The following is a 134,209-nucleotide window of genomic DNA, read 5'->3' on the forward strand; positions in this document are numbered from 1 at the left end:
CTGTAAGGTGACTGTTACTGTATATTGTCTGTGTTCCTTTCTGGTCTGTGTTACTTTTAGGCTCTCTCTCTGCTTAGAGGACTCCTTTCAAGATTTCTTGTAGGGCTGGTTTGATGTTTGCAAATTCCTTTAGTTTTTGTTTGTCCTGGAAGCTTTTTATCTCTCCTTCTATTTTCAATGACAGCCTAGCTGGATATAGTATTCTTGGCTGCATATTTTTCTCATTTAGTGCTCTGAATATATCCTGCCAGTCCTTTCTGGCCTGCCAGGTCTCTGTGGATAGTTCTGTTGCCAATCTAATGTTTCTACCATTTACCCATGTAACAAGGGTAACAAGGGACCTCTTGTCCCGAGCTGCTTTCAGGATTTTCTCTTTGTCTCTGAGACTCGTAAGTTTTACTATTAGATGTTGGGGTATTGACCTATTTTTATTGATTTTGAGGGGGGTTCTCTGTGCCTCCTGGATTTTGATGCCTGTTTTCTTCCCCAAATTAGGGAAGTTCTCTGCTATAATTTGCTCCAGTATACTGTGTGCCCCTCTCTCTCTTTCTTCTTCTTCTTCTGGGATCCCAGTTATTCTAATATTGTTTTGTCTTATGGATCACTTCTCTCTCGAACTCTGCCCTCGTGATCCAGTAGTTGTTTATCTCTCTTTTTCTCAGCTTCTTTATTTTCCATCATTTGTTCTTCTATATCACTAATTCTTTCTTCTGCCTCATTTATCCTAGCAGTTAGAGCCTCCATTTTTGATTGCACCTCATTAATAGCCTTTTTGATTTTGACTTGGTTAGATTTTAGTTCTTTTATTTCTCTAGAAAGGGTTTCTCTAATATCTTCCATTCTTTTTTCAAGCCCAGCTAGTATCTTCAAAATCATCATTCTGAACTCTAGTTCTGACATCTTACTAATGTCCATATTGATTAGGTCCCTGGCAGTCGGTACTGCCTCTTGTTCTTTTTTTTTGAGGTGATTTTTTTTCTGTTTTGTCATTTTGTCCAGAGGATAATAGATGAATGAAAGAACAAAATGCTAACAGGGTAACAATGTCCCCAGAAAATATACACTAAACAAATCAGAAGAGACCTGAAACCGGGGGAAAAGAAAGAGAAAGAAAGAAAATAGAAAAAAAAAGAAAAAGATAAAAACAAAGCAAAAAAAAAACCCAGAATATGATCAAGTATGATTAGGCTGGTGCATAGATCAGTGCCACACACTAGATTTTGGATGTATTTTGATCTGCTAGAAGAAAGTGCCTCCCAAAATTATAAAGAAAGAAAAACTTATATATGTACAAAAATAAGGTTTAATATGATGAAGGGATGGAATATGACTGTAAAGATGAAAATTATAAAAGATTTTATAAAAGGAATTAAGAAGTTGGCTGAAAAAAGAAAGAAGAGGATTTAAAAAAAAAAAAAGAGAATGTGATCAGGCAGAAGACTAGAACAAAGCCATACATTAGAGATTTAGGGTATATTTTGGTCTGTTAGAAGAAACTGTATCCCAAAATTTTAAAGAGAGAACAATTTATATATATACACCAAAAATAAGGTCAACTACTATGAAGGGATAGAATATGACTCTTCCAGATAGTGGTTGCTTTTCTGTTCAGAGAGTTGCTGCTAGTCTTTTCTTTGATCTCTTGTTGAGTTCGTAGGTGTTCAGAATTGTTTGATCCCTATCTAGCTGAATTCCTGGGACCAGCCGAAATTTAGGTCTCCTACTCCTCTGCCATCTTGCTCCTCCCCCCATCTATCAGTTATGTTTTGAATGCATTTCAAAGTAAATTGCAGACACTTCTCCTGAAATACTTCAGCATTCATATCACTAACATTCAAAATTCGTTCCCAGATTTTTTTTTTTGAGGTAAAATTTATAGGTGAAGAAATACATAAATCTTAAGTGTATATTTGCTGTTTTGACAAATGCACACACCTTTGTAACCCAAACACCTGTCATGATACAGAACATTACCATCTCCTTTCTACCCCTTCCCCATCAGTCTTGGCCAGCCCCCTACCCTACGGTAACTCCCAGAGGCAAACATCTCCTGTACCTACCCTTGTTTTCCACTATTGATTTTTCCCCCACATATAGTATGTATGTTCTCTCTGCGTCTGCTTAGTTCATTCTGCATAATATGTTTAGATTCATCCATGTTGCTGTGTGTGTTGATAATCCATTCCTTTTTATTAGCGACTAGTATTCCATTGAATAAATGTACCACAGTGAGTTTACCCACTCTTCTATAGATTGATACCTGGACAGTTTCCAAGTTGTGGATATTATGAATAAAGCACCTTACAATATTCTAGTATGCTTTTTTCTGCTTATGTGTGTATGTGTATGTGTGTATGTGTGCACATGCATGCATAAATGTGTGCACTTGTGCATGTACTTAGGTTTATATGTTGTCATCTCTCATGGGTAAATACTGCCCAGGTGTGGGATTGCTGGGTCATAAGCTTAATGTATGTTTAATTTTGTAAGAAATGACCAGACCTGCCTCTAGGAAATGTTCCTTGCTCTTAGAAAGAGACCCCCGTGTAGAAACAAAACAAAGAAACAAACCCTTCCTTTGGGCAAGGTTGTGTCTAGATAAGATGCCCAGACATCTGCAGCCCTGAGGACAGAGCTGACACATGGAAAGGAACAGGGTCATCGGTGACAAATTAGACCTTGGTGTCACCAGCTGCGGGGCTGCCTTCCTTGAAGTTAGGTGAGTAATAACATTCCTTGTTATTTAAGACAGTTTGAATCAGAGATTCTTTTATTTTTTTATTTTATTTTTTAAAGATTTTATTTATTCATTTGACACAGAGAGAGTACAAGCAGGGGGAGGGGCAGAAGGAGAGGCAGAAGCAGACTCCCCACAGAGCAGGGAGCCTGATGAGGGGCTTGATTGCAGGACCCCGGGATCATGACCTGAACCAAAGGCATATGCTTAACCCACTGAGCCACCCAGGCATCCCTGAATCAGAGATTGTTTTAAAAAAATGTATAGAGTTGTGCTCACTTCGGCAGCACATATACTAAAAGTTGGAACAATACAGAGAAGATTAGGATGGCCCCGAGCCAGGGTGACGCGAAAATTCATGAAGTGTTCCATATTTTTGAGATGTGCACTGGGTGTCATATGGAAGTGATGAACCACTGAATTCTACTCCAGAAACCAACATTGCACTGTATGTTAACGGACAAAATTTAACTTAAAAAATGTATAGAGTAAAAATATTTTTATAGGGGCGCCTGGGTGGCTCAGATGGTTAAGCGTCTGCCTTCGGCTCAGGTCACGATCCCAGGGTCCTGGGATCAAGTCCCGCATTGGGCTCCCTGCTCCTTGGGAGCCTGCTTCTCCCTCTGCCTCTCTCTCTCTCTCTGTCTCTCATGAATAAACAAATAAAATTAAAAAAATATATTTTTATAAACTACTGAAGTATCACATACATACAGAAAAGTGCATACAGAATAATTCCCACAAACCGGATATAGGTTAGTGACTGGCCTCCAGGTGGAGGAACAGCATGACCTGTAACAGGGCAGCCTCGGGGAAATGGGCCATACCACATGCCATCAAAATTACAAGTGCAAACATAACAGTTGAGGCCCAGTTGAGTTCACTGGGGCATCCCACCAAATGTGTAAGGAGTGCCCCACAAAAACGAAGTCAGACTTCCCCTTGAGAAAGCCCCCTCCCCTCTCCCGGTCTCCCCAGGCCCCCACCTCCTCCTGCAGCCACTCCGTCCATACGGGTTTCGCTCCCATAGTCTCTCTCCAAATCCCGCTCTGCTTGCCCAGGTCGTTGTGCAAGGCCAAGCCGTCGTGTTAGCTGAAAGAGCCACCACCGAGTGTCCCTCAGCACGTCCTGGGGTGCGCGGTGAGCAGGAGGGGGACACCACTGTCACAGAGTCGCCCCACTGCATACCCCTGGTCCCCACGGGACCGGTCGAAACGGGAGAGGCCAGGAAATAAGCCGTGTGACTTTGGACGCATGTCTACTGGGCCTCGGCTGTTATTTTATTTGTAAAGTGGGTCGAATGACGGTAGCTACTTCCTAGGGCCGTTCTGGGGGTGGAACGTAAAGGGCTTCCGTGTATCAAGGGGGCTTGTGTTCTGGGGTTTAGGGGATAACGTCTTTCCAGTTTCCACCCTATGCAGGAAGGGATGCTTGCCACGGAGTGCCATCAGCGGGAGCACCGAAGATCACCCGTGTCACTGGAGCTAGACCCAGAGGGGGCCACCTGCTGGGTCCCCACGCAGAGCTGCCTGCAACGCTCAGCTGGCCCCACATGGGGGGATCAAGGCGTCAAGTGGCCTTGCAGGGTTTGTGAGGGAAAGCGTATTCTCGTGGAGACATCAATCCAATTGTAAGCCCTCCAATTAGAATACACTTGAACAACTACATATGAACACAGAGTGAGAATAAGCTACAAATGTGGTTTCAGGTTTTTGGTCTAGGATGCACCACCACTAAGTGGACCTCAGGTGGAAATAAAAATGTAGCGGGGTGGGGGGGGCAGGTGTGCATCATGGAGACTGGAAGACCATTAGCCAACTGTAGATAAAGAAAAATTTGGACGAATCAGAACAGTCAATAGCTAAAGCTTCTCTTCTCAGAAACTGACCTTTAGAGATACTTATATTAATTGGATATTAAATCGTACACCAGTATTTCCCAAAGTTCATCCATTAGTGCATAGCTGACATGATTTTTCCCCATAATTATCACTTGTACTATTTTTAATTAGCATTTTTCCTTCAGTGAGTTCCTTTAAAAAAATGGCTTTAGCCTCACTCTATAATTTACATCTCTAATTCACATCAAAGCCACTACATAACCATCAAAAGAAAAAGTGTCCACTCTGTGCCATTGAAAAGCCATCACCCTTTGCAATCGATTTTCTCCTGTCATGGACTTTGCAGATAGTGGCTCACTCCCCAGCCAATCTCAGCAAGCCGTGTTCATAAGGTCCTGAGCTAAAGAATGTCTCCAGAGACGTTTTGCAGAGAAACCCAAGGCTTGATTCTCTTCAACCAAACCCATGGCTCTCACACAGTTCCCCGTCTCAGCCAAGGTCGATGGCGCTCTACCGGGTCTTCAGCCCAGAAGGCGGTGAAATCACTCTTGCCTCCCATCTTTCTCCCACCCTTGTAAGCCCGACAGGAAATCCTGTTGGCTCTGCCTTCAAACACACCCCTGTTCGGACCGCTTCCCATCATCTCCATCTCCAGCCCCTTGTCCACGCCTCTTGGTTGGGTGTCGTGAAAGCCTCTACCTTGTCTCTCTGCTTCTCAACCCGCTTCTCTGCAGCGTGTGTTCCCGATGGAATCAGGGTGACAGATACACTGGAAAGCTCTCCAGAGGCCAGATCGTGCCACCGCTCTCCCCGTAGATGTCTGACGATGTCCATCCACAACACAGCAACGTCAAAAGTCCTTCAGTCCTTCCCGACCGCCATCCCCTGCACGTCCACCCCATGCGTCTTGGCCCCACATCAGCTGCTCCTGTCTTGGTCTCTCTGCTCAGGCCACCCTGGCCATCTGCTCCTTCTTCCACCCAGCAAGCACATTCTTGTCTGGGGATCTTTACGTGTGCCCCTCCTTTTTCCATGAATGCTTTTCCTCGGGCATAAACACGGCTTGTCCTTTCTCCCACTTCCTTCAGGTGCCTATCAGAGAGGGCTTCTCTGATTACACCATGTTCAGCAACCTTCGCTCACCTCTTATTTTGCTTTCTTCTTCTTAGCATGTATCACCTAACAGATCACATTTAATTTTATTTTCTGTCTGTCTCCTCCCATTTAGAATGGAAGCATCATGGGAAGATGCTTAAGACTTTGTTTTGGCCTAAAAGAGTAGGCTTGGCAAATAGTAAGCATTTAAGAAGTACATGAATAAATACTGGGCTGCAGAAATACTATCTGACCATTACAGTCAAGGGTCTGGTGCCTAGAAAGAGCAGAACCAGGTAGGGAGCACCACCTGCCCCAGATCCTAGTTCTCTACCTTACAGTTATAGTTATGCTTCCTGTTACATGGGTAGCATTCTTCCTGATTCACATATTCATTCATTATTGTGTAATGATATTACACGGAGCTACTTTCTCTGCTACATGGGATGCTGCCCATTACATGAGTCACTGAATCAAGCCAGTAAGATCTTTAAAATGTACTCAGTTGACTCTGACCCTCCTCCCTCTCATGCTCTCTGTCTCTCATTCTCTCTCAAATAAATAAATAAATAAATCTTAAAAAAAAAAAAAAAAAAATGTACTCAGTTGAATTTTGTTTTTGAGCAGTTCCAAGAGCGAGTGCTCCAGGAAACAAAGAAGTGACACATGGCCTTTGTGACCCAGACACAGAAGTCACATGGCAGAGTTTCCATGTTCTCTGGTTGTCATTATGGGCAGTCACAAGCCCACCCAGCTTTCGGGGGGAGATGACACAGATCCCCACTTTTCCACCAATGGAAGGTCAAAGAATTTGCAGCTGTGTTTTTGAGCTGCCTCAGGGAGGTATGACTCAGTTAAGAGGGGGGGAGTAATTGGGAAAGTATCTTGAGGATAAAAGTTTGAGCAGGGGTAGGACAGGGCAGGTACGTTTAGGAACCATCAAGAGACCCATGTGCCCGAATGGGAGACTGGCAAGGAGAAATGTCAAAGCCAAACGCAAAGGCTTGGCTAGGTGAGTGCGAATACCTGGTTTAGGAGTCTAGTCTTTATTCTATAGACAGGTGGTGTTTAAACCGGTTTGCTTACGTATCCCTAAGGGAATTTTGAAAAACACATTTTTAGGCTTGTATCCATTTTTTTCCCCATAATTTAAAAGTAATTGCAAAGGTCAGCAGCTCTATGTGGTCATTCAGGCTGACGGAGGTTTTCCACCTTCTTTCTGTGACATCCAAGGTCACTGCGGATACCTCCCTCCAAATCTGTGCTGCAGTCTGGAGGAGCTCACGTGGGAAGGCGTTATGGGCCAAGGACGCATTGGTGCAGGTCACTTCCACTCACTCTCCATTGGCCAGACCTCAGTTAATGGCCACTCCTGATGGCAGGGGACACCAGGATGGAGCAAGGAACACAGAGTTTGTGGAAGAGCTAGCGGTCCTCGCTACAGAGCATCTATATGTACAGCATTCAGGACATTTGCTGGCATTTGGGAAGCATTCAACACAGAGCCTGCTGCTATTATTAACACTATTATTATTATTTATTATTATTACACGTTCAGTCTGCAGGTTGTGTTCTGTGCCCCAGTGGATGTGCACTCCCTACGCCGGAGCTCAGAGGCCCCCGAGGTAGATGCACTTTAGGCAAGGGAGGCCCCGGAGCCTTGGAGCCCAATTCGTAGCTCATAAACCTCAGCCGGCAACTCGGCTGCCCGGCTCAGTGGGCTGCAGACGGAACCTGTGCTAAGTCCTGGCCCAGCTCCCCACGCGGCTGTTTGTCCATCTCCTGCCTGCCTTCAACAATCCACCGCCCCCACCCCACCGTCCTCCCTGCCTTGCACCCAACTTCTACCTCCAGGAGTCCTAGGGTGGACTCCGAGACTCCTGGAGAAAGCCAGGGACTGGCCCTGGGCCGAGAGGCGAGTTTCCGTCCCCGTAGCTGCTGGAGAAGCGGCCCCAGCTTTAAGAAGTCGAGGCTTTTGGGCTTGCTGTGTGAGGCCATGGGTGGAATGTCGCCGACTTCCAAGAACGGATCGAACGTTCAGTCTTTGCTTTCTTTTCCCTGCCGCTGATACCTGGGCCCCAACAGTTGGAAGAACAAACTTTTTCCCTAGGGATTCTAGAAGCCACGGAGACTAACACAGAGGCCACATTGCAGGAAACGGACGTTTGGTTTTGTCCTGGGAAGGCCCCTGGGGACAATGGAAACACTGCTTTATTTGCTTCCCTAAACTCCCAACTTTAAACGCCTACTATCAATTTCTTTATGTAGTTACAACCTTTCTAGACAAGTGGGCCATCCCCTGGTCCAGAGCTTAACTCCTTCATTCAAAATGACCCAAACTCACATCTCCGGGCGGATCTGTCCTGCCAAGTCTCCACTGGGTGCTGGGTGGTGGGTGCGGTGGAGACAAAATGTACTCTTTTCCAAATCAAACAGAAGAAGCAGGTGTGCCCGAGCCCACGCGCGCGTGTGTGTGTGTGCACAGTGCAAAGTGACAAGCTCCAGGTGTGATCTCCCAGGGCTGGTGCCGGGTTTTTCCACAAGCAGGCTCAGCTGGGGTGTGTTCTGCCCGGGGTGTGAGTCAGCACACAAGTAGTTAAGTCGGCAGCCGGGCTCCCCGGGCTAGCGCAGTGGCCTCCGGGACTTAGCATGCAGCACCGCTCAGCAGAGCCGGGTCCTGGCGCTTCCCAGGAGGACTGACATGCCGCCTGGAACAAACAACAGCAGGTCTAGGTACGTAGCCGGGCTTTGATGGATGGTGTTTTGCTCTCTCCCCAGAGGACGGAGCAACGGTACTTCGTGGTTGCCAACAGAATCCGGTGTTTATTGAGCCTCCTGTTTCTTGGGGGAAAATGAGTCATAGGGATGGGGGAGGGGAGGGGAGCAGCCTCTTCAGCCTCATTTGTTTCCCCGGCCGTGGCCCTGCCAGGTTTCCTTAATTCCGTCTGCATTCCAGGGCTGGGAGTTCAGGTCATTTGAATGTCAGCATTAGAGGTGGGGAGGTCGAAAGGGCTCTTTTTGCTTTCTGTCAGTCTTCAGATCTACATTCACGGATAGGGATTTGGTTTGAAGAGTTATTTGCTGAGTTGGTGAAGTCGAGTGGCAGAAACCCATTTTCCTGGCCCATTTTGAACGGCAAGGTTCATATTAGCAGTCTTAAGAAGCAAACTTCTCCGAATTTACCCCACGCCTGAGTGAGAGCATGTTTTCAGAGGTGGTCTTTGCCTTGCTTACAGCCTGAAAACTGCCGCTTCAGGTGTCTGCAGTGTGACCTGAGATCACTTTGAGGATCCCGGTTCTTGTAATGAGTCTACTCGACTGGGTCGCCCTGGTCTTCCCATCCCTTTAGATGACTCTATTCTATCGCTCACAAAATAGCTGGAATTCTGAGTAGATGGGAACTACCCTCAAAAACTTGGTTTGGATGGAATTTCCAAGGATATAGGGACTTAGGCAACATTTGGATCTCATTCCATCTCCAATTTTTTTTTTTTAAGAGGGGGGGGGGGGGCAGAGGAAGAGGGGGAGAGAGAGAGAGAGAGAGAGAATCCTAAGCTGGGTGCAGAGCCTGACACGGGGCTGTATCCCATGACCCTCAGATCATGACCCGAGCCAAAATCAAGGATTGGAAGCTTAACCAACTGAGCCACCCAGCTGCCATCCTCCCCCATTTTTTTTTAACTAGATTACCAGTTTATTATAAAAGGATGTAACTCAGGAACAGACAGATACAGGTATGGAGAAGGGGCGCAGAGCCTCGCTGCCCTCTCCAGGTTCACCACTCCCCCAAATCTCCACGTGTTTACCAACCTAGAAGCTCTGCAAACCCCATCCTTTTGGGTTTTTATGAAGGCTTCATTACAGAGGCATGATTGATTGAGTCCTCATTCCACGTCTGTTCTGTCACTGCGGCATCAGCCACCAATAACTGACATCGATGACTTTGATGATCAGGCTGATATGTTCACTGCATCAGGAGTCAACAGATGTGAGTTCAAATCCCCTGTCTGCGACTCATTAGCTCGTCGAACTTCCTTGAGCCTCATTTGCTTCGTTTGTAAAATTGGGATCTGGTGTGTAAGTATCTGGAATGGCTCTGGTACTCCAGAGAGACCTAGGAAAGGCTCTGACACCAGATTTAGTGGAGAGATACACACTCATTAAATAGTAAGTACCAGCCTGGAAGAGTGTATACAGTTTCGGAGGAAGAAATGGGGTCAGCCATTCACTGTAGGTGGGGAATCGCTGTTCTGAGAGTTAGCATCTTTTCAGCCCTCTGCAGTTTTCACGGCAATATCACACACTCTACTGGCTTCACAATCCTGTAAACTAGGAGGATGAGGAGAGGCATGCCATCATGCTCAGCCCCATCACCTTTACCACAAGGAAATCTTTAGTGCTGTGAGGTGACCCACCTGGAAACCTTGCCTCATTGGTTAAAGCAGAGATGCCAGGAGCTGGCTCTGAATGTTCTTCCAAATAGGCACCTTTCCAAAGCCTTTCTGCAGTGAGAACTTTGGCAGTCTCTTCCTTTTCCTTGCAGAGAAAGAAGTCCCTACTTCTCTGCTGAGACCGCAAAAGGTCGTGTGTAGGTGAGAAAAATGGAGAGCTTACCAAATCTCTAGTGCAAATACACTGTTGGGAGAGAGAGGGAGGAAACCAAGCTAATCTGGACCACTTCTCAGGGCAGGCAACGGAAGTTCTACTAGCACTGGGGTGGAATGGGTATTTTGGAAAAAATGGTAATAAAAACTTAGACTTGGTGAATTACCCGGTCTTAGGATCAAGACTGTTAAGCAGGAGATGGAGAACCACCTCATATCACTAGATTTGAATGTCAAGGATCACCTGACAGGGAAGGAACTTTGATACCCAGACTTCCTGAAGCAAGGGACCCTTTTGGCTGTGACTCTAAGTTGTCCCACCCACCTATTTTCCCATTCAGCATGCGGGAATTTGTCCCAAATTTCTCCAGAAGAGTGGAGTCCAATTACCCTTGTATCCATGGTCATGAAGCTTCTCCTCACACCTTACTGAGGACAGCTTTAGTGACATTAAAACACTTGAGGAGAAGGGGACAATGTGGTCAGCAGGTAGTCATCCACCACTAGATTATGGCAGCCATTGAAACCACTAGAGGGCAGCGCAGAGACTCGTACTGGTGACCACGCGGGGGGGGGGGGGGGGGGGAGAATTTTAATGTATGCTAATGAGCTTCTTAGGATTCTGCCAAGAAATGAGGTCCCTCAGGGCCCCAGAGAATCTCCGGGGACTGTTTTCCTTATTGTTGTTATTGCTATCCACATTCCCTGATTGCTCTTGAAGACGGGCTTGGTCTGGGAAGAGCAGCTAACAAAAAGATACACATCAAAGCGTATTTATGATTATTTATGATACAAAACAAAGCAGTGTGTACCAGCTGGATGTGGTTTCCACTGCCACCTAGAATATCCAGTCTCAATTCCTGCTCCCCATTGCCTCCCTGGCTCCAAGCATGACACTGTTCTCTTAGATTATACTTAAATGTCTCATCGGCGGCTTGAGAGATATTGGGCCCAGTGACGATGGGGTGTTAAGGAAAGTTCAGCCAGTTGCGTAGAGACTGCCCAACCTCACTTTTCAGTGACTTCTTTGGTGGCTTGAAACCAACCACGGTGAGAGTATTTACATCACAGAAATTGGCAAATGGTACAACACACCCGGGCTTTCTATTCCTGAGAGCCGGTTGTTAAACATTTAGCAACACACCACTGCCAATGTTTGTCGCAGAAAAATCTTTGATAAAGAAATGATGTGCTGGTTTAAGGCATTAGGAGAAAAAACAAACAAACAAACAAAAAACAGGGAATGCTACTACCTTCCGAAATGCTCTGACCCCTGAACTATGTTAATTGTATCACATAATGCCATCTTTGTTACTATACTTACAAGAGGAAGAATTTATAAGGAAATCTTTGCAGCTGAAATGTAAGAGTTAAGTGTAATCCGTTTCCAGCTCATTTACCATTTGGGGTTAATACAAGTAGAAATAAGAAATTTTCCAAGCCCTAATGTAGAAGATCATTTGTTGAAGTTCATCTCCCTAACTTCATATCCATGGAGCCTGGGTATGACCGGCACTCCACACTGATGAACTCTATGGCTGGGCTGACTTCAGATCTCAGAGAGTGGGGAAGCTGCTGAGAACTTCCTTTATAGGGGCATTCATTCATTGATAGATCCTTAAAGTTTCTCCTCTGGTCATGCTAAACCAAAGGAAATTTTCCTTTTAGAAGATGAGAACTTCCCATGCATGATACTACCATAAAAGAGGAATTATTCGTTAGCACTTAATAGGTGTCTATACTAAAAAAAGAAATAAAGGGCATTGTGAAGCAATCAGATTTAGTCATTAAGTACACCTGATTCTCAGTGAATCCTCACAACCACGGGAAGAGATGGCTACAAGTATAATCGCCAATTTAAGATGAGGAAATTGATGCATCAATGCATTTGGTGAGGGCATTGCTGGGATATGAACTCAAGAAATCTTAATCAAGAACCCATCCTCTTAAGCCACCCTTCTTTAGCATCTCCCTGCAAGACGGGTGACTAGAAATTGAGCTCCTCTCCTCTGAACATGAGCCCCTACTTTTGTCGCACAGATCTCATAATTTGAGCAAGTTTACTACATTTTATGAAGCCAGGACTCCATTCAGACGGAAAGTGGAGGTTGAAGGATGGAGCCAGGAAGTTCAAGGTTCAACAGGTGCAGCCATGGCCAGTACCCAGAAGTCATTCTTTCCAACCTTTCCTTAGGCGAAAGAAAAACAAAACTCTTACAAGCCGACTTTTCACCTCTCCTCCTCTTCTGGGTTCCACTAGGAATCTTGAACAATGTTGTAACATTCTTAGAAGAAACCAGAAGTGTGTTTCTCTCCCACACACCCTCTTCCAATGTTGCTGGAATCTTGGAAGTAAGGCAACATTCTTGACGTTTCTGTTTTGTGTTGTAGTTACAAGTGTTAGCCTCAGCCCTCACCCTGATGCTTTTGCGCCTGATGTTTATACCCACGACTCAAACTGAATCTATTTTCTTCTCCACTGCACAGTTGGTTTACCCAACTTTCTTCTTCCGATGTGGCACCACAAGTCTCTCCCAACCTTAAAACACTGGAGTGATGTTTGATTTCCCCTCTTCTTCTTCTTCTTTTCCCACCTTGACCAATCCAAGTGGCAAATCCTAGAGGGATAACCCATACTTCTTTAATGTAGTTCTCCATTCTCTATTTCCACTGCCAACCCCAGAATAACACCTTGGCTCTGGCATACCTGGGGTATGAATGTAGGAGTGTCACAAAAGAACATCATCTTCCAGAAAGTTAAGGTAGAAAAAGACTGTGTATGGCTGCCCTTGGTGTAGCCAAACCACACTACTTGCTATCATATATATTTGGGGCTTCCCTTCCCCTGCACTTGGGCGAACACTGATACATTAGCATCCACATCTATACCTGGTAAAATCTGTTCTGTTCTTCAAAGTTTGGCTTCAATTCCATCTCCTTCATGAAGCCTTCCTTGATTTTTCAAACTAGATATGATCTATCCTTTTTGCAAGCCCCCAGAACATTTTTAAAGATGTTTATGTCAAACCTTGCATTATATTTATTTTGCACCTGTCTTGTATTCCCCCATATAATCAGCAGAGAGAAAGGTTTTTTAATCAAATTTTTAATTTTTTTTATTAAAAAAAATCTATTTCACTGGGCTGCATACATGGTAGGACCTTCATGAACTGACCTGTTCTGACCACCCTCATCATGTTTTTCCTCAGTACCCCGTTTGCCTTCTCTGCCCCTGTAATAGCAGACAGCTTTGCACATGCCATGCCTTCTGATCGGGGGAAGTAGATTGCTGGAACAGCCACAGTTCTCCACCTTCCCCTGAATCTACGCCTCCCGCAATGTGACTTCTCGTCAAGAGGTGGAGACCATTTCTCTTCCCCTTGAATCTGGGCTGGCCCCGCGACTTGCTTTGGTCAGGACAATGCAGCAGAAGTTACAACATGTCAGTACAGAGCCTAGCTTGCACATTTCCACTCGTTTTCTTGGAAACTGGCCCAGATGCCACGTGAAACAACCCTGGGCCAGCCTGTAGGAGGATGAGGGACCATGTGTAACAGAGATGAGCTGTCCAGTAGAAGCCATCCTAAACCAGCAGCTCCAGCCAAATCCTAACCAACCCAGCAGCTCTCTGTTGATGCATTTGCAAGCCCCAGCTCAGCAGAACTGCCCCGTTCACCCAGCCACATGGCTAGCCCACAGAATCATGAGCTAAACAAATTGTTACCTCCAGCTATTAAGCTTTGGAGTGGTTTGTTACGCAGCCAATGCTAACTGATATATTAGGTTAATAGCTACCTTTCTGAACTCCACTTAGATATCACTTCCTTGGCAAAGCCATCTCTGACCACTTTCGAGTCTGGGTCAGGGTTCCCTGTTAGGTATCCCAGAGGCCCACAGAGTCCAGTGTTATAATTACTTGGCAATCATCTCTATCTTACATGAGACTGTACGATTTTTGAAGGCAGGAATTTTGTCTTAGGAATTACATTCTTTGGGTCCTGCACAGTATCTGGGACTTGGTAGATGCTTGAGGAATATATTTAAATGAAGGAAGCAGTGGATTAACTCAGAGGCTGTAACTCATGGCCTGCATATGTTCAATTTGTCCCACATAGAGTGATTGATACAATGTTTTTTAAAACCTTGTTTGCCTACATTTGAAAATCAAGAAATTTAAGATAAGCCCCATGTTACTGAATGTTCACTAAAAGAAATGGAAAGATGCATCGATATTGGGCCTTCATTTCCTCATTTATCATCGAATCTGTGTGGTTCTGCTGTGTCTGCGAGTTTCACTCAGCTGCTTACCCGCTATAAAACACTCGACACTTAGGTAAGCTGCTGATAAATGTGTCTGCTCACCCAGTTCTGCCTGCTGATGGGAGGCAGCTTCTCTCTTCCTGGCAAGATTTGAAGCATTGCTCATAATCTCATTTTTCTCCTCTCCAAGTTGAGTTTGTTTTTTCTCCCTCCAAAGGGTTTTCAAGAGTAATTTGGCTTACTGCCTGCCTCAACTAGAGCCAGATGTTTTCTTCCATCTCCTAATTCATTTTCATTATGGCAGGAATTGTGGTTTGGCTGGAAGTAGCCTCCTCACCCAGCAATGCTGGCAGGCCTGTCAGAAACATGACGGTTTTCTGATGTTTTTCCCCTTTAATGGTGCTCAGAAGGGTCTATGTAAAACCTACTATTCGTGGTCTCTTTCCGAACGTATTGCAGAGCCTTTTCAAAAAATTAATTAATCAATTACTTTTGTGATTATTCTATTTACAAGGCTTAGAACTCACTGATGTTCGGCAGGAATGCGCTGCTATAGGTATACCAGTTGTTTACCTGGCATCTGTTCTAATTGGGTCAGGGCTCGGGCTGAACCAGTAGTTAAATCTTTTGAACATATCAACCCTGAACTTAACACATTGGAATGGAAAACATGCTAGTCTCCAATTATGCCTGTACCTTTGGACTCATCTATGAGGCAACAGGCTTAAGTACGTGGTCACAGCTCTGTGCCACTTGGTGGTATCAATTCTCTTATGTAAATACCAACTTAATTATCCAGTTCAGAAGAAACTTTATCTCTTATGGTGCATCCAAAGTTCAGTTTACCGGGGCATGAAGGGCAGCTCAGCCCGTTTTCTGATTAGTGAAATGAATAAGCAGGTAGAACTCGCTCTGTTCCATTAGGCCCAACTAAATTAGTTGTTGCCTCATTATTTCTAAAAGTCCCTTGGGATCAGACAGCCGACTTACGAGTTCAACCAAGATGGAGTCTGAAGTGGACACAGTCTACCTCATAAAGCCAAGAGAAGGAAGAGGAACTCTCTTTTTTGTAGTGGTTGTTCTTCATTTAAGAATACATAAGAAGAGGGGCGCCTGGGTGGCTCAGTCATTAAGCGTCTGCCTTCGGCTCGGGTCATGATCCTGGGGTCCTGGGATCGAGCCCCGCATCGGGCTCCCTGCTCAGCAGGAAGCCTGCTTCTCCCTCTCCCACTCCCCCTGCTTGTGTTCCCTCTCTCGCTGTGTCTCTCTCTGTCAAATAAATAAGATCTTTAAAAAAAAAAAAAAAGATTCTAAGAATACATAAGAAGAGACTAGCAGAGTTGACACCTCCTTTTTCAGCCTCATTGGAAATTAGGTTACTCTATGTGACTTTTTCACATCTGTATTCATCCATTGAAAAAAAAATACCTTTGTATCACAAAAGTAATACACAATCATGGCAAAACATTTTAATATGGTTAAGCAAAATGCAGATATAAATAAGTAATATAAATAAATAAATAAATAAAAATTTTCCCCAAATCGCAATAGCATTCAAAATGGATTAGTCTAGTTATCTCTTTGTCTCTGTCTCTCTCTCTCTCTATTTTTGACAGCTTTAAAACTTGGGACTGTTTTCTTTTAAACCCCAAGCTTTAAAAAAAATCTTGAAGGGAATGTTTTCAAATCTGTTACACATTCTCCTGCTGTGTTAGAGATTGTTAAGCAAAAATGACTCAGGTTGTTGTTCTGACTACTGATCATTGTCATGGCTGAGTCACTGTCTCTAGAACCTCCTTTACATGCTACTCTTATCACCTATGTGCCTGCTTCTAGAGACCTGGAGTTTTCCAGTTTTCTGTGATTGGAAGAAAAAGAATGGTTGGTTAGAACTGTTTGTCAATTAAAAGTCAACAAGTTCTGCACAGGTAAAATGCAGACTTTATTTCATAATTTTCTGTGACCTGGAGACATTTTATATTTACTTCCCATTTATATTTATGTCTTAGAGTTGAGACTGAATTAGAGAGATTTTAGTATATTATGAAATGTAACATTGAGCATCTTTTCATGTATGGTTCATCATTTGGATGTCTTCTTTGGAAAAAAATGTCTAGTTCTGCCCACTTTTTAATTGGATTATTTGTTTTTTTGCTATTGAGTTATAGGAGTTCTTTACATATTTTGGATTAATCCCTTATCTGACATATGGTTTGCAAATGTTTTCTCCCATTCTGTAGGTTGCCTTTTCATTTTGTTGCTCGTTTCCTTTGTTGGGCAGAAGTTTTCGTTTGGTGTAATCCCACCTGTTGCTTGTACTTTTTGCATCATATTCACAAAAATCATTGCCAAGGCTAATGTTAAGGAGCTTCTTCCCTGAGATTTCTTGTAGGAGTTTTACAGTTTCAGGTCTTACGTTTAAGTCTTTAATCCATTTTGAGTTAATTTCTGTGAGTGGTGTAAGATAGGGGTCAAATTTCATTTCTCTTTATGTGGTCATCCAGGAATAAAACCATTTGATTTTTTAAGTTTAAATTCAATTAGCCAATGTATCATTAGTTTTTGATATAATGTTCAATGATTCATTAGTTGCGTATAACACCCAGTGCTCATCACATCACGTGCCCTCCTTAATGCCCATCACCCAGTTACCCCATCCCCCCACCCACCTCCCCTTCCGCAACCCTCGGTTTGTTTCCCAGAGTCAAGAGTCTCAAATGGCTTGTCTCTGATTTGTGGCACTTATTGGACTGAAAGAAATGTCAAAGAAGATACAAGATTTAGCTAAGGAGTCCTCTTCATGAACTGGTGTTAATCTGGTGGCTATGTTCATCAAAATGGGTAGGGGGCTTGCTCTGGAAAAATCGTTGCTTAACAGAGAAGCATTTACTTCTTGCTTATGCAAAGTGCAGTCCTGGTCCGATGACTCTCTGGAATAGGTTTCTTCCAAGTGGTGACTCAGGGATTGTGTAACCTATCATCTGGAACAGGCAGTTATCAGGGTCACCAGAGCAGAGGAAGAGAGATCATGGAGAACCCACACCCCCTCTAAATGCCTCTGCACTAAATACTTCAATCTGCAAGTGACACATGTCATTGTCACTCACAGCCCATTGACCAGTGACTACCAGGGGCCTGGAGAGCATAACCTCCCTGTATGCCCACAAAAGAGCAGAGGACCAGATATGGGTGAGGGCTTCAAGGCTCCATCACCATGACCTTAGGCAAGTACTGGAATTTCTCTATCTGGCAGGGGGCAACCGTGGAATCCTTACCTCTTCCCACCATCCTGAGTCTAAATCTGATTTCTTCTTAGCTTTGTGATTTTGACTGCTTTGTAGACACTATGTCCTCTTACTCTAAGAGTATCGGGCAGCTACGAGTAAGGGACAGATGCTTGATTTTACTGGCAATATAACCTTTGGCTAATTGTTTCACTTCTCTTGGACTCTTTATTTTTCTTTTTAATTGGAATGTAGAATGGTGATAGGAACAGTGCCATCCTCAGAATATTGCTGTGGGTACTCAATGAGACAACTCATGTAATGTTTTAGGACAGCGTCTGGAGCATATGATGAGTTCAGTCCATTCATGTTATTTTATTTTTTATTTTTATTTTTTGAAGGTGACTGTCCTCCTTGTGCTGGCTTGATAAATGCCTACATAGGAACAGCTCAGTACGTTGGTGTTGTCCTTCGTGTCCTGGCATGATTGGTCAGCCCAATCCATGCCAGTCCCTTTCATCTACTGACCCATAAAATGGAGTCACAAACTCTGTAGGGGATCGGAGTCTTTTCCCAAGACCATCAACCCCCCTTGCAGTTGTGTCTCATCTGCATTAGCTTAGATTCCATCGCTGCCTGGCCCTGTCTTGGCTCTGTATCTCAGTTGGATCCTGCCTTTGGCTCCCACAAGCTCAATATTCCTGTCTGGCTTCCCCCATCGTTGAGCTCTGGAGGTCTCTCTTAGAATTATGAGAGAAGTCTGGGCTGGCCCCTTGCATTTCTGGAGTACTCATTTCCCTCAGGGGGGAGCTGCCCACCCTAAACTCAGCCCCTCATGATACAAACCCTGCCTCACCTTCTGGTTCACACACAGGCTTGGTCCTGGCCTCCACACAGCAGAGGGAACATCAGACACCCCCTCTCCTTTCATGAGCCACCCCCTTTAAGCTGGGGCATTTCTGGTGCCACCTAACCCTTATCACCATCCCAAACCAATGAAAAGCCAGGATGTTAAGTCCTCCCACAGGCATTATCCCTCCAGGTGGATATACACAAGCAAGAATTTTTTCTCTCCCCACTCCCCTGAATCTTAAGTAGATTGTCCTTGGGAATGAGCCAGACAAATTAGAGCAAGAGAGAATGTGAGAAACAGCATTTGTTCCCTCTCCAGCATGGGGTGGGTGGGGGGAGTCCAGTTGCCCTCCCCCCTTGCTTTTTGGCTACTATCTAATGGGGGGGGGGGATATCTGTGAATCGTTGCCAGTGTATTTGCTCTGGGCAAGGAAGAAAGCAATTTTCACCAGGCAGGGTTCCTCCTCAGGCTTGGTTCTGCCCAAAACAAGAAAGACAAAATGCTTTCATGTCAAGTTCCACTTGGTTGTCCTTTTCCCCGTTGGCCAGAGAGAACATTGAGTCAGGCTAGACTTTGATATAAGTAAATTTTCTACTTCTCTTGGTCCTCTCCCCACAAGTTCTATCAAAGGATAATATGGTATTTTTTACCCCTATACATCAACCTACCTCCCTCCCCTCTGGTAACCATCAGTTTGATCTCTGTACTTACAAGTTGGTTTCTTGGTTTGTCTTTCTCTCTGCCCCCCACCCTTTTTTGTTTTGTTTCTTAAATTGTCCTTGATAGGGAAAGACTGAATGCTGATGAGTGGAATCAGGTGGTATTTGTCTCTCTCTGACTGACTTATTTTGCTTAGCATAATATTCTCTAGGTCCATCCATATTGTTGCAAATGGCAAACTTCTGTTTAATGGCTGAATGATATTCCGTTGTGTATATATACCACATCTTCTTTATCCATTCATTTATTGATGGACACAGGCTGCTTCCATAATTTGGCTACTCTAAATAATGCATTAATAAACAGAGTACATGCATTCCTTTGGATTACTGTTTTTACATTTTTTTGGGGGGGCGGTTAAATACCCAGTAGTGTGATTCCTGAATTGTATGGTAGCTCTATTTTTAACTTTTTGAGGAAACTCCATACTGTTTTCCACAGTGGCTGCACCAGCTTGCATTCCCACCTATAGGGCAAGAGGGTTCCTTTTTCTCCACATCGTCACCAACATTTGCTGTTTTTTGTGTTTTTTATTTTAGCCATTCTGAGGTGTGAGGTGATAGCTCATTGTGGTTTTGAGTTGCATTTCCCTGATGTCAAGTGATATTGAGCATCTTTTCATGTGTGTATTGGCCATCTGGATGTCTTCTTTGGAGAAACGTCTGTTTATGTTTTCTACCCATTTTTAATAGGATTATGTGTTTTTTCGGTGTTAATTGTATAAATTCTTTATATATTTTTGATCCTAACCCTTTATCAGATATGTCATTGGCTAATATCTTCTCACATTCCTTAGGTTGCCTTAGGTTGTCTTTTAGTTTTGTTGGTTGTTTCCTTCACTGTGCAGAAGCTTTCTATTTTGATGTAGTCCCAATAGTTCATTTTTACTTTTATTTCCCTTGCCTCAGGAGACCTAGCTAGAGAAATGTTGCTACAGCTGCCAATGTCAGAGAAGTTACTGCCTGTGCTCTCTTCTAGGATTTTTGTGGTTTCAGGTCTCACATTTAGGTCTTTAATCCATTTTGAGTTTATTTTTTGTATATGGTGAAAGAAAATGGTACAGTTTCATTCTTTTGCACGTTGCTGTCCAGTTTTCCTAATACCATTTATTGAAGAGAGCGTCTTTTCCTCATCGGATATTTATTGCTCCTTTGTCGAAGATTAATTGACCATATAATTGTGGGTTTATTTCTGGGTTTTTTATTCTGTTCCATTGATCTATGTGTCTGTTTTTGTGCCAGTACCATACTGTTTTGATTGCTACAACTTTGTAATATAACTTGAAGCTTGGAATTGTGATGCCATCGGCTTTGGTTTTCTTTTTCAACATTCCTCTGGCTATTTGGGGTCTTTTCTGGTTCCATACAAATTTTAGGATTATTTGTTCCAGCTCTGTGAAAAAAGTTGATGGTATTTTGATAGGGATTGCATTGAATGTATAGATATCTCTATACATAGACATTTTAACAATATGTGTTCTTGCAGTCCATGAGCATGGAACATTTTTCCATTTCTTTGTGTCTTCCTCAATCTTTTATGAGTGTTCTATAGTTTTCTGAGTACAGATCTTTTACCTCTTTGGTTAGGTTTTTTCCTAGGTATCTTATGGTTTTTGGTGCAGTTGTAAATGGGATCGACTTCTTAATTTCTCTTTCTTCTGTCTCAGTGTTAGTGTATAGAAATGCAACTGATTTCTGTGCATTGATTTCATATCCTGACATGTTGCTAATTTCCTGTATGAGTTCTAGCAATTTTGGGGTGGAGTTTTTGGGTTTTCCACATAGAGTATCATGTCATCTGCAAAGAGTGAGAGTTTGACTTCTTGGCCGATTCGGATGCCTCATTTTTTTTTGTCTGATTGCTGAGGCTAGGACTTCTAGTACTATGTTGAACAACAGTGGTGAGAATGAACATCCTTGTCTTGTTCCTGACCTTTAGGGGGAAAGCATTCAGTCTTTCCCTATCAAGGACAATTTTTTCTGTGGGTTTTTCATATATGGCCTTTATTATGTTGAAATATGTTTCCTCTAGACCTACTTTGTTGAGGGTTTTCATCATGAATGGTTGTTGTACTTTGTCAAACCTTTTTTCTGCATCTACTGAAATGATCATATGGTTTTTACCATTTCTCTTATTGATGTGACATATCATGCTGATTGTTTTGTGAATATTGAACCACAATTCCGTGCCGGAAATAAATTCCACTTGATCGTGGTGTATGATTTTTTTAATGTATTGTTGGATTCAGTTATTGCTTGTATTTTGTTGAGATTTTTGCATTTGTGTTCATTAGAGATATTGACCAGTAGTTCTCTCTGTTTTTATTTATTTATTTTTTGTGATGTCTTTATTTGGTTTTGGTATTAGGGTATTGCTAGCCTCATAGAATGAATTTGGAAGTTTTCCTTCCTTTTCTATTTTTTGGAATAGTTGAAAAAAAATAGGTATTAACCCTTCTTTAAATGTTTGGTAGAATTCACATGTGAAGCCATCTGGTCCTGGACTTCCGTTTGTTGGGAGGTTTTTGATTACTGATTCAATTTCATTGCTGGTAATTAGTCTATTCAAATTTTCTATTTCTTCCTGCTTCAATTTTGGTAGATTATATGTTTCTAGGAATTTACCCATTTCTTCTAGGTTGTCCAATTTGTTGGCATATAATATTTCATAATCTCATAATTCTTCGTATTTCTGTGGTGTCAGTTGTTTATATTTCCTCTTTCATGTGTGATTTTATTTATTTGGGTCCTCTCACTCTCTCTCTTTTTTTATGTGTGTAGTTAGATGTTTATCAATTTTGTTGATCTTTTCAAAGAACCAGTTCCTGGTTTCACTGATCTGTTCTATTGATTTTTTAGTTTTTATATCATTTATTGCTGCTCTAATCTTTATTATTTCCTTCCTTCTGCTAGTTTGGGGTTTTGTTTATTCTTCTTCTGGCTCCTTTAAATGTAAGGTTAGGTTGTTTATTTGAGATTTTTCTTGCTTCTTGGGGTAGGCCTGTATTGCCATATACTTCCCTCTTAGAACGACTTTTGCTGCATCCCAAAGGTTTTGGACTGTTGTGTTTTCATTTTCATTTGTTTCCATGTAGTTTTTTATTTCCTCTTTGATTTTCTGGTTGACTCATTCATTGTTTAGTAGCATGTTATTTAACCTCCATGTATTTGTGGTCTTTCCAGATTTTTTTCTTGTCGTTGATTTGTAGTTTCATAAATTGTGGTCAGAAAAGATGTGTGGTATGACTTCATTATTCTTCAATCTGTTGAGACTTGTTTTGTGGCCTAATGTGTGATCTCTTCTGGAGAATGTTCTGTGTGAACCTGAAAAGAATGTGTGTTGTGCTATTTTAGGATGGAATGTTCTGAATATATCTGTTAAATCCATCTGGTCCGGTGTGTCATTCAAAGCCACTGTTTTCTTGTTGATTTGCTGTTTGGATGATCTGTCCATCAATGTAAAGTGGGGTGTTAAGTTCTCCTACTATTACTGTATTAATATCAATTATTTCCTTTATGCTTGTTATTAACTGTTTTATGTATTTGGGTGCTCCCAGTTTGGGTGCATAAATATTTATAATCATTATATCTTCTTGTTGGATTGTCCCCTTTATGATTATATTTAGTGCCCTTCTTTGCCTCTTTTACAGTCTTTGTTTTAAAGTCTATTTTGTCTGATATTTGTTGCTACTCCAGCTTTCTTTTGATGTCCATTTGCATGATAAATGTTTCTCCATTCCCTCACTTTCAATCTTCAGGTGTCTTTAGGTCTGAAATGAGACTCTTGTAGATAGCAAATAGATGGGTCTTGTTTTTTTATCCATTCTGTCACCCTATATCTTTTGATTGGAGAGTTTAGTCCATTTATATTCAAATAATTATTGATAGATATGTATTTATTGCCATTTTGTTACTTGTTTTGTGGTTGTTTATGTAGTTTTTCTTGATATTTTCTTCTCTTCCTTTCTTTCATGGCTTGTTGGCTTTCTTTAGTGATATATTTTGGTTTTTTTCTCCTTATTCTTTGCATATTTATTATTTTGCACTTTGATGTGTGGTTATCATTAAATTTGTATATATCATCTGCATATAGATAGCAGTCTATATTAAGTTGATGGTCATTTAAATTTGAACCCATTCTTTACTCCTGTCCTCCCCATGTTTTAGGTTTATGGTGTCGTATTTTACTTTTATTTTATGAATCCCTTGTCTGATTTTTACAGAAATACTTAATTTTACTGCTTTTGTGTTTTTTCCTTTTTATACTCTCACTTATGTTCTTTCCTTTCTACTCACAGAGTTCCCTGTAATATTTCTTATAGGGCTGGTTTAGTGGTCATGAACTCCTTTTAGTTTTTGTTTGTCTGAGAAACTCTTTTTTTCTCTTTTTTAGAGAAACTCTTTATCTCTCCTTCTATTCTAAATGACAACCTTGCTGAATAGAGTATTCTTGGCTGCAGATTTTTCCTTTTCAGCACTTTGAATTTATCATGCCACTCCCTTTTGGCCTGCAAAGTGCTGAAAAATCTGCTGATAACCATATGGGGTTTCCCTTATATGTAACTGTCTTCTTTTCTCTAACTGCTTTTAAAATCCTTTCTTTATCACTTTTGCCATTTTAATTACCCTGTGTCTTGGTGTGGATCTCCTTGGGTTGATTTTGGAGAGGAGGGTCTCTGTGCTTCCTGGATCTAAACATTGATTTCCTTCCCCAGATGAGGGAAGTTTTCAGCTATTATTTCTTCAAATTAATTTTCTGCCCCCCTTTCTCTATCTTCTTCTGGGATCCTTACAGTGTGAAAAATGTGGTATTTTTTCCACAAGTGCACTGTGCAGGTGGGAGATGCTAAGCCTCTGAGGTTTATGTAGAGGGACTGAATTACATCAAGAGATACTGTCACCTTGTTCCTGAAATGAAGATAAATGCAACTGCAGCCTGTTTTCCCCAATCTGCCTTCATAATCTTGTATGGCAAACCGGTCAAATTTTTCACTGCCAAAACAATAAATCCATATCTGTGGTTTTGGAAAAAGATGAATCACCAGAGAAGAATTTCCAAATATTCTGCAAAGGTTATATAGCCCCGTGGTTTTCTAGCAGTAGGAAAATGAGGAAAATTTTAGATTCCAGTCTTACCTACATTTCAAACCCTCTACGTGTTTCAAAAACAACAAAGACACCCCTTCTTCCCAAGGCTGAGTTTGTTAAACTCTAATGGGGAGATCATTAGAGCTACCCATGAGGAATACACCAAGAAAAGAACTGTGCTCTAAGGTTTAAATGCATGGAACCAACCACACTTGGGCATCCACATGTGGCCTAATTAATATGGTAACTCATTCACATTAAGCCATAGAGTTATCAAAGAACTTTAAAAAAAATATTGTCTATGTGAAACTTTCAGCAAGGTAGATTTTTGTTAGTCTCCGTTTTCCTAAAAAGGAAAATGGAACAGAGGGATTAAGGTCACTGAGAAAAAAGCCTCAATCTTCAGATTCCAAATTCCAGTCCTTTCCATATACTCAATCTTTTGCCTTTGTCTTTTGCCCTTTGTACTGAAGGCGGGACTGAGTAAATTTGGGGAAAGAAACTCTGTAGCCCCAGAGGAGTGTATCTATTTTTTTCTATGAGAAAAGCAGGACTGTCAATATTGTTGGGAACAAGGGCTTTGTGAACCCCCCAGAAAAGAAGAGCCACAGCGCACTGCTCTGTGACACGTCACCTTCCTCCTGGGCTCTGCCACTATGGTCGGAGCTGTGACCTCCCTCATAGAAGGAACCTGGGCTCTCCACTGCAGTGAAGTACATCCCTTAGTCTCAATTTCAAGTTCAACATATAACAGGTGCAAAAGGGGTTTAATAGGAAACAGTCTCTCCAGCTTAGAACAGAAGGGACCTCTTTTCTATCGCTTGAGGTTTGAGGTCAAGATTCAACAGAGACAAGTGTAAAGGTGAATCTATAAATAGTCATCTGATAATGGGACTGCTTTGAGGTTCAAAGGGATTTTTCATTACTTGGCAAAGCGTATGAGGTGGTAAGGTACCAATATGGCAGCCCTGTGTACTTAAAACTAATTTCTTTTCTGACTTAATGAAGAATTCATTGGGTCAGAGTGCCCATCACTTTTAACTTTAAAAATGTTCCCAGAGGCAGCTTGGCATACAGTGTCCAGTGATTAGAATGCATATATTCTCCAAAGGGAGGCCCAATGCTCACTTTCATGAGATTTAGCTTGGACAGGTTCTTAAGTTGGAGGTAACAGAATCAACTCCAGCTAGCTCAAGAGGAACAGGATTTATTAGGGGATAGAGATAACTTGCCCAATCATTGTGAAGGCTCAAAACAGAGAATTGGGGTTGAACTTCCAGAAAAAATTCTCCAACTTAAATACAGACTTGATCTGCTGAGGGATAGGCTGCTTTGGTAGTGATCCTGGAAGAAGGAAGTGGCTACAGCATCTAGAAGAAGCCACCATACTGCTGTCTCAGAGTCATGTTGCCACAATCCAAACCAACAAGACAGATGTGCAATACAGAGTGTCTCTTCCCATGTGGCTCAGTTCTGAATCAAAGTCTCACACTAGTGCATCTGAAAGGCAGAACTGAAACTGCATCTGGAACTCTAGGCAAATAAGCATCTGGCGTTGGCATGCCCGCTGGGTTTAGAAAGGGTATTGAGGGAAGCCCTCTACAAAGCCAATAGTGCTTTAAACCACAACTCTTCCCTCCACTTGCATACTAAAGAGCAAAGCTTATTTCCCATCTATCTAGCCTCCCACCTATCCCTTTATCTGTCTATCACCCATCCATTTATCCATCCATACATGTATCCATCCATCCACCCATTCTTCATCCACCCATCCACCATCCATCCATCCACCTACCCATCCATCCATCCACCCATTCATTCATCCACTCCTCCACCATCCATCCATCCACCTACCTGTCCACCCATCTATCCAATTTTTGCACTTTTGGTATTATTTCTTTTTTTAGAGAATCTGTTTCAGGATGTGTCTGAAAGATAAGGACTGCTTAAAGGGTCTGACTAGAATACCATTAGCACAGTAACATTTTTAACAATAACCCCTTAAGATCATCAAATATCTAGTCAGTGTTCAAATCTTTGCAATTATCTCCTAGTTTTCAAAAAAAGTTCTAAATAATGAGGGTTTGGTCTTACAGCATAAGTTGATTGGCACGTCTTCTCAGCCTCTTTTAATCTACAGTTTCTTCTCCTTTCTTCTCCTCCCCTCTCCTGCCTTGGCCACTCTCTTCCCCTGCCTTCCCCTCCCTTGCTTCTCTCTCTCTTCTCCATTCTGCTCCTCCTCATGTTTCCTTCCCCTCCTCCTTCTCATCCTCTTGCTCCTCATCCTCTCTCTCCCTCTCCACTTCTAATTTCTTTGTTAAAGAAACGGGGTCATTTGTCCTAGAGTCTTTCACAGTCTGGACTATGCTTACTGTATCCCCATATTGTCCTCTAACATAGTTGGTTGTTTCTTGTATATTCCATAAACAGGCACTCAGATCTAGAGGCTGATCCAATTTAGTGTTACTATTTTGGAAAGAGTACTTGAGAAGAACACATCATTCAGAGGCTTGCAACATTCATTTGTCTCTCTTTTGGTGACTTATATAAGCATCCAGTCAATGACCATTGCCTAGTTCCATCATTTCACTAGGGGTTGCAAAGCATGTAGATTCGTGGTATGTCATTCTTTCCTCAATTATTGGCTGGAATATTTCAAGTGTGAGAAACTATCCCTCATTAATGATTTGGCTTTCCCAAGATACCTTTATATAGGAAAAGTAGAGTACATTCTTGATCTCCGCCCCCCCTTTTTTAAATCACTTTTCAGAAAAGCAAATTGGAATTTGTTATTTTAAAGGTTGCATCTTTTACAGGTAATCAATGAGGTGTTTTTTTATTTTTAGTATCATTAAAACATCATGGATTTAAGCAAATTTGGTTTGTGTCAATCTACTGCAATTATTTTTTTAAAAAATTGATGCCCAAATTGACCTATTTGAGAGAGAACCTCTAGTTCTTTTTACACAGTTCTAATCTTCTTGATCATCACCTTGGCTTCCTTGATTCCTGGTATGAAAACATGTTGCAGGTTTCATTCATACATTTCTTGTCCCAGACCCAGAACCAGCCATTTCTTCAAGGATCTCTTGTTCCTTTTAGCAAGAAACAGTATAAAGAGACCACAATCTGGATGCTCTATGAAATAATGTGTGTTTTTTAAAAGTAATTTATTCTTCAATCATTCCAAGGAGCAAAGAATGAAAAAGGATATGGCAATTAGCATGGAACATAGGAAGTCAGGATCAAGCCTTTGAAGGCCCCTACCCTGTAGGCGTAAGTAAAAGATCCTGTGGTGCTAATGACCATTGGTTAATGGTTTATGAATTGAGGTTTTGAGAGAAGCATTTTTTTGGGGGGTTGGGTACAGTTCATGTGTTTTTCTCTGGCTGCCTCTGCCTTCTGCTGGGTAGTTTCTCCCTCTGTGATCGGGTGTTCAGAGACAGAGGGACATCATTTGCTTCATCATCTGCTAATGAGGAGGGACCACTTGGACTTGCTTATCCCCAGAGGCTGTGACGCCAGAGCCCTGGTCAAGGCGACACAGGAAGAATTTGGTGAGAGGCAAGAGCTCTTGTCTAGGAATCTGGAGACTTGGTCTCACATCCTGCAATAAGTATTGCTCAACCACGCTCACTTTTAACCATCCTTTCCTGTTCTGGAAGCCATGTCACCCTTCTGTGTGTGTTTCCTCATCTGTAAAATGGGTGGGGTATGAACGCATGTCTTGGGGTAGCGGGTAGAGTAGGAAAATCATCCTTATCCTAGCAAACAAGATTTATCTGAGGGCCATTCAAACAGAATCAAATAGATGTAGAAGTTCAACTACTTGCAGTGATTTTATCTTCCCCTCACCCCCGGGTGGTCTCACTCCTAGCTACAGGAGCCAGCTGTTCCAATGGGTACTGCAGGCCCCCTTGGCCCAACATCACTTCTCCACTGGCTCTGCCACAGTGCTTGACAGTCCCTTGATTCTCACCCCTTGGTATTTAGGGATGGTTCTTCAAATGCTGTCTGGGGGCAATGATATATGATCTACTTATGATCTTACCGGAATAGACTGTGGTCGCCTCCTGAGTCTTGGTGTGAATGAACATGGCAGGGCTCCTTTTCTTGGGGAGGGAAGTGGTGGAGGTCTGGAGGGGGCAGTGGGTGCGTTTGGGGACCCACTGTAAAGGAGAAGGGCAGGAGACGGAAATCTGATGGCAAGTCACTAGTGGGTGTCTGTGGTTTTTATCTGCCTTGATTTCATTCTGGAGAATTACTCTTCCCTCTTTGGGGATGGTCTTGTTGAGAAGTCTGTTTAAGGATCTCCTCGAAGGAAGGGATATGTCTATGCTCTGAGCTGGGCCAGTCAGATGCTGTCTCTCAGGAACTGAATCCTGAGTGGCATGACAGAAAGACCTAAAGCAGTTGGAGGGCATCCATCTCCATGGCAGTCCCTCCTGCCCCCTAGATCTGCCCTGATCTCTGGCCTTCCAGAGCCTGCATCTTCAAATTCTTTTGCTGCCTTCCAGTGAATTTACTTCTCTCTCTTTCCTCCACTGCTTAAGTTAGCTGGATTTGGCCTCTGTTCCTTAATACCAAGAAGTCTAACATAAATGCATACAAAAAAACCCCCACAAAAACCCAAACTGGTTTAATAGCATAATTTAATCTGCTTCCCCCTCTGATGCAGTAAAGTAGCTAAGCCACATTACTAAATGCAGTATTGGGAGGCACTTATATCTCTAATATTTCCATTGGACTTTGGGGGCTGGTCTCTTTTAACTCTTCAAGGAATGAAGTGCCCTATGTGTTCTTCAAAATGCTTCCTGGAAAGCTTGGATTTAGTAGGGAAAAAAGGTGTGAATGAGCCTATTTCTTCCTCTCTTTGTCTCTTGTGCGCCGTTGTTTAACTTCATGCTGTTATACAGTATACATTCTTCAGGAGGAGGTAAAACATTTTATCTTCCCCATTACAAAAACACGCCTGGCTCTTTCAGAAAGTACCAAGGATCGAAAAGATGAAAACAAAACTCACCCATAATCTTATCACCAGATTACTTCTTAATATTTTGCTGTGATTTCTTACAGTCTTCATGACCACACATATATAAATAATGTCTGCTTTAAAAAACAGGATTATAATGTCTTTTAAACTTAATTAAATATAGTAATTTTGTAGGTCATTAAATTATTTAATGGTTGCACAGCATTCTTGCCCTGTTGTATATGCATTATTCATATTCTTAGTTCATCTAAAACTTTGCATTCTTTTCATGCACAAGAACCTAAGAGTTAAAATCACTTTTCTCATCTGAAATTGGTGTACACATAGCTCAATGTGAGCCATAGCCCGCACTAATATCCAGCATGCAGCATCAGTCCCTCTTGATTGCTGGTTGAGTGACCAGTGGCAAATAAAGCAGGTGCTCTTTTTTGGTGATCCAGGCTATAGACCTTGCACAGAACTTGTGCTGGAGAGGTGTGTAAAGGCTGAAATCAATGACCTTCAGCCCCGCAGATCTTCTGCAACTTCTCCCTCAGTATCAGTCTTTCCCAGGGGAGAGTTTGCGTAGAAGGCTCTTGTTATCAATACACTTTAATCTCATCCTGCACCAAGCCCATTACAGATGAAATGTAATGGTATGCTAATGAGAACTCTGCTCTCTTGGGCATGACTGTGAACATCTTTCCTCAGTAGGTTTCAGAACGTGCTGAGAAATCTTGGCTGAGCACAGTGAAAGGCGAAAGGAACGAGATTCTGGACTGTCATTTGCTTTACTGGGATGCAGGATTTCTTTTGATTGTTTGAATCAGGTAAGAATACTTGTATTTTCTTGGAGAGGGAGGGAGGAATCTTGAATCATCCCTTTGTCTTAGAGATCTTGATGAAATCCTAAAAGCTTCGCTCCATTTTCTTAGCTTTGGAAACCCACTTTGCGAAATTATTACCTCTTACTCTCACAGTCTTGAAAAACAGAGACCTCAGTGTGGTAGAGATGTGGCAAGTGGCTTGCCATTGTGTCATAGAGCCTCATCACTGAGCTTGCAGAATTTTGCCAGATGAAGTGAGGACCAGTGGGAAGTGTCAAATCTTTTAAGTTATAATGATTAGCCCAGCTCTCTGTGGTGCATTCTGAAGGCAGACTAGGCATTTGCTTTAACATTTGAATTCAGACTGTAGTCATCAGTGAAAAATAAATAGTGCTAGCTGGTTAAAAAAGAATAGTAATAATGTTGGCAGTAATTCTGGCAACATAGCAGTGAAAGCCATGAAGTACATCATTGAAATCCGAGTTAGAGCTGGACATGCTAATGTGAAATCAAGTGCTATTATTGACTCGTGTAAAAGGTTGATCTTGGTAATCAATTCAACAGAATAAAACTAGCAAAAAAAAGAGAGAGAGAGAGAAGAAGAACAGTATGATTTTTTTTTTTAATATTTTATTTATTTATCTGACAGAGAGAGACACAGCAAGAGAGGGAACACAAGCAGGGGGGTGGGAGAGGGAGAAGCAGGGTTCCTGCCGAGCAGGGAGCCTGATGCGGGGCTCGATCCCAGGACCCTGGGACCATGACCTGAGCTGAAGGCAGCCGCTTAACTGACTGAGCCACCCAGGTGCCCCAGAACAGTATGATTTTGAAGCATGTCTATTCATTGCGTAGGCTCCTACCATGTGGCCACATTTACACATGCAGTGTGTATGTAGATGCTCTGGGGTGGGGAGGTCTGCCTGTTGGTCAGCCATGTTTAGTTGTTCTCTTGGTGCAGGACTGGTAAACTTAGCTGGATCATCAAAATTTCAGAAGCATATCTTAGATGTGTTTCCTGACTCCTGGGGGCTGACAGTGAATATTGGGACCAATATTGGAACTAATTTGCTTTGCTTTAAATTTGAAGTTGTCCTTGATGGTAGCAGTAAGAGCGATTATGATGGTGATAAATGGATGAGGAAAGTGTGCTAATATCCAAGAAATTTGGGAAGATGTGCCAGTCTCTTTGTCCCCTTCCAGTTTAGCCCTACCTCTGAAGTGTTTGCTGTTAGACTGATTTTTAAACTGTAGTCCAGGGATTGCAAAATAAAATAACTGCAAAGACCAGGTAGTAACTTAGATGGAAAAGATCCACCGGAAGAGTCTGTGGTGGGTGGAGAATGCATGCCCCATCTAAAGGAACAGCAGCTACTAAGTTCTACCAGACTCCTGGCACGTAGGAATGCTGACTCAGTGTTGTCATGGTTTATGAAATATTTTGAAAGAAAACTTGAGGGTTTAGATTTGTAAATGGAGACTCTCTTTTTACAGATGAACTGTGAGCTCTTCTATCTTGTCAACTAAATCAAATTGAAACAAAAAATTGGGCCAGGCTAAGCACACTTGTTTGTAGCCAATTTATAACTCTTGGGGGTAGTAGCATCTGAGCCCCATATTACCCATCTTGGAGTAGCATCTGAGCCCCATATTACCCATCTAGGACTCTAATCCCATCTCATTGTTCTGGCATCCTGAAGTATGGGTTAAGAAAATGGGCTCTGAAGTTCCTACCTGTGATTCCAATAATTCTTTAATGCTTGTTTCATATAAACTCCCTTTGAGGACAGTGAGGAGCAGAGCCTGCTGTTTTGCAACCTAGTGATAAATGCAAACATTTTGAACACCTACTGTGTTCTATGGGATGAAAGAATTATTACTGTCATCTCATTTTTATAAGAACTCTATAAGATGGGTACTAAAATTATCATCATCATCACATCCTTATTTACAGATAGGGAAACTGAGGCTCAGTGTTGGGGAGGATTTCCCAAGGTTGCCCAGTAAGCGGCAGAAATGAGATTTGGACTCTGGGGTCAGAAGGCAGAATCCAATTTTTAACTACCATGTTATACCTTCTCTTGGTACATTATGTGGATTTTTAGCATCTATTGTCTCTCTGAGTGATGATGACTCCTACTCCTGAAATATCTAAAGGAATCTGTAAGGATATTTTCTGCTTTTGTAGAACACAGGGGCATTGTCTTTGTCCTCATCCTCTGACAGTGTCTGCAAAATATGTGGGATCCTTCTGATGATGGAAGAGGGAGATTTTCTTAATGCCTGGCTTGAGACCAGAGATGCCACCCCCTCTTCCATATTGTTTTCTCATTAAGTATTAACTGGAGGTTAGCAAATGGAGTTTAAAGGCCAAAATTGTGTGTTTCACTTCCTTGTAGACAAGGTAGTTTTCCTTAGGCCATGGCCACAGAGGACAGCCTTAACCAAGCACAATCATCCCTATTGACAGAAGTGCTCCAACCTCGACCTGTGTACAGATAACATCATCACCATAAATGAAAGCAGTATGATGCAGCCAAGGAATACAAATAGATTTTGGCTTCCTTGCTAATGCCAAATGATGGGTTGTGGCTTTTAGAATGAGCACTGTACCAAGAAGGGTTTGGAAACCACATGTGAGCTCACCAAAGAGTGCTGTAATTGATTGGTCTTGTCTGCCATGGCTTGGGATAAGGAAGCAGTGGCAGGTATGCTCTGTACTTGCTGTCCCTGGTATAGTCTATTCATATGGGAGAACTAAGACACCTTAGGCTTGGGCAGCTCAAAGCATATATGTTTTAATTTGTGATTCTGTCTTCTCCCACCTCTTCCATTTCTGCTTTTCCTCAGGAGAGATGGCCAAACGCACCTTCTCCACGTTGGAGACATTCCTGATCTTCATCCTAGTATTGATGACCGCTGTCACAGTAGCCCTTCTCAGCCTCCTGTTTATCACCAGTGGGACCATTGAAAATCACAAAGGCAAGTTGTCAGGGGCTCTCTTGGATGCTCTTCCTAGCCTGTGGGAAATTTCTTGATCACCGGGGACGCCAAGGCAAAGAACAGTGTCTGCTGATAATGCCGATAACAACAGTTGAATGTGTACTTAAGCTGCCTGGGATGGCCATCTAACCTTTACATTAATTGCCCTTTCTGCATTGATAGCAATTTTTATCAAGCTTACCTTTGCCCACAAATAGCCGGTTGACAGGCATTCTGACATGCGCTTATTCATCTTTCACTTTTCCACTGACCTAAGCCCAGTTCAGAATTCTTCAAGGCCAAGTAATGTGAACATTTGCCCCAAGTCTCCTCTCTTTCTCTTTGCCTTTTCTCAGGCATCATCTTCTCTTGGGGACAAAAGGAGAATGAAAGACCCACTGAATATCAATTAGTCTGTGGAAAGCTTTAGAGAAGGGGGCATTGAACTCAGATTCTTAGGAGGGCCACTCAAGTTCTGTAAATGAGGTGGAGTGGGGAGGTGGTCTGGGTGGGGGGAGCAGGGTCCACAGCCCCTCTTGAGGGGTGTGGGTTGTCATGGTGTCACATGGACGCAGATCTCCAGGGTTTTCAAGAGAAGCTGGAATGGATGATTTAGGCATCTCCTGATATTTTTTTTAATGTTGGGAATAAATTTAGTCTTGGAAAACAATGTAGGCTACATTACAGGCAATATTGGCCCCCTGGGTCTTTGATGGAGCCCTACTTTGGTGGTGGGTCATATACTGGTAAACAAGTAGAGAAGACAGGTGGGGGTTGAAGGCTTTGACTGAAGTAAAGGGAGGGCTGGCTTTAGATGAAACAGAGAAGGAGCCTGATTTTTTTCACCTCAGTTTTCTCTCTTGTGACCTTTTCTTTCCAATGTATTCTCTACCATGACCCTGCGCTTTGAATTCCCTCAAGAGGGACAGAGATCCTCTGCGCCAGCAGTGTGCAGAGCAGGGGCATGGACTGCTAGAAAGGAAAGGATCCATAGAACTTCCTTAGCTTTAGCTCTTAAAGTTAGAGAATCCAGAGGCTGAGACTCAGGGAGGTGATCAACAGTTATGGTAACTATTCTCATAGTAGGAGTTGCTGTTTGTTGAGAGGTTGCTTTGTGTCAAGTGCTATGGTCAAGGGTCTACATACTTTTCCCTCTTAATTCTCATAAAGCTTCTATAAAGGTAGGTGCTAGTCTTAGTACCATTTTCCGGATATAGAACCTGCGACTCTGAGGTCCTAAAGAAATCACCCTTGGCCATTGGACCTGGTTTGGCTTTGGTTGGCACCTCATTCCTACGTGGGTATCAATAAGGTAAAAGAGCCTGCCTCCTTCCTGGCAATAATTGATGTCTCATAGAAAATGGAGGCTTACGGTTGAGAAAATATGGATTCTAATGACATGTCGAATATGGATGAAAGAGCATCAGATTCTGAGTCAGAGGATCTGGGCTATGCACCTGGTTCATCTCGTGTTGTCCCCGAAATCGTGGTTACATCACTTCTCTGGGTTTCAGTTTTCTTATATGTAAAACTGACGAGATCAGTCTAGGTGATCTCTAGCTTTTCTTTGGCCCCCAAATTCTAGGATCCCAGGGGAGTCAGCAGCCAATCTCTTGACTAAGTACTGTCTGAGCACTAATACCTGTGACAATGACATCTGTCACCTTGGCAACCCTGGCTGTTGTCTGGGGTGGAAACAAACAAACAAATAACAAGCATATATAGGATATCTCAATATGTAAATAGAACCAAAGCTATATGCTGACAATTATTCTAAATTTTTAATATGTATGAACATATTTATTGTTCAAAACAACCCTAGGGAGTAGAGTACTATTACCTCCATTGTATAGATGGGAATAATCGGGGTAGAACAGGGTAAGTGGTTTGTTCAGCTAGTAGGTGGTAGAGTCAGTTTTCAAACCCAGGCTGTTTGGTTCTGGTACCTGCTCGTGTAGACTCTATGCCATTCTGCCTCCCTTCATACTTGTGTGTGTGTGTGATCACATAGGACATGTGTGTGTACACGCACATACGCAGATGGTGATATGAGTAAAATAAGGTGGAACTATGTAGAGCATACAGTGATCTGGTTTGCATCCTGAATAAAAGATTTGAGAAGGTTGGGGAAGAGGGGGCAGTGTAGACACAGTGGGGGTGGCATCCCTGGATGTGAGGGTTGAGCTGCCGCTGAGTGTGATGGAAATGAACCAACTCAGAAGGGAGTTGTGGAGCTTGGTTGGTGGACCAGAGAGCAATAAGGTCTCTGGATGGAGAGAAGGGTGGAGACAAATCCCTGGAGGCTAGTTTTAGTAGGCTGTGTGCCAGGAAACCTGGAACCTGGCTTGTTTGGCTAGAGGAGACATGCAGGGGGAGTGAGTTCAGGGCCATGAGTTTGACAAGGAATGGCTTGTGATGAGAAGTTGAAGGACGTTTAACGCAGGCCTTGATTATTAGGTGGAAGTATCTCCAAGTCAAGAGAAAGATCCTCCTTAGGATTATTATATTCAACAAGTTCCTGAGATGTTTCTTACCATATATTTTATTTATTTATTTAATTTTAAAAAATTTTTATTTATTTATTTGAGAACAAGCATGAGCAGGGTGGGGGTAGGGGCAGAGGGAGAGGGAGAAGCAGACTCCCTACTGAGCTGGGAACATGACGTCCGACTCCATCCCAGGACCCTGGGATCATGACCTGAGCCGAAGGCAGACGCTTAACCAACTTAGCCACCCAGGTGCCCCTTTACCATATATTTTAAATATAAGAGAATATATAAACATTTTTCCTTAGGAACCTGAACCTGTGTGTTCTAATTGATGCCAACAAATAAGTGAACTGAAATGTTGTTCCTTAAATATTTTATTCTGTTTTTAGATCCCAGTTTTCCGTCCACCCAGAGCTCCCCGGCCACCCAGAGCTCCACAGCCAGTCAAGGCTCGACAATCACCAGTGGCTCTACAACCACCCAGGCACCTCCCGTGATTAGCACCCCAGAGCCTCCTCTCTTTCAGAACTTTAGTGGCTACCATATTGGTGTTGGGCGAGCTGACTGCACAGGACAAGTAGCAGATATCAACTTGGTAGGTAAATCATGGGCTCCTTGGAGAGAATGAAGCAAGTATTGTTATTACTCGCATCCTACACTTATTCCTGACTATTACATCATCATCATTTTCTCCTTCTCCTTTTCCTCCTCCCCCTCCTCCTCCTTCTTCTTCTCACTTTTTCATTGATTTCACTGCTGTCTAACACTATGATTATTGTACTATAAAGAGGGACCATGTGTTCAACTGCAACTCCTATGTAAAGCCAATTGGCCATTTTTTATGAATGGAAGTGGCAGGGCTGGCAAACTCACAGACAACAGGGTACCATAAATGATGGAAGCAGGCCAGTGTAAGCTGATAAGTGTCTAGTGAATCCTCAGTTTGGGGGACAGTGGGAAGTGGGAGGTATAACTGGAAAGTGCATGGCTTTAGCAATTATTGCCATGTAGGGCTGCCCTATCTTAAAGTTTTTTCAAGAGAAGCTGGAAAATCTCTGGATCAGAGACCTGAGTATCTAAATCTCTCAGTTGGAAAATATAGGCAACTCTAGTTAAAACTGGAAACCTAGCCTGGGGCAACACCGTGTAAGCCAAGGAAAAGGCTTCTGTCGGTCCAGTGTGGCCTATTAGATGCGGGCATGCAACTTCTTGGTTGTGATGGTGGATGTATTCATTCATATCCACCCTTCTCTAGGAAGCTAGAACGTGAGGTTGTTTGATGAGATTTTCTCCTTCCTACCAAATAATCTTTAGAGTCTAGGAGTTATTCCCTACTGTCTGTTCTGAGAAGTAGCTCTGGAAAGCGAACCCTAAGTGAACACTCCTATGAGGGGTAAAGCAAGCAGTAGAAGGGGCATTCTGAAGACTTCATGGGTAGGCTTTATGACAAGGTGACAAGGGGGATTGTGATGGGTACATTTGGCCTGACTTAGCTGAGGGACAGTCAACAAGGTAAAAGACAGCATGAGGTGCCCTCAGTAGAGACTACTGAATCATAAAGAAACCATTTTCTTTTTTTATTTTATTTTATTTTATTCTATTTTGTTTTGTTTTGTTATGTTTTGTTATGTTATGTTAGTCACCATACAGTACATCGTTAGTTTTCATTTTCTTCAGAAAAAGAAAGAACATTACACACCAAACAACCAAAGGGAGGGAGCCTTCAGTATTTAGGATGTTCTGGGAATGTGGGATGATGGTAGGGGAAGTACTTCCTTCAGTAGCACCTTGGGCAGGAGAAAAGAACAGAAACCCCTGGAAGGTCTGTGACATGGTAACAAAATTCCGGAGCCAAGCCAACCCCTTCCTTGCCCATAGGCCTGTGAATGGCTCCTGCCAAACTGAGAGCTACTCTGCATTTTTCCACACAGAAGAGTAAAGTCTCTTTCCTGATGTTGGCTTGCTTCTTGAAAACACATATTATCATCCCACGCAGAGCCACAGTGTCCTGTGGATTGTGTTTTACCTCGCCTTTCCTAAGTGGTCTCTTCTTGTGTGGTTGTACCTGGTTCTGGTGGCAGGGGAGTGAGGCAGACTGGCTCTGACTCTCTCTCTCTTCCTCCCTAGATGGGCTACGGTAAGACTGGCCAGAATGCACGGGGCATTCTCACGAGGCTGTACAGCCGTGCTTTCATCATGGCGGAGCCCGATGGGTCAAATCGAGTGGTGTTTGTCAGCATCGACATAGGCATGGTATCCCAACGACTCAGGCTTGAGGTAAGTGGCTGAGGTGACAATGAAATGACATGATTTAAAAGAAAAGGTCTGGGAGTGAATGTGACAGTAACTAAGCCCTCCTGGCTTCTCATCCAGTGAGTTTCTACTGCCCTCCGTATTATAAGCTCTTGACAAGCCTTCACATAATCGGCTAGCAAGTAATTCCAGTCTTGGTCATCTTGATCAAACTTGCTCTCAGTTCTGCTGATGGCTCATTGTCATTGTTACTATTAATGTGTTTTGCAAGCTTATTATGTTCGAGGCAACCTTCACATCCATTCTCTTATTTAATCCTCCTTGTTAGAAGTCTGAGAGCTCCAATTACTTACTAATCCCTCAAGTTTTAGACAGTTGAGATGCAAGGAGCCAGATGAGAAGTAAAACACAACATCGAAATAAATGGCTGAAGTTGGGTTGAGCGGGAGATGGGGGTCTCATTATACTATTCTGATTATTTTTGTATGTGTTTGAAAATTTCCATAATAAAATTTAAAAAGAATACAATGTTATTTACTCTTTAAGCTCTATTGTAGGCTATGGTGGGCTCTTCTGTGATTTTCCCCAAATTGAGACCATGTTACCCCCTCTGTGGGGAAGGTTGTGTTTAGCAGAAGGGAGCCCATGTGTCCTGGGCAGGCAGCAGTAAGATGCACAGAGAGAGAGGGAGAAATAGGGTGATGAGCATGGCCTTCCAGGTCTGTCTTTCTAAGCCAGTTTCTTGGACATGACTGAGTTGTATTTTCTGCATGGGATCAGGTCACAGAAAGAGAATGTACTCTTTTAATATCTGCTCACATATTAATGAAGGTGAGGAAACAGAAAGTCTGGAGCACCCAGGAAAGAGACCATTAAATGTTCACTATTCAGTGTCATGTTCTATCAGCCTCTATTAAACACTGTTCTTCCTGTGGTGTGAAGTGGCCAGTGACAGGGATGACAAGGGGGCCTCGAAACATTTTTCCAATGTCGCTTCCCAAGAGGGGAGTGGAAGCCTCCCCCATCTCTGGACACCGAAGGAGCAAGGGATTACATGTTCTCCCCACTCCTACACTTACAACAAAACTATGAGGTGGGTTTGTTGTTATCCCCACTTGATGGATAAAGTAATGGAGTCTTAGAAAAGGTGAGGAACTTTCCCAAATTCGCACAGTTAGCAAATGGTAGAGCTGGGTCCTGAACACATGTATGCCTGATACCAGAGCCCACATTCTTAAAAGTGACATGATTCTATTACCGTGGAGGGAAAAATGCATTGACCACCTACTTTTTGCATGGTACTTTGCTGGTCACTTCAGGGGGCACATAACCAAGTGAGTCGTAATCCACATTTCCTATGAGCTCACTACCCAGCTGGGGAGAGGAGGAAAGGGCTGTAATAGAAAAATACAGTAACTATAATTCACTGGAGTAAAGTACGGTGGTGTGTTAGTTATCTATTACCAAGTAACAAATAGCTCCAGAATACAGTGGCGTAAAACAGGAAACATCATCTCACATTCTGTTGGTCAGGAAATCAGGACTGGCTTAGCCAGGTGGTTCCAGCTTAGGGTGTCTTGAAATCAAGCTGTTGGCAGAGGCTGCCATCATTGGAAGACTTGATTAATCCACTTCCAAGATGATTCACCTGCGTGGTGCTGACAGAAGGCCTCCATTCCCCGCTTTCCTGAATAGTGGACATTTAATGGTCACTGTCCTTCGTGGCCCCGAACAGCTGCTCTCCCCAGAGTGAGTGACTCAAGAGAAAAAGCAGGGGAGAAGCCATGGTGCCTCTCCTAACCCGGCTCAGAAGTTGCACTTCTAGTCCATTCTGTCTATTGGAATCGAGTCACCAAGTCCAGTTCACACCCAGGGATGGGAAAGCAAAGCATGCCCTCTGAAAGGGAGGGTTAGTGAGGAAGCTGTGAGCACACAGTGGTTTAAAACCACCACCACAAGGGGACTGCAAAGTCGGGAATAATTTCATAGTGGGTGTGACATTCCAATGGGCAGAAGCTTATTTTCTTTCATTCCCAGCATAGTTAACAGTATACTTATATTATCATCAGGACTAACATACACTGATTCAGCAATTCTCTCCATGACTTGGTGCTCATCATGATGAGTGTGCTCTTCATCCCCTTCACCTGTTTTGCCCCTCCCCCTCTGGTGACCCTCTGTTTGGTGTCTATAGTTAGGAGTCTGTTTTTTTGGTTTGTCTCTTTTCTTCTCTGTGTTCATTTGTTTCGTTTCTTAAATTCCACCTATGGGTGAGATCATATGGTATCCATCTTTCTCTGACTGACTTATTTCACTGAGTATTATGCTCTCTAGATCCATCCATGTTGTTGCAGATGGCAAGATTGCATTTTCTTATGGCTGGGTAATATTCCATTACATATGTATAATGGGATATTATAATATAATGGAATATATGGTGTGTATATATATATATACATATATACATATGCATATGTATATATACACACATATAATGGTGTATTATATACATGTATATAATAGAATATTACATATTTATATTATATATATATATATATATATGTGTATATATACCACATACTCTTTATCTGAATGGGAAGAATTTTAAATGGTTAACATGGGGAGAGAGAGCTATCAAACAGAGGAGGTGGTGTGACCACAGAGAGACACAAGGGAGGAATGTAGACTGTCCTTTGAAGGGACAGGGATTCTTGCTATTAGGACACACATGGGCCTGTAATTGGGAATACACCTGGAAGGTATGTTAGTCATAATTGTAGAGGGCCTGGGATGCCAGTTTATTTTTACTTCTGTAAGTGATGGGGATTCTTTGAAAACCTTTGAGTGGAGGAGTAATACAAAGCCAATTTTGCTTTAGGATGATTAATCAGTGATGTTTGACGCAAACTGAGGCTGGAGGTGAGGACTCAAATTGGCAGCTTTGTTAAATTAATGTCAAGACCCTAGCGGTGAGGGTCCGGTTGGGAAAACGGTACTCACACCCGGTATTTCAAACAGAGGAGATTTAATACACGGAGGTTTTACAATGCGTTGGAAGGCTGAATGAACTAGAAAGGGAAACTAGGGTGGCAGGAAGGATTTCAACTTTGCCTGGAAATTTCTCCTATGCCACGTGAGCCTCGCACAAAGGTTTTAAAGCAGTGGGGTGGCAGCGAGACTACATGGTAGTAGGAGGTCACATTAAATGCTAATGAGATTTGGGAATGAATAGAAATAAAAGCTAACGCTTGCATAGTTCCCACGATGAGTCACACACTAATTGCTTCATCTATATTAATGGATTTAATCCTCCAAACAACTGAAGGAGGAAGGTGCTATTATTATGTCATTTGACAGATTAGGAAAGCGAGTTGCAGGGGATTGAGTAACTTGCGCACGGCTAGCCAGCCAGGAAGCGCCTGGGCTGGGTGCACACACAGGCATCTGGGTGCCGGCACCTACACTCACTACCACTACGCTTACTGCTCTCCCGGAGCATCAGCCATGCTTCTGATGGGGGAAATGGTGGGGTCATGAGAAGAAATGGGAGAGTCAAAGGTGAACTTTGGGGGTGGAGTGTGGAGGGGAGAGAGGATTAATGTGTTGGGCTGCAGAGGCCGTGAAGTCACCAGTCCACTATTTCTCCATCTCTTCCTATTTTTACTTCCCCATGCGATCTGAGACCCAGCGGGAAGGCCTTTAAATGAACCCACTTCCCTATCCCAGGTTAATCCAAGAGAAGGTGTGAAAAATAAATGTAGCTAAACAGGCGCTCTTATGCTTTTTTAGAACACCTGGTTTTAGGCAGCTTCTCAGTCTAAGCTTTAAGGATTGATGAAATTTCCAGCATGGAATGAAGGTTTGGGAAGATCTCTGAGCAGTGAGGCAGGACAGGAGAACAGAGTGGCTTTCCAGCTCTTTCCATGGCAGGTTCTCAGGTTCATCAGTAATAGGAAATGGAACACAGAGGGGTGAGCTGTAGACATTCAGCTCTGTTCACTAGACATTCAACTTCTTCACTCTGTTCAGACACTCTCCTCTCATGACGTAGGGAACGTGCTAATTATAATGGCTAGTCGCAGGCATTGTCCTTGGACGATTGAGTTTTTCTTTCCTTCTTCTTGAAGTCCCATGTGTCGGACTTCACGTTGGAGAGTGTAGTTTAGAATACAATATCTGTTAGGATACAAGATCGTAGTTTAGGATACAACATCTGTAGTTAGGATACAAAACGTGAGAGCCGTAATTCACATCTATTTAAGGACTTGATTCTTGAGTAAACCCAAAGAAGTACACTGAATTCTAAAATCCTAACATTATAGTTCTCTGGGAATAAAAATGGGGGTAGGGCCAGGGCACCTCTAAAGTTGACTGGAAGTTCTTTTTTGTCCCACTACCTTCTTGTCTTGGTGACAGAACTGTGAGAACATTAGCTTTTGACAGAGCTTTGAGTTGAGTTTTGTGGTATCCCTTCAGTGATCATTCTACCTGCTCCTTACAGAGGCATCTTCCTCACAAGTGTTGTCATCACTGTGTGGAAGAACATATAAGAGTGATGAAACATGTGGGCTGGAGTTAGGTCACACAGAAGCAACATGGAAACTTCTTGGGATGGAGAATGTGGGCTACTTGGTCAGAGGGTGTTAGTCTGGTCATGTCCTATTTCCTTTCCACATTTGCCTGGCATCAAAGGATTGTGTAAACAGACATGGTAACCTAGCAATCATGTTTGGGGCATGGATTGGTTAACAAGGCAAGATGGTTTGTAAGCGTCTTCCCCATTCAATGGCCACACGAGTAGATGAGGGTGGTGTAGCTCTTCACCTAAAATAGAAGAGGTTGAAATGGATGTATTAGTGTGTGTTGGGCATATGGTACGTAAGTTCCTGCTACTCCCTTATGTATCACGGGTGTGTTGGAACTGGCTTGGACCAGCTCATGAGGGCTGATTGTTAAATGTTCAGGAGCTTTGTGAGCTCCTTGTTAGATTTTGGTAGCTTGAAATTGACTGTGGTGGGAGTATTTACACCCCAGAAACTGGCAAACAATTCAAACGGGGGGCTTTGGTTTCCATGTGCATGACAGTTTATCAGCATACCGCTTCCTGTGCTATTCTCAAGGTAGACAGTGTTGCTAATCAAAAAAGGCCCTCTTTTTTGCTAAGCCCAGGTTTAGATTCAGAATCCTTCTCAACACCCTGCATCTGAGAGCAACTACCAATAAGTAGGACTGGGTACGTGAGTAAGCGGTATTTGCCATCCCTGCCATAAATGAGCTTTCATCATTGTGCCCGGTGATAGTATCCTTCATCAAGGAAGGTTGCTCTGCGTTTGACACTTTTTTTTTTTAAGATTTATTTATTTATTTGAGAGAGAGTGAGCCAGCAGATTATCTTCAAGCAGGCTCCCTGCTGAACTTGGAGCCAGACACAGGGCTCGATCCCAGGACCCTGAGATCATCACCTGAGCCGAAACCAAGAGTCACCCCGTGAGATCATTTTAATGATTTTTGGCATAAAAAAAGCCAAACCATCTTTCCCAAGGAAGCCACAATAATACCAAATTTCAGATTGAAGCTGATTAAAGCAGAATCAGAAACTAGTGCTTGGCACCATTGGACATTTCTCCCTGTCGTTTTCTCGACGTGTCTGTGCCCCACAAGCACATGTATCATGCGTGATGAGATGTTCACGGACTGTGACACGGACATTGAACACTCCCCGGGTCTCTGTGTGTGTGTGTGTGATCTCTTGCTCCACAACAAGTCATCTGGAAAACTCAGGGGCTTAAAGCAAAGCTCGGCCTGTCCTTTCTGAGGCTCGGGAATCCCAGGGGGGCGGGCTGGGTGATTCCGACTGAGGTGAGAAGAGCAACCACACACCCTCCCTGCTGTGCCGTGAGGTTGGAATCATGTGCTGGCTGGTTGGAAGGCTTGCCCGAGGTAAAGGGTCTACGACGCCTGAGGTGGCTCATCCACTGTGCTCGTTTCCACACGGGCATCCCCACAGGGCTGCTGGGGTGTCCTGAGGTCACGGCAGCTGGCTTCCCCCAGACCAGTAAGTGTGATGCTAGGTGTCAGGCAATGTCAAGTTCTTCATTCTGGGCTGCGAGGAAATAAAGAGACCTTTACACATTCTGTTCACTGCCCCTGGGATGCTTTTCCCCGTATATTGCATGACCAGCTTGGGCTCTTCATTTTAAGCCTCTGATGAAAGGTAACATCTTTGAGAAGGTGTTTTCCTCCCTGACACCCATCACTCTCTTTTTCCCTACCCAGAAACATTTTTCTTCATAGCGTTCACCACTGCATGATATAATATAACATTACACACTCATTTGTTTGCTTATTTCTCCCCCATTAGAATAAAAGCTTCATCAGGGTAGGAAAGTCACATATTCCTAGTGCTTAGATCAGTGCCCGGGCGCTAATACTCCGTGTGGGATAATGAATCGGAAAGCGTACTCGTTCTATGGAGACACAGATCTGGTTTTGGCTCTGCTATTTATTAGATCAGTGGGTGCATTCTTTATCTTCTGCACGCTTCAGTGTTCTCAGCTAGAAGATTAAAAATACCTACCTCTTGGGGTTGTTAAAAGATTTTAAAATAACATAAGGCATGTAATACCTAACCCTGTGCTCGCACCTAGTGAGGATCCACAAAACGTTAGCCTTGGTGGGGACTGTTGGTGTTGATGTTGTTACTATGATGACACCCTCAAGCATAGAGTGAAGGGCGTCATTGATACGATCGGCGATTAGCCTCACCCAAGCCTTTTCCATAGTGAGTTGCTGAGTTATCCTTTTTAGTTCTCTTTTTTTCTTTTCTCCTGAAGGTCCTGAACAGACTGCAGAGTAAATATGGTTCCCTGTACAGAAGAGACAACATCATCCTGAGCGGCACTCACACTCACTCGGGACCAGCGGGATTTTTCCAGTATACCGTGTTTGTCATCGCCAGCGAAGGGTTTAGCAATCGAACTTTTGAATACATGGTCACTGGCATCGTGAAGGTAGGCACAGAGCCCCAGATGGAGCTGTTCTTTCCCTCGCCTACAAGTGTTTAGGATCAGTTTGCTGTGATATGGAGAGAGTCCTTCTAGGATCTCAGTCTGAGCATCTTCACTCCTTCCTCACCTCCGTTCCTGACTCCCATGTAGCTTCTGGTCTCCGAGGCACTGACTGATGGAGAGAGGACAGTTCTCTGCAGGAAGCCTCATGCAGTTGTCTAAAGGGACACTTATAACCTTTATAACCGAGAGGGCCCTACATGGTCTGTTCTCTGCGCTAAGTCACTCGAAAAGGAACCCATCAAGGAACCAAAAGTAATTACAAATAATTGCAATCTTGCCTCCTATTTCCCAAACAGCATGACAGAGGATCCTGTTTCTATACATACCCTCATTGCTCATGTCCTCAATGGTAGCTGCAGACAGCACAGAGCTCCTTCCAGAACCCAAAGCCCCCCTCCCGTCCCTGGCTTGGGTGCCTCTTATTCCTCTCTTCTCATCTCTCAGCTTATTATTTACTCCCACGGGATCCTTTCTGATGTTCTCTTCATGCCTTTGCCTTCGAGATGTAGTGTCTCTCTGCTTTTTCTCATGAAGCCACTCCCAAGCCCGGCGATCTAGTCGGCAAAGGCAGACATGTCTTTGCAACAATGTTTTCCAGACTCTGCCTGGCAATTCATGACTGGCTGCGTGAAATCAATCTCATGGGTTGCAGTACGCATTGAAAAAACAGAACTAAAACAAAACAGATTGGAGAATATCATGCTGCCAAACACATAGTAAGGGTGTAGTTCATCTTGTGGACTTTTGTTTTAGGACACAGACGTCGATGCATATTAAGTTGTGATGAAGAATGTATTGCTTATTGTGGTTTTGAGTTAGAAAAGTTCGAAAAACTTTGCCTTAGAGGGTGGGGGATGGAGTGGGTATGGAGGGGGGAATGCCCTACATGTTAACAAATCCTGGTCCAGTGTTGGGGGAGTCACTCCCAGTTTGGCCGCCTGAACCCGAGGATGGTGCCTGATGCAGGGGCCCTAGGACACTCAGGTGCCCATCGGCGCGAGTTTCCCAGTTCATGGCAATTCAGTGTCTCAGCCCCGAGGCCCTCTGTGCACCCCGAGAGTGACCCTGGCCGCGTGGTTCTCCAGCTCTCATCCCCTGGCAGGGGCAGCTTGGAGACAAAGGAAACTGTCCACAGAGCCCTTCTGTTTATATCGACTAAGTCTGTATCCCACCAGGATTTCTAAATTCACAACTTGCTCGTGCTCTCTCTCTTTAACCCACAGAGCATCGAGATGGCGCACAAAAACATGAAACCAGGCAAAATCTTTATCAACAAAGGAATTGTGGAAGGTGCCCAGATCAACCGAAGCCCCTCTTCTTATCTTCAGAATCCTGAGTCAGAGAGGGCCAGGTGAGGGGGATTGTCAGAATCAGATCATGTGTTTCCTTTAGCCATCGGCGACAAAATCTAAGAACACAGCTGTTCCTCGAGGAACGTGGCAGGATCCTGAAGGAGTATTAAAGCTAAGATAAATGTAAAACATGCTTAGTGTTTAAGAGTGGCAGAAGTCCAAAGTGAGTGTGGGAGCACGCACCATCCCGCACACAAGTCTGGCCTCTTTGCCAGCTTCGGGGGTGAGTTTGGATGGTGGAAGAACTCTCAGCTTTGGAATCAGGCACGACTCTGGTCATATCTTAGCTTGATCACTTCCTAGTCGTGTGACCTTTGGTGATTCACTTGTTCGTAATCTATTGGCTCTCAGCTTCTTCTGTAAAGTGGAGATAAAAATGTGCACCACATGTATTTGTTAAATTAATGAATAGCTCTTTTTATTATGTCATTCAGAAGAAATCATCTCTGTCCGGGAGAATGTGGCAAGAGAAAGGACATAAAAGGTTAAAGAAACTGGAACGAAGAGCAAGAAATAAAATGAGCATAATTGAATGGAACAACTAAGGGAGATAGTTTTTGTTGTTTTTTGTTTGTTTGTTTGTTTGTTTAAGTGCCAAACCAGGTTTGCAACAGAAGAGAAGCGCTTGACTAGTATGGCATAGTAAACGAGTATCTCAGTTTCAATTTGACCACTTGACATTTTACATTTGTCTCTGTATTTTTTAGTAGATTCCAAAGGAGTTGATTTTTAGAAAACATAACCTGATTTCCCTTGAAAGGACATGAAAGAACCACTTTATGCGGCAGGTCATGAATGTTTTTGATTTTGCATATTCCCTGCTATTTCTAAGAGATTCCATTAAAATTTAAAGAAGTAGAAATTTCAAAGGCAAATCTTTTTTGTAGGAAATACGAATATGTTATAGAAGATTGTGTGTATGACATAGAGATGTATATTTCATCTCCAGTCGGCTGGCCTGATGCCTCTGACTCTGACAGCATTTGCAGAGGAATGAGGTCCCGGATGTGGTTTATAAGATGATATAGCATGTCAGGGCGCCTCGCTTACGGAAACGTGTTTTGGTTTTGGTTTTTGAGTCAGCTTCTACTGCTGGTCACACAGGAGGGCCAGGCTCTGACATAGAAGTGACTGAGTTTCTTTGTTTTGCTGACTAGGTATTCTTCAAATACCGACAAAGAAATGGTCGTCCTAAAAATGGAAGATTTGAATGGAGCTGAACTGGGCCTTCTCAGGTACTCTGTTTACTTTGTTTTGTTTTTCATTCTGTCTGGATAACTTTCCTGAATCCTGAAGAGGGGGTGATGAGAGAAGAGACTAGAATAGTGGCAGCAGGGACTGAGAATCTGTTGAGTAGTTAAGAGTCCAGACTTGGGATCCAGCCATGGACCCTGGGACAAGGTTCTCAGCCTCCCGGAACCCACTTCCTCACCTGGAAAACTAGTGATGGAAGCAGAATTGAGGCCACCTCAAGGAAGAAGACGAGGCAAAACTACAGCTTGGCATGGATTTCGTTTTATATGTAAGAAAATGTGGATTTTGTTTTCTTCAAAAAGAAGGCATTTGCATTCATGTGTGAATTTTGTCCCTGCAATTGGACTGATTCAGGAATTGACTGGATGGGTAACGGTGCCAGATGCCTCGATGTGCGAACTTCCAAGTGATGTAGGATGCCCAATGGAAGCTCAAGATGGTGCATGGGCACTGCAGTTAAGTGTAGGTTGGGGTCACTCTAGGTTCTTATTGTGATGAGTTACGTGACTTTGACCAAGTTACTTAACTGCTCTATGTCTCAATTTTCTTACTTTAAAATTGAGGGATAAGGTGAGTCCTCAAAATGTTGATAATAAGTGTTAGTAAAGGCAGTAGGGGCCTATCAGATAGAATTATGAAATCCTTACGTGAAAGTTTCTATGGAAGTCAAATTCACATTAATTAAAAGTAATAAGAGGTGAATGAAAACATGAAAGACAATGAGCAGGACTGGCACTATAACTAGATGGGAGATAGCCTGGTGGTGAGGTGTTCCGGTGTTAGGTGTAGGTCTTAGGACTTGAGTTCAAATCCTATCCTGCCACTTACTAACCCTGAGGCCTAGGGAAAGTAACTTACCTACTTACACCTCAACTATTCCATTTGAAACTGGGAATAATAATACCTCATAGGATTGTTTCAAGATTAAATGAGGTAATACATGCAAAGAATGCCATTATTGGCTTATCAAAGTGCTTGACCTTCTTAACATTGGAGTTACTTCTTTGGGTTTCAAGTGAGGTCACTAGAAACTCCCTGATAAAATAAACTTTATTATATGGGTTGACATAATAGGAGTCATTCATCCATTAATGATTAATTCATCTACTGATTAGTTGCCACCCCGGTGTTCCACTCAATAGACTTTTCTAAATGTTAGGCATGCGGGTCTATGCTGGGGGTGTGAATAAGGCACGGTCCCTATCTTGAACGGTCTTACCAACTAGTGGGGTGATTGGGGCAGGGACAGAGACAGACAGACAAGTAATCATAACATAAATCAGATGGCCATCAATGCTACCACCTGGGCACAAATAAATGCTGTGGGGATTTGGAGGAGGTGGTGCTTGGGATGCTTGGGAGCATTGTGGAAGGCTTCACAGAGAAAATGATGTTTGAACTGGATCTGAAGGAGCCAGGGTATTTCTCATGGAGTCATGAAAACACAGTGAGCTGTGAGGCCAGAGTATGGGTGACTGTTGGAGAGCGGTGAGGGATGAACCTGAAAAGGTGAGCTAATTCCAGATTGTGAGTCACTTTGTGGGACATTTGGTTCAGAGACAATCAGGATACGAGCATATTATCTATGACTAGTTAGAGAATTCCACATTTGTTGGGAGAAGAAGGACCCTTTTTCCTTATCATTTTTGCTTAACTCTTGGCTGGATGACTGAGACCATTCATGGTTCCCTTTTATTAGTTTCTGAATCATTTAACAATGCCAATGGAAAACTAAAACATGTTATCCTTTTGCCAGTTGTTCTTTGCTTCCGTGCGTATGACTATATAACATATCTAGAAGTCCCAGGGTCAACTGTCAAGGTTATAACAACTCTCCTCCATCTGCTATGCTTAAGACACTGCAATAACTTTCTATTGTTTTTGTAGCTGCCATATGTTATCCTTGATGTAATTGCTCCTGCAATTGCCTCTTGTTGCATAGTGATAATTGCTCTTTGAATGCATTAAAAATGTTCCAAAGCATAAAGTCGAGTCTGGGCAGAGAAGTCACTCAGCCACCATATGTAGGTGTCTGCTGTTAGAATCCCAAGGTAGGAGGAGTATGAATCTCAGATTTGCAGAGCACGGGTATCATCTAGTTCAAAGCTCAGCTATGGCCTAGAAAGGTGACATGACCTGTCCAATGTCACGGCCAAGACTGTTCTCTTTGCCCTGAAAATCATATTGAAGTCCACAATTGATTCTTTCTTACTTTCATTTTTGTTTTCATTTCTTCATTCAGCAAGTCTGCACTGGATACCTATTATGTGCCATGCAGGACTCCCTAGTCCTTGGAATGGTGCATTTCCTGACTATGAAATCAGGAATCAAATACCTTAGAATCAAATCCCCATGCCTGTGCTCCTTGAGCAAATCCCTTAAACTCTTGGAGACTCAATTTCCATATTTCTCTAATGTGGATATAATATCTTCTCTCCACAGGTCATTATTCACTCATTCATTCATTCATTTATTCATTTATTCATTCAATATTGTAGAGTATTTGTGTCATGAACTGAGCTAGCACTATAGATAGACTGATGAGCAAAAATAGAATTTATAACCTTATAGAATTTATAGATTTTATAACCTCCTGGTAGAGACAAAAAATCCAAATAGTCATACAAATAATTATAATTGGATTCGAATTGTATAATTGTATAATTATAATTGGGTTAAGTGCTATGAAAGGAACATGTGTACAGCTATCTTAAAGGGACTTGACCTAGTCAGGGAGATTGGGAAAAGCTTCCCTAAGGAATTAATTAACAGTGGAGCTAAAAACCAAAGGAAGGGTGAGGATTAACTGGTAAAATGGGGGGGGGGAGGAGGATGTAGTGGTGGTGGAAAGGAACATTTAACATAGACAGAGAAGCATGTGCAGAAGTCCTGTGGCCCATTTGAGGAGCTGATAGAAGGTCTGTGTGGCTGGAGTGCAGAGGAGGGTGTTGTGAGTTAAAGTGAGTCATAGAGATCAGATGCTATGATAAAGATTTTGGTCTTTACACCAGGGGGGAATGGAAAACCATTAAAGTGTTTTAAGCTGGGGTTGGGAGTTGGAGGCTCTTGAAGGGTTAGGAAGATTGGTGACCTGAAGAATGGAATAGAATTATGTGTGTGAAATTATTCCATAAGTCATTAAGTTCTTTGCATTTGTGAGGGCATTATTTGCTTTGGTTGGCCTGTCTATGCTAGGAAAGTGTTTCTTTTTGCCTGATACTACCTCATGCAGAAACAGTATACGATTTGTCTCCAGATGTGGAGGACATGTTTGGGAGGTTCTGAGTTCTGAATTAAAATGGAAGCTGGGTAGCATTCCCAAAATTCACTTTGGAAGGGGGGGAGCTCTGGAAGTCACCTCAAAGAAGGAGTCTGGTCCTTCAATGGCGAAACACGACATTAAATTTTGAGATCCTGTTGTCATAGGACACCATGTGTAAGAGGGAACTGTGAAGGGAGAAAACCAAGCAGAGGTTTCAAATGTCTGCACCCAAAGGAAAGTCATAAGGGTGGGCAGATAATCTGAATGGCAGCTCTGGTTGGTGGCAAGTCACTTTTCCCAGTAGCCCTTGTCCCTGCAGCTCTGGGCATGGCGGTGGGTGGGTGGCAGTGGGGGGAAGAGGGGAGGGGACCGGCTCATTTCCTCGAGCTCCATGCACCAGCACAGGCTTGGTCTCACTGCTCTTCCCTTGTATCTCTCCGCCCTGTCAGGGTCTCTTCCTTCAGCTTGCAGGAGTGGCATGGACTCTCTTCTTCTTTTTCTTATCTTGTCAGCCCTGTTGGGCTCCGTCTGGCATGAATCCTATCAGCCAGAGCTGTGAGGAAGGTGTGAGCAGGTTTCTGAATGATTGCTCAAGTGTCTTGTGTTTTAGACACTGCAAATCCTCTTGTTCTTGCAGAAAGGGGTCATGTGAGGGGGTTCTTTAAAGATGCATGTTACAAAACCACAGGATGATTTGTTCATCCCATTTGAATAATTGGTGTACACACTTACAAAAGCCCAATTTATGACGTTATGTGAATTTATTCGAATGATGGTGACTTATAGAACTTGGTTGTGGGGTGTGTGTGCGTGTGTAAATCTTCTCTACTAGCTATGACCATGGCTTCTTGAACGATCATGTCTATCTGTTCTACCCTCTGAGTTCTCTCCTCAGTCTCCTTACCGCACTCACAGAGCAAACATGGAAAGCTCAGTGCCTGCCCTTCACCAGCCATTCTGGACTTCTCCTTCCTCTACCTCATCTCGTCTTTGTCTGTACAAATACCTTCTCCATTAGTGTTAACTCTGGTTTGCGAAGCCGTGCTCTCTATTTCTATGACCTGAATTTCTTCTTCCTGTTCTGCCTCGTCCATGTTGCCGTGAAGATTGATGCCGTCTTCTTGCTCCAACTTCCGGTCAGCTCGCTTGGGCTGTTCGTCTCTGGTAGAGGATAGCCCGAGGGCTATGTAGTGAGTGTTTGACCTGCGTCTGGTCCATCCCTGTTTAAAGTGAAGCTGCTTACTAAACACTCTGATGACAAGGGTGATGATAGTTGACTGATGACAGAGATAAATCATGCTTGTTAATTTAAAGTGTTAAATTTGAAAGTTTAAAAACCAAAAGTTTATAGGGGCACCTGGGTGGCTCAGGCAGTTAGGCGTCCAACTCTTGATTTTGGCTCAATTCATGATCTCAGGGTCATGGGATCAAGTCCTGCCTTGGGCTCCGCACTGGGCGTGGAGTCAGCTTGAGATTCTCTTCTGCCCCTCTCCCCCGCCCCCACTCACATGCATGTGTGCACCCTCCTCAAATAAATAAATAAATCTTTTTAAAAAAGAAAGTTTACAACGTTTAAAAACCAAAGCCCATAAAACCAGTTGTCATAACTGGCAGAAGGCATTGGACTAACTTGATTGTTGGGTTTCTGGAATATTCTTAACCTGAAGAGATTTGGGAGGCTATTACTTTTTTACTCCAAGTATACTTTTTTTTTAGTGTAAAAATAATATGTACTCACCATGGAAAAATAAAAAGATATAGGCAAGTAGAAAGAAAGAAAAATTAACTCCAAGTTTTACTTCCCAAAGTCAATCGTGGCTCATATTCAGGTGCATTTTCTTCTGCCCAATTCCCAATGTAGAACAAAAAATAAAAAACAAGCTTGTCTAAAAGGTCATTCTGTAAAAGTAGATGCTTGGTTCCACTCACTCTGAGCACTAGAAGCTTTAAAATACTGTGAAAAATATTAACAGTGTATCTCCATGGGCTATTAAGTGTGTGTGTGTTTTGTAGTGATTCTCTTTACATCTAATAATGATTTTTATTTTTGTCTCAAAATCTTTGTATTCTCATGCTAGCATAACTAACTCAGCTCTCTGCAGGTAAGAATTTGCAAGTATATTTTTCTATCATTTTCTTTCAACTTTTATTTGTTCTTATATTTTAGAGGTATCCCTTATGAATATCATATAACTTTGTTTACTTTGATAATCTTCATCTTTTCATAAGTGAGTATAGTCTATTTTTAGGATTGTGATTATTACATATCTGCCCTTTTGGGGTATCTTTTCACTTTGTGCTATTTGTCTCTTTTTCAATGCCTTTTCTCCTTCTTTTATCCTTTTAGGATTAATAGAGATTTAAAAACAAATCTTTGAATGGAAGATTATAGGGATGCTGGGTGGTTCAGCTGGTTAAGCATCTGCCTTTGGCTCAGTTCTTGATCCCAGGGTGCTGGGATCGAGCCCTGCACTGGGCTCCCTGCTTAGCAAGGAGCCTGCTTCTCCCTCTCCCACTCCCCCTGCGTGTGCTCTCTCTCTCTCTGTGGGTCAAATAGCTAAATAAAATCTTAAAAAAAAATAAATGGAAGATTATAGTTTCCAAAGATGGCGGCAACAAAAACTCTTATCACATGTATTCTATACAAAGTGACCTTGATAGGATCCATTAAAACATAGAGAGGATTTCTCCAGCCCTTGAATCTTGGCTGGCCCTGGGACCATTTTGATCAATAGAAGGGTGGCAGAGATGACACTGTGGCAGGGTTGGTTTTTAATGGACTTAATTCTTTAGAGTAGTTTTAGGTTCCCAGCAAAATTAAACAGAAAGTGCAGAGATTTTCCTTATACCGTCTAACTATCCTTTCCCCCATCAATATCTGGGACCAGAGGGGTATATACATTAAAATCAATGAACCTACGTAGATATATCATCACCACCCAAAGTCCATAGTTCACATCAGAGTTCACTCTTGGGGTTGTATCAAGTGGTTTTTAAAATCTTCTCTCTTTTGTTCATGTATTTTATAATATTTCAATAGTGAACAAAAAAAAAAAAAAAAGGAAAGAAAATTAAAAATCACCTGGTAATTCTGGAACAGGATAGCTTCTATTAACATTTTGTTACATGTCTTGTTAGATCTTTTCCTAATCATATCTATACATTTTTTTATTTGAAAAAGTGAGACTTTATATACAATTGGTAGCTTTTTCATTTAGAAGCACCATATGAATACCTTTCAATGCTTAGTGTCTTAGCATCTTCTAAATCACCATTTTAAATGGCTGTATAGTATTCCATTGTATGTATGACAATGTACTCAACGAATCAGCGATCATTTGATACTTAGTTTATAGTTTTTGCCATCATAAAGTACAATGTGATAAGCATTCCAGAACAGATATTGTGTATTTTGCCGGTGATTTCCCTAAGCTGAATTCCTAGAAGTGTGATTGCTGGGCTAAAAAGGAATGCTGGTTACTAAGGCTTTTCTTACAAATTGCCAAATGGTCCTCTGGAAGGTTTTTGCTAGTTTTCACTCCTGCTATCCAAACATGAGTGGAGTGTTGCTTTCCGTGTTCTTGTCAATCTTGGTATCATCATGCTGTAATTACTGCTGAATAATAGATCCCCAAAAGCCAAATCACTCTGTCTTCCTTTCAGGTTCTTCAATTCCAGGTTAGTTAAGTTGGATTTTAGAAAATACTCTTTGGGCCATTTCTTGTTTTGTTTTTGTTGATTGCTTCATCATGTCATTTAGGATATAAGAATTTTGATTGCAGTGACTTATTAGAATCCACCCAAACCAGCTATCTTTCCTTCATCATCCAGGACTTTTGAAGACAATAAAAATAGCTGAGAATGTACTTCTCTTCTCTGGAAGAGAGATGATAGAAAGATTTTTCCAGGATGCTGGCCACCAAGTTTACCTGTAACTTCAGAAGGGCTCCCCTTGCTATCGTTCGTTGTCTTTCTTTAATCTGGGCAGCCTGGTCTGTACTCACTGTGTCTGCTTGTTTAAAATTCAGGCCATCCTTTGGGTCCTATTAGTATAATGCAACGAAACACTCTTTCCTCTCCTTCCCCAGATAGTTTGTAGTGGGGCAGGGGGAAGACTGTAAGGGAAGTGAACAAGAGGTGTGTGAATCAGGGTAACTCACACCAGGTGCCACAACAAACAGGCCATGAAATTCCAGTAGCTTAACCCCTTAAAGACTCGAAATGTGCACATTTCCCACACATGCAAAGTCCAATAAAAATTGGGTGGTCCCCCTGCATACGTGTGATTGGCCAGGGCTATTCACATGTCCCATCATGCTAGTGAGACGGGGAAGTAGATCACATTGCGTGTTTTGTAAGCCCTTAAATCTCTGCCATAGGAGGGCAGGGTTTCTTCCTCTCATTATTTCATGTGCATATGATGTGGGTTGAATATACACATGTTGAATACACAAGTCCACACGCATCATGTATTTTAGTATTGTGTTAATCTTATGATACACATACATACACACACATACACATAGAGCTTTGTATCTCTTTCCCCCTTACCATCACCATCATCATCATCCTGGTCATCAGCTGCAATGGCACGATCAGGATTAGCACCATCCATCTCATCGTAGTGATAAATCATTCCATTCTTAGTGTAGACCAGTCTTCGTGCTAAGCACCTTAGATGTATTTGTTCCTTTGGTTGTCAAATGTGAGGCAAATACTACTATTATCATTATGTTACAGAAATGAACACCGAGGTTCCAATAGATTAAGTAATTTGTGTGTGAGTCTGGAGCTAGTACTCTAGCTGCTAAACATAGGGCCTCTGCAGTAGCGTCTTAAGGCGGCCATAACATTATTATGGTCTGGCTGGCTTCGAACAACAGACATTTATTCTCTCACATGTCAAGAGACCAGAAATCCAAAATCAGGTGGCAGGGTTAGTTTCTCCTGGAGGCTTTCAGGGAGAATCTGTTCCATGTGTCTCCCAGCTTCTGGTGGTAGACCCATCACTCCAATCTCTGCCCTCATCTTCACAGTGCCTACTTCTCGATGTTTTGGGGCATCTCTCTGTTTCTGTCCTCTTATTATGAGGACACCGGTCACTGGATATAAGACCCAACCCAGGCCAATATGATTTCATTTGCTCTTTCCCTTGTTTATATCTCTAAAGACTACTTCCACATAAGGTCACATTCTAAGGATCTGGTGGACGTGAATGTGGTGGGGGACACTATTCAACCCACTACAGCTTCCTATAGTGTATTTACCTAAAGAGCTCCCATTTTATTACATGTCTTCATGAACACTACCTTTGAGGGGATGTACAATATTCTTTTTCCCAGTTGGTGGACATTTAGATTGGAGAGGGCTGCCGTTAGCATGTAGGACCTTGATGCACAACATACGAAGGCGCTCCCTTCTCTGGGCTGACTGAGGTGCCTAGCTCCGTAAGCTGATCAGGGGCTGGATTTCAGCCTCCATTTACCCCCTTTGCAAGTCCTCCTTGTGCAGGGCACAACATGCATGCTGGACGTGGTGGCCCAGGTTTGAGAGAACGGCACTCGGGGTGGGTTTGCTACTGTTTTAGAATATGGAAGAAGCTCAGTTGTGCATTTGGCTTTTCTTTTCTGCTTCGGAGTGGGAAGTGCAGAGTGTCTGAATTAGAAGAGGCCCTAGAAAATGCCTCAGTTACACGGAAGAGAATAATTAGAAGATTCTATATTAATTTGCTGTGTATTGATTCACAGAGCATAGTCAAAATTTATTATGTTCAGTTTTAGGAAATAGAGACCCAGAAATTTTCACTAACTTTGCTATAGACTTTGCTAACTTTGCTATAGGATCAAATCTCAAATCTCTGGACCTTCCTTGGTACCTTGATTGTATCCTGCTGACCCCTGTAGAGCCCTGCTTTAGCTGTGATGTAATCATTATTTAGAAGTGTTTATTTTTTTAAAGGTTTTATTTATTTATTTAACAGGGAGAGACACAGCGAGAGAGGGAACACAAGCAGGGGGAGTGGGAAAGGGAGAAGCAGGCCTCCCGCAGAGCAGGGAGCCCGATGCGGGGCTCGATCCCAGGACCCTGGGATCATGACCCGAGCTGAAGGCAGACACTTAACGACTGGGCCACCCAGGCACCCCTATTTTTTTTTTTATTAAATATTTTATTTATTTATTTGAGAGAGTTAGTGAGTGAAAGAGAGACAGAGAGAGAGAGAGAGAGCACAAGCAGGGGGGAGGGGCAGAAGGAGAGGGAGAAGCAGGTTCCCCGCTGAGCACGGAACCCAATGTGGGGCTCCATCCCAGGACCCTGGGATCATGACCTGAGCTGAAGGCAGATGCTTAACCTACTGAGCCACCCCGGTGCCCCTTTAGAAGTGTTTATTAATAGGGGCATATTTATCCTTTTATGTCCATATTCTAACTTCTTTTGAAGCTACCTCAACCTTTCTTTCTCTTTTTTGAACTCTGCTTTGAAGAATGTTTTTTTTTTTTTGACCAGATAAAATAGTGAGTGCAGCTTTCTTAAACTAAGATGACCACTTTTCTGCATATCTTTATAAATATTCATCTATTGCCATAGTACTTTGGTTGTTGTGACAAGCCAGATATTTTAATAGCATATATTTCAAAGGCCAGAAGAGGAAATGTACAACATCTTCTTATTCTGAAATTCAAATAACTTTGTCGAATACTCATTTTTTTAGTTTTGTAGAGAAAAAAATTCTATTAATTTTCTAAAGCCTAAAATAAATGAAAATAAATACATGAAATTAGTAAGAATTCAAGTCTGAAGCCTAATTAGCAGACCAAATTTCTTAGCATTTTCTTTCTCTTCAGATATTGTTGTTCCTTGATGGTTCTTCTCTATGTTCCTTGGGGTTTAGCACAATCCAACTGCATGCCTGGCTACTAGTAAACTCATGCTGATTGAATGAATAGAACAATTGCCATATCTCCCTGCCCTTATCCATTCTGCTGTGGCCAGATTGACTATCCATCCTCCAAACCCACTATACCCCTTTCCATCTCCATGCCTTTGCTACCAATGAGTTTTCTCCAGTGATCCCCTTGCCAAGTTCCTAGTCATCTTTTAAGACCCAGCTCCGATGTCAACTCCGCTATGAAGCATTCCTCAAAGGCAGGATGATGCCTTGTTCATCTCCATGTCTCCAGTGCCTGGCACAGAATCAAAGTTAACGAAATGTGTACTGAATAAGCCAGTGAATGAAAGGAAGGGACAGAGCCAGTATCCCACGGCAGATAAGAACTTGGGCTCTGTGGTCTGACAAACCGGATATTCATGGACCTGCTTCTTGACTTACGATGGTGTGACCTTGGTCAGATTACTGCATCACTCAGAGAGGTCATTTCCTTAGCTGTAAAATAAGGACAATGATAGCATCTGACTCAAAGCATTCTTGTTAGAATGAAGGGAGATCCTGTGCATAAAATCCTTCACCTAATCAGTGCTAAATGATAGTCAGTGTTGATAAATTGTTCTACGGGTTTCCTTTGATTGCACCAGAGAGATTGCGGTCCTGCGGAGTCTTGCTGATCTCAGTGCAATTCTATCAGATGCCAGTATTTTGGTCCAGGAGCCAGGGAACTGTCATGGCCTCCACCCCCTTTTCCTTCCAAACTAGATGGAGTAAAACTGCAAAAACACAGACTCCCAACTACCTGGAAAATGCTAATTGACTAGAATTTTTCTCTGGCACTTGAGTTTTAGGAGAAAGAGATAAACCACAGACACAAAAAAGAAACTAGTGCAAGGATTTTTTTTAAAAATATAGAAACTGCAAGTAACTTCTAGGGGATGACCTTAGAATTACCTTTAGCCTAAATTTCTGTCCCTTTATGTGGTGGCAAATACATACCTTGGGGATTGAATTTTGCATATAGACTGGTGATTTGGCCTAACACTGTTTAAAGGAAAAATTTGAAATGGATGTCAACGTGCAAAAAACCTATTATGGAAATTTTCAAATATATGCCAATTTAGAGTGATTAGCCTAATGAATCTCCATGCAGCTCTTATCCAGCTTCAGTAATTAGCAATCCTCTGCCACTCTGTTTAATTCCTCCTCTTCTTTTGGTTTGTTTTGCTAGACTTTTAAAAGCAAATACCAGATATCAAATCATTTCACTCATAAATATTTCAGTGTGTATCTCTATCAGGTAAAAAGGTAAAAACAGTATAACTATAATCCCTGATCTTAATGAACAAAATTAAAAATAATTTCTTAATACGGTCTAAAACCCAGTCTATATTCTGTTTTCCCTGTTTGTACCAATAAAGTCTTTTTACAATCCTTTTACTGGAATCAGAATCCAAACAGTCCACAAACTACATGTGTTGGCTATTTGTTTGAAGGCTCTTAATTGGTAACAATTCCCCTCCTTTTATCCCATGCTATTTACTTCCTTTTGTTTTCAATTTAAATTTTTTATTTGAGCATAGTTGACACACAATGTTACATTAACTTTTGGTGTAGAACGAAGTGATGCAATATTTCTGTAGGTTATGCTGTGCTCACCACGAGAGTTTCTACCCTCTGTCACCATCAACAGTATTACAATATCATTGACTCTATTCCCTATGCTGTGCCTGTCATATCCATGACTCATTCATTCCATAACTGGAAGCCTGTATCTTCCACTCTCCTTCACCCATTTTGTTCAGCCCCCCACCCCTTCCTCTCATGCCCTTTACTTAAGAGTTTTTAAATTGATAAACATTTCACAAAAACATGGATTTATGGAAGATCTGGCAGGACTGGTTAGACGCTCATAAGCAGCATAGTAGAGGCTATGGTCTTTAAACCATGCAGGTACCTCCAGGTATCCACAGTTCATGCCAGTCCCCATTCCACCAACCAGCTTAACCCACCTATGTTGCCTGCCCAGCTCCCATGGGCGTTGTGCTGGCGATCTCTGACCTACATATACATCTGTTGGGCAATGAGGACTGAATCCTGAATGACAGCCTTGAAGTTTAGAAACATCCCTAGTCATTAAGTAAATGCTCAGTTTTGTGCACTCTATTACTTAGTTAGGAATGTAAACTGAAATGCTTAAAGAGCTTTCAGCAAGGACCTAAATCCACAAAGGATTTTTTTTTTTTTTACAAATCTTAAATTGGCCTGAAACTTTAGGGATTGGCGTCTCTCTTTTCTTGAGCATTCATTCTAGTGAATTTGCTTCATAGCCCTCCATTCTGTAAGTCTCTTTTTCACCTTTGTGAAGGTTTGAGCCTACAAAGGCCACTGGACAAGGTGTCAAGGGACCCTAGCTTTAGTCTTGGTCCTCGATGACCCATGGGCTGCCATTTTGGCTCTCTGAGACACCTTGAAGTGGAAGGAATAACTGCCTAGCTCTCAGGGTTGTTGTGAAGTTCAAGTAAGGTAACAGATGTGAAATTAGTTCATAAACTGTGTAGCTCTACACTTAAACAAGGTATTACTATGCACAAGGATACATCAAATTATGTATAATAGCCTCTTTCACACCTCTCTGCACTTACTCTCTTGTGCGTTTTCCCTGGAATGCCCTTACGAATTAATTGCTAGTCATCTGTGATCCCCAAATACTTGATGCCTCTTTCTTTACAACATTTGCCACACTGTATTAAAGCCATTTGTTTGCATCTTTGTCTTCTGCAAGATTCTGGGCATAAACTGCAGTTTATTCAGTGCTCAGCACACAGCAGACTCTCAGTAAATATCTGCTGAATTAGATAGGATTGATTTTAATAATTATTATGTGCACCTGTCTTAGAGGACAAAGTCTCTGCCTACACAATGCGTTAGCTATATTGTCTGGTCACTGACCAGTCTTGGCTCTTGTTAAAAGCTTTTGATGATGATGATGATGATGATGATGATGATGATGATGATGAGATAGTTATAAAAATAGAGTTTTATATTTTTAATTTAAGTAAATGATTAGACTTTTGGAGTATATTACTAATCATTTAAGCTCACCAACAATGAAAGAATCTAAATGTGGAATGCCTCTCATTAAAAAGAATTTCCTTTCCTGCTGGGGAAAACTTAAGCTACCAGTCATTGTTTTTGGCCCCATTGTCTGGTTCTCTTCACGAAGCGAGGGCTCCTTGTTCTCCTACAGCTGGTTTGCCATCCACCCAGTCAGCATGAACAACAGCAATCATCTCGTCAATAGCGACAACATGGGCTATGCCTCTTACCTTTTTGAGCAAGAGAAGAACAAAGGCTATCTACCTGGACAGGTGAGAATTTGTGTCATTGAAAGCATCATCTTAATGTGCTGAGTATCACCATTCATGCAGTGCTCAGAAGAGCTGATTCAACTAATGAATCATTGAACACTATATCAAGAACTAATTATGTACTATACAGTGGCCAACTGAACATAAAAAAAAAAAAAGAAGAATAGCTGATTCAAATCCTCAGCATCAAGTGTCATCACATACTCACATGCTTGGATAAAAAGAATTCTCCATCTTCCCTGATGGGGAAAGAAAAATTAAAAATGGCTAACTGTGTCAAATACTACTTATATGGATGGCTTCATACAGTTACAATTGGTTGGATAAGGAAGGACAAGTTCAAGATTTTGGCAATATGGAATAGTTTTTGACCAACTTGGAAATATGATAAGCTGTGTTGATGTTTACTTTTGTTTTCAGAGCTATAAGTGTTAACCCGACTGAGGACAAGGTGATGCGTCTTTTTCACTGGTCTGGATTTCCCTGTTAATGGTGAATTTCCTTTCAAGGAGTTTGTCTTCCTTTCCTTCATTAAGGCCAAAGTCAGAGACAGCCCTAATGCACCAGACTTGTTTTTTAACTTTGAAACGCAATGAGGGCTGGAATTCGAGATGGGGGCTGGACCTCAGTGTGTACTTCAGAAAACTCTATGTAAATTACTGACTACAGACCGCTAAGTGGTGAGAGGGGGACCCTGCTCTGTTTGACCCTAGTGTCCAAGTCCCAAATGCAGAAGAATAGAAGAGGATGAGAGCCCCAGGCCCTTGCCTAGAATAAATATCTAAAAGGTGTATAATGTTATAAAAGTTATTGGTCCCGTGAACATTTGATCTGATCTTTTAGCTCCTTGTTGACAAAACACTTTTTTTTTTTTTTCATTTTAGATTGAGTTTTAGGGAAAGAAAGGAAGTTCCCATTTATGATCACTGGCTGCTAGGCCCATTGAGATAAGTTATCTTTTTGGTATGCAAAGAGACACATGATCTCCGTTATCTCTTTCCCTAAGAAAACTGAAGACATTGAAGGTGGAATGGTAGACCAGCTAGCTGGGTTGAGGTTAAAGTCTTGCACCACTCAGAAAACGTTCTGTGTTGTTACTTCAGGTTGAAGGGATAAGAGAAAAGCTACACGGAGGCAGATCTAGATGGTGGACACTATATTTAGGCTCAGTTTTGCCACAGGAAAATCTGGATTCACTATATTTTTTTTCAGCCAGTAGATTTATTTTTCAAGGAAAATCTCTGAGCTCCAAATACAATACCAGAGAATAGCTTGATGAGTCAGCATTTTATGATTTGTTGTTGTTGTTGTATGCTGTGTTTCTTGTCAAAAAGTTTCTGTTTGTGGCACAGGTTTGAAACTCTCCTACTTGAGATGGCTTTATTGATCATTGGGATATCATGGGTAGTAATATATATGCGGACTGCAATGTGAATTTTTTTTCAGAAATTTTCTCAGAATGTTATACCTCCTCCTTTTAATTGTCTGCAAATGATTTTGAATTATTCACCAGAGTGGATTAAATGTTTGCATTTTTAATGGAAGTCATTATGGGAAATAAGAAAGAATAAAAGACACTTGGATGTTTCTTTTGGCAGGGACCATATGTAGCAGCCTTTGCTTCATCAAACCTGGGAGATGTGTCCCCCAATATTCTTGGCCCACACTGTGTCAACACAGGAGAGTCTTGTGATAATGCCAATAGCTCTTGTCCTATCGGTGGGGTAGGTAATCGTGACATGAAATCTTTGTTTTTGCATCTCATGTGCATTTTATGTTTAAATATCCACCATTAACTTATAATTATGTTTTTCTCAAGTATACACAGGCCTACTGACTGCTAGCTTTTCCTCTTCTCAGAAGCACCCACTAAATTCTGATTGGGTAAAATTCTGGTTTCCCATTGTATTGACCACTAAGTGAAGTTAGTCAATGTCAGAGATGCAATACCCTTCCCCAGATTTGGACAGTCTGAAACACTTCGCCTTGGCATTTCTGACGTCACGAGTTAGTAGCAGAAACTGCCTGCCTGAGATGTTTCTCACTGATGGGAAAGTCTATAGGATTTTTAAAAAAATATAAGATCAACATTTTTTTTCTTTTCTTTAAAATCACAAACAGGCGCTTGAGTGGCTCAGTCAGTTAAGCATCTGCCTTCGGCTCAGGTCATGATCCCAGGGTCCTGGGATCGAGTCCTGCGTCAGGCTCCCTGCTCAGTGGGGATCCTGCTTCTCCTTCTCCCTCTGCCACTCCCCCTGCTTGTTCTCAAATAAATAAATAAAATCTTTAAAAAAATGAAATAAAAATAAAATAAAATCACAAGCAAAAAATCTTGCTGTAAAAACTCACACAACATGGAAAACACAGACAGCCGTAATAAGTGAGTCCTATTCACTCCCTTCCTCCCCGCCTCACCATGAGTTACGACTATCACACCTCTTTCTACATACTTACTTAAGTACTCATGAACAAAATTTTGTAACTTACTTATTGATTTTTTTTTTTGGTCTGGGATTCGAGTTCTCCACCTCATAGGTCTTTAAAATCTTTTTATGACTATATATAGGTCTGTGTGGTAGGTTTTAAAGACAACAAGAACGGCTGTACCATTGTTTATTTAACTGCTTCTCTGCCATGTTCATTTAGGTTTTTTTTCAGCTTTGACTTGAGCAACAGATGCTAGTTTCTGGGCTCTTATTCTTTTTGTATTTAGAACATGTCACCTGTGATATTACTTTTATTAAACATCATTTCTGGGCTATTACTTCTATTCCAGTCAATGCCACCCAATGAGTAGTATGGTTTTAACAATTCTATTTTTCTGTTATATATTACCATTTTTACATGGAAAGTCTTCCTTTATTACCCTTCATTTGTAAAATTTCCACACAATATTAATTAATTCAATAATTAATCAACAATTCAACAATTAAGTCAATAATTGATCTAATCATTAGATTTAAAGATTACTTGTTAAATTCCAAAATTCAGAGATGAAATGCTTAAATAAATTATGAGACCTATTTGCAATAGAATATTATGCATCAACTCAGTGTGTTGTGTTGGAATACTTAATGTGGGAAAAAGCTCATAGTACACGATGTTGATTAAGAAAATTGGCTTTAATATTGCATATTCATGATGATTGCAGTTTTGAAAATAAATGTGTCATAGTAAAAAGACAAAGTGAAACACACTGAATTGTTAACCCTGGTTTTCTCTGTTTGGCATTATTATAGGGGGTGTTTATTCTGTTTATCTTATTTATTGTTTTTATTCTATTTATACACTTTTGCATTTTTTTCTACCATGAGCATACTTTGTAATCATAAAAAATTACAACAAAATCATACCCTCTCCCACAACAGAATTCTGTTTCTCTCTGTTCTGCTCCATCTGTTAGATTGGCTTCCCTCATGTTTGCAAGAGGGCAGTCAGTACTGAGGAAGGGGTATCCTTCTCCCCCCCACCCCCACCCCATATACGGTAGGAGACAGAGAAAACCTCTCTTCTAACCATGGAATAAAAGTTCTTTTCAGCCCAAATGGGTCAATGGAGGTATAAACCCATTCCTGGACCAAAGCAGTTCCTGGGGAAATGGTATGTGTTGATTGGCATAAGCTGGGGTTTCTTCCCAGTCTTTGGCAATGCCCAGGGAATGGCCGTCATCATCTTAGACTGACCTGGAACTGGGAATAGAATCACTGACTGTTAAAGAAGAGATGCCTTTCTGAAGAAAATCGTGATTCACTTAAGAAACCAAAAGAGGGAAATGGGCAAATATTGCCATGTCTTTTGCTTTAATGTTGCTTCTTCAAACAGATTTTTTTGAACTTTAGAAACTAGCTTTGATGTAAAAAAAGATATATGCTTGTTAAAAACTCAAACAATACTGAAAAGTTCAGAAAACAAAACATGTAAAGGAGCAGCCCCTAACCCCACAATGAACCTGTTAAAAATTTAATGGTCTGTGTCCAGCCACCTGTCCGCATGTACAGTTGTATTTAAATGAGGTCCTACTGTAATGCTGTTCTGGAACCTGCTTTCTTGTTTTCAGTGAATATACTTGAAAACAACACTTAAACTAATACCATATTTTTCAATGTTAAGTACCCTAAATGAGTTCACCAATCCCCTACTGATGAGAGCTTTCTTTCCCTCCCTCCTCTCTTCCTTCACATCCTCTCTCTTCTGTTTTTCCTTCCATCATATAAACATGCTCTGGTCACTATGTTGTACATATTTTCATGCGTGTATGAGTTTCACCTTAGGACAAATTCTTTTTTTTTAAGATTTATTTATTTATTTGGAAGGGGCAGAGGGAGAGAGAGACTCCCAAGCAGACTCCCCACTAAGCGCGGAGCCTGATGTGAGGCTCGATCCCACGACCTTGAGATCAAGACCTGAGCTGAAACCAAGAGCCGGATGTTTAACCGAATGAGCCACCAGGGCGCCCCTGGGGCAAATTCTTAGAAGTGAATTTGCTGTCCAAGGGAAAGCATAGCCACCATGAGGTGTCTGTCAGTCCCGTTCCCCCTAACAGAGCATGAGTGAAAGTTTCCCCAAACTCTCACTGACACCCAGTTTATCAATCTTTCAGTCTTTGCCAACACAACACGCAAAGAGTTCTTTGTAGTTTAAATTTATATTTAATTATTCATGAGACTGAATATATTTTAATGTTGAATGGCCATTTATACTTCATTTTTGTAAATTACCTATTTCATCCATATTCCATTGTATATCCATTAGGATCTTTTTTTTTTTTTTTTTTTTTTTGCTTTTTTTCCTCCCAGCTCTATTGAGATGTAATTGATATACAACATTGTATAATTTTAAGGTGTACAATGTGATAATTTTGATACACATATAGGATGCTTTTGACTGCAAATAAGAGAAAACCCAACTCAGTATGGATGAATCAAAAGGTATTAAGAAAGTATTCATCCATATTTTCTTTTAATACTTTTTAATTTTCAATTATAATATTTAAGTATCTGGTCAATCTCAAAATTTCCTGGTATAAGAAGTGAAGTAAAGAGCCAGATTTATGTACTGATCTTTCCCAGAGGATCATCTAGTTGTTCCAATATAATTTTAACTGAGTTTCAGTTGAAGGCAATCATGAGCCATAAGCCAGAACAGACAGGTAGGAAGATGTGCAACCAATGGGGAACTTGGCTTTAGGTCTTAGCTCACATATTAGCTACCTGTGTAATCTCTGACAAATCGTCCAACCCACCTGAGCCTCAGTGTCCTTATCTGTAAAAATAAGGCACTGTGATATGTGATTTCTGAAGATCTTTGCTGCTCCAATGCCATGAATGATTTTGCTAATCTGTAGATTGAGAGACTGACAAGAAATGCTAGAATGTGGGTTTAAAACTATGTTTGCTTAGCTTCCCTTGTAATTTTGCATTCCTTAAAACCATTGCTTATTTCACCGAGAGTCCGTCTTGTCTCCCTGTGTTGCAGTCTAGCATGTGCATTGCTATGGGACCAGGAGAGGATATGGTCAACAGCACGCAGATTATAGGACGGATCATATATCAGAGAGCGAAGGTCAGCCACAGGCCCCACTTCTTTCAACTTCATTTAATCTTGTTCTTTAAAATCCACCGACAGTGTTCATGACAAAGTCAGTAATGGTAAGAGGCAGCAAGGGCTCGCGCTGGCCCTGGAGTCTGCTGGCACCAGCCTGCTAGGAAGGCTGCTCCCCAAAGGACACAGGAACCTCTCTCTGACTGCTCGTCTGACCTTTTTTTTTTAATTTAATTTAATTTTATTAGGTTGTTAGTCACCATACAGTACATCATTAGTTTTTGATGTAGTGATCCATGATTCACTGTTTGCGTATAACACCCAGTGGTCCATGCAGAACGTGACCTCTTTAATACCCATCACTGGGCTAACCCATCCCCCCAACCCCCTCCCCTCTAGAACCCTCAGTTTGTTTCTCAGAGGCCATAGTCTCTCATGGTTCATCTCCCCCTCCAATTTCCCCCCCTTCATTCTTCCCTTCCTCTCCTAATGTCCTCCATGCTATTCCTTATGTTCCACAAATAAGTGAAACCATATGATATTGACTTTCTCTCCTTGACTCATTTCACTTAGCATAATCTCCTCCAGTCCCATCCATGTTGCTGTAAAAGATGGGTATTCATCCTTTCTGATGGCTGAGTAATATTCCATTGTGTATATGGACCACATCTTCTTTATCCATTCATCTGTTGAAGGGCATCTCGGCTCTTTCCACAGTTTCGCTATTGCGGACATTGCTGCTGTGAACATTGGGGTGGATATGGCCCTTCTTTTCACTGCATCTGTGTCTTTGGGGTAAATACCCAGTAGTGCAATTGCTGGGTCATAGGGTAGCTCTATTTTTAAATTTTTGAGGAACCTCCACACTATTTTCCAAAGTGGCTGTACCAACTTGCATTCCCACCAACAGTGTAAGAGGGTTCCCCTTTCTCCACAACCTCTCCAACATGTGTTGTTTCTTGCCCTGTCCATTTTTGCCATTCTAACTGGTGTAAGGTGGTATCTCAGTGTGGTTTTGATTTGAATTTCCCTGATGGCTATACGAAGTCCTTGTAAAACCAAGGAAACAGGGAAACATTCTGTTTCAGCCCGAGTGCTTGCTTCAGACTGCGGTGATAAATAGTGTAAGGATTTCAGTGAACATGGCGTCAGGTATGATCAGACTGATCCAGATTCTCTTGGCCTTTGCTGCCCAGTTGCCTGACTGTTCTTTTTTTTTTTTTTTTAAAGCTTTTATTTATTTATTTGTCAGAGAGAGAGCACAAGCAGGGGGAGAAGCAGGCTCCCCCCTGAGCAAGGAGCCTGATGCTGGACTCGATCCCAGGACCCTGGGATCATGACCTAAGCCGAAGGCAGCGGCTTAACTGACTGAGCCACCCAGGCTCCCCATGCCTGACTGTTATTAACGTCTTCAGTGACAAGGCCAGACTGAGCAACACAGCTCCCCACGCCTGCAATTTGAATTCAAATTAGTTCCTAGTCTTAAATATATCCCAATTGTCCATCTTATATTTTCTTTTCTTCTCTTCTTGAGACATTTTTTGAGGAGGAGCAAATCGGGTCTGTAGTAAGATGATTATGAGTTGCTCTATGCTTCTCCCTCTGCGAAATTGTATCTTCCATTTTGCCCGTGTTTTGTGTCCACTCCTCTGGAGACAGATTTCTGATTGAAAAGACCAAGGATGACCTCAAGCTGAGATCTCTTCCATAGTTCGATCTCTTCCTTTGTGTGGCTAACTCATACCTTTGTTGCATGTGTGTGAGTCTGTGCATGTGTTTCAGTAAATATTTTGCTCCATGGGTTCTGAAATGTTTCAGGAGCAATTAAGGAAGAACAAAAGCACCTTTAAAAACATTAGACACCAGCCAGCCTACCTGCAGCAGTTTCTTTTTAATTACTGTGGTATTATCAGTGGATGGTTCTAGATTAACAGATTCTATTTAGGGTGTGCACCCGTGACACGGTTTGGTGTCAGAAATTTTGTTACTGTTCTGGGCCTGAGAGTCAGAGGGATTTGTCCCACATTCTGGATTCTCTTTGACTCGCTCCTTATCGGGGAGGCAGCTGGTGTTACTGAGAGCTCACCCCGAGAGCCCCCATGTGGCTGTCAAATCGGGGATGGGGGGACCATCAGGTGTCAGGCAAAGGGGCGTGCGCTGAGGTAGGATTGGCCCACCATGGGCGGTACAGATCAGTACAAGCCAATGTTTCCAAACAAGCTGACTCACATTTGCCACGAGATGGAAAAAGCATCAGTTCACCCTACAGGGGATAAAAAAGAACCTCAAAAGGTGGATGGGGGGGAGTGGGGAGTCTTTCCAGCCATGCTTTGGCGCCAGCCCTGTCAGAGGACTCGCGACTTCTGAGGGAGAACCCCCGAGGTTATGCTCTCATTCTGGCAAAAACAATCATTGGGCTCGCCTCCTCCTCATCTTAAATTTTCTTGAGGGAGGCTTTTTGTGCCACAGCCTCTATCACTAGAATGTCCTGTTTGTGGGGAGAGCGGACACAGGTCAAGGTCTCAGGGCCTCCCTGCGTCTGGAAGCCACTGGGGTTGGCAGAGAGCGTCACGTGGGTAGTGGCCCTTTCTAAGCAGCCAGCAAAACAAAACTTGGTGGGCACATGCTTTTCCAAATTGGTACTTACTGGGCACAGTGGTACTCTTCATTTTAGCTCTTTTGCTGCTTTTTTTTTTTCTTTTATTATGTTATGTTAATCCCCATACATTACATCATTAGTTTTTGATGTAGTGTTCCATGATTCATTGTTTGTGTATAACACCCAGTGCTCCATGCAGAACGTGCCCTCTTTAATAACCCATCACCAGGCTAACCCATCTCCCCTCCCCCCTCCCCTCTAGAACCCTCAGTTTGTTTCTCAGAGTCCATCGTCTCTCATGGTTCATCTCCCCCTCTGATTTCCCCCCCTTCATTCTTCCCCTCCTGCTATCTTCTTCTTTATTATTATTTTTTTTAACATATAATGTATTACTTGTTTCAGGGGTACAGGTCTGTGATTCAACAGTCTTGCACACTTCACAGAGCTCACCATAGCGCATACCCTCCCCAATGTCTATCACCCAACCACCCCATCCCTCCCACCCCAACCCCCACTCCAGCAACCCTCAGTTTATTTCCTGAGATTAAGAATTCCTCATATCAGTGAGGTCATATGATACATATCTTTCTCTGATGACTTATTTTGCTCAGCATAACACCCTCCAGTTCCATCCACGTCGTTGCAAATGGCAAGCTTTCATTCCTTTTGATGGCTGCATAATATTCCATTGTATATATATGTATATATATATGTATATATATGTGTATATATGTGTATATATATGTATATGTATATGTGTATATATGTGTATATGTATATATATATGTGATATATATATATATATACCACATCTTTATCCATTCATCTGTCGATGGACATCTTGGCTCTTTCCATAGTTTGGCTATTGTGGACATTGCTGCTATAAACATCGGGGTGCACGTACCCCTTCGGATCCCTACATTTGTATTTTTGGGGTAAATACCCAGTAGTGCAATTGCTGGGTTTTGCTTCTAACATTAAGTGTGTATGGGTTTTCTAGGAACTGTATGCCTCCGCCTCCCAGGAGGTCACTGGACCACTGGCCGCAGCTCATCAGTGGGTGAATATGACGGATGTCACCGTCCAGCTCAACTCCACACACACGGTAAGTATCACTGAGTCACGCTGATGATGCCACAAGGGTGAAGCTCTGGGCTGATCTCATGGCTTACTTGAAGTTTAACGTCTGTTTCTTGTTTGTGTTTACTTTGTGTTCTTCTCCCCTTTAGGCAAAAACGTGTAAACCAGCACTGGGCTACAGTTTTGCGGCTGGGACAATCGACGGATTTGGGAACCTCAATTTTACGCAGGGTGAGGTTCTGTCTGATGAAATCTGGTTCCAGGTTCTGAAGGGTCAAATGGTCTCCGTACATTTATGATTTTTTACTATTATCTTTAGATTGGGGGGGGGTGTGCTTACCAGGTGTGTACATGACAGCCAGAATTCCCAGTGATGTGTGTCTTCTGGAACTTAGCTTCCACTGATTCAAAAAGAATCAGAGACAACTTCCCTTTGCATTTCAGTCTCAGTCTACAGATGGACGTTTTTTTTTTTTTTTTTTTTAAAGATTTTATTTATTCATTTGAGACACAGAGATAGAGAGCGAGCGAGCATGAGCAGGGAGAGAGGCAGAGGGAGAAGCAGGCTTCCCGCTGAGCCAGGAGCCTGATGTGAGGCTCGATCCCAGGACCCTGGGATCATGACCTGAGCCGAAGGCAGACGCTTAACCATCTGAGCCACCCAGGCGCCCCAGATGGACGTTTTTTAATGGGTCTGGCGTGCTAGGGTGGAGTTGGGAGGAGTACAGAGCGGGATTGTCATTGTACCTTCAACAATAGGAGTTTGCTCTGTCATCTGCTAATGAATGCCTCTTTCTCTGGTTCCTTTACTGAAGCCCAAAGTCCTCAGGGCAGAGGCCTTCAGGAGCCCAAACATGGGCTGCGAAGTCCTCTTCCACAAATTTGTAACTGATGATTGTAGGCTTCATCCTGATCATCTCTGTAATAACATGCACTGTAAGTAGAGAAAGTGGAAAAATGGACGAGTCTCACCTGTAGGAAACATGTTGGCTTCTTTCATTCTTGCTTTTTATATACGTGTATTTTGGAACCATTCATTGACAAATTAATGAATACAGTTGCAGTTTGAGACATTCGGCTCATCTTTCCTGGTAATATTTCATCCAGGGTGGTCTAATTTCCTGGAACAATAATTTTTAACAGCTTTATTGAGATATAATTCACATACCATATGATGTATCCATTTAAAGTGTACAATTCAGTGGTTTTTAGTGTTTGCCAATATAGGTAACCATCCCCACAGTCAATTTTAGAGCATTTTCAACACATCAGAAAGCAACCCTATACTCTTTAGCTATCACAACCCCTATCCCTCATCTCCCCCAGACCTAAGCAACCCCTGATCTTTCTGTCTCTATATTTTCCTATTCTGGACGTTTCCTGTAAATGGAATCATCAAATATGTGGCATTTTGGGTTGGTCTTTCACTTAGCATCATGTTTTCGAGGTTCATCTGTGTCGTACCATTTATCAGTACTTTGTTCCATTCTGTGGCTAAACCCTTTGACCCGGGTACAAATCCCATCTTTCCTGCACCCTAGCCCCTGACAACAATCATGTTACTCTCATGTCTATGATTTTGGCTTTTATAGATTCCACATAGAAATGAGAGCCTCCAGTATTTGTCTTTCTCCATCTGATAATTTTACTGTTCCTTTCCAATTTCAATGCCTTTTATTTCATTTTCTTGCCTAATTGCTCTGGCTATGACTTTTTTGAAATTGGGGTTGGGGGTTGCTGACGGGTTAGACATGAAGACACACTACCATTCATCAGAAGTCCTACTGAATAGGGATACAGTTTTCTTCCGAGAGAAATGGTTACATTTTCTACCAGAGAAATGGGCAGAGGCCTCTTTCCCTAGAACATGGCTGGTGAGATGTTACTCTCTGGGAAGGCCCCCCAGTCTCTGCAAACATGCCCACACAGGCCCAACCTGCTGTGTTCCTTTGCAGGGAGTAGAATCTTACTAATATGGTGGAAAGGGCTTGAGACAGGCACACCCTTCACCCCACAAACACCTTATACTAAAAGGGGAAGGGGAGAAAGCACAAAGAGTTTAAGATATTCGAGTCCAGGTTTTTCAAATATGAAGCATTTTTAACCAATCCATTCTTAAATTTTTAAATTCTTGACATTATAGAACTGGAATTTATTAACACCTACTCTTACATTTCTTATTGACAAACAAATAAAATTCCTGAGCCAAAAACCCAAAGCAAAACTAAAAACAGGGAAAAGCTTGTAAAACTAAATATGGATCGCAACATTAACGGCTGAACAGAGAATGTTGGTTTTTAAATTCTAAGCGGAAGAGAAGTTGTATACTACATTGAAATAGGAGTGGTGAGAGTGGACATTCTTATCTTGCTCCTAATCTGAGTGGGAAAACTTTCAACCTCTCACTGTTAAGTGTGGGTTTGTCATATATGACCTTTCTTATATGATGTACATTCCTTCTGCACCCAATATGTCCAGTTTTTAGCATGAAAGGATGTTCAATTTTGTCAAGTGCTTTTTCTGCATCTACAGAGTTGATCAGATGATTTTTATCTTTCACTCTATTAATAGGGTGTGTCATATTTATTTATTTACATATTTTGAACTACCCAGAAACAAATCTTACTTGACCATGGTGTGTGATCCTCTTAATCTGTTGTTAAATTCAGTTTGCTAGTATTTTGTTCAGGATTTTTGCTTCTATATTCCTCAGGGATATCACCCTAAAATTTTCTTTTTTTGTAATGTCCTTATCTGGTTTTGGTATCAGGGTAATGCTGACCTTGCAAAACGAGTTGTGGAGTAGTCCCTCCTATTCAATTTTTGGAAGGAGTTTGAGAAGGATTGGCACTAGTTTTTCTTTAAGTGTTTTGTTGAATTCACTAGTAAAACCATCTGGTCCTGGGCTTTTCTTTGTTCAGAGGCTTTTGATTAGTGGTTCAATCTCCTTATTCATTTGCCTGCTCAAATTTTCTATTTTTTCATGATTTAGTGGTTTGTATGGTGGTGGTTTGTATGTTTCTAAGAATTTATACATTTCTTCTAGGTTTTCCAATTTGGTGGTGTAAAATTGCTCATGGTCGTCTCTTATGATCCTTTGTATTTCTGTGGTAGCAGATGTGGTGTCTTGTCGTTCACTTCTGCTTTTCTTTGAGTCTTCTCTCTTTTTTCCTTAGTCTAACTAAAGGTTTGTCAATTTTATTTATCTTTTTAAAAAACCAGCTCTTAGTTTTATTATTAGTCTTTCCTGTTGTTTTTCTGGTCTCTGTTTTATTTATTTCTGCTCTGATCTTTGTTGTTTCCTTCCTTTTGTTAACTTTGGGTTTTGTTTGTTTTTCTTTTTCTAGTTCCTTGAGGTGTAAAGTTAGGTTGTTTATTTGTTATCTTTCTTTTTTCTCTTCTTTTATAAAAAAGATGTATTTATTTATTTTAGAGAGAGAGTGCAAGCATGGGGGAGGAGCAGGAGAGGGAGAGAAAGAATCTCAAGCAGACTCCTCACTGAGTCTGGAGCCTGACGTGGGGCTCGACCTCACGAGCCTGAGATCACAACTTGAGCCAAAACCAAGAGTTAGATGCTTACCTGACTGCGCTGCCCAGGTGCCCCTCTGTTTTTCTTAATGTAAGGATTTATCATTATAAATTTGTCCTCTCAGAACTTCTTTTGCTGGATCCATAAGTTTAGATATGCTGTGTTTCTAATTTTATTTGTTTTGAGATATTTGTTATTTCCATTTTGATTTCTTCTTTGACCCACTAGTTGTTCAGTAGTGTGTTGTTTAACCTCCACATATTGGTGAATTTTCTAGTTGTCCTCCTATTATTGATTTCTAGTTTCCTCAGAAAAAATAGCTGGTATGATTTCAGTCTTCTAAGTTTGCTGAGGCTTGTTTTGTTACCAATCATATGACCTCCCCTGGAGAGTGTTGTGTGCACTCGAGAAGAATATATATTCTGCTGCTGTTGGATGAAATGTTCTGGTCTAAGGTGTGGTTCAAGTCCAACATTTCATTGTTGATTTTCTGTCAGGATGATCTGTCTATTGTTGAAAGTGGGGTAAAAATTCCCTACTATTATTGTATTGTCCGTTTCTCCCTTCATATCTGTTAATCTTTGTTGTATATATATAATCAGGTGCTCCAATATTGAGTGCATAAATATTTACAATTGTCATCTCATCTTGATGAATTGACCTCTTTATCATTATATAATGACCTTCTTTGTCTCTTGTTACAGTTTTTTATTTAAAGTCTGTTTTGTCGGATGTAAGTATTCTTCTGCTCACTTTTGGTTTCCATTTGTATGGAATATATTTATCCAACCCTTCACTTTAAGCCTATGTGTATTCTTAAAGCTGAAGTGAACTCTTGTAGGCTGTATATGGTTGGGTCATTTTTCCCCCCCATTCAATCACTCTATACCTTTTGTATGGAGAATTTAAGCCATTTCCTTTTAAAGTAATTATTTAAAAGTTAGTACTTACTATGCCATCTTATTGTTTTCTGGTTGTTTTGTAGTTCCCTTGTTCCTTTCTTCTTCTCTTTCTGTCTTCCTTTATGATTTGATGATTTTCAGTGGTAGTATGCTTTGATTCCTTTATGTTTTGCATATGTACTATAGGTATTTGCTTTTTGGTTACCATGGAGGTTTATATAAAACATTCTATAGTTATAACAGTCTATTTTAAGCTGATAATTTAACTTTAATTGCATACAAAAACTACCCTTTTATCTCCTCTTCCCATATCTTATGTTTTTGATGTCATAATTTGTATTTTTTTATATTCTGTATCCATTAACAGATTATTGTAGCTTTAGTTATTTTTAATACTTTTGTCTTTTAACCTTCATACTTGAGTTCAGTGATTTATATACTGCCATTATAATATTAGACTATTCTTAATTTAATTATCTACTTACCTTTACCAGTGAGTTTTATACTTTCATATCTTTTATGTACTAATAGTATCCTTGTATTTTAGTTTGAAGAACTCCCTTCAGCATTTTCTGTTCCATAATTCATGTAGGCTTTCTTCACTGTTTTTTATTTTTATTTTCCTCCTCTGATTGGATAATTTCAAATGACTTGTCTTTAAATTGACAGATTATTTCTTCTGCTTGATCAGATCGACGGTTGGTACATTCTACTGCATTGTCATTTCATTCACTGTATTCTTCAGCTCCAGAATTTCTATTTTTTTTTAATGATTTTGTCTTTCTGTTGAACTTCTCATTTTGTTAATATGTTATTTTCCTTATTTTGTTGTGTAACTGTGTTCTCTTGTAGTTGTTGAGCTTTCTTAAAAAAATTATTTCGAGGGGCGCCTTGGTGGCTCAGTCAGTTAAGCATCTGCCTTTGGCTCGGGTCATGATCTCAGGGTCCTGGGAACAAGCCCTGTGTCAGGTTCCCTGCTCAGTGAGGAGTCTGCCTCTCCCTCTGCCTCTGCCCCTTCCCCCTGCACATGTGCAGACTCTCTCTCTCTCTCAAATAAAGAAATAAAATCTTTAAAAAATTATTTTGTATTATTTGTATGACAAGTCATAGATCTCCATTTCTTTGGGATCCATTGTTGGATAATTATTGTGTTCCATTGGTGGTGTCATGCTTCCTTGATTTTTGTTGTTTCTTAGAGACTTGAATTTTGTCTGTGTATTTGATAGAGCAGTCACCTCTTTTAGACTTTGCAGACTGGTTGTCATAGGGGGAGACCTTTACCCATGGGTGTGTGCAGGGACATTGGGTGGGTGAGCTGTGGCAGTTCCAGATCCAGGGCAGGCCAAGTGGCATAGTCTCCATGTAGCTCTGTCAGCTTAGGTCAGCACTGGTGAAGACTGCATGGGTCCTCAAATGCCAAGGCTGTGGGTGTCTGCAGCTGCCATCGGTGCTCTTGGCATCTCCAGGCTGCTGCTGAAATCCTCCTGATCTCTTTCCCCACTGGGGGATGTCATGGCCCAGAAGCTCTCTCTTGGGGCTAGGTTTGGCTTACCGGGGCCCTCACAGTAGTGGGTGGCACCGATGGCTGATGCACGAATGCCCATGGGTCAGTGACAGATCTGAGATCTGGAGCAGAGGTGCTCATAGAGCAGGGGCAGCTCCAGGGTCCAGGGCACTGGCTCTCCAGTTGTAGTAGTGACTCTGTGCCTGAGTTGTGCGTACATGTGGAGCAACCATGGAGCTGGGGATTGGAGCACATGTGCTTGCTGAGGATAGTGGCTCTGGGGTCCAGGATAGCCAGCAGTGGTGGTGGCTCCAGTGCCTGAGATTTGAGTACATGCCGAGCAGCTGCAGATCCAGGGTCTGGAGCATAGGCACACGTGTTGCTGCCATGACGTTGGGTTCTGAAACATGGGTGTGGATGGAGCAGATGGAGCTCTGGGGTCAGGGGCACACTTGGGGGTGGAGGCTGACAAACCTGGTCCCAGGGTGATACAGTAGCATCTTCTTATGGATGAGGAGCAGCAAAATCTCATCCCCTGGGGGGGGGGGCAGTCCATGGTGGTGATGGCCATTGGTGACCTCATTCATGAAAACTGCTGGTGTCCTCTGTGGAGCAGGCTGCTGGTATCTGTGCCAGTGAAGACTACAGGGTTTTCTGCTGTGAAAACCACAGGAAGTCTGTCATGGGGGCTCTTGAGTGGCAGGGGCCACTGGGGTCCTCCATGGAGCAGACAACTGGGCACTGTGATGGCACCTGCCATATGGCTGATATCGAGAGTCTGCACTTTTTTTTTGTTCCTCTCTGTTTCAGCTAAGTTAATCCTTCTGGTGATCCTTTCTGTGTGATTATTCCGTATTTTGCTCCATAGGTTCTTAATTGGACTCTTGAGCCCTCCTGGGAGTATTTTCATTTGCGAGTAACTAATTGTGGTTTTCTGTGGGGTGACAAAGGCTGATATTTTCTACTTTTCCTTCTTGCTATGTCACCATCCTCTTTTTTCTTAATATGCGCATTAAAGCTATAAATTTCTCTCTAAGTGCTTCTTTCACTGCATCCCATAAGTTTTGGTATACAGTGTCTTCATTTGCATTTATCTGAAAGCATTTTCATATTTCCTTTTAATTTCTTCCTTGACCACTATCTATTTATGATCGTGTTGCTTAATTTCCACATATTTGTGAGTTTCCCAAATTTTCTTCTGTTATTTATTCCTAATTTCATTACTTTGTGGCTGGAAAACATACTTTATATGATTTATACCCTTTAACATTTATTGGGGTTTATTTCATGGCCAGCAGAGAAGAGTGTCGTTATGTTCTTGTTGCATTGGGGGAGGTGTGTGCAGGTACCTGTTACATCCACTTGGCTTCTTGTGTTGCTCACGTTTTCTCTTGTTCATCTTCTGACTAGTTGTCTTAGTGCAAGTGGGTTATTCATGCTCCACCTGTTACTATTGAGTATCTCTTTCTGTTTTGGTTCCTGTAGCTTGGTGCTCTGTTGCTAGGTCCATATATGTTTATAATTGTTATATTTCCCTAATGGATTATAGATTCTAAGTTCATAGGTTTCAGAGTTAACATAACTTTTCCCCAGATTGTGGTATTTAGGTGTGATTTTGTGTAGATAATTAAGTGGGGAGTTAAGAGAGGCTTTTTCTGTGGACCCCAAGCCAAATAATCAGTACTTCAAGTTGGAGTTCTCATTTTTAGTTTTTAAAATGGGGAAAAAAGTGATTTCATTCATAGATCTACAGTTAATTATATTGTATTATTTTTATTTGCAATGTGGATGAGGAAGAGCAATAGAAACAAAACTTTAAGGATGTTGAACAAGATATATTCTTTTAGTCTATCAGCCACAATGGGGATCTAACTAAATAATGATTCCTATTTTAGGATGCAAAGGAAATTTTACCTCTTCTATTATTCAGACTGTTTGGAATTATTGGGCAACAACCTTAATAAAATCTTTGCAATAAAGGCATTGTTGTACATTTGTCAAAGTGATGGCATTTTTCAGAGGGTTGGAATCAAATTAATCCTAACGTTCCTAAATAGGGACAACAGTAGGGGATCCATCTTGGGACAGTCTTCGGGATCAAATCCTGGGCAAGCCATCTGCAGAAATCAAAGAGTGTCATAAACCAAAGCCAATCCTTCTTCATACTGGAGAGGTAATGCATTTTGACTATCATGGTAAAATTAGTATATCGTTATTTTAAAACTTAAGAATTGTCAGAGACAAATGATAGATCTTTGTTGACATGGGAATTTCTTATTCAAATATTCCCACATCAAATTTTTAATATTAAAAATATGTATGTTAAGAATCTAACTCTAAGGAATAAGGGGTATGATTATTAAATATTGTGGCTTAGAATTTATGATAAATAACTGCAACAATGAAAACAGTGGAAAAGGAAGAATTCAATCAACATCTATCTTATGCAGGATTCATTTATGTTGACTCCAGGACAGGAGTTCACATACAACTCTGCACAAAAAAGCATCCTAGGGTCATATAAAAAGGGATATGTTCACGTCTCAATTTTCTCACGACTCAGACAACACGATTAACTAAAGCAATATTCTTTTAATACTCCTTTGGACCATGGATTTTCACATTCTAAATGTCAAAAGTTTGTGCCAGTGTTCATAATATAAATTATTGATGTAGAAAACATTTTTGAATAGAGTTTTTCCCCCTAATATTCAATTAAAATTCTTCAGGAAGAAGAAAGAGGAAAGGAAAGAACAGAGAGAATCTGACTATGGGGAAGGATAGATTGTCTTGGAGAAAACTTGGAAAGTAAGGCAAGACTTGGTAACTGCAAATTTAAAGTGCTATGAGAGTAAAAAGAGAAATCATTAAGTTAAGCTGTTCCAAATGTAGAATTACTTATCTATCTTGCTAAGTGCTCCAAGAGAACCCTTGGTTACCTGTTACACATTGTGATTCTAGGATGCCAGATCCACCAAAAATTTCACTGATGAGAAAGGAAGTGCAGGTTAATGGGGCATTGGCATCTGAGATCCTTGTGCTGTGACCAGATAGAATATTTTATACTACCTCATTCATTAGAAAGAAAATCTGTGATAGTAGGATAAAGCACCAAACCCAGCTGGAAACATTGTAAATCCTTTAATAAAGGAACTTTTCTGAGCATCATCTGTCTCTTGGCCATAGAAAGAACAATATCCCTAACACAGGTTTCATGTTTTGGGTTCTTAGTTGACAAAACCTCATCCCTGGCACCCAGATATTGTTGATGTTCAGATTATCACGATTGGGTCCTTGGCCATAACTGCCATCCCTGGGGAGTTGACGTAAGTTCTTCTTTGTTATTTTGTAGTTAAAAATGTAATCATTGTGTATGTGTTTCTGTTGGAATAACTTCTTCTCATGGGTGATGATTCTGAACTGACTTCTTTGTATCTCACTCTGCCATTTTGGCAACACTGACAAATATTCCAACCCTCTTTTGGTGGGCTTCTGAAGAGTAAATCTTTTGATGTGTATTGCTAGTGGGTAAATTGTAGCAAACATAAACATTTGAAAAACTTATTCCAAATGTAAATGATGTTGTGCATTATTATGTCAGTAGAAAGAGTTGAAATATTATCAAAATACAGATCCTTGAAACAGTTGAAGTATTAGAAGCAGGAAAGATTGTTTGAAATCTGCTCCTTATGCAGTCTTCCCTATCTTACTAAGTAGCAATTTTATATCTTTCCAGTTGTTCAGGCCCTAAACCTTGGAGTCATCCCTGAATTCTCTCTTTTCAATTTCCCCCACTGAAAGTGAATTTGCAGCAAATTCTGCACATTCCACCCAGCACTTTCTATCACTCCCTCCCTGGTCTAAGCCACCATGAGCTCTCCCCTAGATTACTGCCATAACCTCCTGTCTCACTTGCTTACTTTCTCCCTTACTCCTCTGTAGTCTTTTCTCAACACTGCAGCCAGAGGAATCCCTTTAAAAGCTAAGTTAAATTAAGTCAGGGTCCAAATCCGTCCAATGGCTTCCCATCTCATTCCAGGTAAATTCTTAAACCCTTACAACATCCTACAAGGGCCCTGTGAGATTTTTTCCCTCTGCAATCTCTCTGATCTGATTTGATACCCCTCTCCCCCGACTCACCCCTGCTTCCGCCACCTTGGCTTCATTGCATTTCTCAGACCAGCAAGCCTGCTCCTGTCTTAAAGCTTATGAACTTAAGGTTCCTTCTGCCTAAACACTTACCCTCCTTTTATCCCCACAGCTGACTCTTTTATTCCTTCAGTTCTCTGCTCTGATCATCTGTGAGATGATCTCTCACAGAGATGCCCCATTGTGCTGATGCTATATGATGCTGCCCTCACCACCACCACCACCACCACCACCATCACCACTGCCGCCGCCGCCATATTCCCACAGCATCAGCACTGGCCTCATCATCACAAGAACAACCACCATCACCTGTCATCCTTACCCTGTGTTATATTCCTCATAGCACCTACTGTCATCTCACTTCTTTTATTTGCTTGTTAACATCTTCCCTCTCTGGAATGTAAGCATCCTGTTGAATCCTTAGCATTTAGAAGTGGGCCTCTTCTGTAGTAGGTGCTGTGTTGTATTGAAGGATTCGATGAAGGAGCAAAATGATAAATTCTTTCTAGGTAGGAGCAGTGCACTCGCTACTTGCCTCAGTTCTTACTGACATAGAATACGAACAGTATATTTTTGCTGAATCAATGAATGGAAAATGATTGTAGTCTCAGCCAGTGATATTCATTGATGCCTTTTCCCCTCCTACAAGTTGTTTTCAGTTTAGGATTTTTTTTCAAGATAGGACAGTTAGGGACAAAAAGCTCAAGTGTGGCTTTACATTGCCACAAAGCTCCTGTGAACCTTACCGTGTTGTGTTATGAGCCAGGATCACATTTGTCTCTCGCTACAAGTTCTTCCGTAGTCTTTGCATATATTCTGAGTAGGAAAACCCTTAGATACTTCTGTTTTCTTGACTCAGGACCATGTCTGGACGAAGACTTCGAGAGGCAGTTCAAACAGTAAGTTAAAAATGAAATAAAATGTTTATGCATTTATATTTGGTGAAAAGAATTCCCTATTCCTATGATCTGATACCTTTTAAGTTAATCTTTGCTGAGATGACTAGAGTTTTACAGTTCTTGAAAGTAATGTCTAGAGCTTTATTATACCACTAAATATTAGTGGTATAAGAACAAGCTTAAAAATTATAAGGAACCTAAAAAAAAAATTATAAGGAACCTAGAATCAGGTTTAAATAATGTATTGCTATTTATATATTAATGATTTAAAAATTGATAATGTTTTTATGGATTAAATAACAAATAACCCTAAGTACCTTAATGAAGTCCTGTCTAAATAAAATCTAACACATGTTAGGAGTTTTGTATTTTATCTGTATTTATTTATATTCAGGAAGCATTGCAAATGGTTCTAGAATGACATGATCAACAGAGGTCTTATTACTTGGAGTTGGAAATAACCACTATGGTTAGTTAGAATCCTCCTATTATACTTTTTAGGAAATGGATAAAATATCTGTATTTTAGTTATAAGAAGATTCTATATCTGCAAATGTAATCACTAAAATGTTCACAGATCCATTGACTTGCCCAACTGTAGTGTAGTTATGGCTCTAACTTTTCCTCAAGGACTATGAACATCGTGCTTCTGCATTCCCAGGCAGTTTTGATCATTATGAATGATGTTAGGAGGGACACCCTCTACTATTGACTCACATCTATGATTGTATGTTAAGTATAACTGGGTCAATAATATACATTATGATGGAGAGTAATTTTATTGGGCTCTACCTTTCCCCCACTAGGAATTTGCAACCAATGGGATGCAGAATATGACCATTGTTATTTCGGGTCTGTGCAATGTGTATACACATTACATTACCACCTTTGAAGAATACCAGGTAAAGTAAAAAGTTCTCGGCCTTTAAATGAACTATCCCCTCATCAAGACTGTTGTGTCAAATGCAGGTTTTCTTTCTAGACTTCCTTACTGGTGGTTTTGAGAGATGATTTTGTTTTGGGACAGAGGAGAGAATGAGAATAAGCCAGAGGTTGTATTTGGGAGTTCTAGGTTTGCCCTTTCCAAGTTCAAGTCAGAATTCTGGTCTCACTGATGACTACTTTTTCTGAAATAAATTATTTTGTCAAGAGTACTGGTCATAAGCCTGGGCAGGGGCATACAATCTTCCTAACTCTGTCCATGGTGCTTCTGGCACCTGAAGCTTCTGTAGACCCCGGGGAAAACTCCCACTGATAGCTACTATTTATTTATTTATTGAAGATTTTTAAAAAATTATTTATTCATGAGAGAGAGAGAGAGGCAGAGGGAGAAACAGCCTCCCTGAAGAGCAGGGAGCCCGATGCGGGACTTGATCCGAGGACCCCGGGATCATGACTTGAGCTGAAGGCAGATGCCCCACCGACTGAGCCACCCAGGCGCCCCGTAGCTACTATTTATTGAATGTACTAGCTCAGCACTTTGCAAATGTTATCTTCAGTCATCTTCATAACAAGCCCTGGAGTAGGGTTTTATTATATCCATGACATAAATTAAGAAACAAAGTCTCCGATAATTTAGGGGAGGTAATGTTTCTTTGTTTGCAAATAGTGCAGACAGTAGCTCAAGTACTTTTTAACAGTAGTAGTTTAAAACACAGGAACAGTCTGGATACCCACAGTTCATGTTTGCTGATATATCTGCTGGCATATCTTGGCAGTCCACACAGAGGCATACAATCTACTTTTTGACAAATGTCCAGTGATGCCAACAGTGGGATCTGCCCTGCTGTCCTCTGTTGACTTTCCTGGAAGTCCCTGTCTTCTAGGGAATTCTGTCAAATAATGATTCTTAATTGGGGCAAACTTGGATGGGAATACTTTTCACTTATCCATGTTTTCATTTCTCTGTAACTGTTTTGTAGAATTTCCTTCAATTAGAAATGTAGGTAACAAACAACAATAATATTAGCAGTACCTCTGACTTTGTCACCAATAGGAACCACAGATACTTTTTATATCACAAAGAGTTATTGCAGATTTAGAATGAAGGGGGGGAATCAGAGGGGGAGAAGAACCATGAGAAACTATGGACTCTGAGAAACAAACTGAGGGTTCTAGAGGGGAGGGGGTGGGGGGATGGGTTAGCCTGGTGATGGGTATTAAGGAGGGCACATTCTGCATGGAGCACTGGGTGTTATACGCAAACAATGAATCATGGAACACTACATCAAAAACTAATGATGTAATGTATGGTGACTAACATAACATAATAAAAAAAAAGAGTTATTGCAGATTTGGAAATAACTTCACTCTCATCAGTCTTTTAAAATCACAGTAGTTATTAGATCTGCTTACTTGTTATTCAGTAAAGAACACAAACATTACTCATTGTTCAATAAAGAAGAACAAACATTATCCTATCACAAAAATGGTTTATTTTTGTTTGATTAAATATATTTCAGTCTAATTGGTTTTCTTTGTCAACAATGTATTTATACGTTTAGAAACATTTACTCTGAGAGGGGTCCATAGACCTCAGCAGGCTGCCATAGGAGTCCAGGGCACAAATAAGGTTAGGAACCCCTACAGCTTCTCTCAGGGACATGCTTCTGCAAGGATTAATACTAATTAATTTATTTACTAATTCATTCAACAGACATGTGTTGAGACAGATACTGTACGAGCCACTATCTGGGCATAACAATAAGTAAAAATCTGCCCCTACCCTCAAGACTACTAGGGTTTATGATCTAGTGAAAGGCAGAGAAGAGCAGGTAATCACATTGCTGTAAAAGGGATTCATAAGGTAATAGGAAAACAAAGAGAAAGTGCACTAGTCTGTATTGGGTATTTGAGAATGGAGACTGGCAGATTTTCTGAAAGATGTAACCTCTGTCTGAGTTCTTGAGAATGACTAGGGCTAGTTAGGGAAAGAAAAGTTAGGGAAGTATCCCATATTGAGGAAGCTATCCATGCAAAGGTCTGGGGGTGCTGAGTTAGTACGTTTGAGGGGCCATAATTAGTTGAGGGTAGTGAGACAGGGGCTAGTTGGTAAGGTTGTAGTTGGTGGAGCATCTTTTATGCTATGCCACAGAGCTTTACCTCAATAAGGAATGTTTTGGAAAATGGCAGTAGAATTCCAAAGAAGGAGTGTTCTGATCAAATTTTGATTTAGGAAGGTCTCTAGGATGACAGTGTAGAAAAATAAATTGGAAGAGCAGGTGTGGGGGCAGAGAACTGATTAGGAAGTTGTAGTTATGATCTGGGTGAGAGCCAAGGGTTTGGCCACAGTAAGATCAGGAAAGACAGAGGAAAATGAAATAATTCAAGAGATTCCAAGTAATGGTAGCTTGGAGACTTCCAGGATGTAGGATGAGGGAGAGGGAGGAGTCTAAGATGGCAGAAGGGTGGCATTCCCTGGGATGAAGAACGTTGCAGGGAGAGCGGGTCTCTTTGGAGTGACGAGTTCCACTTTAGATTTGATGAGTCTGAGATTCTTGTGGAACAACAGGAAGCTTGCAGTTCAGCTAAAGGAGATGTATCTTGTTCTATTTTATAGCATGTGATGGTTAAATGTCCTTCTCCAGACAGCACCATCACCCCCCCGCCTCAATTTCTCCAGGAGTTACTGAGACTCTCATTTTCCCTCATTTTTTCTTCTCTTGCTATGTTTCTTGAGGGCCAATGTTTCTATCACAAGTACTTAAGATAGACTTAAGCTTAGGAGCTATTCCCCTCTCTCAGATTAGATGGACTGACAGTCCAAATGGCGTAAACCAAGAGAACCCACTGCCTTTAGCAAGGAGTTAATGGGATCCATTTACTTTAGCTGGTAAATGAAAATGCCCACTGCCCTTTGTTATGATTAATTTTGAATTATGTGAGGTGTTCAACATCACATCCCTCCCCTAAGATGTGGCACCTCTGTACCACATGGAGATGGATGGAGATCTATAGAATGGTATAAAACCCAGCCCTGTCCCTCCTGCAGGCTCAGCGGTACGAGGCGGCATCTACAATTTATGGACCACACACTCTGTCTGCTTACATCCAGCTCTTCAGAGGTCTTGCGAAGGCCATTGCTACGGTAATCGAAACTCGTAGGCATGTGTGTCTCAGGGGTGGGGAGATGCAGAGAGAAGCAAAAGAAAATGTTAGCTTTAAATGTCCAGTTTCTTTCAAAACCTTTATATTTAAAAAGTTTGTATCTATGAAGTATCTCTAAGAAATAAAACCATTAGTAAATTCAGATGCAGTTAACATCTCTTGGTGGTGACAAGTTAGTTCACATATATGATCTCATATTAGCCTCATGATCATCATGTGAAAGTATGGAGGTATCATTTTTTCCCCATTTTTCAGATGAACAAAGTGGTTCAGAGAAGTAAGTCATCAGGCTTACTCCAAGTCTCTCCAATCACTTCATGAGTTGAGCGGGTCATTCCTTCTGAGATGCCCATTTCCCATATTGTAGCATCTCTGAAATGGGGATGCATCTTCCAATCAGAGGAATTTTATGATTATAATTAGTAGCATGTTTTTACTTTCTTGGTGGCTCAAAAATAATAGCAGTTGCTATAATCACTAGAGGTTTAGATGTGATGAAGTACAACTTTGGAACGTGTACACATTGCATCAATCTAGAATACGTGCACCTCAACAAGTTGACTTAGAAGAACTCCACTTGTGGCCTCTTTCTTTGGGGGTGCGGATATTAATGAAGGTGACTCTGGCCTCAGCAGATGAGCCAATAAGCAGGATAAAAGACTTAAAATCATCAGCAGATCTTTATATAATACCATATAAGCCCCAATAAAGGCTGGGACACAATTACCGCCTAGCACAGACAACAAAGCCCTTTCAGAGAAAGAGCTTGGTTATATCGAGTGGAAGCAAACGATACAGCTGCTTCTGTGGGTCAAAACAGTTGAATATTGGCAATTCCATATGCCTCCGCCTAACTGCTGACCGTATGAAGTTTCACTACAGGGTATCTACTGAGGATGTATTTAAATTGCTCGATGATTGTTTTTATCATTGCATTCCTCTCACTTTTAGATCTGATCCTTTTTTCCTTTCCCAAAGTAGAACTGCTTTAATTTTCATCATAAAAGCTGTAACTAGTTATAGAATATTCAGATTATACAGAAAATTATAAACCTATAGCCCATCCCAAGAGATGGCCGTTGTTTTCACTTACATTATGACTGTACATGTACGGTTCCTCCGAGGCAAATAGTCTTCAAGCTTTATCATGATATGTAGGGAGAAAGTGTGATTCATTTTGTAGAAATTTGTGTCACAGCCAGGGTTATGGTTCTGTAGCTAAGATTAGCTATGTGATCTCGGAAAAAAACACTGAGTATCTCCCAGCTTATGTTCCCATTTGTGAAAGGGGAACGCCAGCAAATAGGTGTTACGGCCTTTGAAAAAGATGACATTATTAAAGTGAGGATCAGTGTCCATTATGAAGGACCACTTAAAATTCGAGATTAGCACTGTGATGACACTATTAAAGGTGACAAATATTGTGGAAAACATAGATTAAACCAGTCAGGGCATACGCTGACCTTAACTTCTAAGTTAAAAGTATATTATATTTTTGTGCTCGCTTCGGCAGCACATAGACTAAAAAAAGTATATTTTTTAATTAGCACAGAGAAGGATCTAGGGGGGAAAAAGCTTGGTATTGACTCTGGGTGAGAGAGGCTCGACACTTTTTAAGAAAGAGTAATCACATTGTCATCGTACGAAGGCTTGCCATGTGTTAGGGCTCCTATCCAAAGTCACACAGTTGAAAAACGTCTGTCCCAGAACCTAAGTTGTATCATGTCTACACTCTGATCCCTGGACTGCATGGTCCGGGGAAGCGAAAGTGTTGTCTGTGACCCAAACTTTCCTCTAGTGACAAAAGTTTAAATTGTGGACGTCTAGACTCATATTTTAGCAAAGTTGTCCCACATTTTGTTAAAATTCTTAGCTCTTGGAGAGAGGCTCTGTGTGTGTGTGTGTGTGTGTGTGTGTGTGTGTGTGTGTGTGTGTGTGTGTTTCCTTTAATGAAGGCATTTCTGGGAGGTGGGGGCCTGGGGAAAGGGGCTTTGACTCTACATTGTGTGGTCCATAAGCAAATGCTCTCTGTTCTAGGATACAGTAGCCAACCTGAGCAGAGGTCCAGAGCCTCCATTTTTCAAACAACTGATAGCCCCATTAATTCCTAATGTCGCGGATAAAGCACCAACAGGCAAAACTTTTGGGGATGTTCTGCAGCCTGCGAAACCTACATACAGAGTGGTAAGGCTCCCAAAGAGATATAGGAATACTCCAGAAGCCTGTATCTGTCTAATGTCAACACCTGCCTCTAATCATGCTCTACACCAGCTGTTAGCAGTGATGATTTTGACAATTGTTCTGAATTCTGCAGAGCCTCTGCAAATGTGGGAATGGGGAAATATTTATTTTTCAGGTGGTAATGATGTAAAATCAAATTTCTAAAATCCAAATTCTTCTTTTCTTCTTAAATGGATGGTCATGGAATCATTTGCTAGAGCTCAGAAAAGTCTCTTAAATCAAGGACAGGAAAAGCACGTAGCAATGAAGCCGGACTTGGACTACTACTATTTTATATTGATCTTGTGTCCTGCACCTTTGCTAGATCATTTATTAGTCCCAGTAGATTTGGGGCGGGGGATGTGGATTCCTTAGAAATTTCTACATACAGTATCATATCATCTGTGAATAAAAGCAAGCTTACTTATTCCTTTTTGGATTTCTTTTCTGGAGGCCTTTAATTTTTTTCCCTTAATGCACTGGCTGGAATCTCCAATACAATGTTGAAGACACGTTGTAAGACTGGGCATCCTTCTCTTGTTTCTAATCAGGTGGAAGAGTATTCTGTCGTTAAGTATGATGTTTCCTTGAGGATTTTTGTAGATGGCTTTAATCAAGTTGAGAAAGTTCCTTTGTATGCCAAGTTTTTTTTTTTTAAATGAAGAATGGGTGTTGGATTTGTTTCAAATGCTTTCATGTCTTCTGAGGCGATCGCGTAGGATTTTGTCTTTTATTCTATTAAGATAGTGTATCACATTAGTTGATTTTCAGATATTAAATAAATACCCTTTCTTAATGGTGTAGAATCTTTTTTATATGTTGTTGAATTTGGTTTGTTAATATTTTGCTGAAGTTTTATACTCATGTCCATGAGGGATATTTGCAGTCTTCTTTTCACATGTCAGGGTAACACTTGTCTCAAAGAATGAGTTAGCAAGTGTTTCCTCCTGTATTTTCTGGAAGTGCACGGAAAATACTGGCATTATTTCTTCTTTAAATATTCAATCAGATTTATCAGCAAAACCCCATGGACCTTGGCTTCTCCCTATGGCAAAATTTTTATTTACCACTCCAATTTCTTATTATAAGCCTCTTCAGATTTTGTTTTTTTTTTCTTGAGTTGATTATGTATCTCTCTTAGCATTTAGTTTGTGTTGAGGAATGTATCTTTCTAAAAATTGCATCCTCCTAGACATTTGCCTGTTTCATGTAAGTTGCCTATTTTGTTTGGCTAAAGTTCATAATATGTTCTTACAATCCTTTTAATTTCTATAGCGTCAACAATGATGGCCCTTTTTTCTTCCTGATTTTGATAATTTGTGTCTTCAGAGAGCTAGCTTTTAGCTTCCTTGATTTTATCTATTGTTTTTCTATTTCAATTTTGATTTTTTGTTTTGATTTTTGCTCTGGTGTTTTATATTCTTCCTTCTGACTGCTTAGATTTTATTTTGCTCTTCTCATTTTTTAAGGTAGAAGTTTAGGTTCTTTTTATGTTTTAGTGTAACTTCTTATTCCTCCGTTAATTTTTTTTTTTTACTATATATATTGTTGATTATTTTCCTAGTAGTTGTTTTAGGGACTTGAAAAGGAAAAAGAATTCTGATTCTCCTCTCCACCCTTTCAGTACTTCTGACAGCAGCTGTGTGGATGTTTTCCCCACACCAAGCAATTCTCCAGTTCTCTGCAGACATCAACTTGGTGTCCTATAATTCAGTTCAATTCTGACACTATCTCTTTGGGGTTGGCATTTACTTCACAGGTTAAGGGCTCAGTCACACAAGATTGTACCCCTCCACTCCCACCCCCTCACACGCTTCAGATACCAATGGTGAATCTAAGTTGTTACCTCTGCTTCTGACTGATTGGCTACAAATTGGAGATTCCCATGAGCCCCTCCTCGGGTTAAATAACTTGCTGGAACAGGCTCACAGAACTCAGGAAACCAGTTTACTTACTAGGTTATCAATTTATTATACACGGATTACAACTCAGGAACAGCCTGCTGGTGGTATGGGGGAAGGAGGGCCAAGCTTCCATGACCTCTCCAGGAAGGCCACCCTCCCAACATCTCCATGCATTCACCCATCAAGAAGCTCTCTGAACCCCACACTTTAGGGACTTTTATTCAGGCTTCATGATAGAGGCACAGTTGATTAAATCATTGGCTTTTGATGATTAACTCAACCCTCAGTCTCTTTCCCCTCCCTGGAGATCAGGGGATTGGACTTGATAATTCCAACCCTCTAATCACAAGACTGATTCCCCTGGCAAGTAACCCTCACCCCCACGTTACCCAGAAACCCTCAGCCACTGGTCATCTCATTAACATACAAAAAAGACACACTACTTCTGGGATTCCAAGGGTTTTAGGAGCTGTGTACCACGAAATGGGGACAGAGACTACATATATATATATATATATGTCTTATTATGTCATAGGGCTATAATATGCATCTCAACTAATTGCACCCTACTTCAATATAATACTAATAATTCCAAAAAATATAAAAAGATTGCTATAATAGATCTGTTTTTCCTTTCCCATCCTTTGTGATATTGTCACATATATCGCATCTCTATATAAATGCAATAATACATTGTTATAATTAATTGTCTTATCCAATCTCATACCTTCTAAAGAGATTAAGAGAAGATATGGAAAAGTATATTCATAGAATATTTTAAACCAAGCCTACATATTTACCATTCCGGTGCTCTTTATTGTTTCTTAGGAATCTGAACTATTATTACCACGTACCCTCATTTCCTTTCAGCATGAAGAACTTCCTTAGTATTTTTGGTAGGACAGCTCTGCTAACAACAAATTCCCTCAGGCTTTATTTAGCACAATGGCTTTATTTTTCCTTTATCTTTGAAGAATAGTTTTGCTACATTCTTGGTTGAGAAGTGTGTTATCCTGTCAACACTTTCTTCACTCTCTAATGAGAAGTCAATTGCCTATCTATTGGAGTTACCCTGTAAGTAATGCATCATTTTCCTCATACTGCTTTCAAGATTTTCTATTTGTCTCCGTCTGCCACCAGTTTGCTACAATGTATCTAAATGCGAAGCACTCTGGGATTATCCTATTTGGGATTTGTTGAGTTCCTTGGGTGGGCAAGGTAATGTTTATCAAGTTTGGAAAGTTTTCATCCTTTATTTCTACCAAAAGATTTTTCATTTGTTTGTTTCTCTCTTTCCTCAAATTCTGGGACTTCTGGTTTGTGAATGATGGTGTGTACTTGATGTCCCGCTTGTTTCTGAGGTTCTAGCAATTTTTCTTCAGTTTTTTCCTGTCCGTTCTTCATATTAAATAATTTATATTGATAAATTCTAGTTCACTTATCTTTTCTTCTGTCATCTCATATTTGCTATTAAGCTCTTCTAGTGAATTTCTCGTGTCAGTTGTGATTTTCGGCTCTAGAACATCCAATCCATTTTTAACAAACTTACTTCTCTTCACTGAGGTTCTCTATATGTTAAGTCATTATCATCAGACTTTTCTTTAATTCTTTAAATGTGATTGTATTCGTTCTTAGAACATCTTTACAACCACTGCTTTGAAGTCCTTGTTTATTAACTACAACATCTGGGAACACAGAACGGCAGTTTTTTTTAAATTTATTTTCTTAAAAATTTTTAAATTTGTTTTTGTTTTTTTAATCTTATTTTATTTTATTATGTTAGTCACCATACAACACATCATTAGTTTTTGATGTAGTGTTCCGTGATTCATTCAGAATGGCAGTTTTGATTGGGCTTTTTTCCCTTAGTATGAGTGATATTTTCATGTACACACATCCCATGATTTTTTTATTGAATACTGGATGTGTTTTGATACATTGTGGTAATTCTGGATTCTAGCCTCACCTCCCCACCCCAAAGTTGTTTTTGTTTGTTTGTTGGCTCACTGAAAACTAGACTGGACCAAATCAGTACAGTCTGTCTCTCTTGCAATGTGTGGCTATTGGGTCTGCCCCGTTTTTTTTTTTTTGTCCTTGATTTTAAGTCTGGCTCTCAAGGTGTTGCCCCTGTGGTTATATAACTTAATGTCAAGCCAAATATTGATCAGAGTGTGTGCTTAGATGCTTCAGGGAGTAAGAATTTCCGTCTCTGCTGATACGTTCTTTTCCTGGCTTCAGGTGGTTCTCTTCCCTGCATGCAGAGTTGAGGGGAACCTTCTACAGATCTCCAGAGTTCTCTCTCTGTATGTAGCTCTCTCTCTGGTACGCTCTTCTATTACTCTACCTCGTAAACGTAAGACTATTTGGCCTTCACGGACTCCCACATCTGTTCCTTAAAGTAGATCAACTGCCTGGCTTTGCTTGACCTCTGCCTTCTTGTGCTGTGAACTACACACTCTGAGGGCATTAGCCTGGGACAGTTGCGGGGCTCATTTGGTGTGTTTTCTGTCACTGTAGGCTCACTGTTTTCATCGTTTGATTGTTTTCATTGCTCTGCTGTCTGTAAAACCGTGGTTTAATACACATTTGTCCAGCTTGTTAGTTGTTTCAGGTGGGAAGGTAGGTACACGCCCTGTCATTCCACTTTGTATCTCACACGAGCGTGTCTGTGTACGTGTAAGTCATTCACGGGAAGTTTTGACTGCTTTGATTTGAGTCAGTCCATTTCCTGTATGTGTGTTGGAGGGGAGCGTGAGGCCATATCAGAGGCTGAAGAAACCATTTTAATGCGTTGTCTTCATCTCTATCTGAATGTACTAAAAGCAAATTTATTGGCGAAAAATTCTTGAGTAATTTCTCGGCCAAAAATTCCTGTGTCCGTTGCTGCAAGAGTATGTTCTCTGATAGTCTTAGAAGATGAGTCACTTTATTAAATAGGATAAAATCTGCACAGGTGCCCAGAATCCTAGAACATTTCGTATATCATGGCCCAAATATGAGCACAGCAAAGAACAAACTCATAAAATGAGTTTTTATCTTCAGGGAGAAGTTGCTGAAGTTACATTCGTAGGCGCTAACCCAAAGAATTCAGCAGAAAACCAGGTAAGCATCAATGATTCTTTTGACAGATTTAAATCCACTTTTTAGTCTTCATTTGAATAGCCTTATAGAGGTTAATGACATAATGATAAAATGTTCCAACTTGCTTTTCATGTTATTTTTTAGGTGTGGGGAAATTTTCAGTAGGAAGAGTAATGTGGAATTCAGTCTGGGGGGAAAAAAGCACAGGAAACATTTAACTGGGTCTGCTTAGGATCACATATTGCACAAAGCATAGAGAGCTACATGTCCCTTGAGAAGATACAAATTTGAATACAATCCCATTTATGTATTCCAATTTAGAAACTCTACTAAACTGGGTAAAATAACCAAAGGGCCAAGAATGAAGTATATCTTTGGTTCCTTCCTACCCCCATTCTGGCTCCTCTCTTACTCCAGCACTGTAGCCTCTGTTCCTACCTCCAGAGTGATCATGGGGCCCTGGGGGGATGTTCCACTGGCTTGGGGCCCTGGCCCAGGTGCTTTACTTTATCTTGCCTTTGCCATTTCCTGACTCTTTACAGCTGGCACTAATGGGATATTTATTTATTAATCTTGAAAAATGACACAAGAAATACATGTTCAATGTAAAAACAGACCATATAGAAGTGCTTAAAGTGGAATGTGAAAGTACCTCTCTGTCCATAAACCTTTTTAGAGGTAATAATTGTTCATAGTGTGTTATATATCATTTCATATATTGTTTTGATCATATATAAAGTATACATATGTAATGTAGCTATTAATAAAATTAATTAATTTTACTCCTCTGTCACTCCTTTAGAATGTTCTTATAACAGGGACACCTGGGTGGCTCAGTCAGTTAAGCATCCAACTCTTGATTTCAGCTCTGGTCGTGATCGTGAGGGTTGTGAGATGGTGAGGGTCGTGAGATCGAACCCCGCATCAGGCTCCATGCTGAGCGTGGAGTCTGCTCAAGATTCTCTCTTTTCCTCCCCCTTGGCCCCTCCTCTCTCTCTAAAAAAATAAAAAAGAATGTTCTTATAACTACACAAGCAATAACTAGGCATATTCTAGTTGTAAAAATTGAAACAGTAAAGAAATATGTAGGAGAAAGAGTAAGTATACAAAAGTGATTTCAAGGTCAGATTTTTTAGTGTGGCTGAGGATGCATTTACTGTATGCATGAGCCATTCTTCCCAGGGACCACTGTTACTTATAACCCCAAACACCGTTCTCCCAAATGAACCTTCCATTTCTGTTCATTGAAATATCATTAGTGCTCTGATACAATTGTGGCAATATGACATTGTCAAATATGACACTGGGGAAAAATGTTCTACTGCTTGGAAAGTCAACATGCACCTGTTGGAAATAATTTCTCTAGGCAGTCAAACTATGCCATAATATTTGCATGTTTATAGCATTGTTTTCTGAAGCTATCAAAGCGTTACAGCAAAACTGCAGGATTAGCTGTCCTTTGATGTCCTTAGGCTGGAGAAATACCATCCTCGTTACTGCCTTGCAGAAACAGGAGAACAAAATGCTTAAAGTACTGTAACGAGAGTAGAATTGATTTCTAATAGTGCTCTGGGACTCGGCATACAATTTCCACTCCCTTTTATTGTTGGTAATCCTTACCACTATTTATCGAAGGTGCCTACTCTTTGTAGGCACCCGGTGAAGCGCTTTACATACATTATTACATCAATCTCATTTAATTCTCCCTACTATCCATTGGCTTACATTTTATTGTCCCTATTTTACAGATGAGGAAACCAAGCCTAGAAAGCTTAAGTAACTTGTATTAACTAATTGTGTATCAGGTAGAGATTAGGGTTGGGAGGGGGGAAAGGATAGTCACATAGTTCACAAACACAGTGGCCTAGACTTGTTCTCTGGTCTACACTCTAGACCTGTCCCTGAGGGTTCACCCAATCTCCTACTCCATCTACCGCCACTCTGATGTCACTCTGCCCTAAATGGCTGGAAACCCTTCTCTTTACAAGTCACCATCATCATGAAAACTTTATTGAATATAACCTATCCGTTGAGTAGAGTTTTAAATAATCCCATGGCCCAGGTGTAAGTGAGTGATCCATTCAGCAGAGTTTTAACTGAACACCTGTAAGTGACAGGTATAAAGGGCTGTAATGGATAAAAGTGAATCAGACACAAGTCCTGCCCATAAGGGCCCACAATCTAAAGATTTTTGAGGAAAATTGGAGATTTATGGCCTCTGTGTCTTTTAATTTGTTATATTATTCAAATCTGTGCTTTATTTGACATGGAATTCTTAGTCTGAATTGAATTATTATAGCAATTTTCCAATGGGAAAAATAAAATCTGCTTTTGATGTGCTTTCTAGGAATCCATTATGACAAAATATAGGGATTACTTTTAGCACCCTAGGGACAGGGAAGATTTATGCATCCTTTTCAGTTCTTTCACTTGGGAGGTATATTTACTCATAATTCATTTACCCAGAGAAGGAAAGATGAAGAAACTCTCTCATTTTCCCTCCTAAGGTTTGAGGTGACTAGAGAAAGTCTTGGAATATAGATCAATAAACATGTCATGAAAAGGTTTGGCTTATGCCTTTTTAAACATCTCAAGTTTTATTCTATCTCTTCTCTGTCCCTGTTTGTAAAATTTGCTATCAGCTCCAAAATTATGATCATTCAGTTTTCTAAAAAAAAAAAAAAAGGTCACGGTGTGTAATAGCCTGGATAAATTAGCATTCTGAAGACATTGCCTAGAATGTAAAGAGAAGCACCTAAGAATTTGGATGAAATTCTAATATATTTTCACACAAGGTATTGGCAGGTTGGCCTACAGTCCACAAGGGACGTATTTGCAGACAAGTTCCTTCTATGACTGTGCAGGGTCTCATCAGTTATATTAATTGCATTTCAGACCCATCAGACCTTCCTCACTGTCGAGAAATACGAAGCTGCATCAGCAACATGGCAAATAGTGCATAATGATGCCTCCTGGGAGACTCGGTGAGCATGTCTGTTGGATATTTTGTCTTTCAAGCCTTGACAACAGTTGGTTAGTAATGCAGGGAAGACAAATGGGAAGCCTGGCTCAATGCATGATATTAATGATAGCAAATTCCCAAGGAGACTTCTGGCCATATTTAGGTGATTTATTAGACTTCATTTTGATTCTGTTTTTCTGCAAAACAGTGTAGTGTGCGCTTCTGGAAGATTAGGTGCTAATGAGGTTATGGCCTCCATTTTTATAAACATCTGTTAGTTTTGCTTTCTTCTATGGCCGCAGACATTCCCCCTAAAGACTGGCTAGCCTTCCTGCAAACTGGCTGGAAGACCTACTGGTGTGGAGGTGTTGCGATCGCTCTGTAGAGCCTGATGCTCCTTCTGGGAAAATCACGAGTCTATACGCAGAATATATCATGCGTGTACACGTTGATGGTGCTTCATTTGAACCAAAAGCGTATTTGGAAGATTTGAAAATGTGTCCAAAATAAGAAAATGTTTCTGCTCCCAAGTGTATACCATTTCACACCGCACGACAAGCGGGCAAAGGTTTTGCCAATTTGTGTCTAATTTGGATCGTCTTAAACTAAGTGATGGGTTGCGTGTGGGTTTGCTTCCCATGGCTAACCGAAAATCGAAGTTTGACCATAGTGTGGCCCCTTTGATAATCACGCGTAAATATGGGCATACGTTTTCCTCTGATCTTTAGGACTCTAGGGCATAGGTCATTTTTAAACAAATAATAAATTTATATTTATTGTTAAAACAAGATTATACAGATAATAAAAAACTATGATTTTTTTTTTTTTTTAAAGCCCCAAATCAGAATAGCAGTGAACACGGAGGACATGGATAGGCCTCTGTCCTGTTCACCAGCAGGAGTATCTCGGTCATGAATACCCTCTCTGCCCAGAGCACTGACTCTCTGCACCACTGGGGTCATCAGTTGGTTAGCCCGTTGTATCTCACTTACCTAGCAGAGTATCCGAACTCCTTGTGGTGGTCTGCAAGGACAGCTGTGAGCTGACTTTTTCTGTAAACTCAAGCACTGTGCCACACCTCACCCCGCTCTGATCCTACCAGAATGTTCTGTTCCTCCGCTGCACCCTGTGCTTTCCCACTGAAGCCGCTTTGCATCTCTTTTCCTTCATTCAGGAAATCTTTCCTCTGAGCATGTGTGGGTTCCATTTAAATAACATCTCCCTAGAGATACCTCTGCCTCACTTGGTTCATTTCACTTAGCACTTTTAAGATCATTTGTCGATTTCTTGTTTATTACCTTTCTTCCCACCCTGCCCCAGGGGGGCATGGAGCCTTGGGCCATGTCTGTCTTGCTCACTACCGTATCCTCAGACCTCTAGAATAGAGTCTGGCATGGGCACTCATTAAATACATACTTTTCACAAATGAATCTAGATGGGAGTTTCAGTATCAGTCGACACAGAGGATGACAAGGGCAAAAGGAATGTTCTAGGAGTTCTTACGCAAGAGACATCCTGTATTCTGAGTATCAGGTGAGGGAGGCTCCCCGGGGTGGATAGTGTTTGGTAGTTAGAAAGGTAGAACAAGTAAAACTATTTCTACAAATGGCTTCCTAAAGGATCTCTTCTAGAAAGTGAATATTATTTGTGAACAATGGTACACCTATTTATGTATAGAATTATTGAATGTCAGTTCTGGGAAAGTTTAAAGAGATCGTGGGCTCTGTTTTGTTCATTGCTGCACTCCCAATGTCCAAGATAGTGCCTCGGTTAGGGTAGGTACTCCCTGAATACTCATTCATTTTTCTAATCACACATTTTTAAGAGTAAAACTTGGCTGGCTTGTTTGTTTTCTACCAACAGTTTCTATTGGCACAAGGGACTGCTGGGTCACAGCAATGCCACCATCCAATGGTATATTCCAGACACTGCCCAGCCTGGAACCTACAGAATAAGATACTTCGGACACAGTCAGAAGCAGAACTTTCTCAAGCCGGTCGTCATCCTTCCATTTGAAAGCACTTCCCCTACCTTTGAAGTAGTATGAAGAGTTGAAGTTCATTGAAACTTCATGAAGAGTTGATAGTTCATTGAAAGAGCGGCCACACTCTATAATTTATAAAAATGATTTCACATGAATGTAAACTGTGATGATGACTTCGATAATTGTCCCTGTTGGGGGACAGATAGTTTACTGTGAGCGGGACAGAGGGGTGTGTGTGTATGTGGGTCCCATTCGCCTTGCTCTAGGAGCTTCGCACCCCTGATGGTCTAGACCCTAATGCATGACTTCCCTCAGGGCCTTGCGGCTATTTGAAGGAACACGTCCCCTCAATATGAAGCCTCTGAAAAGTGAGTGAGTGAGAGTGCTTGGAGATATGTGAACAATGGTACACCTATTTATGTATAGAATTATTGAATGTTAGTTCTGGGAAAGTTTAAAGAGATCGTGGACTTTGATTCTTTCTTTTGCAGATGGGAACAATGAAGTTTCATGGATTTGAGATTAACAAAGGCTCCAAGACCTCCTCTCACCCCCTGCCCCCATCACACTTAAATATATATTATATAAACACTGACCATAAATGTATACGCCCAATTAGAGAAAATTAGTGTGGAGATTAGCATGCCGACTATTCTATCTTGAGCATAGCCTCTCAAAGCCATTACCCTGGAGTCGATGTACCTGATCCAGAGCTGTTAATGCTGGTGAATTATTTCTGGCCTTGCCTTCTGAGGCCAATCACAAGAAAGTCAGACCTGTAATATTTTGATCATGCCTTGTGTTCCCTAACTGCCCTTATCCCCCCGAATTGTGTCTCCTATTCCCAAGACCGGTTCTAAGTGATTTTGACTGTTTTCACTAATCACATTCACCCCCAGAACACAAGCTTTGCCATTAGTCTAGATATTTAAAACAAAAGTGTTACTGGATTGGAAGGGGGTCCTCGAAGGGCAAGCTCTAAATTCGTTTATCTGTTCTTTTATCACTCACTTACTCATGGACTCGTTCAATCACAGAATATTTATTAAGACCTACATACCCAGTATTGTACTGGTGCCTGGCCTTGACAATTATTGTGATCATATTTGGGATGAGTGTGTAAGTGTCAAAAGGGGACTATTTTGAAGGAGAAAATTCAGTATATAAATTCAGTATATAAATTCTGGAAGACACTTAAAAAGCAGTAATCTCCGAGTCCTATCTTAAATATAATCTGGGTTGGGTGCTTTAATTTTGGGGGAAAGAGGCTCCAGACCATTTGGAAAAAGCTGTTTTCGTAGTTATTTTTTGGGCATTATGAAATACCCAGCCCGGTGTCTGGAAGAATGAGATATGACAGTTTGACTTTGATTGCTCAGAAGATACCAATTCCATTTAAAATTATCCAAGTTAATGAGGCGCTAGCTCCCAGGCTACCAAGTAAATTTCCAAAAGCCAAGCCATGCTTTTTTATGTACATAAAAGCTTTCACATTTTAGGGGAAAAAAATCACCCTTTATTTCATAAACAAACTTTAAGGCTTGAAAATAGTAATGATACCAAGAACAATAATCCTAGCGCTCACTTATATATGACTAAACACGCTATATCGCATTGGAATGAACCTGGGACACTCTTTGAAGGACCAGGGTTCTGGTTCTCTGGGAGTTCACTGCTGGAGAATTAGCTCATCGGGATTCCAAAGAGTAGTGATCATTTTCCCTAAGGACGCACAGTATTTAGTGTTAACAGTTCAGAGGCTTCCAGGAGCAGGGAATTCTGAAAGTAGTTGACCTTAGGCAGATAAATGACATTAGAACGGATGATCAGATTTTAAAAAGTATTTCTCATGATTCAGAGGAGCTTTTGAATTATTTTTCACTACCTCCATGCCTCCCACTGAAGCTCTCCAGTGGGCGTGTGATTCCCTGTCGGTTACTTGCAACTCTGCCAAGCCAGACACGGCATTGCCTTGGTGCTGAGCCTTCTGCACCTGCCCTCGGTCCACCAGTACTCCTGGCCCCAAATAACCCACAGAAACCTGTTTGCTCACTCGCTGCTGTCTCTTCCAACCCACGCAGTTCCATTTCTGTGGTTTGTATGGGAAAATAAGACCAGATCCATAGCTATTCACTCCTGCATTAGCAACACCACAAAGAGGCAGAACTGACCTGTGAATATACAAACCTACATCCCAGCTGTGTTTGTAGCCTGCTGCTGGGAGTGGTTCATTGGAGCCAAACTGTGTGGCGAAAGCTCCCAAAATTGCTGGAGAACACAGGGAAAAAGGAGTGTGGTTGGTGGGAGAAGGCGTCTGCAGGAGATCTTGTGTCTCGTGTCAAAGTGTCTGTGTTCTGTTTGTTGTCATCTGTCCACTCTGGTTTGAAGGATGTTGTGACTTTCTCAGAAAGTACCAAATGATCCCTCTATATTTTTCAATGAGTATTATGTAAAATTGTGAATATACAATATCATATTTAATAATAAATTAATAAGTACCATTGGGAAAGTATGTTCTGTTGAGAAGGGATGCAGACAAATGATGACTTTTTTTCCTAAGAGAAGGAATGAATGGTGCTGGATTCCATGTGGGTCAGGCTGGGAAGTGATGTGAATGGCGTCTGTAAGTAACCACCCAAACATAAGGGGTCCCCTTCATCGGTTCCTTCTGGCCCTCCAAAAATTTATTGCTGGAAAATACATATGGTTTTTGAGTATCTTTTACTACTAGGGCAACTGAGAATTTCCTAGGCAGGTAGTTATCTGTAAAATTGTTTCATGAGCCAATTCTGAACAAAGACGTGAAGAAGGAATACGCTTGTGAATGTCTGTCTCCGATTTACCCTCTCAGGCTTCTCCTCCAATGTAGGCAAACACTGTCTTTCTTTAATAGGAGCACATGGATTTCATCTTTAGCCAAAAGATTTCATCATTAGATGATCCTTTCATGTCTTTAGTTCTTCCAATAATGATTTCGGCTCCTGGGTATCCTAATCCCACCTGCCAGCTTATACTGGCTTTGGAATATCATGATGCCACAGAGGAAACTTTGCATGTTTCTTACATGATTAGTTAGACTGTGTTCACCTGTAAGTAACAAAATATTCCTGATCAACAGGGGTCCAAATGCTAAAGACACTAACAATCACACATAGCAGTAAATCCTAAGGTGACAAAGTCAGGTTTCCCACAACCATTCCATGATGTCACTGGCTTTTTTTTCCTTAACATACTAACTTTAATTGTCAGGCTTGTCACCTCAGTCTAAAGAGAGCTACTTCATGTCTTCTAGCAGCAAGAAGGAAGAGGAGAGTTCCCAGAATCCCTTTTTAGAAGGTAAAAAATATTTAGTAGAAACCCAAGTGGAACCCCCCTTACATTTCCTTGTCTACAGTTGGGTCACATAGCTTCAAGGGAGCCTGAGAAACAGAATATTTGGCATTTTCTGCCTCTGGATGGGGAGTAAGGTTCTGATCAGCAGGGAGAAAGAGGTGGTGCAAGTAGCTGTTTGGTAAGAGGGTCAACAGACTCTTTGTGACCAGCATTCCCGTTACCATGATAGGCAAGCGATACTAACTGCAGAGCCAACTTAACAGCTCTTTGATATAATCGGCACTCCTTTTATCTTAGCCAATCTGTTTCAGGAAAGAACACATCTTGGAACCTTGACGGCAACAGGACTTGCTCTCTAAACTGCAAAATCTATGTGTTCATTCAGCAAATTTACACGGAGCACCTAAATACTTTGTGGGCACTGTGCTACCCCCTAAGGATACAGTAATGATCAAGGCAGCAAGTTCTTGCCATCAAGGAACTTCGAGTTTTAATGGAAGAAGCAGACAGGTAGACAGGCCATTCTGTACAGAGTGACCCAGACTGCAGCTGTTTAGGCTGTTAAAGATGGCACCTTATAGGGTTTGGGGGATATTACAGGAGGCTTCCTGGGGGGAAATAACATCTAAGCTAAGACCCAAAGGATATTAGCTAGAAGAAAGGTAATGGGGTGTGTGTGTGTGTGTGTGTGTGTGTGTGTGTGTGTCTAAATGCATGGATGCAGGATGACTACACTTTTTATGTAGGGGGAATATCAGATAGTTTAATCAAGCCTGTAGTTATGGTGCAAGGGAAGAATGATGGTCAGAGATGGAGCCCTTAACTTCACCTTCATAAATAACAATTTGGTGTTATATTCATATTAGCATTTCCCCCCTTAAGACCCTTCACTTATAACATGAATGCACTTGAATGTATTTTCCCTTTGCTAAACTAATAAGACACATCTTTTAGAACTAAGGAAACTGATTTTGGTTCCCAGTCTCCAGTGACATTGGGTATCAACTTTCTGTCTTCATAGGCTGTAACCATTTCTTGGAATTGGATTTGTTAAGACTTCTTTTGCTTCTGTCCATCTCATGTTTCCAAATCTTGATTTTCTTTTGCTTTTTTCATGCCTACTAAGTGGGTGAGTATAGCCCATAAAGACCACTCTCTCCCTTTAGATGGAGTCCAGAGTTCCAAGCTACATCTTATAAGTACTTATTACTACTAAAAAACTGACCCACCCACATATACTTCAAAGTTACTTTGGTCTGCATAATTTCAAGTTATCAGAGACTGAGCCTCTGTTGATTTTTTTTGGCTGTGTTTTAGGATAATGAGCAATCTGAAACCTGGGATATTGGCTTAATACTAACAGAAGAAAACAAACCTACCACCCCACTCTCTGAATCCCCACTCTCAGGAAAGATTGACATGACCACATTCCCTGCTCTCTTGGAGCTTCCTTATTCTATACAAGACCAGTGTAAGCCAATGAATATCAGAACTTAACATCCCAGCCATTGTAACTTTGGAAAAAAGTCCAACATGGACCCACAACATCCTAAGTGGAATTTCAATAAACTGGCTTGTATGATTTTATAAAGTTGGCACCACCACAATGAGGAGAGTATGTACTTTGAATGTCTTTCTGAAGCTGTGGATGTTGTGCTGACCAATTGCCACTCTTTTATCAGTTTCTCTTAGCCTCAAGTCCACAGATGTAAACTATCTCAGGGAGACTAAGGGGTAGCTTTTAACCATGGGACATAAGTGAGAAGTTGTATAATGTGAAAGAAAGAACCTAAGTTTTTAAAGTCTGGTCAACTTGGATTGAATTATGTCTGTGACCTTGGGAGGGTTAATGAGCATCCCTGGTTTATAAAATGGTATAACAATAATGGCCTTCTATGATTGATATGGGGTTGTAGAATTTAATGGTTAAGAGAGAAAGCTCGTTGGAAACTAATAGGAAACAAATTCTGGAGACCAGTTGGTTCAAATCTTAGTTCTACCATTTATCCAATCTCCAACCCTGAGTAATTTACTCAGTTTCTTAAAGCTTCAGTTTCTTAATGCATCTCTATTTCCTAATATATGAATGAGAACAACGAAAGCACTTACATTATTAGTTTGGGAGATTAGAGTAAGGTAGAGTTGTTGGCAGAGGGTCTGGCATATGGAATATGCTTAATTTATTTAGTTAGCTATTAATTAACTTAGCTGTCACTGAGTATTATGTAAGATGATGCATATAAATATCTAGAAGAGTAGGAAATTAGAAAAATTCTCCATTGTGAACTGAATCCATCATTTGCCCAGGAGACATTATGCTTTTCCTGATCTTTTGGCATCTCTGATGTTAGCGTAGGAAGAGTTGGAATGCGTGACAACTGAGGCTCTGAGAGTTGTGTAGACTGAGAGACAGTGGAGGTCAGAACCGGAACCAGAAGCAGCTTCAGGAATGGGTCAGAACATGGGAGTGTATGAAACTCTACAGTTAAAATGGTCATGCCTTACTGAGTGATGGGATGGGGAAGGGAAGAAAGACAGTTTTAAAAATTTAAAACCCTGAAATGTCGGGGCACCTGGTTGGCTCAGTCGTTAAGCATCTGCCTTCGGCTCAGGTCATGATACCAGGGTCCTGGGATCGAGCCCCGCATCGGGCTCCTTGCTCTGCGGGAAGCCTGCTTCTCCCTCTCCCACTCCCCCTGCTTGTGTTTCCTCTCTCACTCTGTCTCTCTCTGTCAAATAAATAAAATCTTTAAAAAACAAACAAACAAAAAAACCCCCTGAAATGTCATTTGGGTGACAGTAACAGTAGAAATAAGCACCAGAGTAAAAGGAAGAGGGTTGCAGACGGATGAAGGCAAATCTGGGCTTGGGTGCCTGAGACTTGACAAAGTGTCCAGGCAGCAAAGTCCAGCGCATAGTGAGAAATGGGGAGCTCAGCTTTTGCAAAGAAAGTAGGGCAAAACAGAGAGATCCGGGAAGCATCCATTTCAATCCAATAGCAGAAATCAAGGAAGTTGATGACTTGCAAGAAGGACAAAGAAGTGGAAAGAGCCTGGATGACAGGCCTGTGGGGAACACATACTTTTAGGAAGGGGGAGGACAAGGAGGACCAGAAAATACGATTATTATGAAGAACAATTAGTAGAATTTGGAGAGTAGGAAGAGAGAACTCCCAAAAGGTCAATTAGAGATAAAGTTGTAGAGAAACTAAAATGGTTAAGAATTGAGTTAAGCCTTTAACACTTGAGAGGAGCAATTTCTTAAGAATGTGGAAGGCATATGCAAGAGGTAGTGTGGTTATCTACGGGGTTGGTGGGATGTGGTAGAGGCAGTTAGTGGCCATTCTGTATCTGCTCTCCCATCCATATTGAGAGTTTGCATTGGTCCCAGGGACAGGGCTCCATTTCTCAGCCTGGGTGTATCCCAGGACGGAATCTGGCAGCTGGGAATAGTCAACCATCTAAGTTCTGTTCAGTGGGAAGATAGATGTAGTATGTTCTATTTCCCTACTTGTGCCCTCAGAAGAGATAGTCATACACTCCCTTATCCAGTTTCCTTCCTAGTAACAGACAAGGTGGCCAGAGCTGGAGCAGCCATCTTGAGTCTAGAGATGGAAGCTCCATGTCAAGGATGGCCATCCTATAAAAGATGCCTGGGTCCTTGCTAGTCCCTGAGAGTCAAATCATTCCTTGACTGCTTCATTTCAGATGATTAACTGAGGGGGGAAGAAACCCCCATCTCATCTTTTACTATTCACATCACTGTTAGAACAGCAGAAACTTGTATTCTAACTACTATGCTGATTGTAGTCTCCTCAAAGGCTATGATTGAGACACTTTCTTCTACTGTGGCTAGGATAAATGTCAACATATTTGCATAAAATCAGAAAGCAGATCTTTACTAACTGACCTGGGGAAAATGGTAGGGTGACCTCTTTCTATTTTTTGACTCTTTGGCTATTATGGGTTGAATCATGTCCCCCAAAACAATGATTGAAGTTCCTAACACCTAGTACCTCAAATGTGACCTTATTTGGAAATAAGGTCATTGCAAATGTAATTAGTTAAGATTAGGTCATGGTAGAGGACAGTATCCAATATGATGCGTATCTTTATTAAAGAGATGCAGACAAGGAAAACGCAATGTGAACAAAAAGCAGAGACCTGAGTGCTGTGAACAAACCAACCTGCTGACCCTTTGCTCTTGGACTTCCAGCCTCCAGAACAGTGAGCCAAAAAATTACTGTTGTTTAAACCACCCAGTGTGTGGCATTTTGTTATGGCAGTCCTGGGAAGTGAATACAATGGCCAATGGATTAATTTCCACCCCTATAGACACCCACCAAAAGAGATTCTTGGGTGCCTTCCAGTTTAGGAGACATAGTAATTGTATCTGTTCTTTACTCTTTTGGATAATATGGTCATTTTATGGTAACTGGTCTCATCTGTCTTTGGTTGTCTATGAGTGTCATCTTTCACTGTCAAAGACTATAGTAAATTTTAAAACTAATTTATATATCATAAAAAGCCAAATGAATCAGCTTTGATGAAGCTCTAACTAAAATTTTATGGAGAATAAACATTCCATAATTTTGGGAATTGATCTTTTATGGGTTGTGGGTGAGACTATGAATATCTATTATATATATTTATAAGGTGACAGAATCAGGACAAATATAATTATGCATGTTTATTCTCAGTTCTTATTGAACTAAATTGGGTTTTTTCACCTCCAATCTATTGTGCAAGTATTATAAGCTCTGCAGCAAATGAGAGACATGTCAGTATAGAGTCTGTCTTTCTGTTTACATGGAGACAAAGCTAGAAAGGAATCATAATATAATTTAGGAATTTGGTAGTGCCAATTTTAAATCAAGGCAGAAGAAGAACCTCCATGTATTAGAGAGGTTATTGCAAAAAGTAGGAGCAGTGAGTTTTTCTCTCTATGAATATTTACTTAATATTTACATAAATGAATACTTTCTATTTCAAGAAATGCTTTTGTGAATAAGAGAATACTTTAAAGGTTATCGAAAAGAAATCTCATTTTTGGAGGGATTTTATTTTCTTTGAATTAACTAATTCATATCTCAATGTCCATTTTTTGCACAAAATTTATTGGGGTCCTGTGGGAAATATGCTGTTTCCTCCTGGTTGTTTGCCATGAAGCCCACTCAGAGGAGTCTGATAATCTTCTCCTATAGGTATCATCCATTCTGTGCCTCCACCATGGTAGGGACATCATGAGAACGCTATCGTGATGCCAAGCTTAGACTGTCGTTGAACTTCTTGAGACCTTAGAAAAAAAATTATTATGGAAAATTGAAACCTACAAATATGGAGAATAGTACAATAATTGCTGCATATTTCATCATTCAGCTTCAGAAAGTATAAAGAGCTCGCCAGTTGTGTTTCATCTCTTCCTTCACATTTTATGGGGTGGGGGTGGTGTCGAGCTGGACTATTTCTCTTATAAAACTTCAGCATATTTCTCTAACAAATAAAAACATTTTTTCTTCTACTTACCAGAAGGTCACTCTCATATCTAACAAAATTGACCATAACTTCTTAATTTCATTTAATACCCAGTCTATGTTCACATGTTACTGATTATCTAAAAAATACCTTTTCACAGTGGGTTTGTTGTATCAGAGTCCAAACAAGTTCTGTATATAGCATTTGGTTTATTAATCTCTCTTTTTTTAAAGATTTTATTTATCAGAGAGAGAGAAAGAGTGTGTGAGAGTGGGGAGCAGCAGAGGGAGAGGGAGAGGTTCGAGAAGCAGACTCCCCGCTGAGCAGAGAGCTGGCTGAGGGGTTTGATCCCAGGACCCCAAAATCATAACCTGAGCTAAAGGCAGATGCTTAACTGACTGAGCCACCCAGGCACCCCTGGTTTATTAATCTCTTAAGTTATACTTAATATATAACATTTCTCCTCCTATCACCCTCATTTCCAGGCTATTTGTTTAAGAAACCATGGTATCTAATAGATTGTCCTACATTATGATCTTTTGCTTCTTCATGATGTGTTTTAACTTATTCTTCTACCCTTACTGTTTCTTGTAAACATTAGCTCTAAACACTTGATTAGATTCAGGTAATTTTTTCTTTCTTTTGGCAAGAATACTTTATTGGGAGGGCTCTTTGGTTTCTATTTCATAAAACAGGAAATACATAATGTCTGGTTGTCTCATTTAAGATTGACCTGACATTCAGGGGACATCAGCCTGATCCATTCATTATAAAAGTTCCTTCAACTTTTGATCTTTGATTTTTACAGTCAAAATGATTGTTAATTAGATCTATTATTTCTTTAGGGATTCCAAAATAGTAATTTTCTTTTCCCCCCCCCCAGCTTTATTGAGGTATAATTGACAAATAAATTTGTAATATATTAAAATGTCTAATGTGATGATTTGGTATATGTATCAGTTTTGAAAGGATTCCCACCTTGAATTAATTAACACATCCATCACCTCACATATGTACACTTTTTTCCTCTTTTTTGGTGAGGACACTTACGTTCTACTCTTAGCAAATTTCAACTATGCAACACAGTACTATCAACTATTGTCACCATGTTATTCATTAGATCCTCAGACTTTGTTTATAATTTATAACCACCATTCTACACTCTGTTTCTGTGTTGTTGTTATTTTTAAGATTCCATGTATAAGTGATATCATGTGGTATTTTTTTCTCTCTGATTTATTTCGCTTGGAGTAATGCCCTCCAAGTCCATCCATGTTGTCACCAATGGCAGGATTTCCTTCTGTTTCATGGTTGAATAATATTCCATTGTATATTTATACCACATCTTCTTTATCATCCATTGATGGACACTTAGGTTTTTTCCATATCTTGACTATTGTGAGTAATGTTGCAATAAACATGAGAGTGCACATATCTTTGTGATATCATGTTTTCATTTCTTTTGGGTATATACTCAGAAGTATGATTGCAGGATCATAGGGTAGTTCTATTTTTAACTTTTTGAGGACATTCCATACTGGTTTCCACAGTGACTGTACCAGTTTGCATTTCCACCAACAACGCATGAGGGTTCCCTTTTGTGCATGTCTTTCGTCTTTGTTACCACATTATCTCTTGTCTTTTTGATGATAGCCATTTGGACTGGTGTGAGATGATATCTTGTGGTTTTGATTTGCATTTGTGATTAGTGATGGTGAGTATCTTTTCATGTACCTGTTGGCCATCTGTATGTCTTCTTTGGAAAAATGTCTACTCAGTTCCTCTACCCATTTTTAAATTAAATTGGTTTTTGTTGTTGTTGATGATGATGATTTGTATGAGTGTTTATATATTTTGGATATTAACCCTTTGTCAGGTATATGGTTTGTAAATATTTTCTCCCATTCTGTAGGTCGTCTTTTCATTTTCTTGATGGCTTCTTTTGCTGTGTAGAAGCAATTTGATGTAGTCCCACATATTTTCACTTTTGTGCCTTATGCTTTTGGTGTCAGATCCAAATAATCATTGCCAAGACTGATGTCAAAGAGCTTATTGTCAATATGTTGCATTTCCGTATATCAATAAGCAGAAGAAAGAGAAATTAAGAAAACATTCCCATTTACAACTGCACCAAAAATAATCAGATGTCTAGGAATAAACCTAACCAAAGAGGTAGAAGACCTGTACTCTGAAAACTATAAAACACTGATGAAAGAAATTGAAAATGACACAAGCAAATGGAAAGACATTCCATACTCATGGATTGGAAGAAGAAATATTATTAAATGTCTATATTACCCAAAGCAATCTATAATTTTAATGCAATCCCTATCAAAATACCAACAGCATTTTTCATAGGACTGGAACAAACAATCCTAAAATTTGTATGGAACCACAAAAGACCCTGAATAGTCAAAGCAATTTTGAAAAAGAAAAGCTAGGCTGGAGGCATCACAATTCCAAAGTTCAAGTTATAGTATAAAGCTGTAGTCATCAAAACAGTGTGGTACTGGCACAAAAATAGACACATAAATAAATGCAACAGAATAGAAGGCCCAGAAATTAACCCACAATTATATGATCAATTAATCTTAAACAAACCAGGAAAGAATATCCAATGGGAAAAGGAAAATCTTTTCGACAAATGATGTTGGGAAAACTGGACAGCAACATGCAAAAGGATGAAACTGAACCACTTTCTTACATCATACACAAAAATAAATTCAAAATGGATGAAAGTCCTAAGTGAGAACTGAAACCATAAAAATCCTAGAGGAGAACACAGACAGTAACTTCTTTGACATTGGGCATAGCAACCTTTTCTAGATATGTCTCCTGGGGCAAGGGAAATAAAAGCAAAAACAAACTATTAGGACTTCATCAAAATAAAAAGCTTCTGCACAGCAAAGGAAATAATCAGCAAAACCAAAATGCAACCTATTGAATGGGAGAAGATATTGCAAATGACATATCAGATTAAGGGTTAGTGTCCAAAATATATAAAGAACTTATACATCTCAATACCCCCAAAATGAATAATCCAATTAAAAAATGGGCAGAAGACATGAATAGGCATTTCTCCAAAGAAGACATACAGATGGTCAGTGGACACATGAAAAGATATTCATCATCACTTATCAGGGAAAATCAAAAATAAAAACCACAATGAGATATCACCTTACACCTGTCAAAATGGCTGTCAACAACACAAGAAACACCAGGTGTTGGCAAGGATGTGGAGAAAAAGGAACCCTCGTGCACTGTTGGTGGGAAATGCAAACTGGGGAAGCCACTCTGGAAAGCAGTATGGAGGTTCCTCAAAAAGTCAAAAATAGAGCTACCTTATGATCCAACAATTGCATTATTGGGTATTTACCCAAAGAATACAAAAACACTAATTCAAAGGGATACATGCATCCCTATGTTTATAGTAGCATTATTTACAGTAGCCAGGATATGGAAGCAACGCAACTGTCCCATCAATTGATGGATGGATAAAGAAGATGTGGCATATATACAATGGAATATTATTCAATCATAAGAAAGTGAAATCTTGGCATTTGCAACAACATAGATGGAACTAGAGGGTATAATGCTAAGTGAAATAAGTCAGTCAGAAAAAGACAAATATCAAATGATTTCACTCATATGTGGAACTTAAGAAACACATGAAGAGAAAAAGAGACAAACAAAAACCAGACTCTTAACTATAGAGAACAAACTGATGGTTCCAGAGGGGAGGTAGGTGAGGGGATGGAAGAAAGAGGTGAAGGGGATTAAGAGTACACTTGTCATGTTGAGCACTGAGTAATGTACAGAATTACTGAATCACTATTGTACACTAATATAATACTATTGAAACTAATATAACACTGTTAACTACACTGGAATTAAAACTAAAAGATTGAAAAATAAACATTTATTTTAAAATAAAAAAAATAAAGACACGTGAAGTAATTATGGGAAAGCACAACCACTTGCTAGAGGTTAATGGTGGAGACACGGGGGTCCATTATGTTATTATTCTTTTGGTCTTTTCAGTATGTTTGAAGTATTGCACTGACATTTGTAAAAGGAGTGGATGAATAACAAATGGGGGGTAGTGTGACTGACAATGGGGTGAAGGGTGGAGGGGGTTGAGAAGGGCTGAGATTTCAGATCCTGGTGACAGGTGAATCGCAGTGCCTTGAAGAGTTGCACTTGCTATGTGAAAATCAGGAATGAGCCGGAGGGTGACAGCACCACTTCTGGGTGCATGACATTTAAAATTCTGGCTGGATGTCATCTATGAGTGCCCCTGAGCCCACTGGGAATGCTTATTCTTCATCATCAGTAGTTTTGAGAATAAAAGTAGCAGGATGTGGTTTACGGGCTTCACACTCAGGTTTTCCCAAAGCACTTGAGAGCGACAATTTTGAAGCTGAAAAACCACGGGGAAAAAACATACAGAAACCATGGAAAGTTCCTAAAAAACAATATCAATGAAGGGACCTGCCATTTAGCTCAAGATGGGTACCTGATTGCCTTCAAAGCCAAGGGTAAAAAGCCTTGGCATGCAGGGGTGGGGGCTCTGGGGCAGAAGCACCCGGAGGACTGGGTCATTCTGGGCCAGCAGAGCAGGACTTCCTTCTCCAAGTAGACTTGCACAAATAACATAGCCCCCAACAGACAGCTTTTGGACTTAACTTGCGCCTCCCCTCCCCCACCCCTTCTCCAAATGAGGAAGGAGCCACCAGAGAGCAGCCAGACCCCTGGGGCTCCATCATCTGGGCTTGTCCTCGGGGCTTCTGCTTAAATAATCTGGCTCCCAGCAGTAGAGGCTCAAGACACCGTGCAATAAGAACTCCTCAGTGGGAGTCAGAAGCCTGGGTCCCCGTCCCCGTTCTGCCGTAAAGCGTCTGGTGAATTCGGGATAAATTTCTTAAGGACTCTGATTCTTGTCGAGGACTTGATCTTCAAAGTCTCAGAACCGTGTGGATTTCACTGGGCGTCTCTTGTCTATCGATTCACACAGTAGCAGCCTGCTGGAAAAGATTGAGAGCTGGTGTCTGGGTCTGGGGGAAAGTGTGTTCTGATTCACTAGCCGTCGCTGACATTGGCGGGTGGGGGGGGGGCAGTGGCTAACTGATGGCCCTGCATTTGCCCTTCCTGATCTCCAGAATTCTACAGATCCCCCCCCCCCCCCCCCCCCCCCCACTTTTCTAAGGCGATTAGATACACAGGCAGAGTTTTCAGGAGGGACAGAGACACATTTCGGAAACTACTTTACCCCTTAGTCCCTCCAGCAAAACAGACCATTTCCTCTAGGCTGATGGGCAGCATCAGAGATCAGAGAGGATAAGAAACAAACTGAATATTCACCCCGGAATGAATCCACGTGGACTCTGCGGGATTTTCTCTGCCCTGAATCTTCAGTGCCACCTACTGAGGCAGCCAGGAAATGTCGCCGAGCCGGTGAAAAGAAGTACGATCACAGTAAGAGGAAACTTTTGCTTTTTACTGAAGACCACACGTTTTCATCTCATAATGGAGCTGCCCGCACATGATAATATTTTAATAGGTGAATCCTTTTGAGAAGCTCTTTCACCATTTTGAGTTCAATATGAACAACAGTCGTGAGTCGGTGGTCAATACCTGTTGAATCATTGTTTCATGTTTATTTCATTTTTTTAAGGACGATATCTTGGTGTCATTTATTAACTTAGCAACTTATTGATAAATTTATGATAAAAAGGTGATAACTGCATAGTTATATGAATGGATACAAAAAAACATATAAAAATAGATTTGTAACAATTCTTGTTCTTGGAGATAAAGAGCCAAATAATTACTGAGAAATGAATGATTGAAAAATATCACTTGGTAAGCAATCCACAGGTTTTATTCCTAAAAGAGACTAATTATTTCTTAGAGTAACTTTGTGATCTCAGCTGTTTATAAATTTACTTCTCTATACAGGTGTAAGAATGGTTACAAAAATATGCAGCCTATGGTAAGCACACTTCTCTCTAACATTTGTGGAAACTAGAACAAAAGTACAAATGGAAGCCAATATACATATGCATTAACATTTAAAAGTTATGAACTAAAAGGTTGAACAATGTTTTGTGTTTAAAAATGATTATTTTAAGTGATAGAATTGAAGATTCGACACCCCACACCCCTTTTGTACACTTCTGACGTCCTTGTAATCGCCAGGATATTGGTTTTAGGAGGCACACAAGTCTAGGAGGGAAAAACAAGAGGCAAGTGACATTTTTCTCCAAGTTGCTATTCCTAGGACTGTTGACATCCATGTCATAAAAGAGCCCCATGATGTAGTAAGTTTGAGAACTACTATGTACCGATCCCTTTCTCAGCGACTTACGACGCACATTAAGGTAGTAGAGGTTTTTAGATTCTCTGACGGCAAGAAATCTGTCTAATCCAGTGTTTCCTAAACTTAGTTGAACATGACTTATTTATTTTAAAGCATTTCAGATACGGGGCTCTCACACAGCAGACACCATGCCAGGTGCTTGGCATACGTGAGCAGATTTACGCCTCATTACAGCCTGCGAGTTTACAGAGGAAGGAGCTGAGGGCTGGGGGGCCTTGTGCAGTGCACATTGTTAGCAACAGTGCTGGAACTGAAAGCCAGGCCTGCCTGACGCCTAAGTGTTGGCTGTCCCCAACTCCACCACATGGACGGGAGGCGCCATTGCAGTTTTTCCACATGGTGGAGGGCAGGATCTTCTGCTTGGCAAGGCGAAGCGTGGTCATGAGAGCCCTCATTTTCAGTTGGCTTTTCCCTGCGATAGAGACCCGTAAAGGCTCCTCTTGGAGAAGCAGGTGATTTCTCCTGGATGTTAGGCATTGTGGCCTCTGCCTGTGACAGAGGCACCATGTCACTCTTCGCAGACTCAGCTGTCTCCTTCCAAAGCTGGTCCCATTTTGCAGGATATCTGGAGAGAAAGGATGTCTCTGGGGAATTTGTCATTTGTGCAACATGCATCGGCTCCCCTTCCTTCCCAGGTCTGTACTGGGCTTGGGTTTCTTAGCCACGAAAGTGGAATTTATAGTCGAATTCTCTGAGACTCAGGTTCAAAGGCTTTTCCTGCAGAGACCGTAGATTTTGTACCTTACCAACGAGGAGTAGCTGTAAAAGAACCGGCAGTTCCAGGAGGTCACCTGTTCAGAAGGTATTTTTAGGCAGACTATTTTGGGAGCTTTATAGATATAAGTTGAATGAGAGCAGTCCTTTTGGAGAGGGGGCAGGGCAGGACGGGCTCTTTGAACCGTGGCTCTATCCCTCACACTCTGCGACCCTGAGTCTTGGTTTTGTCACATGGCCAAAGGAGGCAAACGTACCTCGTTCTTCAGGCTGAACTGAGGACCAGATGAGGTTCTGAGTATCTTCGTTCTCTTGTTCCAAATTGTTACGAGCCCATGAAACCCAACACAGACTACCAGCTAAAAAAACAGCTGACAATGGGGCACCTGGGTGGCTCAGTTGGTTACACATCTACCTTCAGCTCAGGTCATGATCTCAGGGTCCTGGGATCGAGCCCCGCGTCGGGCTCCCTGCTCAGCGGGGAGTCTGCTTCTCCCTCTCCCTCTCCCACTCCCCCTGCTGGTGCTCGCTCTCTCACTCTCTGTCAAATAAATAATAAAATCTTTTAAAAAAGCGGCTGACAAGATTTGTTGAAGTGGATGTGAAAACCTGCGTGTCTGACCCACATTGTAGAGAATATTCTGGATTCCCCACCGCCCCCCTTCCAACAGTGGATTAAAAAGATAGTAAATTTAAGAAGTTTGAGGAGACAGGAGGAAATCCAGACTTTTCATGTGGATTAGAAATAGGATTACGGCACATCACGAAAATAAATTTGTATTTCATAAGTGATGCGTGTGTATTATATTCCCTCCTGACTGTGTGCTTGGTTTGAAGCTAGGTGCCCACACGGGGCGGCTGGCGCCTCCCTTCCCTTCAGAGTATCCACGTGAGAAGACATTCTCTGCTCCCACACCCTCAGGGAGAAGCTACAGATTCGTGTGGCTCGGTGTGAACCGGCCCACGTTCACCTTCAAGGTGATGCTGCCTCCGTCCATGTTCAGAGCCCGTCTCTGAGCCGCTATGGCCTTAACAGTGAGCCGGTGGGGAGGATTTTCGCTGTCTGGCCTCGGATGGCAGAGTAGTGAACAGCTACCCTGGGGGCCCCAGAACAAAGGTCTAAGCTCTGCGGATGGAAGGGCAGGCCGGCCAGAGGTCTACTTGTGTGAGGAGTCCAGGAGCTTCGAGGAAGGGACAACTGATGCTTGGACATCAGCTCCTCCACGAAACCCGTCTCTGTTTTAGGGGTGTCATTGAAACCAAACCCCAGCCTCCTGGGACCAACTCTGAGTCTGGGAGGAGGGGAGCTGTAACAGGGGATTGACTTGAACACAGGGATTGCGTCTGTTCCAGCCCCAGAAGCAGGTGCCTGGTGGTCCACCTTCACGGGCTAGGGCAGTATTTCTAAGTGTGGGATGCGCTGGTTCCAGAACCCAAGAGACCTGGCAGGCATTGTGTTTTTTTCTCCTCTTTTCCCCCAGAGAGCCACTTGTTCACCACCACTGGCTCAGATGAACGGAAGTGGCCAGAGGGGGACCGATGGACCAGGTAGAGCCCCCGTAAGCCAGACTTCAGTCGGTCTCTGTTTATTACCTGACACTCCATAAGCCCTACTCTAACAGGAGGCAGTGATGATGCTCTGGGGACTCTGGGCAACAGTGTCACCTCAGATCCTGTGGGCAGTCATCTTAAAGCCTCTGAGTTCTCCCTCCGCCAGCCTGCAGTCACCCAAGTAAACAGCCAGGGCTCTTTTGGGAAGGCGATCATTGCACTGTGTTCTGGCCACAGTGTTGTGGGGCCTTTCCTTTTGGGGATCTGGCCATCTCTTCAGTCAGTGGGTCTTGGATCTGAAAACTCTTTCCAGTTTGAGAACAGAGCAAAGGATCTTGACTTATTGAAGCAACGGGCTCTCAGCCTCCAGCTCCCCTACACCCTCACTGCCCGCCTGCCTAGTTTGCTTGTAGGGACACAAGAGGATTCGGAATATCCTAGTAACCATTTCCACAACTCCATGTGGCTGAGGGCCCCTGGGCTGCCCGTCTGACATTGCTGGTTACTAAGGTAAGGCAGCTCCCTGGCTTCAGGCTGGAAGCACGGTCTCCTGGTCTCTCTCACTCTGGGGCCCGTCACCCTGACGTACCCCACCGTCAGCCCTGGTCGGCAGAGGAGAGCCACGCACTAGTACATCCCTATGGCACATGCTCTGGGCCCTCCGCTGGCAGGACTTTGGACCCACAGTATCTCCAGCCAGCATGCCACCTCTCTGAACCTTTCGATTTCCTCTAGCATTTTCTAGGGCAACTTAGGCATTTGTACTGCATTCAGAGTGGGTCATCATTTTCTCCAGGCTCTAAGAATCACCTGTTACATGCAGGGCACCTGCGTGGCTCAGTCAGTTAAGGGTTCAGCTCTCGATTTCAGCTCAGGTCATGACCTCAGGGTCATAAGATCAAGCCCCGTGTCAGGCTCCGCACTCAGCTTGGAGACTGCCTGAGTTTCTCTCTCTCCCTCTCCCTCTGCCCCTCCCCTCCCCTCCCTTCCCCTAAAATGAATAAATAAATCTTAAAAAAAAAAAGAGCCACCTATTATATGCAATGGAATATTATCTAATCAAAATAAAACAAAACAAAAGCAGGAAATCCTGTTATTTGCAACAACATAGATGGAGCTTGAGGGCTTTATGCTAAAGTGAAATAAGGCAGACAGAGAAAGACAAATACTGTCTGATCTCATTTATGTATGGAATCTAAAAAAAAAAATGGAATTCATAGATCCCAAGAACAGATGGGAGGTTGCCAGAGGAGGAGAGTGGTGGGTGGGCAACATGAGTTAATGTGGTTGAAAGATACAAACTCCCGGGCGCCTGGGTGGCTCAGTTGGTTAAGCGTCTGCCTTCGGCTCAGGTCATGATCCCAGGGTCCTGGGATCGAGTCCCACATCAGGCTCCCTGCTCTGCGGGGAACCTGCTTCTCCCTCTCCCACTCCCCCTGCTTGTGTTCCCTCTCTTGCTGTATCTCTCTCTGTCAAATAAATAAATAAAATCTTTAGAAAGTGATTATTTCACAATATATACATATACCAAATCATTGTGTTGCACACCTTAAATTAATGCAATGTTATACGTCAAAAAAAAAGTCATCTGAATTAGGCAGAATAATACCCCTCCCCACCCCCAAAGATGTCTGTGTCCTAATCCCTGGAACCTGTGAATTTGTTACCTTCCCTGGCAATGGGAAGTTCGCAGCTATGATGAAGGTCCTTAATTTAATTAAGATTAAGGATAGGGAGAAGGGCCTCGGTTATCCACGCGGACCTCAATGTGATCACAAGGGTCCTTACTAGCGGAAGATGGAACCAGATGGTCAGAGAGCAAGATTCGAAGGCGCCATGCAAAGCAGGGGCCACAAGCTAGAGAATGCCTGCAGCCTCTAGAAGCTGGGGAAGAGAAGGAAACAGACTGTCCCCTAGGCTCCAGAAGGAACCCGGCTTTGCCGATATCTTGATTCCTGCCAGTCACATCCATTTTGGACTTCCAATCTCCACAGCTATCAGGTATGAGACCTGTGTTATTTCAAGCCGTTTCAGCTTGTGATGATTTGTTATAGCAGCAGAGAACTAATATAGCCCCTGCCATGAGTTCGCCCCTTCCTTAGGGATTTGTCTCCAAAGTGCCTCAAGTCTATGGACTCTGCCTTCTCTGTTGGCCCTCGAATCCAGCCCACACACAATCCAACCCCAGGGGTTCTCCTTTGGCTTCTGCTCGTATCTGCTGGGCAATCTTTGCCATTCCTTCTGGGGGTATAACCTCTTTCCTCTCCTATCAGCCCCAGCATGTCCGAAACTGAGTCACACTGGATTTGACCCTTTCTGTAGGCCTGACAGTCAGGCGAGGAGGTGGGAGCATCGCCTTAGGGGGACGCCTGTTGCCTGGTGCAGGAGAAGCTTCCGAAGTGTCTTCCCACACAGGGGACATGCTAGTTCTTCTAGCAAGGGTCTGGAGGGTCTCTGCAAGCTTTTGGAGGGGGAAGGGTATCTGTAGAGCCAAGATCCTTGGGGGTATCCACCCAGACGTCCCCATCCCACATTTAAGGGTCCCATGTTTTCCCAACCAGAGACATGGTTTCAGCTTAACTGACCTATTTTGGGTATTTAGATGTGAGTAACCGTATGAATTCAAGGACAGCACTCCACGAGTCAGCAAAATCATACACTGTGCACAGTAGACTCAGTAAATATTTGTGAGGTAAAGAGGAAGAAGGGACATTCTACAATATTCCAAGAGCAATAGGTATGCTCAGAGAAAAGATGAGAACAGGTTCTAGAGCCACTAATCCTGCTTTATTATTGAAATGTCTCTGGAGTTCTGCAACTCCAACTATCAGGTTCAGAATAGGCTCCTCAGCTCTTTGCTTTTCCACTGCAAGAGATAAGCTACTGATGAGGTCCTTGGGTTCTCTCAGCCCGGAGCTGTCTGTCCACCACCCTCAGTTTCACACTGTCCTTCTGTGCCCCGTTAGTACAACCCGGTAATGACTCACCAACTCTCTCATCTTTGCAAGACTTGTTCCCCAATATCTTTCAAATGCCTGAGTCACTGTACTGTTGGCATTCCCTTCCACCAGGGCATTTCCCCAGGGTAACACCAGGGAAATCTTTAGCCAGCGGGCTGCCACCTGCAAGGGACACTCCGTGCCCTACCTTCCCTTAAGGATGGAGTCATCCCTGCCTGTTGTGTCATGATGGGGCCAGTCCTGAAACCTCACAGTATTGGCACCCAGAAAGGGCATCACCAATGGTAGCTGAACAAATCAACAAAACAGTGGTTTTCTTGGACCACTTCTGGGATCACCTGTGCCATCCAAGAAGCAGATGCCCGATGAGAATAGACATGGAAGAGACCATCCGTTGAGGATCTAGGGGAGGGAGCAGAAACCGGTTAGAGAAGCTGCAGACCACAGTGTCCATCTGGCATTTGTGAAAGGAGAGTAAGGGGGGGGGAAGGAGGAATTGCATCCGAAGATCCTCAGACCACAGTGCATCTTGAGAAAGTCTCGGTGAGGCTGGATGGGGAAACATTGAGCAAAGCTTGCTTGAAAGTCATGGTCTGGTCCTCGTCCCCTGCTGGGCTCCGTCACTGTCTGGGAGCAGCCCCAGGGAAAGTGTGGCCCTGTCATGAGCCAGGTGGCAGATCCCGCTGTGGCTATGTCTCCCTTACAGGTGGTCTGAGTGGCTTCCCTCCATGGCCACCGCAGAGGGAAATGCCCTCTGTTCTGGAGGGAAGCTGCCAGGTTTGAGACTTGACCGTGCTGCTTTGTAGCCATGTGATCAATTTCTGTAAGCCCTAGTTGTCACCTCTCAGATCGTGAGGCTTAGAGTACCTGTCTCACAGGCAAGCCGGGAGGCTGAAATGAGTGCAGAGGTGGAAAAGGCGTGGAACACAGCTTGGCGCCCACCAAGGGCATCAGAAGCGGTGACTGAACAAATCAATGAGACAGGATCGGTGGCTTGAGAACCTGTTCTCTTCTTCGAGTTCACCTGTTGCCCTAGGAAATTCAGGAGGGTGTCCACCCTATTCCTCTTTATTATTTGACAAATGATTATGAATAGTCCCCTCTGCACACCATAAAACTTGGCTGATTCCATGGTGCCATCTTACAGGTCACTCAGGAATGTTCTTTGAATTCCTGAAATCCTCATAAACTCGAAATGTGTGCCTACCATGGGGTCATTTTTGTTTCATCCCCCGTCTTTCAGGGAACTCAGATTCTAACTGGGAGATACAGCGATAGGACGAATAGTTGAAATGTAAGGCAAGAGGGTGCCTGGGTGGCTCAGTTGGTGAAGCGTCTGCCTTCGGCTCAGGTCATGATCTCAGGGTCCTGGGATCGAGCCTTGCATCGGGCTCCCTGCTCAGCGGGAAGCCTGCTTCTCCCTCTGCCTCTGAGCCTGTGCTTGTGTTCTCTCTCTCTGTGTCCAATAAATAAATAAAATCTTAAAAAAATAAAAGAAATGTAAGGCACGACTGAGAGAAAGAACATGAGAGAATGGGCAAGGCAGAACGAAAAATGCAGGCGTAAGGCAGCAGAAGGAGGACTTTTCTCAATGACGGGATCAGGGAGTCCTCCAAGGGCGAGGTTTTACTGTATTTGAGTTGAACCCTAAAGCAGAAGGTACCCTGTGACAAGTGGGAATAGCTAAAAAGATAAGAGGGACAAGAAGGGAGGTAGACGTGGGGGAGAAATTCCAGGCAGAAGACAAGACTTGACTGGTAGAGTGGCAGGGGAAGTTTTTCCTGGGGGTTTTGAAGAGGTGGGTCCCGGAGCAGGTGCAGTGTGTGAGCAAAGAAAATGGGATGGAAGACACCTTTTACCAAGATTACTGTGGACTTCTTGAACGCCCTTCAAAGTCACTCGGGAAATAGAGTGAATGGAATTCCTTACAAGCTATTTCTCCAATGTGACTCCGCTAGGAGACTGAACTGGGTTTTATTAGGGCCAAACAGGCAAGGGGTCCTGGAAATTGTTTTGCCTGGGAACAGTGCCCTCATGTTTGCAGCATAAAGTAGAGACTGATGGTAGGAGAATCTCTGGCCAGAAGGGAGATGTCACCTGGCTACTCCTACAGATTGTCTTCCAGGGTTGAGAATGTGGCAAACCCAAGCCAGTCTTCGAGATAAACTACTTAACTATCCAGAAAATGTTCACTCTCATCATTTTGGAGGTAAATCTTTCTAAATTAGATTCCATATTTCCTTACTTGATTAAGCATAGGACCCTAAGAATAATTTAATTATTCTTAATGGCTCAGGGTCATCATTATGGACATTAATTATCATGCCTGGTTACATAGAATGAAATGTTTGGAGTTTAAGTGTGTTAGACCTTTTGCCCCTGGACTAATGGTACTACCTACACATTCAAGTTTCTTAAAATTAATTATTATTAATTCTTGTTCGTGTCCTTGCTCTTGATAAGAAGCAGTTAGTAAGGTGCTTGCTAATGCCAATTGTCAGGGTGGGGGTGTGTCTGAATTAAAGCAAAGGGTCTTTGGGATCAGTTTGCATTTCAGAAGCCTGGGTGGAGCTAAGGGTGGAGGATGTTTCTAATATGGACAATTAATTATGGGAAAATGAATAGGTGGGTCTTCTGCAAGATTTGGTTTCTGCCCTCAGCCCTGTCCCCAAGTAGTTAATTTTTTGGCATCCTACAACCTTTGTCAGACTAATTTCCACATTTAGAAAATGGACATTTGGAAACCTGAGGTCTCAGAGTGATGAATGCAGGGCAGACTCAGGTACCAGCCTGTATTTATGATTCCCTAATGTCTTGTCTTGCAAGTTGGCCAGTTAGCTGCGTGAGTTAGTGAACTACTTTGCGGCTTTCTGTTTCCTTCTCCATGTTGGTGGATAGTGACCTAGGTCTCACAGTTGTTGTGGAGCGTGTGTAGGACACACGGGGTGGGGGCAGTTCCCCTCACAGGGTCTGGCAACCCAGTAGAGAATACTTGTTAGTTCAACTCCCTTTCTTCAACTGAAGTCTTTTCAGTAAGATTAAGTGCCTACCAGGTCAGAATTCCCCAGGCTGGTCCAAAGTCTCGAAGTGTCATTAGCCAAGTAGACCACTGGATGTCACACTTGATCTAAGTTAGCACACACACACAATGTCCAGTGCACCTTGGCTTGGCAGGTCTTAGGCTTGTTGAGGTGGAGTAGACCGTGGTGATCTTTGAAACCAGAGTCAACTGCAAGCCACGGGCAAGTTTTGTTTCACATGTGTTTTATTGTTTTCAGTTTTAATGAGACTTGGATGCATTAAGACTGTCCTATTCCCTAGAGTCCTCCCTGGGCCCTTCACTCATGCGGGTTTGAGGCAATAAAGTGAGGAGCACCTGATCTCATTTTATAGAGGAGGAGACTCACCACCCAGATGCCTTCACAGTTTCACCAAGGACACAGGCTCCAAGTTCATAGTCAATGTGGGACTAGAGCTGGTGTCACTTGATTCCCAGGTTGGCCCTGGCATCGAGCCAGGCACTTTTGAGATAAATCAAGATTACGCACCTTTAGGACATTTCTATTGTGCAGAAGTAGGTGAGAAGCATCATTATCCGGCTGAAGCTCTGTCCTAAGCTCTGTCCAGTCGACAAGCTCAGAATATTTTGACTTTCACGTCGGCGTTAGGTTGAATGTTTTATCCCATGAATTTGGTTGGGGGGATGGGACTGTGGTTGGACACTGGAGCATGTTTCCCAAGAAATTTAGCAGAGATATATTAGGCTAACAAGAAAGTCCACAACCTCTAACAGGAAACCAGTAAGACAAGCCAAGGGTCATGATTTATCCCAGCTCTTATCAGAAAAAACAAGCCAACGGAGCTCACGCTTGGTACTAATAAGTTACAATGTAACCACACACACACACACACACACACACACACACACACACATTTAAATTTTCATAACTACCAGATGGAGGATAGGCTAATAGTGCTCACACGCTACCACTGCCTTTGGAAAGAGCAGGTCGGAGAGGGCAATTATCTCTCAAAGGAAGATTTCCCTGGTTGTGTTCTCAGTAGGACAGCAGAAGGTTGTTTCTGGGATTATGTCAGCAGAATTGAATCGCCTGTAGGAGCTACCAAGATAAGAGGAAATCAGGCTTCTCTTGAAAATGTTTTATTGCCTAGGGTCCTGGTTCCACGGTTGCACACACTTTGGGGAAGATACAGTGCCTTCCTTGGGGGCTGGAAATGCGGAGGGTGAGCCATGCCTATCTCGTCAGTTGATGCGAATTTTGAAGGTTCTTAAGAAAGCACACCAGCAATATCTTTAAAGCCTGTTATGAAGAATCCTTATGTCAATGAAAGAAGATAGCGTAGCCTTTAGAACAAATATCAAAGAGCATCACGTCCAGCCATTTCATATCACAGAACCAGAAATGCAGGCCCGCAGGTGATAGAGGACTTAACTGGGGGCCGCAATTAGTTGAGCCAACATTTTTCCCTTTTTCTTTTTTCTTTTTCTGCTAACGTACTTTCTTGTACCCAGATCACCAGAATCCTCATCCCTTGACTTCTCTAATTGCCATGTTGCTTTTACTATTTTTATACCCATTTGTTTGTTTTGTTTATTTTTATATTGAGGTCTTGCTGACATCATCAACGAAAAACATCATAGAATCGTACAATTTGGTGTTTTGACATGTATGTACTCACAAAGCCAACACCACGGCCGAGATGATGAGCAGAGCACTTCCGCCTTCAGGGTTTGGTGCTGCTGGTGGAATCCATCCCTCTCCCCTCCCCCAGGCAACCACTGATCTGCTTTCTCTCACTGTAGGAGGGTCTGCAGATTCTGGAATTTTATATAAATGGAATCACACAGTGTGTACACTCTTGGTTTGGCGTTCTTCATGTAGCATACTTATTTTGAGATTCATCTATGTCATAGCATGCATCAGGGGTTCATTCTCCTTGCTGCCGAGCGACATTCCTTGTATAAATGTATCAAAATTTATTTGTTTATTCATTTATTGGTAAGTGTTTGGGCTTTTCCCAGTTGTTAGCCCTTATGAAAGAAGCAGCTATGAACATTCACATACAGATCTTATTTCTTCTTTGTTTGTTTGTTTCATTGTGTACTGGCCAGAACCCCACCCGGCACAGTGCTGAAAAGAAGTGGTAGAATTGTTCCTGATTTCACGGGGAAAGCCTAGAGTTTCTCACCATTTATATGAGGTTAGTCATAGATTTTTTTTGTAGATGCCCTTCATCATTTTGAGGAAGTTCTCTTTAATTCCTATGGGGCTAAACATTATTATGATCACAAGGTTTTAGAGTTTCTTGGTCTGATTTTGATATTGCGGTAAAGCTGGCCTCCTAGGAGAAGCAGGAAAATATTCCTTCCTTTTCAATTTTCCAGAAGAGTTTGTATGGAATTGATATTTCTTCCTTAAATATCTAGTAGAGTTCATCAGTGAAGCCATCTAGACATGACGTTTGCTTGTGGGGATGTTTTTATCTACAAGTTTAATTTCTTTAATAGCCATTGGACTATTCGTGTTATCTATTTCTTCTTGATTAGACCTTTGGTAATTTACATCTTTCAAGTAATGTGCTCATTTTACAAACTGCCGAATTTCTTTTGACATATTTGTTCATGATATTCCTTTATTATCTTTTTAATATCTGCAGAATCTGTGGTGTCTTAGTTAATTTGTTTTCTTTTCTCCTCTTTTTCCTGACCAGTTTGGCTAGAGGCTTACTAATATTATTGATCTTACCAAAGAACTGCCTTTTGGTTCTGTTGATTTTCATTCTCATCTTTATTATTTCCTTCAGCATGCTCTACTGTGCCCTCTTTTTCTATATTAAAAAATGATTTGAGGCCTTCTTTCTAATATATGTATTTAGTGCTATACATTTCTCCCTAAGTACCTTTTTGTGCTATCCCAGATACTTTGATATGGTGAGTTTTCATTTTCATTCAGTTCAACTTACGTTCTAATTTTTTTTCTTTGACTCTTTTTTTTTTGGAAAGCATATTACTCAGTCTCTAAATATTTGGGTATTTTCCAGATCTCTTTCTTTTGGGGAGGGGGGCTTGGCTTTTTTGTTTTCTAAACTAGGCTCCACACCCCATGTGGGGCTTGAACTCACAAACTTGAGACCAAGGGTCACCATCTCAATACTGACTGAGCCAGCCAGGCGCCTCTTCCAGATATCTTTCTGTTACTGATTTTCAATTTGATTCTATTGTGATTGGAATGTACTCTGTATGACTGGAATTCTTTGAAATTCACTGAGATTTCTTTTATGGCCCCAAATATGGTCTATCTGGGTAAATATTCTTGTGTATTTTAAAAGAACACATAATCTGTTGGTGTTGGGTAGAGTAGTCTATAAATGTTGATTAGGTCAAATTAGTTGAAAAAATTAGCATTTTTCAAATCTTTCATATTTTCACTGATTTTCTATTTGTTCCATAAATTACTGAGAGTACATTTCAATCTCCACCCATAATCATGAATTTCTTTATTCCTCCTTTCAATTTCCCCAGTTTATGCTTCATGTATCTTGAAGTTCTATTAGTAAGTGTATAAACATTTAGGATTGTTCTGTCTTCTTCAAATTAACTCCTTTATCATTATGAAATAGACGTCTTTTTTCCTGGCCATAATCTTTGACATGTCTTTTGAGTTTTTTTTCCCTGAGTATGTGTAGCATGGGGTGAACCTGGAATTTATGTCCATTAATACACAGATTGAGGGATTTCCCCTCCCCACTCTCCTTTCTGGGATTTCTCTTATGTTCTGTCTCCAGGGACTCCTTTGCCTCATCCCTTTGGCTAAAAGGGTGTGTTTTCTGAGTCTTACCTTCCTGTGGTCTCATGCAGCTCTATACCACTGGGTCTGGTCTCTGGGTAAAGAGGCTAGAGAACATAGTTACAATGAGGATTCTCTCCATATTCTTCCTCCTCTGCCTGGATAGGGGAGTCTTCTTGGGGGGGGAAGTGGGGGAGGTAGGAGGGGAAGGGGGGAAGGGCGAATAGGGGGAAATGGGCTCCCCTGTGCTGCTGTTGCCGTCAGTCTGGCCACTGCATCCAGGTAAGGAGGTCAGCGATGGGCAGGACTGGGAGAGAAAAAGAATAAAAAAAGAAAAAAATAAAGACAATCCTCCCTCCCCCTTCCCCACTGTCTGGTTCTTCCTTTCTTGGGCCTCTGGTTAAAAAGGGGGCTTTCCCTTGGAGGTTTTAGCGTTCATACTTGTCAAATTTTGTGACTCAGGTCACCCTCACATTAAATCCTGAGGAAATAAAGGAGAAAAAAAAAAACCCCAGAAAAGTCACTACCATCATGGATTAGTCTTCAAGTTTTGCCTTTCCACCTCGAGGAGCCTGCTAGAATTTTCTGTCGTAATCAGTGGGGGAAATAGAATGCTGTTGGGTTACTTGTTTGTACAGCACCAGAAGTCTGCGAGCCTGATTTTTTCCTTGTTCCTTAGAGAAGCGACCCTGGAACTTTCCATCAGAGCCCTATGTCCTCTTTGTAGATTTTTGTAATACTAATGATTTCTATTTATTGGGTTTTCACCATGTCAGACACTGGGATGAATACTCTAATGTACCTGATCTCAATAAATCCTTGTCATAACCCTCTAAAAGAGAGATTAGAATTTCTCTTCAATAGATGAGGAAACAGAATCAAGCAGTTTGTTTTCCCTGTGTTTCCAACAGTTAGTCATTGGTAGAGCAGATTCCATTCTGACTGGTTCCCAGGCCTCTGCTCCTAATCATTCTGCAAGGTAGCATGGGATTCAGAAGAATGATTGGAACTGCGTTGAGGTGGACGTTGAATATTATTTTTCTTTAACTTGAGTTGACATAGTAGTGGGAATGGATCCAGATTCCCTATGTTCTTAGTTTTTCAGATTTCTTTCTTCTCTCTCTCTCTGTCCGCATTCTATTTGGGGGATGAGGTGCATGCATTTTTCCCCTTGCTTTTCCATGACACTCTGTCTGTACCATAAATCACTTTCTCCCACTCTTTAACTTCCTTTAAAAACCCTGTAAATTCTTTGAATTGCTAAAGCTTTTGGAAAACTGGAGCCAGAAAGACTTGCATGGAGCCCGTTTGATGTTTGGCCAGATATTTTCACTGAAGCAATGAGAGATGGGCTTGCTGAGAAAGGAGGAAAATACAGCAAGGATAGAAGGAAGTTAATATCTTCCCTTCTCTTCTCATCCCTTCCCTTTCCTTCTTCTGTCCCTCATTCCCCCCTCCTTCGTCCTCCCCTCCCCCTCCCTCCTTCTTTCCCCCCTCCCCTCTCCTCCTCTCCCCTCCTCTCCTTCTCCCCCTTCCCCTCCCTCCTTCTCTGCATCCCTGAATCCTTCACTCTCACCCCTCCCTACCTTTCTTTTTTTCTTTCCACTCGATCAGCATTTCTGAGCACCTCCTACCTACCAGGTGTATACAACTTCCTTAGCTTTTATTCTCCTCCGTTCGGGGCCTATGCCCCTGCATAGTGACAACAGCAAGTTATTCATAGACTCAGAAATCGGGTGGGTTTCACAGGGTGGTGTACGGAAGTGCTGAATCACTATACTCTCCACCTGAAACTAATAGAACACTGTATGTTAACTCATCGGAATTAAAATAAAAAGTGAAAAAAAAATGGGGTTGGTTTCTCTGATTTTGCATAACAGCTTCAGTTACTCAGCTGACAGACACATTTGCTTGCCCTGTGAGCTTCTACCTCTTTACTTTTGTATCCGCTATCCATCGCTCACAGCAGACTGTCCTGAAACCCAGTCACTTCAGAAAACGCTTCCTGAGCCACAGCTCCTGCAGGGCGACATCCAGGTGGCCCATAGCTTTGGCCTGCACTCCGGACCCTCTCCCCCTCTGCAGCCGCCGTGTTGGCCCTGGCAGTGGTCCGTCAAGGCTCTACTGGGACCAGACCTGCTTCCAAGGCCCAGCCACGTGGCTGTGGGCAGCCCTGGGTTCCTCACAGGCTGTTGGCTGGAGGCTGCCTTCGGTTCATTGCCCTTTGCACAGCTCACGGCCCCGGCGGCTGGCTTCATCAGGGTGAGCGAGCAAGACCCAGCGAGAGGCCGGAGCGATGGGAAACATGATGTGTTAGAACCTCATCTTAGAAGTGCTGTTCTTTAGAGGCAAGCCGCCAGGTCCAGTGTGCCTTTGGGGGTGGAGATGATATAGCGGTGTGCATACCAGGAGGGGGACCCCTGGAACCATCCCTACCACAATGTACTGTCAGTGGGTGACAAGATGTCAAGAAAGTCTGAGGTCAACCTCCAGCTTCCTTGTCGTTGGTGAAGGAAGGGCTGCCAGGGGACCTCGTGTGCCTTAGTTCATTTTGCCCTCACCGCTTTCCTGGGGTGCAGGTGTTGTGGCAGGCTCTGCTAGTTCTCCTCAATACTCCTTATTCCACTTTTCCATGGCAAAATGATTTTTTATGATTGCCCAGATGAGGACGGCAGTTCATGTCCTCCCTTGCGCCTCAGCGTGGCCACATGCTTCAGTTCTGCCCAGTGGGGTGTCAGCCACTGTGAAGTGTGGTAACGTGCAGCTGGTCTCCTCAAGGGAAGGCTAGTTAGGGGGTCCTTCCCTCTCTTCCTTTCCATCTTCCTCTACCTTTCTATTTGGAATGTATATGCCACCATCTTAGTCGTGAGGTCGAGATCCTACCAGTAAGGAGGACAAGAAGAAAGACCGGTTCCTGACACCGTGAAGCATTATACCAGCATCGTACTAGCTGTTGGGACTTCTGGGGCGGGGGATGGTAAATTGTTATCTGATGTAAACCACTGCCATTTTGGGTAGGGTCATTGGCAGCCGACCCCAATCCTAGGGAAGTCGAAACTTAGTACTTAGAAGCGGGGGCCACCTGTAACAGAGGCCAAAATAGGGGGTGTTGGCCTAGTGCAGGGTTGGTGGACTTGTTGTAAAGGGCCAAATGGTAAATATTTTCGGCTTTGTGGGCTGTCCATGGTCTTGTCACAGCTTTTTCCTTTATGTTTAAATGCCTTTTAAAATGTAAAAAATGTCTTGGCTCAGTCCTTTGAAAAGCTCACAACCATTCTTAGCTCAAGGACCAACAAAGCACAGGCAGCTGGTTCTGGCCTTTGAGGGATGGTTTCGGACCTCTGGTCTTGTCCATTAGGGATGGGCAAATGTTGGCCTCAGTGCTCACTGACCTTTCTGGAGGCACGCTTTCTCATTATGTGTAGTCTCTGGGTACTTCTCTTGTTTTCTTTATTGATTGGAAAATAATGCACCTAATTATTAAACGTCACATTTACTCTCAGAAGATGCACCAGAGGGAACTTTCATAAAAGATGCGAATGTAAAGAAATCACCAAAAGGATACCTGCAATTATAGTCATTAATATTGAGGTATTTACTAAAAAAAAGAGTAAAACTGTGGCATTCGGGAGAGAAAAAAAGAAATCAGCAGCTCATGTTGGTACTTTTTAAAACTTTATAATGTTACTTGAAAATTCAATTGAAACCATGTTGTCATTTTGAAATTACACTAGTCATCACAATACTGCATTACTTCTCATTTTACGTGATTTATGATCCTGTGGTACCATTATATTTATCTCTTCCAAACTCATGATCGTTTTCCCAATGAACGGATGTTGTAATTTTACTCGGTATATTTAGATAGATCACAGTTCTATAAAATACTGTACTCAAAGTACAAAAATAAGTGCCTTATGCACATTCTTTAATACTGTTTTTAATCTCTCTCTCTTTTTTGGTACCTCAGCTAACTAACTTCACATAAATAAAGTCATTAATAACAACAAGGAGAAGAAGCAAGAGATGGTTTAACACCTGGAAACCAGAAACACAGTTTGCTGACAGCATTTTTTTCGTTGATAGGGGATAATGATGTCTGGCTCTGTTGCAGCCAGAAAAGTAGGAAAAAAAAAAAAAAAAAAAAAGAACTCGTGAAGGAATTGAAACAAAAATACTAATAATTATATGAAACATTTAAACCAGTGACAATGATGGATTGATTTTAAATACACTTATCTGTGGCTCTTCTCCTCAGATCCCCTAAATCTCTTAGGAATTACAGTAGAATGTACCAAATTTCAAAATAAAATGTACATTTGAAAAAAACATGTATACCTCATTGCAAGTTATTTATTGCAAAACATATAGGTATAGATAACGCTTGTTAAAAAGATTTTCGAATTTTATAAACACGGGTATATTTAGAAAACAGAAATAGTTAACAACCAAAATGTTTTCAAGTGAGTAACAAAGCATACCTGCTCTTTAATGTCATAAATCAGTATGCGAACTTGTCAATTCCACCTTTTAAAGCATATTTTAAAGCTTCTGGACCTCTAATGAAAATTGTTTCTTCTTTTTTATTTTTTTCACTGTCTTTTATATTTCTTCTGGGGAACATATTTGAAAACTCATCTTACTTGAATAGCAATAATTATAGGTGAAGAGTTGTATGAATCTTTAAAAAGGCTTACTGTGCCCGCCTAGTATTTGGCAATAATAGTTGAAACTTAAAATTTAGAACAGAGTTGGTTTAACTGTGGGGATTCCAACTAAGTGAAACAAACTACCAACTGGTACTGGTGAACTTAAGTGTAATTATATTCAGTTTATAAAAATGCCCAATGGATCACTAGACTGTGAACTCTACTGTGGAATTACATGCTCACATACAGACACACACACACAAATGTTCATAGTTTCTGGCATAAGAGAAGGTGCATGGTAAATACAGATTGATCATACATTCTACGAAGGAGAGGCTTGTGGGTTTATAGCAGTAGAGATTATAATTTATTTTCTTCACTAAGATTAAGAATTAATGAAAGAGTAAAAAAGAAGTTCTATAAAAAAGGAAACTATCTGTCGATATTATTTTCCATTAAGAACTATTTAAACTTTATATGAGATTATATGAGGATTTTTGGTAAAGAATAGTTCATGAGCAACCATAACAGCGAAGTGAGATGCAGGTGTTTAAGCAAACCTGTAAAACATGGACGGGAAAAAGGCAATGGGTCCTGTAAGATGAAGGTTTACATTGGAAGTCCTTTCTGGTTTGCCATGTGAGGGGCTTCGTTTAAGAAAGAAAGGAACCAGCAAATCCTCTGAGACCCTACTAATGCCCTTTCATCTTGTCCCCTGTCCAGTCTGGTCCAGGGGTTGCACGCTCGGGACGCCAAGCCCAGGGGCTGTGAAGGACAATGGGACCAGAAAGGGGTTGGGTGTGGGGTCACTGGACGGAGAGTGGCTTGAGGGTAACCACGCAGGAGAAGATGACAAGTTCCTCTCTGTTCACGAGGCTCCCATCCCAGTCAGAAAGATGGTGTTGGGCCCTTTTGTTTAAGGTGTACCTTCTCTGGAGAGGATAAAGCAAATTCTACAAGATTTTAAAAAAAGAAAAGAAAAAAAAAGGAGACATACAGATGGGGTCACTGTATGTTGTCTGAATTGGGACACAGTTGTGAGTACGAAGAGCTATTGTTAACATGGTTACGGTGGGACCACAGACATAAGCCAGGGCTATCCCAGCAAGCCAGGACCTACCGTCACCCCAGAGACGTTGCTAAACACTGGGTGGGGTTAACATTCTTCAGGTTCCAAGAATTTCCTGCTGGCAGCTTACTCTCTTTAAAGCACTGTTTCTTGGCATCTCCCCTCCCCTTAGACAAAGGAACATAGGTGAAGAGAAAACAAGGCATATTCAATAGGAGAAAAGTGAGGGAGGGAGATGCGGAAGTGTTCTAGATTTCATTCCAGGCACGTTTGAATGAATGGAAGCTTCTCGTTTCCAGAAAAATAAGTGAATTATTTTTCACTTCTATATTGGTTACTAATTTCTCTTCACTATTAGCTGAAGTTTAACGTTTTCTTTTAACTTTTCTACAAAACTGAGGTGACCTGGGGATGCAAAAAGTTGGCATTCTCCCATAAATGAACCTATGTGTTCAAGGTATGCACTGCTGTCCCTATTAAACTCACACATTTTACTTTCTGTATAAACACTGTAAGAAAAAGGTGGCTTTTAAAATGGACATTTTGGGAACAATAGAATATTCTGTATCCATGTTTTTATTGACTGAAATTTTTAAAAAATGTTTTACTCCATAAGTAAAGTGATAGGGCATGGGGGTCAGAAAATCTCATTTTTCTAATGGTTTTACTCATTATAGCAGGGCTTGCTTTACTTTGTTCTAACGTTGGCAAATATAAATATATATATCCTGGTGGACACATTACATTTTCTTTGGCTATGTTCTTGAAAAGCTTGAAGCATTTTCAAGACATCACTAGAATGAAGTAAAATCTCAGCATCAAATTTGATGATCAGGTCAATTAAACACGTAACTATTACACATCAGGTAGGAATATTGGTTGCTTAGTTTCTCTGTCTTCTAATAAGTACATTAAAATTCCTAAATTATGCTACTAATATTTTCTTTTAAAAGTATTTATCACAAAGTTCACTTAAGGTGTCACATTTGAAAACTAGTTTCATCTTGGACAGATGTATCTACAATAGGTAAAAATGTATCCACAAGATATAAAAAGTACCAAGTCTCCAGGTTAAGTTGTAGGTACATTTCATCTCCTGGGATTTTCTGTATGAATGCAAGGAGGGGATAAGTGATCATAGCCTCATGTGAATGCTGGAACACTTTGTTCACTTTTAATTGTAAGTTACTTTTGGGAAATCTTAGATAGACCTGGAGTCGCACAGCAGTAATACATTTTATCCAACTTTGTAGCTTTGGAAAGACAATCTACTCAAAATACTAACTTTCTTTACTAACCCACATTCTTGAAAAGGCACCCTGGAGAATCCCCCAGTGCCCCATGGATTCAAATTGTGACCCAGTTGTCCAAGGCAGAACTATAAAACAGTCATTGAAAAATATAGTGAAAATGAGCATCAGTTGAAAATTATATTGAGACAGTATTTATGAAAAGCTAATCTATGTGATTTGAGGAATGTGTGTGTGTGTTTTTTTTTTAAATTTTAAGTAAAACTAAAACTAATTTCCTGAGTAACTATTATCAATACATAGTTACTGTGATTTCCATCCACCATTAAAAAGTTAAGGAACTATGGTTTGTTAGATATGTTTTGAAGTCAGTATTTTCTTAACACGAGGTAGCTTTCTAGCAGCATTTTGGGTGTTTTTATCCAAACACAGTGTGGTTTGGCCTGATACCAGGATTGGGCAGGAGTAGGAGAAGAAACCTAGCTATGTAGGAGAATGGTTATCTTGTTGCAGTTAAAGATGGTCTTCTAGCTACAGTAATGGGGTGAGAATAGGCAGCATTTTTACAAGTAAGAAAATAGATGTCCAATCTCACCGCTGCTCCATTTCCTCCTAAGTAACAGTGGTTGATTTTAATTTTCACTAAGCTATTAATTACCAAAATTTAAAAACTCAGTTCTTACTTACTAGATGCTTCTAAATTATTTGTTTGGGTATTCTGTTATCACTTGGTTGGTTGACTCATTTTATTTTTTTTATTTTTGGTTGGTTGACTCATTTTATTTTTTTTTATTTTTGGTTGGTTGACTCATCTTAATTTCCTCTTCATATAAAGAGTTTTTTTCTAGGAAACAATGAAGTAAGAAATAACAAAAAAATAGATACTGATGCACAAGATATAATAGGTATTAAATAGGTGCTAATTTCCAAAGTCTAAAAATACAAACATCATGCAAAATAAACCTTTGGTTCTACACATACTTTTTTAAAATCCCAGTGTTTAAAGTTTCAAACTCATTATAGCTGTATCATGAGTTTATAGGGCTGTGTAGTTGCCCTATAGTACTTAATTTGGTCAAAGTAAATACAGATGGCACAGTAGACACATTGATACTTTCTATGAATATGTTCTAATGGAATTCAAAGTATTCTCTAGATTTTACTAGAGTGAAGTAAAACTTCAGTAAAAAGTCAAACCACATCTACTCACTTGAATAAAATCAGTCCTTAGGAAGTAAATGTACAAATGCTTGTGTTTCCTTAGGCAAGTAAGGAGACGGTGCTCCCAGGGCAGTTTTCTTGATACTGCGATGCTTTTGTATATTTAGGTTTCTGTTCTTAGCCTTTAAAGAAAATCATAATGATTTAATCTGGAATAAAGATTTTTCTCATAACAGATTCCTATACTAACTGTTCATTCTGATTACATTTAAGACTCTTCTGGATCAGACCTTCTATTTGGCATTGGCTAGACATCCAGAGCACTGTTTTCTATTTTCAAAGATTTTAAAGAACATGAAAACTTTTGCTCTTGGAATTTGGAATGCTTTTTTGGACTAAGTAGGAACTTGCCTGCCCCGATGTCATTACTCTTTTTGAGTATAAAAACAGGTCTGTAGGGGAATGTCGATTTGGACCTAAGAATTGCTGATGGAGGAATTTTTCACTTTCTCATTTTTAAAATTAGTTTGGTCCAAGAGTTAGTTTGAAGCCAATATGAATTATATTTAAATTCGTACTTTTTATGAGCTGAATACTTATAAAAATATTATTTGGCTATCTGTTTTAACTTAGACAAATTTTTTCTTGCATTTTTCTACTTAATGAAAGTGAAATAAATAAGGAAAACATTAGGGGGTAGGGTTGAAATAGAAAGACTATAGCCATTCCCAAAGTTAGCTGCACATTGAAATCACCTAAGATCTTTAAATGCTGAGGCCAGGCTTCTCCCCATGATATTCTAATGTAAATGGGGATCCGGCGCCATCTTGGCATTGGTGGTCTGAAAAGCACTTCAGGTGTTCCTAAAGTGCAGCAAGTTTGGGAACCACTAGCCTAGGGCATATGAGGAACAACACGTAAAGCCAAAAGCACCCAGACTTTCAGAGTGTGACCTGTAGCCTTGAGACCTTTGATGTCTGATTGGAGTTAACAGAACTGAAAGGTTATAAGGACTTTTAATTGCTACTGGAATTTAGCTGATTTTGACTGGAATCTGGGCTGATGTTGGATCACAGGATTCCAATCAAGAGTTGACAAATTTTTCTGTCTTTGTATTTATGTTTTCCTTTGAGTCCTGTAGAATTGTGCCAGGGATTTTTTTTAGCTGGAAATTCTGGTGCTGTATGTCTTAAACCACTAATGAGACAGAAGCAGTAGTGATTGGTATTTGAAGTTCAGACCTCGATTATTTCTGTTTTGAACAAAA

At 41.5% G+C, this 134,209-nt stretch overlaps 1 protein-coding gene and 1 non-coding gene across 5 annotated transcripts; both read left to right on the forward strand.

The window, feature by feature from the left end:
* The first annotated feature begins 3,008 nt into the window (after positions 1-3,008).
* Positions 3,009-3,115, forward strand: LOC116648462. The gene has a single exon (XR_004302530.1). It is a non-coding gene; the product is annotated as a U6 spliceosomal RNA (small nuclear RNA).
* Positions 3,116-8,315: 5,200 nt separating this feature from the next.
* Positions 8,316-103,386, forward strand: ASAH2 (N-acylsphingosine amidohydrolase 2). Of its 4 annotated transcripts, none has more exons than XM_032430388.1 (22): positions 8,316-8,405; positions 30,104-30,222; positions 33,067-33,198; positions 36,077-36,282; positions 37,815-37,964; positions 44,774-44,950; positions 46,234-46,361; positions 47,520-47,597; positions 61,012-61,132; positions 62,731-62,856; positions 66,608-66,694; positions 70,273-70,377; positions 70,502-70,583; positions 78,345-78,460; positions 79,519-79,613; positions 81,296-81,335; positions 82,142-82,237; positions 85,327-85,422; positions 87,480-87,626; positions 92,609-92,668; positions 95,543-95,631; positions 97,473-103,386. In XM_032430388.1, the coding sequence occupies exons 3-22, from the start codon at positions 33,072-33,074 to the stop codon at positions 97,654-97,656; spliced, it is 2,310 nt and encodes a 769-aa protein (XP_032286279.1). In that variant the 5' UTR covers positions 8,316-8,405; positions 30,104-30,222; positions 33,067-33,071; the 3' UTR covers positions 97,657-103,386. The 4 variants fall into 4 exon arrangements, with proteins under 4 accessions (XP_032286279.1, XP_032286278.1, XP_032286281.1 ...); XM_032430387.1 differs by having other exon boundaries at positions 30,107-30,222; XM_032430390.1 differs by lacking the exon at positions 66,608-66,694 and having other exon boundaries at positions 30,107-30,222.
* The last annotated feature ends 30,823 nt before the right edge of the window (positions 103,387-134,209 follow it).

Source organism: Phoca vitulina, unplaced genomic scaffold (assembly GCF_004348235.1).
Source record: "Phoca vitulina isolate PV1807 unplaced genomic scaffold, GSC_HSeal_1.0 scaffold43, whole genome shotgun sequence".
NCBI classification, from domain to species: domain Eukaryota; kingdom Metazoa; phylum Chordata; class Mammalia; order Carnivora; family Phocidae; genus Phoca; species Phoca vitulina.

Bases quoted from the DNA above. Each gene is read 5' to 3' on its own strand.
- ASAH2 (XM_032430388.1), top strand. From the start codon at position 33,072: ATGGCCAAACGCACCTTCTCCACGTTGGAGACATTCCTGATCTTCATC. The intron at 92,669-95,542 runs GTAAGCATCAAT...ATTGCATTTCAG, and splicing joins AGAATTCAGCAGAAAACCAG to ACCCATCAGACCTTCCTCAC. The intron at 95,632-97,472 runs GTGAGCATGTCT...TTCTACCAACAG, and splicing joins GATGCCTCCTGGGAGACTCG to TTTCTATTGGCACAAGGGAC.